General features: G+C 43.2%; 1 protein-coding gene, 1 non-coding gene and 1 pseudogene across 2 annotated transcripts; all 3 read left to right on the forward strand.

Annotated features, from left to right (window-relative positions):
* The first annotated feature begins 34,564 nt into the window (after nucleotides 1-34,564).
* Nucleotides 34,565-81,343, forward strand: ics (ras suppressor protein 1). Its single transcript, XM_080275830.1, has 7 exons — nucleotides 34,565-34,709; nucleotides 42,884-43,055; nucleotides 44,806-44,927; nucleotides 46,438-46,520; nucleotides 61,745-61,859; nucleotides 66,883-67,015; nucleotides 79,703-81,343. The coding sequence occupies exons 1-7, from the start codon at nucleotides 34,601-34,603 to the stop codon at nucleotides 79,797-79,799; spliced, it is 831 nt and encodes a 276-aa protein (XP_080131956.1). The 5' UTR covers nucleotides 34,565-34,600; the 3' UTR covers nucleotides 79,800-81,343.
* LOC145404568 (5S ribosomal RNA) lies at nucleotides 38,426-38,544 on the forward strand (annotated as a pseudogene).
* A 3,496-nt stretch (nucleotides 81,344-84,839) lies between the features above and the next one.
* LOC145404546 (5S ribosomal RNA) lies at nucleotides 84,840-84,958 on the forward strand. The gene has a single exon (XR_013898202.1). It is a non-coding gene; the product is annotated as a 5S ribosomal RNA (ribosomal RNA).
* The last annotated feature ends 59,221 nt before the right edge of the window (nucleotides 84,959-144,179 follow it).

A 144,179-nucleotide genomic window follows, 5' to 3' on the forward strand; every position in this document is an offset into this window, starting at 1 on the left:
TAGGATGTAAAGTGAAAGTTCTTGGCTGAAATAACCTATCATTTCTTTTTTTCGGTGTTTTCTTATTGATCTTAAATATCAATATCCTCTTGCATTATCTATCCCATTTTGTTAATACATGTGTGTGTGTGTGTGTGTGTGTGTGTATCATACCACTCTTTTTATCTGTCCATCTGTTTATCCATCTGTCTACACACACACACACACACACACAGTGTATATCATCGCCACCACCATCATCATCATCATCATCATTCCAACCCAAATTCCCACTGAAGATATGGAGTGATGTTGTTGTATCCCCCAACTCATTTGAATATGAACTCAGTGGACTGCAGGCTGAAACCACTCTTCTGCTGTTCACCATCCTCCTTTCAGGGGATAGGGATGGAGTTTAGAGACATTTGCTTGAAAGAGCAGCAAAATCACCAGTTATATCATTTTCATGATGTGAAGGCATAATACTTCAGCACCATGGAGCTAGGTAAGATCCCAAAATAATGATAGAGAACATACAAAAGTCAAATATCAAGCAGCGTGTTCAGTGAAATGACCCTCACAATCATTCACACATCATGCAAGCCAGGAATCTTGACTCCATCTGAAGCAAAAACTTTCCTCACATGCATTTTTGTATTGTTTTTCTTTTAAATGAACATCATAGATACTTAGGGAGATAAATATTATTGGTTTGGTTTCCAGTTATGAGTGAGGGATACAGCTCTTGGTCACAAGAGTGTCCTTGCATACGCTATCCCATTCTCCCATTTTGATTACTCGTAAATTTCTTTATTTCTTTATCTTTCATATCTTTGCTTTCTCACATTCATTTACCATTTTCGCCCATCTTCTTGGCCTGTCGTGTTTCTGTCTACTGTCAAGCCCATTCACTTGAATCCTTTTTCACCATCTTATTATATATAACCACACTCTTTTGTACTCCTTGATCTTCATTATTTCTTCCTTCCTTCCTTCTGTACTTTATTTAGTAGACTTCCATTCTCAGCATATTTCATGAATTTATTTGTGCTTTTCGTCGTCAATTATCATCATCATCTTCATCCTAACCTTTTTTCCCACCCAAGGGTGGGATGAGGTAGGGTCCAGTGAGCAAGAAAAACCATGATAGTTGGAGAACCTTTAAACAGCATGTTCAGTTAAATGGGCCACACACTCTCCACTTTCCATTCAAACCCCTGGATCCTGACTCCACCTCACAGGAATAGTTTTGCACTTCACATCTGTCATCAAGAATCATTGCAATGACTGTCACATCATCAGATAAAAGCAAAGGTGCCAAACCCTTGTCTTGCACTTCTCTGTGCAGTACAATGTAATATCCTCCAAACAGCTAGCTCAGTCCACTGTCAGTTCCCAGGCCTTATCAACCACTACACCTCACTTTTTCACATACACTCATTTACTATTTCTGCTTACTGTCACATGCATCTGGAACTTGTATCCGGCCTAGGGAAGATGGATGCCCCTACCTCATGTAGTCCCAGGTCACCCTTGGGCAAGCTGTAACACCTGAGCCCACCAAAAGGTAGTAGCATGGTTGTTACCATTGTCCCCGGAGATGTTACCATCGGAGTGATGTGGGGCCTTGCGCAACACTCCCAGGCAGGGGCCTTAACCACATTTACCAAGTACATTGGTTAAAGTCTAGGCTGAGACTGCTGTTCATATACATTGTATTTCACAGCACATCCTCCTGAGGATTATGCCTTGTCCACTTTCTCTGCATCTCATCACATGGAATGATCCTGTTCTGACCCTGGCGAGGAGCTGTCTGCCACAGGAAGGCATCTGCTTACATGTGTTTGGTGGACCTTCCTGATCAGACAGACCCTGGTAGAGCTGCATTATCAGCAACAACAATCCATCTTCTCGGTCTGCCACATATCCTCCCACTTTTCTGATGTACTCAGAAATACCTCTTTCACTACCCAGTTTACAAACATTCTATCCATATGATCAGTCACATACTCTTCAACTCTATTGTCCATTTATTTCATTACTACACATCTTTCACAAATCACATTATTTCTTATCCAATCCATTCTGCAGTCCATACATATTCTTCAGTTACCCCATATCCACAGCTTGACTTTGTTTTTATGCCACACTAAAAATCTCCCCCTCCCCCCCCCTTTTTTTTTTTTTTTTACAGTATTAAATCTTCACAGTTCACAGAGATTCTTTTACAGTTTGTCCTTCCCCTTTAACATGCATAATAACTTCACTATATTAAATATTTGGCATTAGATTTAATATGAGACTCTCCAATTGAAACAACTGCCACTGAAAGCGTTAATATGTTAGAACACATCAGTAGTATTATGTGAGTAACTATTACTTTTTGGAACAACATAAACTGTGTCAGGAGTGTTAATGTATCACAGCATTCAGTAATACATTATCCTAACCATATTCCAATATTAGAAGCAAGGTGGGTTGGAGCTAGAGTGAGGGAAAAGAAAAAAAAGTAGACCTGTTAATAGCTTCCAGAAAAAATGGTCCAGCCCCATTCACCCATCAATTAAATGTTCCACATTGTTGACTCCATCCTCCAAGTAAAACCAGACACACTGTAAGCACACAGACAAGATACTGTAATTGTAATCAGGGTTTCCATAGGTAGACTATTCATTCATATTATATCATGGTATCAGGAGGAAATTGTGAATGCCACTGCCTGAAAGTGTTTCATACAGATACTGTATGAGTCATGGGATTGGTTGTGTTGGGTAAACAATTTTTGTGCATGGATGATCATTGTTATATCACAGATAGACTTTTATACACTCAGAAGTAATGTTCCAGAACTAATGGTTTGAAGGTCTGCAAATTATATCATGTAGCAGTGAAGACCCTGTTCATTGCAAAGGAAGTAGGGCATTGAATATCGTAAATCACTGATTGCTGTGTAAAGTTCAGTGCTGAACACCGTTCCATGTTACCAGTAGTAGGTAGCATACAGAATTCAGCCAGATCTAGCAGAGCATAATGTTCTCCTTTTTCTCTCTCTCTCTTTCTCTCCTTAATGTTACCAAGGCAGTCCATCTCCAGTCCAGTGGCCCTTCCATGCACTAACTGATGGCACATACTCCCCCCCCCCCTCCCATGCCCCTTTGTTGCTTATATTTCCCTAGAAGATAATATTTGAAGCCTGGGGAAAATTTGTGTAGCTATTTGACATTTTATTGTTTAATATATGTGGCATTTTTATATTTCCTTGTTTTGCAGTGTGGCTTAGAGTTGTTAGGTACCTTCTCACTGTATGATTGTGTTATTGATTGGTTTTTATTGTTATTTAGATTGGTTTATTTTATAAAAAAGCCATATCACAGTGTATATATTCTCTGTTAATGGTTTTATCATAATGTATGATATTAGCTTATGGATTGGTTTTATGTATGATATGTAAAGTCATACCCTGTCTTTGATAGTAGTTGCATTGAGAAAGTGTTATTTGTTATAGATAGATAGATATTTGTTATACACTGTTCAACAGCTGGAGAGGGACACTTTTACACAGTGGAGCTACCTGGTTATACAAAAATCTCTCTCTCTCTCTCTCTCTCTCTCTCTCTCTCTCTCTCTCTCTCTCTCCTGAAAGGACAATGTTGGACTGCAGAAGGGTAGCTTCAGGCTGCAGACCAGTAGGTTCACATGAGATGAGCCTTGGGCCACAATACTAACAACAACAACAAGCCCTTAACTACCAGAGGTTATTCTGAAACTGAATAAAATGGCCTGGCAGTAGTAAAAAAATAATATGAGCAAATAAAAAAAATCCTCGTGGTGAAAGGGTTGAAGTGTAGGCTTAGATCAAGTGTTTTTAAAATAATATAGTAGTTGGATTAGAGGAGTACAGTGTAACTTCAGATCAACAGAATAATACACTAGAAATACATACATGCTTTTTTTTATGTATATAAATATATAGGAGTGTCTATGTATATAAATATATAGGAGTGTCAAGTGAATGGTTGTTAACTGAAAATAGTATGTTAAGTGTTAGTTGATATAATTATCAAGCTGTTTAACTCCTTCAGTAAAGTGACAGTTTAGATTATATTCTTGTTATCCATTCACTCGATGTAATGCTGCTTTGGGTGTCTGCCCTTTCCTTTCTTCCTTCTTTTCTCTTCTGTCTTTCTTTCCTTCATTCTTTCCTCTTCCCTCTGCCTATGGGTGACATTGTACTCCCTCTTCTGTCTTTCTTTCCTTCATTTTTTCCTCTTCCTTCTGCCCATGGGTGACTCTACATTGAGTGACAAGCCAAATGGTTTCTTGTACACCAGGAAACCATTTACAATGCTGGGTGGTAACCCTATAACCAAATTATGGCACCTGGTGGTTTGGTGGGTAATTAAGGTGCTCCAATTGGATTGAGCCTGGGTAGGTTTATGTCTAAGGGGTGGTTGGGGTTTATTGTTCACATAATGCCACTCAGGGACGAGTGAGGCTGGTCACTCTTATCTTAAACGTCAGGACAAACTTGCCTAGCCCCAGACTCCTACACTCCTCATGGGGCAACATAGGACTGGATGATAGATGGATGGATATATCAGATTTCAGGTGAGGAGAGACTTTCCAACTGGGTGAGTTAGGTGTGGCCTTCTTCTTTCCATTCAGTACAAAGGGTCTGCCTTATGATGAGTATAATTGTTTGAAGATAACAAGAATAATCTAAAAAATGCTGTGTAAAAGAGGTTAATGAGCAGTTTCCATGCTCACATTTTGAACAGTTGAGGAATGTATATTAATTCATGTGTATACTGTATATATTATTATTGAATTGGACTTTGCTTTGGAAAAAAAAAAAAAAAAAAAAGATACATTAATGGTGTATATAGTATAAAAACAATTAATTTTGATAAAGTTGCTTAAATTTGCATTCTGCTTAGCAAAGAGTAGAAATTGACCAGCTGTTGCAAGGTTAAATGGGATAAATTTTTGTTAGAAATGCATAGAGCATTTTATAATATCACTAATTGTTATTACTAATTGTTTTGGAATCAGAGAATATCTAGATATTTTTAATGTTTCAGAAAGTGCATATGTCTCTCTGAGGAAACCCAGTTATAATTTTTTTTTTTGTTTATTCTATTCTCTCTCTTTTTTGTTTATATATATATATATATATATATATATATTGCTGGTTCTTTGAAAGCAGTGATAAGAAACAGGGAAGTGAGCATGGAAGTGAAAAAGTTACTACATGACAGTATTGTGATACCAACTCTAATGTACAGAAGTGAAGCTTGGACATTGTTGGAAGGACACAAGTCAAGAGTGAGAGCAGTGGAAATGAGTTATTTAAGAGGAGCCTATGGAGTCACGTGGAGAGACAGGCTGACGAATGAGGATATAAAGGAGCGTTGTGGTGTGGATGTGGATGTGATAGGAAGCGTTATGAGGAACACACTGAGGTGGTTTGGCCATGTGGAGAGGATGGAGGGTGAAAGACTGACGAAGAGAGTGTATGTGAGTGAGGTGGAGGGGGGAAGAGGGAGGGGAAGGCCGAGGATGAGATGAAGGGATGGGGTGGAGAGGTATATGAGAGAGGGGGGTGTGAGTTGGGAGCAGGGCAGTGAAATGGCGGGGGACAGGGCGACTTGGAGGCGATTTTTTTGTGGCCACCCCAAACGGGATTGAGGCGTCTGGCAATAGATAGATAGATATACAGTATATATATATATATATATATATATATATATATATATATATATATATATAACACTCTCATCTTAAATGTCAGGACCAACTGCCTAGCCCCAGGCTCCTATGCTCCTCATGGGGCAATGTAGGATTGGATGATGGATGGATGGATGGATATATATTTTCTCTGAGACCTGTATTCCTTCATCGTATTCTTATTACATGTTTCTTCTGGATATTGTGATTGCTTCCAGCAACGCAACTTTTTCTTCTATTCACAAATTTTTCTGTATTTTGGTTAGGCAAGGCAGTGCATTTCCTTTCCATGCAGGATAGGAATTTGTTGTACAATAACACCTCTTATTTTTGTGCATTTACCATTTGTTATTATTCTTGAGGATAGGCTGTAGTTTACCTGTGTATTATTTTTGTCATAATAGGCCACAGAAAGAGATGGTAAGGGATGGGAGTGGATGGAAGCTCCCTGTAAAATTTGTGCTGGGTTGTGGTAACCTCACCACCTGTCACTGGCTTTGCAACCTACCTCATACAGCTTAGGAGGAGGAGGTAGCTTTGTATCTTGTCATACTTTTGGCCTCAGTAAGATCAGAGTTGTGCTCTTGATCTCACCCTATATGACTGAAGTAAATTAAAATTCAGAACAGGTGCATTACATCATTTTCAGTTATGCATCTGTTATCCATATAGCATGGGTCAGACAGGTTCATCTGTTAGCATTTTTCCACTCCACTTTTTTCTGTGCCAGCTTTCAACTACTGTACTTTTGAATATGAGGTTAGCTCATGTCTCTTTGTTCCATATCATTTTTGAGCTACCTCATTGTTGACAACCCAGTACCTCTTTATTTTAACTCCTCACCCAGCTGTCCCTGACCATCCTACTGATATGTCCAGACCATTTCAGTTTCCCCTCTCGTCCATTCTAGTGTTTTCCACTTAGCTGTCTTCTCAGCTCATCTGAGGATATTCCATCATTCAGTTCTACCCCACATATCCATCAAGATCATTCACATGTTGCTTTATTCCAGACTTTTAACAGAGGTACTAAACACTTTCCCATTTGTGGACAGTGAGAAAACTTAGCATGCATTGCTACTATTAGTTAACTGTGAGTTGAACTACTGTGTCACATAATCAGTATTATAAACTGTGAGTTGAACTACTGTGTCACATAAACAGTATTATAATACTGTGTTGCTGAGAATGCTGTGGAATATTATACGAGGGGTGTGTGCAGTACAGCACTCATCAATAGTATGTAAATGGGAGTAGTATCAATTTTCCCTTGCAAGCACTGGTGATAGTAGTACTGTAGTAGTAGTAGTAGTAGCAATGGTGGAAGTAGTAGCAGCACTGCAGTAGTCATAAAATAGTAGGAGTAGTAGTAGTAGTAGTTATTGTTGTTGTTACCTAAAATGTGAAACAGTAGACTGCATGCTGGTCCCCCCCCCCACCTGCAGTCCACCATCCCCTTTTTAGGGGACAAGAAAGAAGTTAAGGCTCTCCAGTCAGATTGAGCCTATGTACAGTAGGTTTATATCCAAGGGGTGGTTGGGGTTTATTGCTCATGTAATGCCACTCAGGGATGAGTGAGGCAGGTCACTCTCATCTTAAATCAGGATCAACTTGTCTAGCCCTGGGCTGCTATGCTCCTTATGGAGCAACACTGGATTAGATGATGGATGGATGGAAAGAAGTTGAGGGGATTTGCATAACTAGGCAGCAAAGCCATCCAGCTGTCATTGTCTCAGCACGAAGGTACCCCACTCCAGCACCAGTGCTTTGGTATAGAAGCACTTACAGTATTTCGCTAGTCCCACTTGCCTTTTTTGTGTGTGATTTGAAGTTTGTATTTGGAAAAACTGCCAATTACATATCAAGGTTTGAGGGTAAAAAGGAAAATCATTAACATTGTCTACGTACAGCTGACTATGGTATGTTTGGTAATATGCCTTACTCTCATCTTCAGGGCTGGGTAGGTGCAAGCCATTAGATTAATCAATAATCCTGCCATCACGCAAGACCTTCCTTCATTATCAGTACGTAGAAATGTTGCTTCTTTAGCATTATTTTATAGATATTTTTACTGTAGGTGTTCAGACAAACTGGCTTCAATTATTCCTCCCCTTCACATTTTCTCCTGAAATACTCGGGCTGGGAGCAACCATGAATTCACACTCTCTCCCTTGCAATGCAGAACCTCTGCTTATCAAAATTCATTTATCCCCAGAACTACTACTCTCTGGAATTCACTTCCTGGGAGTTGTTTCCCACAAACATTTAATCAACTTCAATTCAAATCCAGTTGTTATAAATATTTTATGAATGGAGGATGCCTTTAGGCACATGGACTTATTTTTTTTTCCCCTTTGTTTTTGCTTCATTCATTACCTTAAAAAAAAAAAAAAAAAAAAAAAAAAAAAAAAAAAAAAAACTGCAGGCTAGGACATTTTAGTTGGTTTCTCACATTCCCACCTTAAATGCCTTCTGCCACTTGAGTCCTGTCTGTGTTTGGCCTTCACCAATAAATATGCATTGTCCATAATGACTATTTTCCCCAGAAATTTAGGTTGATCATTGAGTGTTAAGGGGCAAAAACAAAAAATATACTGTATACACTTTGAAAATTAGATAAGTATTGTTTGTCAGTCTGGGAGAGGTTGTGCTGATGACTGACACACCAGTACATAATTAAATATGGATAATATTGATACTGTATATGTTTTGTTCCATTGTTTTGTGGTTGTTCTTCATTGTTCCATTCTTGTGTTCTCAATCTTCAGTGTTAATATTTTTGTTATTCAAATGATTATCATATATAACTTTGCTTTGTGTTAGCATTAATACACCAACCAGTATCTCTTTTACCTCTTAGATGCATGTTTTCTCAACTTGTTTATATTAAACTTAGGGACATAAAAATATAGACAGTACAACCTCAAGGGCATTTGCATAGTACATTATAGTATACTTTGCCACTAGTCTTTTACATAATTGCTCTCCTGACAGTTAATGGTCATACCATTGACTTTAAATTTATATTGTTTCAGCATTAAGAATCATGATAACAGGATCTTAATAAGGTGAAATATAATTTATTTCATATTTATTGTGTTGAAGCATATTCAGTTTTTAAATAATGTATATGAATTACATGAACATCCACAGATTACTGAATCAAAGTTAAACTCATCCATTTACCACAAATATGATTCATCTAATCTATTACTGTATAAACTGAAGTCCATCCTAACAGCATTGCAGTGTAAGGCAATATGGGTTTTCCATTGTGTATTTTTCTGTAGAAAAAATAATGAAAAACTTTGTAGTATTGATGATGCATGATACACCAATTGGGAATTAAAAAAGAAAATAAATGAACTGCACTATGCAAAGAATACAAGATAAGTAGAGTACTGTGAAGTATAAAATTTTCTGGATTTTTTTCCCCCCTATTAAGTTGTCTGTCAGTGCCTTGGTTGAAAAGTGCAGGGCAACAGCTACCAGTACTACTATGGCTGTAGTCAGGTTTGGTCACTCATGCAGTCATATATCATTAAGTGATAATCAGACAATTATTACCTATCAGAAATTGTTCATGTATATAACAAATGGATAAAGTGCAGAGGGAGCATCTCCCATTTGTTTTGGAGCAAAGGAACTGTTTCAAGGGCCATTGATAGCTTATATACTGTAATATTATCACAGGTGATACAAAGGAAATTCTGGGTCATACAGAGTAACCTGTGGGATGGATGAAATGGTTGAATGTAAAGGCGGCGTCATACTTGCCAAAAGTGGCTAACATGCGAACCAGTTTTGTGAGCCACTAGTCAACTGACCCACAGTGAGCGAGATTTTGCTTGCAAGGTGAAGTGGATAACAATTTTCACTCACAGCTTGTTGGTGGGATTAGGATTCGAATGAATCTATATTAATTTTGTAACTGGTGAGAAAATATTCTGTTATCACAGAAGCTAACTTTAACTAAAATTGTTAAGTAAATACAATTTATTTCTTGTGGTTTTTATTCGATTTTTTTGACATTAAATCAGTATTCGGACACTCTGGTGACCAGCTGCGGAGGCTGTTTGCTTTGTTTCCAAACAACAAGTGGAAATCAGATTGTGACCAGTACTCTGTATGGATCCTGTGGCAAGGAAAACTCTGGTAGACTACTTTGTGGCTATGGAGTTGCTGAAGCATGTGAAGCGGTTGCAGAAACTGAGGAAAAGGGAGTGGGTATGCCGTGGTGGTTTGTTTACAAATGACCACGAGGCGCCAAGGCAGACGACGCTGCTAGCCATTTCATCTCGCAAAAACACATGGGTTTGACGGCAACTCGACTTTGCAAGCCATTTTGCCTTACAAAAGCTGCTCGCATGTTAGCCGCTTTTAACCCAGTGTGATGCCTCCTTAAGCCTCATTTCACCTGGTACTATGTTGAGAATTTCAGTTTTCTTGTTTGCCTTTCATATTTGGAGCCTGTCCGCCTCACTGCCATAGAAAATTAGGTAGTGATGAATGGCAATGATCCATTATATAATTTTGATTAATACAGTTACAGTTATTTGTGCAGCTAATTATATATAGGAAAACTGCAGCTGTATTATTTATGAAGACATAATATTGTATCATATAATTATTACAAATGTATGTAGGTGTGTTATGGGCTTGCATGCAGTTGGTTTGTATTAAAGCTATACTGTGTTTTTTTCTGTTACTAAATCTGACGCGCAGCAGTTTGTTGAAAGTTGGTTATTACTGTTATTTTAAAATTTTAACTTTTTTTTTTTTTTACGAGTATGAAATTTCAGTTGCTGGTTAGTTACACAAGCTTTTGAGCTCATAACTTCCAGATGTAATCTTGTGTTGTGTCTGCACATTCATATGCTGTACCATTCTCTAGTCACATCATTGCTGAAGCTGACTAATACAGAAAATAATGTACAATTGGCCTCTCAGTTATCCTCACCTCAATATTTGATATATGATCATGACCTCCCCCCCCCCCCCATGTGTCCAATGCAAAGCATAGGCTTCAAAGTCCATTCTCAAGGCCCCTGCTCCTCCTACATATCCATACACCTCCACATGTCACCACTTTGGCTCTAACACTCACCGTCCATCTTGAATACATGCCAGGACTGTCTCCTACGGGACTGGTGTACACTCTGAGACTTTAAGCTCTAAGACTTAACATAAAATTTTCAGCCAAAGATGAAGCATTAATTCTCTCTCTCTCTCTCTCTCTCTCTCTCTCTCTCTCTCTCTCTCTCTCTCTCACACACACACACACACACACACACACACACACACACACACACACACAGCCGGAGAGAGAGGACGTCCCAAGCATCGCTCCTAACCTTGAGTATTTTCAGGAATTTTGTCTGTCCTGTCTCCTAGGGTCTTTCTTTAAATTTAAAATAATGAAAGTTGGTAGACTACCAAAAATGTAAAGATTTGTTGGCAATAGTATACATGAATGTTTGTGGCTTATTCGGTAACAGCTGTTTAGGTACTTTACCGGTACGTTAAACATGGCCGAAAATGTAAACAATGAGGGAATGGAATTTCAAGGATTTGATGCTAATACTAATGTCATGGACCTGGTGAAAACATTAATTATGAGGATTAGTGAACTCGAAAAAAAGTAGAGAATCTAGTGATAAAGGATGTGTCAGGAAATACGGAAACCACCATACAGAGTCTAATCCAGTCCAACGAAACAGCCAATGAAGAGATTAAGAATTTGAAGAGGGAAAATGTTGAACTGAGGAGGAAACTTGAAGAGAGTACTAATAAAACGGAGAAGGTGAGTAATGTATTAGAAGAACACAAGGCAAAGTGGGCACACGTAGAAGAAGAACAGAAAGAAGTGGTCAGCTTAAGAGAGATCATCCAGGAAGAAAGGGAAATGAACAAGAAAGAAATGGAAGAAAATGTAGTGAAAATACTGAAGAAAAAAGAGAAAATAGTGAGAGAAACTGTAGAAAGGAACAGATGTGTGGTAGTATTTGGAAACAGGGAAGAGGAAGAAAAGGTTAGGTTCGCAAGACTCGAGAGAGACACGAAAATGGTGAGAGGAATATTAGGCAAGATTGACCCCGAAGGAGACAAGTGGGTAAAAGAAATTGAGGAAGTAAGGAGGATAGGGCCTTATAAGAAAGGGGAAACAAGACCAATGAGAGTCAAGTTTACATCAGAAAGTGTAATAAATGAGATACTTAAAGTGACCTGGAAATTAAGCAAAGAGGCGGGGATGGAAAATATTATAATAAGAAAAGATCTGAATGAAGAAGAAAGAGAAGTTTTAAAATCATTAAAGGAAGAAGTAAAGGAAAAAAATGATAAGAGGACAGAGGAAGAACGTAATACAATTTTTTGGAGAGTATTGGATATGAAAGTAAGGAAATGGTATTTAAGGAAATAGAAGTGAAGGAAACTAGGGGGGATGGTTGTGAAAGATCAGAAGTTGAGGAAGTGGTACGGACAGAGAGTAGGAGAGAAGAGGGTATTAATAATGTCAAAAATAATTTGAAGGTGATATATACTAATGTTGATGGTTTCATATCGACAAGGATCGAAATTAATGATTTCTTGAGAGAACATGAACCTGATGTCATGTGCTTTGTAGAGACCAAATTAAGAGAAGATATTGATGTTCATTTGGGAGATGGTAAATACAAACTGTGGAGAAAAGACAGAAAAGAAAAAAAGGGAGGAGTGATGATAGCAGTGAAGAACAACATAAATGTAGATACTGTGGAAATGGGAGAAGGCAGGGCTGAAGTGATATATATGAAATTAGAAACTGGAGAGAATGTTAAGAGAGATATGGCGGTAGTGTATGTTCCCCCAAAGACGAGAGCATGGAAGGATGACGAATACCATGAGATGTTGTCAGATATGGCTAGCTACTTCCAAAAAATAATTGAGAAAAGCAATAATATAATTTTGGTGGGTGACTTTAATTGTAAAGAGGTGAACTGGGAGGAATGGTACTCGGGAGGCGGCGAGGATTCGTGGGGTACTATGTTATTAAATATAATAATGAATAATGTGATGACGCAGTGGGTCAAAGAAGAGGCACGGTTTCGAGGTGAGGACACACTGGCAAGGTTAGATTTACCGTTCACCAAAGAACCCGATGTAATAGAATCATTGGAATATCTCTGTCCTTTGGGAAAAAGTGATCACGTGGTCATTGAGTTCCAGATGTTAATAGGAAACGTCGAGCCAAGAGACGAGCTTCATAGACAGGGAAGATACAACTTTGGCAAAGCAAATTTTACAGGATTGAGAAACTTTTTTGAAAATGCGGATTGGAGAAAATTCAGAGAAACAAGAGAGAGACAGAGGAAGTGGGATATCTTTCTAGACCTCTATAATTTGGGAGTGGAAAAATTTGTACCAAGAGTAAGAGGGAAAGAAAACAGGAAAAAGGAGTGGTTTAATAGAAGGTGTATGATAGCCAAAAAAGAGAGAGATAAGGCGTGGAACAATTGGAGAAAGAGAGGTAACGACAGAACAAAGGAAGAATATAAAAGAACAAGAAACGAATACACAAGAATACGTAGGGAAGAAGGAAGGAATTTTGAAAAAGGTATAATTGACAAATGCAAGGATGAACCCAAACTGTTTTATAGATTTGTCAATGGCAAACTGAAACAAAAGGAAGGAATCACCAAGCTGAAAGTAGATGGAGAGGTCTTTAAGGATGCGGCAATGCAAGCAGAAATAATGAACAAACGTTTCCAGTCAGTTATCACTAAAGAAAAGGAGCTTGTGGAAGGGGAGGGAGTGATTAGAAATGTTCCGGTGATGAAAGATATAAAAGTGGAGGTGCAGGAAGTGTATAAATTACTGGAAACTCAAGATGTAAGGAAAGCCCCAGGACCTGATGGAATTTCTAATTGGGTACTGAAGGAATGCAGAGAACAACTGGCAGATAAAATTCACAGCTTAATTGTATGCTCACTGGAAGAGGGGAAAGTGCCAAAAGAATGGAAGAGGGCAAATGTGGTACCAATTTACAAGGGAGGAAACAGGGAAGAACCCCTGAATTATAGACCAGTGTCTCTAACCAGCATGGTCGCAAAATTGTGTGAGAGAATCCTGAAAGACAGATGGATAAGATATCTGGAAGAGATGAATATTTTGGCTGAATGTCAGTTTGGATTCAGAAGTGGAAGGTCATGTGTTTCAAACTTGTTGAGCTTTTACTCAAGAGCGATTGATGTGGTACAGGAGAGAGATGGTTGGGTGGATTGTGTGTACTTAGACTTAGAGAAGGCCTTTGACAATGTACCTCATAAGAGACTAATGTGGAAACTAGAATATATAGGAGGACTAAAGGGGAAACTTCTGGAATGGATGAGAGACTTTTTGAGAGACAGACAAATGAGGACAGTAATAAAGGAAAAGATGTCTGGATGGAGGGAAGTAACAAGTGGAGTCCCTCAAGGCTCAGTGTTGGCGCCAGTAATGTTCCCGATTTACGTAAATGATATGGTAGATGGAGTGAACAGTTATGCGAGTCTGTTTGCTGATGATGTAAAGATCTTGAGGAAGATAGAAGTTGAGGAGGATTGTAAAATACTGCAGGAGGATTTGGATATGATACACAATTGGAGCCGGACGTGGGAAATGAAATTTAATGTAAAGAAATGTAAAATATTGGAAATGGGTAAAAGTAGCAGGAGACCATCACTGAATTATTTTTTGGGTAATGAATTAATCACAAAAAGGAGAGAAGAGAAAGATTTGGGAGTGCTGGTCCAAGATAGTTTGTCACCAGAAAAGCACATTAACAAGATAGTTGGAGAGACTTATAAGCTCTTGACTAACATAAGAGTAGCATTTCATTATATGGATGAGGAAATGATGAAAAAATTGATAGTGGCCATGATCCGCCCCAGGTTAGAATATGCAGCGGTAGTGTGGTCCCCACACAAAAAGAAAGATATAAACAAGATTGAGAGAATACAAAGAACAGCAACCAAGATAGTCCCCAGTCTGACAGACCTGTCATACAGAGAGAGGCTGGAAAAACTGGATTTGCCTTCGTTAGAGGAAAGGAGAAAGAGGGGAGATATGATTGCGGTGTTCAGGACCATGGTAGGAGTAGATAAAATTGACAAAGAAGATCTGTTTGTATGGGATAAGAGAGCAACAAGAGGACACGGAATGAATTTGAAAAAGTCAAGCTGCTTGAAGGATATCAAGAAATATAGCTTTCCTTACAGAAGTATAGACTTATGGAATAGCCTGGACAAAGAGATCGTCTAGTCTAAAAACTTAAACGAGTTTAAAGCTAAATTCAACTTATTGAGAAACAGCGACGGAAACCCACGAGCATAGTACGTTCCGTGTATATCACAATTAGGTATATTAGGTAAATACTTATATATATTTGGAACGACTTAGACAAAGAGGTGGTGCATGAGAAAAACATTCATGTGTGTAAAGGTAGACATGATAAATGTGGATATGAAGACAGGACAACACGAGCATTGCTCAATTCCTGTATACTACAAGTAGGTAAATACAAATAGGTAAATACACACACACACACACACACACACACACACACACACAGTAAGGTTAGATTTACTGTTCACCAAAGAACCCGATGTAATAGAATCATTGGAATATCTCTGTCCTTTGGGAAAAAGTGATCACGTGGTCATTGAGTTCCAGATGTTAATAGGAAACGTCGAGCCAAGAGATGAGCTTCATAGACAGGGAAGATACAACTTTGGCAAAGCAAATTTTACAGGATTGAGAAACTTTTTTGAAAATGCGGATTGGAGAAAATTCAGAGAAACAAGAGAGATACAGAGGAAGTGGGATATCTTTCTAGACCTCTATAATTTGGGAGTGGAAAAATTTGTACCAAGAGTAAGAGGGAAAGAAAACAGGAAAAAGGAGTGGTTTAATAGAAGGTGTATGATAGCAAAAAAAGAGAGAGATAAGGCGTGGAACTATTGGAGAAAGAGAGGTAACGACAGAACAAAGGAAGAATATAAAAGAACAAGAAATGAAAACACAAGAATACGTAGAGAAGAAGAAAGGAATTTTGAAAAAGGTATAATTGACAAATGCAAGGATGAACCCAAACTGTTTTATAGATTTGTTAATGGCAAACTGAAACAAAAGGAAGGAATCACCAAACTGAAAGTAGAAGGAGAGGTCTTTAAGGATGCAGCAATGCAAGCAGAAATAATGAACAAACGTTTCCAGTCAGTTTTCACTAAAGAAAAGGAGCTTGTGGAAGGGGAGGGAGTGATTAGAAATGTTCCGGTGATGAAAGATATAAAAGTGGAGGTACAGGAAGTGTATAAATTACTGGAAACTCAAGATGTAAGGAAAGCCTCAGGACCTGATGGAATTTCTAATTGGGTACTGATGTAATTCAGAGAACAACTGGCGGATAAAATTCACAGCTTAATTGTATGCTCACTGGAAGAGGGGAAAGTGCCAAAAGAATGGAAGAGGGCAAATGTGGTACCAATTTACAAGGGAGGAAACAGGGAAGAACCCCTGAATTATAGACCAGTGTCTCTAACCAGCATGGTCGCAAAATTGTGTGAGAGAATCCTGAAAGACAGATGGATAAAATATCTGGAAGAGATGAATATTTTGGCTGAATGTCAGTTTGGATTCAGAAGTGGAAGGTAATGTGTTTCTAACTTGTTGAGCTTTTACTCAAGAGCGATTGATGTGGTACAGGAGAGAGATGGTTGGGTGGATTGTGTGTACTTAGACTTAGAGAAGGCCTTTGACAAGGTACCTCATAAGAGACTAATGTGGAAACTAGAATATATAGGAGGACTAAAGGGGAAACTTCTGGAATGGATGAGAGACTTTTTGAGAGACAGACAAATGAGGACAGTAATAAAGGAAAAAATGTCTGGATGGAGGGAAGTAACAAGTGGAGTCCCTCAAGGCTCAGTGTTGGCGCCAGTAATGTTCCTGATTTACGTAAATGATATGGTAGATGGAGTGAACAGTTATGCAAGTCTGTTTGCTGATGATGTAAAGATCTTGAGGAAGATAGAGGTTGAAGAGGATTGTAAAATACTGCAGGAGGATTTGGATAGGATACACAATTGGAGCCAGACGTGGGAAATGAAATTTAATGTAAAGAAATGTAAAATATTGGAAATGGGTAAAAGTTGCAGGAGACCATCACTGAATTATTTTTTGGGTAATGAATTAATCACAAAAAGGAGAGAAGAGAAAGACTTGGGAGTGCTGGTCCAAGATAGTTTGTCACCAGAAAAGCACATTAACAAGATAGTTGGAGAGACTTATAAACTCTTGACTAACATAAGAGTAGCATTTCATTATATGGATGAGGAAATGATGAAAAAATTGATAGTGGCCATGATCCGCCACAGGTTAGAATATGCAGCGGTAGTGTGGTCCCCACACAGAAAGAAAGATATAAACAAGATTGAGAGAATACAAAGAACAGCAACCAAGATGGTCCCCAGTCTGACAGACCTGTCATACAGAGAGAGGCTGGAAAAACTGGATTTGCCTTCGTTAGAGGAAAGGAGAAAGAGGGGAGACATGATTGCGGTGTTCAGGACCATGGTGGGAGTAGATAAAATTGACAAAGAAGATCTGTTTGTATGGGATAAGAGAGCAACAAGAGGACATGGAATGAAATTGAAAAAGTCAAGCTGCTTGAAGGATATCAAGAAATATAGCTTTCCTTACAGAAGTATAGACTTATGGAATAGCCTGGACAAAGAGATCGTCCAGTCTAAAAACTTAAACGAGTTTAAAGTTAAATTCGACTTATTGAGAAACAGCGACGGAAACCCACGAGCATAGTACATTCTGTGTATATCACAATTAGGTATATTAGGTAAATACTTAAATATTTGGAACGACTTAGACAAATAGGTGGTGCATGAGAAAAACATTCATGTGTGTAAAGGTAGACTTGATAAATGTGGATATGAAGACAGGACAACACGAGCATTGCTCAATTCCTGTATACTACAATTAGGTAAATACAAATAGGTAAATACACACACACACACACACACACACACACACACACACACACACACACACACACACACACACACACACACACACACACACACACACACACAAATCCCCTGCCTACTGCAGTGTGAGATGAATGCAGCAATCATCTGCCATTTGTCAATCTACAGTATAGCCAGACACCTCAGTCTTGTAATGGGTGACCATAATCAAATGTCTCCATGTCACTCTGTCTTCTGGCATTTGGCTGCTGTTCATGGAGCTCACACTTTCCTCTGTCATGTATCTCCATTCAGTCCCTCCACCTCATCCTTGGTCTCCCTCCCACCATCACAGTGACATACACTCTTCTACTTCAGGCACACAACTCTGAGGTTGTCATTATCATACCCTGGCAACCTACCCCTCAACAGTGCGTCCTATTTCGTGTATAACATGAGATGCATTTGACTCGTGTATGATATGTTCGTGTATAATAATCTATCTATCTATCTATCTATTGCCAGACGCCTCAATCCCGTTTGGGGTGGCCACAAACAAATCGCCTCCAAGTCGCCCTGTCCCCCGCCATTTCACTCCCCTGCTCCCAGCTCACACCCCCCTCTCTCATATACCTCTCCACCCCATCCCTCCATCTCATCCTCGGCCTCCCCCTCCCTCTTTCCCCCTCCACCTCACTCACATACACTCTCTTCGTCAGTCTTTCACCCTCCATCCTCTCCACATGGCCAAACCACCTCAGTGTGTTCCTCATAACACTTCCTATCACATCCACATCAACACCACAACGCTCCTTTATATCCTCATTCGTCAGCCTGTCTCTCCATGTGACTCCACAGGCTCCTCTTAAATAACTCGTTTCCACTGCTCTCACTCTTGACTTGTGTCCTTCCAACAACGTCCAAGCCTCACTTCCGTACGTTAGAGTTGGTATCACAATACTGTCATGCAGTAACTTTTTCACTTCCATGCTCACTTCCTTGTTTCTTATCACTGCTTTCAAGGAACCAGCAACCTTTCTTCCCTGCTGTACCCTTTCAAGCACTTCACCCTCCAAACCTCCATCCTTACTCATCACACTACCCAAGTACTTAAACGTACTCACATTTTCCAATTCCTCACCATCCAACCTCGCTGTACATTCACTGACTTCACCTCTCTCAAAGACCATCACTTTACTCTTCCCTACATTCACCTTTAGATTCCATTTCTTACACACTCTCTCAAACTCTTCAACCAAGCCTTGCAGCTCCCCTTCGTCTTCACTCACCAACACAGTATCATCTGCAAACAACAGTACAGGGAGTTTCCAAACACTATCCTCTCTCACCATGGCCACTCCAACATCCACTACCCTACCTTGTACCTCTTTTATTACCCCATCCATGTACAGATTGAACAACCATGGAGACATGACACATCCCTGTTTCAACCCAACCTTCAAAGAGAAAAATTCACTTAGTTCACCATCCACACGCACTGCAGCCTTCGCACCATCGTACATACTCTTCACAGCATTCAACAACTTTCCATCTACTCCATATATTCTTAACACTTTCCACAATCCTTGTCTATCCACCCTGTCATATGCTTTCTCCAAATCCATGAATGCCGCATACAACTTCTTTCCCTTCTCTAGAAACTTTTCCACTAAAGATCTGAGAATGAATATCTGATCTACACAACCTCTTCCCTTCCTAAAGCCTCCCTGTTCTTCTCCAACTAATTTCTCTGTTCTTTCTCTAACTCTGTCAATAAGTATCCTACCATACACTTTTCCTATTATACTAAGAAGACAAATGCCCCTATGGTTACCACACACTTCTTTTTCCCCTTTTCCTTTGTACAAGGGAATAATTATACCTGACTTCCAATCCTCCGGGACTCTGCCTTCCTCCCAGGCCAATCTGCACATCTTCCACATCCATTCTACTACTATCTCTCCCCCATGCTTCAGCATTTGTGTATAATATATTCATGTAAAATAATATGATTCATGTATAATATAATGCAAAATCAGACACACTTTTGACTGGTAGGTTGCCAGAGTATGATAATGACAGCCTCTGAGTCGTGCATCGCGACTTTAGTCAGTCTCTCATTTTCCATCCTGTCAACATTTATCTTATCACTTTCAGTAACATGTGCTTCAACACCACAATGTCGCTTCACTTCCACATTTGTCACAGTGTTTCTGCACATAATTCCACATCTCCTCTCAACTAACTCATGTGCCCTGCAGGCATATAATCAGCTATTTCAAACCAGCTGTAACTAACATTGTAAGAGTAATTAGAAATCTGTACCAGATGTAATGAATCAGGCATAAAAATCTGTATACCTAACTTAAATAACCTATCAATCTCTCTATTGCCAGTTGCTGTAATCTTGTAAGGGGCAGCTGTTTGTCTTTTTAAGTTACAGTAGTTGTTTTTCAGGGAGGGGCATAAACCCACCACCAACTAACTTGTTGACACATAGGAAAGGTGTATGAGTTGATTATATGGTTACCACTTGTCGGAAAACGTACCAGTGTTTGGGCATTTTGAAAAATCTTTTGACAATGGCTATGATTATGCCATGTCTTGAAGGGCCAGATTGATGCAATTTGAAATCCTATCATCTGACCCACCATTGTTATTTACCACAACAAGATATGTGAATCTTTTCATGAGCTCCACATTCTCACCACATGCTTGGACAGACTGGACTGCTTCATCCAACAAGCCACCAAATGCCTGGACCTTGGTCTTGGCCCAAGAGATCTATAATCCCAATGGCACTGCATTCTCATGAAATTCCTTGAGGGCATTCTGTAGTATCTCCAGTGACTCTGCTAGGATAACCGCATCATCAGCAAAATCAAGGCTAATAACCTTGAAATTTGCAATTGATACTCCACAGTGGCTTTGACTCACAGCTCGGGCTATTGCCCAGTGCATACACGTGTTGATAAGCGTGGGAGTAAGGACACAATCCTTGTCTTACTCCAACACTTACTGGGAAGAAGTTGGATGTTCTGCCTCAACATTTGACTGTGGCCGGACAGATGACCAAGGGACATTTGGCCGACGGACATTTCACTGAATGGACATTTCACCGAGCAGATATTTGGCCTTTTTAATTTTGTTACTTTTGTTTCTTCTTTACTGTTATTTGTTGTTTTTATTTCTTCTTTGTAATTGCTTCATAAAACAAACTACTGTATAAAAATGATAAAGTGCATGATAGAAAAATCTTTCGTGCACATATACCAAAGGATAAAATATATTAATTATTAAAATGCCCAGGACGAAGCCATCTACCATAGTCCCAGCTCCAGCTACCACAGAAAACCACTGCCAGGGAGACAGGAAGCATCCTTGCCTCACTGCCAGGATCGTGACCATATGAGCTTCCAAGCCAGAGGGACACAGGAACCGTGCACACACCACCATTAGCTGCCCCTTTTGCCCTGAGCTGCAGCCCATCCACCATCATGGCCACAGCCCCAAGCACTGCAAACGGCCAGAGCTCTTCGGTCCAGTACTGGTTCAATGTAGTACCAAGGAGAAGGCTCGATGCTTCTCTGACTCTGATTTGGCTCGACACGAACCGCAGACGTTGATTCAGTGCGACATCACAAGAGAGTTGGCCTGACACGACTCAATGGATTCACCAAATGAAGTGGCTCAAAGTGGTTCGCTCATGAAGAAGCCACATCATCTCCATTCCGCAACTGAACTGGGCCTAAGCGTTTCAGTCACGAAGAAGTCATGACGTCTCCATTCGCCAACTGAACTGGCATGAAGTGGTTCAGCCACGACAAAGCCATGATGTCTTCATTCGCCAACTGATTTGGCCCAACATGGTTCAGCCACGAAGAAGCCACGACATCTCCCTATTCCAGACCAACCACTGCGATCCCCGGAGTGACCCCTCTCCCTGCACTCCCCCTTCCAAGTCCCATCAGTCCCCTCTCCCTTACACCTGGAAAAGAGGTCTTTCTCGGGCCCCTCATAAGTTTCCTGTGTGCCCACTTTGGAAACAGTCCAGACTAACATCTGTCCCTTACAGTAGGTCCTTTGCGAGAACTAGATTATTGATTTCCCCTTTGGGAACTAGAGTCACAGTTTCTCCCATTTATCCTTTGCCCTCCTGATATACTTTTAACAACATCCTACAATACAGACATAAACTCCCTGTGTATAGACTTTCTGGCCCCTTAGTGCGCCCAGAGTAGAGGTCCCTTCAGGTCCTCATATTAAGACCCTATCTCCTGGATTGACCATTTACTTTGTAGATCCTACATATGTCTTTGCCTTAATCTTGCCAGAGTTGTAACTAGAGTTTCAGGATAATAAACCCGTTGTATCTCCACTCTGAATTTGTGTTCTCGCCTTGTACCAATGAAGTGTAGCATTAGTGTGTTTTGTGTGTTCCTTCCTGTTTAGAAGAACCCAGAGAATCAGGTTATTGCCAGCATAACACTGGTGGCTAGCAATGGTTCTGAATACGGAGGAAAGGCAAAAGCAGAGCTTTGATCACTCAGTGTACACGGTAACACATTCATTACTATGGCAGCCCAAAGATCCCACATCCCCATGCAAAAGTATGACCCAGAACTCTATGATATTATGAGGAGGATACACAGAAAATTGCAGGATTTTATTCCTCAGCCAGGTAAGTTGGTTGGACTGGTAGCAGGGAAAATCAATGCGACCCTGACTTGGGCACAGTTCAGTAAAATAGTTATCGATGCCATCCAACCTCCTCGGTTCGGTCTTCACATTGTCACAGTTAAATGATGCGAAATTTGAGGGAGATGTAGACTCTACATCAGCATACTTGGGAAAATTCACTATGCTAGCCTATGCCTTATCGATTCAACACATTCGTGCACCTCATACAGATCCTACTTGGTATTGTCTGCAAACACTTCGTGATCAATGACCCTCAAGATTTGGACTGGGATATCATTACGATCCAGTGGCTGCTGGCAGCACATGTAGGCAAACAAAAGCAGACTAGGGCTGTGCGCCGTGTCCCCACCTAACTAAGCCAGAAGACGGAGGACTGGCTGAGGTAAAATAGCCCCTTCTACCCCCAAGTCTTCCTGTCTCTGTGGACAGCCTTATCCTCATTGTTCCGTGGGACTCCAAGGCCTGCAATTCTTCCTGCACCCTACACGATATGCGCAAGCAGGTTAAAGCTCGGGGCAGCTGGTCCAACCGCCGTCATTCACCATAGAAGCCCTGTCCCTTCCAGCATTGTGTTGCCAACAATGACACCCAGGTAGACAACCAATGACTGGATCCCAAGGAGGAGGTTGTCGCGGAGTCACAAACAATTACGTAGACTATAAGATGGAAGAAACCAAGTGCTCCAAAGCTGGGCTGGATTTTTAGGTTCTCCGCTGTTGGCTGTGGCCCTGGTGAGGCCAACTAGCACCAAGTTCAAAACCTCTGTCTACACTAAGATTGGGCTACATGGAGTTCATGTAAGGCTCCTAGTGAACACTGGCACCACGCATTCTTGCCTGTACATGCGGTTTTACAAGAAAAACTGGGCAACCTCCAAGGCCTCTCAAACCTCATCCACAGACCTGACTAGGGTGGGAGAAGAACCAGTGGCTTTGAAAGGTGAAACTTTCCCCCTCATGGTCACCACCCTGGAGCCATCAGTCTACACTGACCACCCAATCATCGTCTTCAACTCAAGATGTTGGACTTATGACAGCTATCTCGGGTTGGATCTATTACAAGAGCTGGGGGCCACTATTGACTGCCACTGCCTATGCCTCCGGTTCAGGGCCCACAACCTCACTGCAAGCCTGCAGACAATCATACAGGCTGTGAACAAGAAGACGACCACCATCCAACCCCACCATGAAACCTGGTTGTCACTGGGTATCCCTACCCATCACCCACTGCTGCTTTCCCCACAGATGGAGTAGCCCTTTGCCACGAGTTGCCTCTTATCCCTAGCCATAGTTCCCCACCCACCTCAGTGCCATCAGAATTGCCAACTTTGATAAGCCCCTCATGCTTCCCAAAGGCCTTGTCATGAGGGAATTGGAGAGTTTTGATACCCACCTTGAGCCTCAAAGTTCTATCGGCGCCCCCTCCCTACCCTAGATACCCGCTCATCTGCCATCACAACACCAACAGTACTTGGAGTAGCTGCTCCTTCGTTACCAGGTTGTCATTAATTTTCACGGAGAAACCAGGGCATACCACAACCAACTTGACCATTGATATAACCCCATCAAAACCTACCAAACCAACACCGAGACCAAGGAAACCCAAACTCTGTCCTCCATCACCCCTGATTGCCCACAACCCCAGTTGTTCAGCTATCACCAAAATCATTATCCTGTCTTCCACACCCCATCCATAAACTTCTCTCCCCTCCCATCACCACCCAACAACCCACCCAGTTAACCATCCTCAGCTCACCAGGCCTCACCCTCATCATCACCCAACCCATCCTCCCCACAATACCCTAACCGTCAACCCTCATCATCATCATCCTCTTTGTCTTCCACCCCGCGCTAAAATTCCCCATCCTAACCCTCAGTCACCCCGCCATCCCGAACACCTTCCCATACTCCTCATTCATCTCAGGCCCCCTGTAACCCATCAGGTAACAACCACCACCACAACCTCACCCAACCTCATATTCAGCTTCATCAAGCTCTAAATCATCAACCAACCCCTCATCCTTATCCACACACCTGTCAGACAGGAGAAGCCGCTTTCTTATCTTCATCAGATCAGGGCACCAATCCCAACTACCTAATATATATAGCCCCTCATTATCACCAAACCCTGCTACCACGCCATCCTCCTGCCCTCCAACCCCAACTGCAAACCAAATCCAACCCACACCTCAGAAAAATAAAAAATAATGCCATGAACTAATGCAAATTCCATCTAGCCTGTCCCTGTGCCAGCCAACATTCATGCCACACCTACATTTGCCTCTGCGATGGATGACTTCAAGCCTGACCCCGGGTCAAAGGTCAACATTCGTCTCCCAGCCATCGTTGCAGTCACAACCTTTCTCACTATCTCTCTCCAGCCATACCCAACCAGCAATACCATGTTTGTCCATTACACCTTCTGAATTTCCAATGTTGAACACAAGAAAAGAATCCAGGGGCCTCAACACCTACTACACAAAACATACCACCAGCCAAGCTCCCTCATTCTTGTCAGAGACCTGAAGAGGAAACCAGACGAGAGATCCATAGCATGGTACTACTCCTTGCAAGACATCACACCAACCATGGTCACCAATGAAGAGAAAACGTTCAACCTCCAGCCACAAGGATGTGACTTAAAAGACGGCGAGGGTAGTAAAATGCCCGAGATGATGCCATCTACCACAGTCCTCACTGCAGCTACCACAGAAAACCACCACTGAGGAGGTGGGAAGCAGCCTCGTCCCACCGCCAGGATTGCCACCATACGAGCTTCCATGCAAGAGGGACACAGGAACCGCACACTGGCCACCACTAGCTGTCCCAAGCTGCAGACCACCCATCGTCTTGACCAGATCCCCAAGTACTGCAAACGGCCAGAGCTCTTCAGTCCAGCACCGGCATAGTGCAGTACTAAGGAGAAGGCTCGATGCTTCTCTGACTCCGGTTTGGCTCGGTGCAACGTCACAAGGGAGTTTGCCCGACTCGACTCCGTGGATTCACCAACTAAACTGGCCCAAAGCGGTTCAGCCACGAAGAAGCCACGATGTCTCCTTTCGCCCACTGAACTGGCCTGACGCAGTTCAGCCATGAAGAAGCCATGACATCTCCCTATCCCAGATCGGTCACTGCAAGACACTGCGATACCCGGAGTAACCCCTTTCCCTGTGCTTCCTCTTACATGCCCCATCAGTTTCCTCCCCCTTACACCTGGAAAAGGGATCCCAGTGACCCAACCATACGACCTTACTGTCCCGTCTTTCTCGGGGTCCCTTATAACCTCACTGTGTGCCAACTTTGGGAACAATCCACATTAACGTCTGTCTGACCGTCCCCTAGGTCCTTAGTGAGAACTAGATATCTGGTTTCCCCTTTCAGAACTAGAGATCCAGTTTCTCCCTTTTAGCCTTTGCCTCCATGATATACTTTTAACAACATCCTACAGTACAAACATAAACTCACTCGCGGATCTCCTTCTTTTCCCTGCGTATAGACTTTGTGGCTATCTCCCTAGCGCACTTGGAGTAGAGGTCCCTGTAGATCATCAGAATCTCCCGGATTGACCATTTGCCTTGTAGGTCCCTTACATATCTTTGGCTTAATGTTGCCAGAGTTGTAAGAAGAGGTTAAGGATAATAATAAACCTGTTGTATCGCCACCCTGAATTTGTGTTCTTGCCTTGTAAAATGCAGCATTGTGCCCCCTATAACACCCAGCCTCCACCACAAGGAATACAGCATAGTGCCCCCGCGAGCTCCCAGACACCCCCACAAGGAGCCCACAGAGGAGCAGCAGCAGCGCGCGGGGACTCGGTGCGACAACGACCTAAGTCAGCCCGGGCCGCGCGCCCCTATGACCTGGAACCCGCCCGCCGTCGTCATTCTGGGTGAGCCTCCACCAACCAGCTAAGGGGTGGAGCTGTCTGTCCAGCTCCTGCCAGCACCCTCAAGGAGTCGGCCTGTAGCCACTACCTCCTTCACTCCGAAGGTGTCTTCTTTCTTGAGATGGCCAGTAGCTGCTCGCCCCTCGCAAGGGAATTGGCCAGTAATTGACCTGAGGGTAACCAGGAGATGGCCGGTAACTGCTCCCGCCTTCACCCAGAAGGTGTCCTTCCGGAGATGGCCGGTAGCCGCTCCAAACCCCTCCTGCAGGAGTCGGCCTGTAGCCACTCCCACCTTTGCGCCAGACGGCCTGTACCACTCCAAAGGCATTCCCCCAGAGACGGCCGGTAACCGCTTGCCCCTCACTAAGGAGACGGCCAGTAGCCGCTCTGAAGGTAACGAGGAGACGGCCAGTAGCCGCTCCCGCCTTCGCCAGACAGCCAGTAGCCGCTCCGAAGGTGTTCCCCCTGAGTCGGCCTGTAGCTGCTCTACACCTGTCCTGCAGGAGTTGGCCTGTAGCCGCTCCCACCTTCGCCAGACGGCCTGTAGCCGCTCCAAAGGTGCCCCTGGGTTTGCTGGAAGTTCCTCACCCTCTCAGGCCATGGCCAGTAGCTGGGCCCTGGCACCTTGTAGCTGCGCCCCTAGGAAGCCACGACCAGTAGCTGGGCCCTACAGCAGGAAGTGGCCGAGAGCCGCCCCGCCGCCTAAGCTTGATGCCTGTTCCCCGACCCTCAGTGCAGAGGATGTAGAGGAGTATTGGAGAGGCCCTGTAGTCCCCCGGCCTCTGCTCCCTACGACTGGCTCTGGAGGAGACCCACCTGATGGACTCTGATGCCGCTCGGTGCTGCAGCCCCCTCCTGTCGGTGTTGCCCAGCCCTGGGGACCTCAGTCCTCGGGAACCCCAAACCCTCCCCAGAATGCCCGAGCGGGAACTCCCTACATCACGACGATGGAGAACCTCCACCTCTGTCAGGAGCCTGAATGACAGATTCCGGCAACTGTTCGACCCAAGTCCTGAGGGCCGCACACTCCTGTCCCCAGCCCCGAGAGTGCGGTCCCATTCGCCACCCACAGCCCCGGACAAGAGCAGATGCCCCTGCGCGTGATTCCATGCCCCCTGAGTATGGAGACCTCTGGTGGTGCCTAGCCCCGTCAGTAATGGCGCCATGCTGCCCCTGTAGCCGCACCCTGGGCACCAGATGAATCTTAGTGACTGTGACTGTGTAATAATATTGACTGAGCAGTGATGAGGTGGAATAGTGAAATAACAGTGATAGACCCAAGTAGATGCAGTGAACTACCCCATGGTAATAAGTACCATAGCAGTGGAGAAGTAATGATAATTGAGTAAAAGCATTCTACGAGTGAAACATACTAAAGTGAACACGCTACCATTGAACTTTGGCTCATACTACTATTATCATAACTAGACCCCAGTGCCTTACACCCTCCCATTCTTTGTGGGAAATAGTTCTAGCCGCTCCACTCGCATAGAGACCTCAGACTACACTAATTTAGAATATTCCACCTTGAGTGTTGTTTCCACTCTATTCCCAGACAGTATCCTGTGAGATACTATGATCACTCAGAATACTGTGTCTGTAACATCTGCTGATTCACCTATCTGACTGAGTAATACACGTGTAAGGTTATTGCCTGGAGTTTTTGTGTCCTGCCTCTCTCTTATTTGTCTAAGACCAGGTCTCGAAAGAGAGCCCCGCTATACGTTAGGTGTTTAAGAAACGGGAAGCCGAGCCTAAAAACACCTAGCATTACACCTTGTACTGTTGGAGTGTAGCATAAGTGTGTTTGTGTTTCTTCCTGTTTAGAAGAACCCAGAGACACCAGGTTATCGCCAGCATAACATAAACATTCCTGGATTGTAGTGTAGGGGTGAAGGCACATCCCCCTTGTCCCCTTCTCTATATTCCAGTTGCACATGCTGAGATTTCAGCTGAGCTGTGATTATGTGGTCCTGTTTCGGCCCCTAAATGTTCGAATACTTAACCTAACCTAGCCTAATATTTTGTGACATTTCTACCTCATAGCTACATTAATATCCCTAGCACACTGTTTAGTAAACAGCAGCCTGTGACAGGTGTGTTATGCAGCGTAATCTGAGCTCCGACTTCTTGGGTCCAGCTACAGTGCGGGCCTTGGGTTCATTGTTCACAACCAGGTCAGAGTAAACAGACAAGGAGGGGGAAGTCTAAACACTGACTGAGCATAGGCACATGTATATTAACTAAAATACACACCTCCGCCGCCGCCGGACCAACCACCCTGCCACCCCCCATCCCACTACCGACTCGCAGCCCCACCACCACCCCAGGACACCACGACAGGCCAGGGCAAGGTGAGACTGACCCAGAGCAAGAATGGCGCCGGGGCTCCCCTACCTTGAGTCCCTCTTCCACGGAACCGACCCAACAACAACCATGCAGGGAAAAGAGACGACCCTGCGAGCGGGGCAGCCTTCACCAAGTTCGGGGTCGGACTGCTCCAGAAACAGTCCCAAGCAACACTGCGGTAATGGCCATCGTACGTACCAGGGAGGGAGCGGCCATCGTACGTCCCTCAGTTGTTTCCCTCTTTAACACCACCACAACGGCCATTGTACGTGTGGGGGAAGGAGCGGCCATCATATGCCCTTCAGTTACAGACCCATCTGGAGACAGCCTTGGAGCATCGGCTATTGAGCGCGCTCCGACTGGCAAAGGAAGAAGTGGAACCGCGAACACAGCCATTGTACGTGTCGGGGAGGGAGCGGCCATTGTATGCCCTTCATCCACTTGCTTCTCCTCCTATGGGAGTAACACTGTGGTAACGGCCATCGTACGTACCACGGAAGGCGCGGCCATCGTACACCCTTCAGTCACTTCCCGTCAGGCAGGCAGAGTCGCGGTAATGGCCATCGTACGTACCAGGGAGGGAGCGGCCATCGTACGCCCCTCATCTGCCTCTTCCTCCATCGGGAGCAGCACCGCCACAATGGCCATCGTACGTGTGGGGGAAGGAGTGGCCACTGTACGCCCTTCAGCTGCTGCCCTAAGGAACTGCGGAACCGCCACAGCGGCCATCGTACATGTGGGGGAAGGAACGGCCATCGTACGCCCTTCATCCGTGGTTCCTAGGGTTCTTCCGGAGGGGAAGGTTTCTTGTGCGGCCGGCCCACTACCTCTTGGCTGCGTGGGACGCCCTTCTCTCTCTCCCTCCATGGGGAGCGTGGTAGCTCGGTGGTAGGGTGTCGGGCTTGTAATCATGAGGTTGCGAGTTCGCGCCCCGCCCGGTGGCTGCAGTGCTGGGAGGGGTAGCGCTCTCCTGTAACCCTAGCAGGGCTATATGATCTGATGAGGTCTAGCTTGGGGATTAATACCTATCACTCTCTCCCTCCAGGTGTAGCTCCCCGGAGATGCTGCCATTCCCAGAGTGGTGGCGTGGTCCTGTCCCGGTTCTGCAGCCGACCACTGGACGACACCGGCCCCTGACGGACATCCGGCAGAAGAGGTGCCGCAGTTCACTCCTGACAGCACCTTGCCCTGTAGGCGACCACAGCACTGAGACCCCCAGGGCCAGTCAACAGGCCCCAGAGCAGGGCCGCCTGGGCCCCACTCCCCCACGGCCCTCCGCCAGGAGTAAGAGGCGGCAGGCCCGGCTCCTGGAGTCATTTGGCCCCAGCCCCGAGGGCCACCTACCAGGTCGAGGCCCCCAGACAGGAGGGCCTCCCTGCACCCCACCGACGAGGCCCCAGCACAAGGGCCACCCGTCATGTCAAGGCCTCCAGACAGGAGGGCCTCCCTGCACCCCACCGACGAAGCCCCAGCACGAGGGCCTCCCATCAGGTCAAGGCCCCCAGACAGGAGGGCCTCCCTGCATCCCCCTGTCAAAGCAGGCCCGAGCGACGATGCCCCTGCGGGCAGTTCACTGCCTCCTACAGGAGGGCTCCCCAGTCGGGCCCCCTCCCATGCCCGGGCGCCACCTCTGTTAGCCCAGGAACTAGGGGCATAGTGGCGACCTCAATGCAACTTGCGCGTCGCTAAGTGCAGACCCCAGAGACAGGAAAAGAAAGGTCAGTGAAACAGTGAGGGAAATGACATAAAGTGACACACTATATCAGTGAACGCTAAGGCAGAAAGTAAGGGTCAGTGAACACGCATAATAAGATAACTGGACATAAACAAACTTTGTGTGAATACTAGTGGCGTGAAGAAGGAGAAAACTAGCAAAGTAGTGTCGCCGCGGCTAAGTGACAATTCCTGGTGCCGCGACTCGCGCTATAACAAGTGTATAGAAATATTAGCCAACCTGACCCTGTATTCCACCATATTTAGTGCATCCGGTCCAGAACATTAAATGACAATTATGTACTGACTATCATACTGATGTCATGTTCTGTTAACTATTAATACCTGTGTATATGTGAATTCTGCCTTTGACATCTTTGTGTATTTGTGTGCATTTTGTGTCGGGACACCATCTCTGTCTTCCTGTCTATTCCATATCCAGTGTCTCACTGTTCTTATATTGTAAGGTGTGTTGAACTAATACAATAGATGTGTTAAGGTATATACTGCCGAGTTTTTAGGCCCTGTTCCTTTGTGAGTGCTTTACTTCCGGTCCGGAAAGAGGACCCCGCTCAGTCGCGGGCGTTTTTAGGACGAGAAGTCGAGCTAAAAAAAAAAACGCATAACATTAACAATTATAACATATCACACGCTACAGTCCGTGGCCAAACCTAGCGAATACAGAATATTAGCTGACACGGAACAGAATGCCTTACACTGTCTTTACCTAGTTCATACAGAGTATTGATCAACACAAGAAGTGTATCTTCACTTACAAGGAGTAATCTTACTTTAATATACACATATGATTCATACAGTAGTTCTGGTATATCCCGTTCCTGTAACATAATAACACTCCTAATTCAATCTACTTCAGTATATTGTACACAGCCTTGACAGGGACGGAAGCACATTCTCATTGCACTACCGTTCGCGTGACACAGACGGAACCTTACACTAGCTATGACACATCTGCGTGACATAGACGAGGTCTAAGCTATCTTATGTTTCACTCGCGTGACATGGGACGAAGGAATATACCATGAGAGGGGGTGTGTGTGAGTTGGGATCAGGGCAGTGAAATGGCGAGGGACAGGGTGACGTGGAGACAATTTGTTTGTGGCCACCCCGTACGGTATCTGGCAGCAGATAGACAGATAGATAGACTCTACTCGCGTGACAGACGAAGGACACTATTATTACATAGCATTCTCATGCGGGCCAATCACAGAAAGTAAACCCGTGTTACAGACACTCGGTGTATACGGAATAAGACTGGGAAGGGGGGGTTATATGGCAACACAGGGGCAGGGGCACAACACTGATACTTAGAGGTAGTTCGCTGTGTATTGCAAGGAGGGGGAGTCACACTAGGGAAAGCGACTGGGGACTCCCGTCTCGTGCCTGCACTGGCTATCAACATAAGTTTTCCCCTGGGGTTGCAATTTTACTAGTTCAAGCAAGAAAAAGAGGAGGAAGCCACACTAGGGGCAGTGGGGGGGCGAGGTCTACTTTTAAATAATACCACCAGGGGACGGAACCACAATCTTAAAGTTTTCCTACTCAAGGACACAGGCGGAGAGGGGCACCAGAGCGTGGTGCGAGGCCCACTATACAGGAAGTAGCAGGTGATGGCCGGGCATAGGGGTCAGGCTGTCAGGAGGGTGCTCCTGTGGTAGGTCGCTGTCTGGATTGCCACGAGCCCTACGGGAACTGATGGGCGGAGTGGCGGACGGTCCTCTCTTTGTAGGGGCCCTGGATAAAGTGTGGCCCTCGGGGCTGGGGCCGAATAGGGCCAGGAGGTGTGCAGCATGGCGCCTGCCCTTCGTCATAGTAGGGGTCCTGGGGACGGACCTATAGGTAAACCTGGGCCAAGGGTCGGCTGCGGGTCAGGTGGCGCCCTTCTGGGGCCATGGTCCCGTCCGGGAGGGGTGGCCTTCAGGAGTTGACTGCAACCGCCTTCATCAGGAAGGGCCCGGCAGCTGTGGTGGGTGGTAGAGATGGCTTGCCTCCTCTGGGGGCTGTGGTTTCGCCTGGGGGAAGAGGCTGTCAGGGATGGTCTGCGGCCGCTCACTCTGGGGGAGTCCATCAGTGCCTGCTGGGGGCAGGGATGGAGTCGCAGCCACAGGATACCTGGCCTTGGCTTCGTCTTGCCCTGGTTGGTCTCAGACAGGGTACCTGCGGGGGAGCAGTTCCCACTCTCCGGAGGAGAGGGGTGCCTCGCTCCGCCACAGGAGGGGCGGGCTGAGCAAGGGGCGTCACCCTCAGTAGGAACCCCGAAGGTCGCGGAGGGGGAGTGACCAGCGGCCTACTCCCCTGCTTGGCAGGCCTGACGGTCCCTGCCGGAACTCCAGACCGGGACGCAAGAGGGAGACCCAGCGGGCACAACTTCAGCCAGACAGACCCAGCAGGCACTGCCTAGGTTCCTACTTGGGACAGAGGCGAGAGGAGGTCTGGAGGATGCTCTGGTGCCGCTGAGCCCAAGGATGACAGGAGGGAGAGGCCGGGTGGACACTCCTGGCATACGCCACAGGTCTGGGAGGACTCTGTCCCTCTGCTGCTGGGGCTGGGGCATCTGTCCCGGGGACGACGGGAGGGGGGAGGTCCAGCGGGCTTTCCGGGCTAAAGCCACAGGTCCGGGGGACTATGTCATTCTGCCACCGTAGCTGGGGCACCTGTCCTGGGGACGATGGGAAGGGGAGGCCCGGCAGGCTCTCCTGGCTAACGCCACAGGTCTGGCAGACTCTGGCCTCCTGTCGTCGGGGCTGGGGCAACTCGAGAGACAACCGGCGGTCTGTCCCACTTAGGTAGCTCCGGCAGAGTCTACCTCTAAGCTAGCCTCCCTCCTGAGGAGAACCAGCAAAGGTCGTCTGTGGGACGTGCCGACGTGCTATGGCTCCCGAAGGTGGGTGGCGGAGGGTGGAGAACCGGCGGTCACCCCACCCACAGTAGGTCCGGTGGACTTTACTGTGCCACTGCTCCCCTGGGGTATAGGAAGACTGGAGGCTCCAGTGGAGTCCTCTCCTCTTGTAAAAGCTGATCCGGCGGGTACGGCATCCGAGGGCTTGCTTGGGACTTGATGATTGCAAGTCCCACCCCGATTCTGGTGAGTGCTTTCTCCACCAGAGTGTAGTGCACTCAGACTGCATATTGCCCGGTGGTCTGGCTGCGAGGAAGAGGGGCGTCGGGTTGCGGGGGAGATATGTCGCTCCTGCTCGGAAGGCTTGGCAGGTGAAAAAGCCTCCCCGTCATCTCCTTGTGGGGTGGGGGTCACCTCCCTGTACCCTCCTCCTTGGGTTGTGGTGTAGTTCGCTCCGCCGAGCTGGTATTTCAAGTTCCACCCAGTGTGTTTGGTGATGTAACCCAAATTATTGCAGTCAGAGATGTCACAAATTATTAGGTTAGGTTAGGTATTCGAATAATAGGGGGCCGAAACAGCACTACGTAATCTCAGTACGGCTGTAATCTCTCGCATGTGACAGTGACACCGGAAACCACGTAGCGCAGTTATCAGATGATGCAACTGACTATCCGCTTCGACCTTTCTAACCTCGATTTTATCAATGGAAGGGCAGTCATACGTGAGTGGACGCTTCCTTTGCATGCGGGAACCTCCATATTTTTTATTTTTATTTTTTTAATTGATGTGGGAAGGAGAGATTTTCACAGTGCTTAAACAAAGATGAAGCCTTAATTTAGAGTTCCTCCTTTTGGAAATTCCGACTTCACATCATACGCTTGAGATTCCGTTTCCAAAGTGTGAGGAGAGGGTAATTAATGAGGACACCAATCTTGCAAATGATGAAGACCCTGGGGAGCTGATTGTTTCTCGGCTCCTTTCTTCGATGGGTCATTTCGCTAGCTGTCACGGAGTTTTAAATAGTTTGTGGCGATAACACACACACATACACCAGCTTTGTTTCGGCGCAACCCAAAGAAATATTTGACACTGGAGTGATGCAAAAGTCACTGTAAGCACAGTTTCAGTGAAACCCTGGAACATGTCATCAAAGAAAAATGATACATCGATAATATGAAAAGTAAAGAGCGTGTTAAACTTTATTTACACATGCGTAATATGTACCAAATCCATAGTAAAATACACATTGTACGTACTACGTACAAAATGGGCACATTAGAAAAAAAAAAAAAAAAAAAGCATTTGGCTCAGCCAAATAGGTAACCTATTTCTGTCAGAAGTGTTGAGGTGCCGAGTGAGCTTGGGTGTGCCTTTCATAGAACCATTTAATAATGTCTAAAGCAGCCAGGAAAGCTTTGGATGAAGCCAAAGAATCAGGAAATCCAGAGCTTGACCTCCAGGACAAGCAGATAACATCCCTTGAGGAACTACCGGGCCTGTGTAAGTAGTGAAATTAGTGTTATTGCAGAGCAGGTGCCAAGCCCATATCCTCCTTTCGCCCACACCCCTCACGTAGGCAACCTCGGCATCATAGATATTCGGCTAGGAATGAGATTCTGCTCTTTTATTTTGCGGGATATAGCTCCATTGTAAACGTATTTGTTGGATAATCATTCGCAAATTGTTTTTGTTCAGCCAGTACCCGTTTAAGGTAATTGTTAAGATAATTTTGGTAATGTTTGTCGCCAGGTGTCGAGATCGGTTAGGGTTGAAATTTTTAACACTGTTGTACACAAATAACATAATGTCATTCATATCAGCAGTAGTGGGAGTAAAGAAAGTACAGAGAATATGATGAAAGATAATCAACAATGACCCCATTCATTAAGCAAGATTGGTTGATAAACATAACTTCAGAAAGAGGCAGCTCATAGTTTTCCCATTTAGAATACTGTATACTGTCGTTACATATCAGAATGAAGAGGGGCTTGTCTTGAAGTACGGTATATAAGAGCCACTTTGTGACCATGTCTCCACACACACCACAAAGCCAGCCTGGAGACAGGGTATGTGTGCTGGGCAATCCCCAGGCCCTGTCTTCCTCCTTACCATTTTTTAATCAGCCCATACCCTACTCAAGCCAACCACCACTGACTGGGATGCAGCAAGGTCCGGTCTCCCAATGAGGAGAGAATCAGTAACAACCATGTCTTACCATAAGCCTCTTCTTAGGAATAAATTAGAAGCAGTAAAGTATAAGAGCTGATTGTCATATTCAGGCATGACTATTTTAATGTTTTTTGATACTGAATTTGGGGGAAGGGGTTATCTGTGAATGATTTATTTTGGATGTACTGGTATATAATTAACAAATTTAGTAGGGATATATGAATGCTTCATTTCTTGCCAAGTAAATAACTGACAGTGACTTAAGTAGGGGAGGGATATATGAATGCTTCATTTCCCAACCAGTACTGTACCGGTACTTACTGTACTTGACATAGATTTGGGAGGGGGTGGGACCATCTATGAATGCTTCATTTTCTGCCTAGTAGGTGGGGATCCTCCAGCTCCTATCCCCATCTTATATCATATCTGCATTATGATAAGGCTATTTTTTATTTTTATTTTTATTTTTTTGTTTCTGACTCTGGGTATAGACATTATGGTACAGCCTGCTCCCATGGCCCAGTAGTCCTCCTACATACCATACACCTCTACATGTCACCACTTCGGCCCTAATGCCCACTGTTTATATTGAATATATGCTAGGGCTGTCTCATACAGGACTGGTGCATTGGTATTAGCAGGGGTATTTTTATGACATCTGTGGGTCTTCTGGTAGATCAGTAAAGTCTGATTTTTTTATATTCAGATCCTTAAACTTCCCCTGTCTCAATGGGGATTTGAACCTGGGTCCGGCAGGACTGCAGGCCAGCTTAGTTCAAGTTTGGTTTGGACCACCTTATTTTGCTTTATTTTATTTTTTTTATTTTTTTATTTTTTTTTTTTTTATCACAGCCCTTCATAGGATTTTTGAGTATTTTCTGAGTGTGTTTTCAAGTTTTGTTGTTTTTTATTTCTTTTAAAAGTCACATGGAGAGACAGGCTGACAAATGAGGATATAAAGGAGCGTTGTGGTGTTGATGTGGATGTGATAGGAAGCGTTATGAGGAACATACTGAGGTGGTTTGGCCATGTGGAGAGGATGGAGGGTGAAAGACTGACGAAGAGAGTGTATGTGAGTGAGGTGGAGGGGGAAAGAGGGAGGGGGAGGCCGAGGATGAGATGGAGGGATGGGGTGGAGAGGTATATGAGAGAGGGGGGTGTGAGTTGGGAGCAGGGGAGTGAAATGGCGGGGGACAGGGCGACTTGGAGGCGATTTGTTTGTGGCCACCCCAAACGGGACTGAGGCGTCTGGCAATAGATAGATAGATAGATAGTTATTTGCAATCCCTCAGTGGCACTGAAGACAACAGACATATCGTAGAATAGCATTTCTGCACAAAATTATCCTTATTACTGATTTATCCAGACCTAGCCTAATTTTTCATAACCCAGCCTAATTATCCAGAGCTACTGAATTGGTTCAAAGGTAGGTAAAAAGCTTTATTAATATTTAATAGGTGGTCCTATGTCTTCTAGAAGATTATGGTACCCCAATTTTACATATTGGTGGTAGGTGGTGGCAACCATCATCCACTCACTTGATGTAGTGCTGCTTACTTCTTCCTTAGCCTTTATCATTCTTTTTCTGTGCCTGTCCTCCTCTCTTCCTATTTCTCCCATCTTTCCTGTCACTTCTTATTGCCTTTCTTTCCTTTACAGGTGGCTTTACATTGAGTGACAAGCCAAATGGTTTCCTGTAAGCCAAGAAATCACTTACAATGCTGGGTGGTAACCATATAACCAAAGGATACGTGCTCCCTATGTGTCAGCAAGTGGGTTGGTGGAGGGTTAGTGCCCCTCCCTGTAAAACAAATAACTCAAAGTCAAATGGCCACCCCTTACGAGATTATGGCGTCTGGCAATAGATAGACAATAGTGGATGAAGCTAGGATTTGGAGAATCATCTTTCCCACCTACATTTACCAGTTACAGAAAGAAGGATAATTTACCATGGAAAAGTCATAGAGAATACCCGTAGCTCCCCCACTTATTCAGTCATTGTCAAGAAGCCTTTTGAAAACATTGGTACAATACTGGTACCTGTAGTGAATTTAATGATGGACTGAAGCTTAACCCATGGATTGTGCAATTACCTTTTTTTCTTTTTTTTTAATCCCACCCTGTGTTGTGCAAAAAAATGAAGATTTTGTTTTTGTTTATTATAAACTTAAAGATAAATATCCAAGTCATCATCTGGTGGAAAGAAAATAATCTATCTCCATCTTTGCATAGTGCCATGCGTAAGTTTATGTAGGGGAGTAGTGAAAAAATAAAAAAATAAAATGTTTTAGTTTATTATAAACTTGAAGATAAACATCCAGGGGATCATTTAGTGAAAAGAAAAAATACGTGCTCCCTACATGTCAACAAGTGGGTTAGTGGAGGGTTAGTGCCCCTCCCCATAAAACCAATAACTCAAAGTCAAATGGCCACCCCTTACGGGATTATGGCATCTGGCAATAGATAGATAGAATAGAAAAAATCTCTCTTTCCGTCTCTGCATAAGGCCATATGTAAGTTTGCGTAGGGGTGGAGTAGATAGCAGTGATGCACGGCTAGGACAGCCTGAGCTGTGGCTCGCGGCGAGACGCTACCCAGCCTGAGCTGTGGCTCACAATCCATGAGTTAATTTACCAAGTTGCATAACAGTCAGGTAAGAGTGACCAGTGAAGTGGATCATGGCATCAGTTCAGTGATCAACATGACAGCCAAATGATGTACACAAAATTGCACTTCATAATGCCTGTGGGATAGAGCCATTCCATTAACTGAAAGTTTAAAAAAAGGGTCTGCTCTTGTCATGTACAGAACCAGTAAATCACCCTGCTTGCTTTAATGAGTCATTTCTATAAATCACCCTGCCTGCTTTATTGAGCCATTTCTATCCTTTGTCAATTCCCCATGCTACCACAAATTCCATTCCTTGCTTATTTACACATTCACCCAGTAGTTACAGATATTGTAGCTACATAATACATTCACCTTCTCAGTCATGCTTGCTGCTTCGTACATTGACGCACTCATATGTGTACTCTTCACCTCCATTCACACAGTGCGATACCATGTTGAGTACACCGCTTCCCGTTCGATCAGCGAAGTTAAGCAACGTTGGGTCTGGTTAGTACTTGGATGGGTGACCGCCTGGAAACACCAGATGCTGTTGGCATCCCTACATGTCAAGTGGGGTTGGTGGAGGATTAGTGCCCCTCCCTGTAAAACATTAACTCTAAACCCTTGGCCACCCCGTTTGGGATACATGTCGTCTGGCAATGAATGAATGAATGAATGACAACACTGTCCAAGCAGACTGTTTGGTACCCATAGAATCAGACTTCTATATTCCATACCCCTTACTCTATAATATGTGTGCTGATGCAGCACACGTATATTTTGTAATACCATTAATTCCATTTCAGTTGCTCTTGCACTTGATTTCCTGTAGCCATTCAAAAGGCTCACATTGACACATTAATGTGGATACTAATATGCCACAAAGGCTAGGCCTCTTACTTGGACCAAAACTATGTACACTGTCCTTGGAAACTACATCCTTTGGTCTTAACCTTTGCGTCTCTTGACCCTAAATGAGTGAAATTACATTGAGACTATGTTGTAATGGACTAACTGGGGGGGAAAAGGCAGACAGTTTATCAGGTACTGTAGTTTGTTATATAAGACAATCAGTAGTAGGGTGTGTAGATCAGATATTTGTTCTAAGATGTTTAGTGGAGAAGTATCTAGAGAAGGGAAGGAAAGTGTATGCTGCCTTCATGGACTTGGAGAAAGCTTATGACAGAATAGATAGGCAAGGTATGTGGAAGGTATTAAGAATATATGGAGTGGAGGGAAAATTGTTGAGTGCTGTGAGGAGTATGTACGAGGGAGCTAGGGTTACGGTGCGAGTGGATGGTGAGCTGAGTGAGTTCTTTGATCTCAATGTGGGACTGAAACAGGGTTGTGTGATGTCTCCATGGCTGTTTAATATATACATGGATGGGGTTGTAAAGGAGGTGCAGGGTAGGGCAGTGGATGTGGGGGTGGCTTTAATGAATGAGGGTGAGATATGGAAGCTTCCGGTGTTGCTGTTTGCTGATGATACAGTACTGTTGAGTGAAGATGAATGGCAGTTGCAAGGTTTGGTGAATGAATTTGGGACAGTGTGTAGGAGGAGGAATCTGAAAGTTAATGTAAACAAAAGTAAAGTTATGGTGTTTGAGAGGAATGAAGTCACAGAGTGTGCAGTGAGGTTGGATGGTGAGGATATGGAGAATGTGAGTGCATTCAAGTACTTGGGTAGTGTGATGTGTAAGGATGGAACTTTGGGGGATGAAGTGCGTGAAAGGGTACAGCAGGGAAGGAAGGTTGTTGGTACACTGAAAGCAGTGCTGAGAAATAGGGAGGTGAGTATGGAAGTTAAGAAGTCACTGCTTGATAGTATTGTGATCCCTACCCTGACGTATGGAAGCGAGGCATGGACCTTGCAAGAGGGGAACAAGTCAAGAGTGAGAGCAGTGGAAATGAGTTACTTGAGAGGAGCATGTGGAGTGACAGGTTGACGAATGAAGAAGTGAAGGAATGCTGTGGGGTGGATGTGGATGTGGTTGAGAAGATTAGGAGAAATACACTGAGGTGGTTTGGACATGAGAAGAGAATGGAGAATGAAAGACTGACTAAGAGGGTGTATGTAGGTGAGGTGGAGGGAGGGAGAGGTAGACCAAGGATGAGGTGGAGGGATGGAGTTGAGAGGTATATGAGGGAGGGGGGGGTGAGTTGGGGGGAGGGTAGTCAGATGGTGGGTGACAGAGCGACTTGGAGGCGTTTTGTCTTCGGCCACCCTTTGCGGGATTAGGGCGTCGGGCTATAGATAGATAGATAGTAGGGGACCTCTAAACTGGACCCATGAAAAATGGCCTGGTAGGTACCCCATGTAAGACAGGTTAAGATGTCAATAAATCATTATGGTTTGGGATTGGCCTGTGTTTGATGATAGATTAATAGGCAGTACAGAATTAGTGTTCTCCCTCATTTCAGTAGATAATGAGGAGGAAATACCGGGCCTGGGTTTGGTGCTTTAACAAATTTGTTTGGTAGGTTACTGTACTCTACCAAATCTTGGTCTGGTATATATATATATATATATATATATATACCAAACAGAAGTTGTGCATTAGGGTCAGAGAATCCGTCATATCTGAAGTCTGGTATAAACGGGTCTGTGAAAGCAAGGGTTTACTAATACAGATTATAAATTTTTTGTTTCAGACATGGGATTTTGAAACTGATATTTTTTCCCCCCCCACTTTTTCAGTGTATTTTGAATGATTCTGAGCATCATTATTATTTTTTTTTTTTTTATAATCCATCCCCACCAACTCAGATTTTTTTTTTTTTTTTTTCAAAATTGAATTGTTAAGCAAAATCACCAAATACTACCAAAAAAAACAAAGAAAGAAAGAAAAGAAAGGTAAACTTCCAACAAAACCTGTCTCAAGACCTTAGCTGGGCATCGTTCAGTCCTTGGCCGGGCATAGCCAACCTATCCTAACTAAAACTTACCTCAGATTTCAGTTGAATACTAGGTATTAATGTATTGTTGTTGTAGTCATACAGTAGTTAAGTCTTGTCAATTTTTTTGTTTGCTAGTTGTAAGAAGCTATATTCATAATGTACTGTACTGTACATCATCTTTCCATACACATGTCACAAATTCATAAAAAGGGAGGTAAACTTTGCTTGAAACTGGCAGTGATATGTTCATCTGATGCTACCAGAAATGATGTTGGACCATGACATTTTTAACACTGGTAGTCCAGTGCACTACCAGAACATTATAATACCTAGTCCACAATAGAATACTGTATGAATAAAGTATTAGCTATGGAATTATGGTTATTTATATCCCACATTTTCCATTTCCTAGACTTTACTGTACGCTGAATTGGTAGAGAGGCTGCCTTCAGTCCTAATGGACCCAGGATTGAATCCTGGCTGGGACAGGGAAACAGTTTAAGGATTTGATTTTCATAAATGCAGACTTTATTGATCTACCAGAAGACCTGCCAACGTGTCGTAAAAATACCTCCACTAATACCACTTCTCCAGTCTTGTATGAGACAACCCTAGTATGTACCGTATTCAATATGGATGGTGGGTGTTAGTGCCTAAGTGGTGACATTTGAGGTGTGTAAGAGGACTATTGGGCCTTGGGATAGGCCCAGAATCCTTTGCCAGGAGTCAGACATTTAAAAAAAAAAAAAAAAAAGTGGAGCCACTGTTGCTGCTATCTCAGTTAACTCAATTTCAGGCACTATGTAAATATTAGGACTACTCCTACTAGAAATCCCAGTGGACTACTCATCAGAATCTGATACCCTAGTTGGTAGACTAGCTACTTGTCTAATTTTACTAATTCCTAATGCTGGAGGTACATGGTAAGAAGGAACTGTAAGCATAATAGCTTAGCAACCAAGAGAATGAAAGGAAGAGGTGTCGAACTGAAAAAAATATTTAAGGGATGACATCCACACTTAGGCTGACATACAGTAGTTAAAGTGGAGAAAGCTGGAAGAGACCATTTTTATGCAGTGGACTGGCATAAGGTGATGAATTATGTAGGTTGGCAGTCATTTTGTGTGATACATAACTTATATGACTGTGCAGACCACCCTTTAATTTTTAATAATATCCAGCTTAATCATCATCTTTAAATATACTCGGGGTTTCATTCTCTTGGGATTTATCCTGGAAAGAACATATTACCTCTTCTGTAAAAGCTGCTACTAAGAGATTAGGTGTGCTAAGCCAATTCCGTGCCTTCTTTACCCTTACACAGTTGTTGACTGTATACTCAGGTTTTATTCATCCCTGTGTAGAGACAATTCTCATGTGTGGGGAGGCTTCCCATGTACAGCTCTTCTCAACAAGGTAGAGTCAAAGACTTTTCATCATTAACTCTCCTCTGCTTACTGACTTCCTTCAACCTTTGTCTCTTTGCTGCACTGTTACATCTTTATCTCTTTTGTATTACTATTTCAGTGGTCACTGCTCTTCTGAACTATCTGTTTGCTTCCCTCCACCACTACGATGGGCACATAACACCCGTCTAGCAACAAACTCTCATCCCTTTTCTGTCCAGCTCTTGAATGCAAGAGTTAACCGTTACTCCCAGTCCTTCATATATGCAACAGGTTAAGTCTGGAACTGTCTTCCTCTGTCTGTATTTCCTACTGTCTATGATCTCCAGTCTTTCAAACGCAGTGTGTCCAAGCGTCTCGAAATGTACGGATCTTGAATTTGGCTCCCTGTTATCTTTTTGTTTTTTCTTGGAGGGAACAATTTGTGGGCTCCTAGCCTTTGATTGCTTCATCCTTACATTAAAAAAAAAAAAAAAATCTAGTAATATATGCTGTATGGAAACTACCACAGTACAATTTAAATATTGTACATTGTGCTGCGCAATAAAATGTATTTGTTTGTACATGGAAAATGTATATCTATCCCAACAGTGTCACTAGAGCACATCACGCGCCTCTCCCTGCCTCACAACCGTATAACTGTTGTGCCACCAGCCATCGCAAATCTTGTCAACTTAGAGATACTGAACCTCTTCAATAACCTCATCGAAGAGCTTCCCACGTCTATTTCCTCCCTTAACAAGCTCCGTATCCTTAATGTGGGGTAAGTCATGAGAAGCTTAATACAACTTGCTGACATATGAAAATATGTGAGGAAATGAATGGTGATGAAAGTTAAGATTTGTGGGGAAGGAGTAAACAGTGAATGACAGTATTTAGCTAGTACCATTTCTGTAGCAGATGATAAAAATTCACAAGCTTATGAGTGCATCTGTAATATTCACTACTCAAAAGAAATCTTTCCTCTGTGCTACTCTGTCTTTCACCCTTAAAATAACCATGATACCAAAAATCATCCCTAGCTACTTCATCCATCCATCATCCAGTCCTATGTTGCCCCATGAGGAGTGTAGGAACCCAGGGCTAGGCAAGTTGGTCCTGACATTTAAGATGAGAGTGACCAGCCTCACTCATCCCTGAGGGGCACTACATGAGCAGTAAACCCCAACCACCCCTTAGATATAAACTTGCACAGGCTCAACCCGACTGGAGCATCTTAATTACCCACTAAACCACCAGGCGCCATAATTTGGTTATATGGTTACCACCCAGCATAGTAAATGGTCTCCTAGTGTACAGGAAACATTTGGCTTGTCACTCAGTGTAGAGTTATCCATAGGCAGAAGGAAGAGGAGAGAATGAAGGAAAGAAGGACAGAAGAGGGAGTGTAAAGTTACCCGTAGGCGGAAGAAAAAGGAAAGAGTGAAGGAAAGACAGAAGAGGAAGGAGGAATATTAATGTACCCACCAGTATCCATTATTCCTTCCCCCTGGCATTTGTCTTAGGGCCTCACGATTAATCATTCTCCTCTCAGCTACAAGCACTGACAACATTGATGTTGTGAAAGGTAACTTGGAGAGTGATAGACTGAATAAATTTTGATGATTGAAAATGTTGTTGTTGTTTAACCCACCTCTGTCTGGCCAAGCAGACCCATCAACCAACTGCCTCTGTGGGGCCATGTTACCCAAAGTGAGAAGCACCACCATGCATAGGTTCCTTGTCAGTGCTTGATTAAAAAATATAAGGATCTTAAAGGTTTTAGTTGTTTAGCCTGGTTCCAGCTATGTCCCCAACTTCCATTCTACCAGGGCAGCAATTGTAATGTAGTGAGATACAACTTCCTTTGGGTGGCTCTTGTTCATTCCTTATGAAAGAGGAGAATACTGTGTATGACTGTGCAGAAATTCTGCTTCTTCAGCATCGATCACCACTGTTATAGGTTATGAGAAGAAATAATAGAAGATTATGCAGTATTATACAAATCCGTTACTTAGAGCAGTAAGCTTATGTTGTCTGTTTATTGTATGCCTACCATCCACTCACTCGATGTAGTGCTGCTCTCGGTTTCCTGCCCTTTCCTCTCTTCCTCCCTTCTTTCCTTCCTTCCTCTTCTATCTTTCTTTCCTTCATTCTTTCCTCTTATGTCTGTCTGTGGGTGACTCAACACTGAGTGACAAGCCAAATGGTTTCCTGTGCACCAGAAAACCATTTACTATGCTGGGTGGTAACCATATAACCAAATTATGGTGCATGTTTAGTGGGTAATTATGGAGCTCCAATTGGATTGAGTTGGTGCAGGTTTATATTCAAGGGGTGGCTGGGGTTTATTGCTCATGTAATGCCACGCAAGGATAAGTGAGGCTGGCATTCTCATCTTAAATGTCAGGACCAACTTGCCTAGCCCTGGGCTTCTACGTTTCTCATGGGGCAACACAGGATTAGGTGATGATATGATGATGTTAGCAATACCTTTATTCTTATACTCAAGCTTATGTCCTGCTGTGTTGCAGGATGAACCGTCTGGATGCTCTTCCACGAGGGTTTGGATCTTTCCCGGTGCTGGAGGTGCTAGATATTACATACAATAACATCTCGGAGGAGGAGTCACTCCCTGGCAATTTCTTCATGCTTGGTGAGAATTGTAGCTTTACCGGTTTAATGATAACCATTTGTAGAGCAGGGTTTTTCCCCTAGCTCTACTAAGTTGTCTGACAAAGGTTATAGAGCATGACCTCAGGGATAAGGGACTGAATAGGAAGGCTGCCAGGGATCCAGCAGCATGGAGAGCCACCATTAGGTGACCATGACTGGACTGAATAGGGAGGCTGCCAGAGATCCAACAGCATGGAGAGCCACCATTAGGTGACCATGGCTGGACTGAATAGGGAGGCTGCCAGAGATCCAACAGCATGGAGAGCCACCATTAGGTGACCATGGCCAACGCATGCAAGCATGTTGGAGTCTTTATAAACGAAACAAAACGAAAGGCAAGTATGAAATCCTGAAGTGGCATTTGCCTTACAGAGAATTGAGTGTATGAATAACCTATTTTGATATATGGAGTAGTGTAGCTTTACCATTTTACTAATCAGTAATGTGTAAAGTAGGATTTTTCACTCAGCTATTAAAACTGAGTGATTGTTACCAGTATAATCAAGTGGCATGTGCCATGCAGAGAGGTAATTGTATAATTATGGTACCCATTTTTAGGTATTTGTTCATCATTCAGTTTGTTAACTTATAATATCAGCAGTATGAGTTACATTTTTAAGTGTTTTGTTGTGATAAAAGTTCACTTTATCATAAGCTCACAGTAGGCCACTTCAGCTAGAATATTTGTCCGGGGTTTGTGTTTCCTCTCTTTAGATGGCAGTCATGTTTCATATACTGTACCCAGTACTGCAGTTATTAATATTATCTAAGCTTTGCATTGTTTTGTACGGTATTAGAAGTGTGTTGTACCCCTATTTGTAGATACACCTTATTTTGTTTTTAAGGCATTATCTCATCTTCATATACTCAACCAGAAACATTCTCTTGTAATAGTGTACAGCAGTAAGCACTGTGTTTTTATCACAGTCAAAACAATGTAAGAGCACTGCCACACCTCTTTTATAGTGGACCATGAAGTTGTCCAACAATAACAATGTGGTAGGTTGATAGATGGTGGCGACCATCATTCACTCACTTGATGTAGTGCGCCCACTTCTTCCTACACCTTTATCATTATTTTTGTGTGTCTGCCTCCTCTCTTCCTATTAATCCCATCTTTCCTGTCACTTTTTATTATTCTTCTTTCCTTTGAAAGGTGGCTTTACACTGAGTGACATGTCTGATGGTTTCCTGTAAGCAAAACCATTTACAGCATTGAGTGGTAACCTATAACCCACATGTGTTCCATATGTGTCAGCAAGTGCGTTGGCAGAGGGTTAGTGCCTCTCTCTTCAAAACAACTAACTCAAAGACAAACGGCCACCACTTACAGGATTATGGCGCCTAACTATAGATTGAGAGAGAGAACAGAACCAAACACATTCAAAAAGAGGCAAGTTACATAGCCCATTATTCATATAGGTATTTACTGTTTATTATGTGTGTCGGTATGGATGTTATACCATATATATTTTTTTTTTCATCCACAGAGTCTCTCAGAGCTCTCTACATGGGAGACAATGACTTTGAAATTTTGTCCCCAGAGATCAAGAACTTGAAAAACCTGCAGATTGTGAGTAATATTTTATATATGTTGGCAAATCACAGGATATTGCTGTGGAGGCTTTTGATTAGTATTCTCTTGCCGACTGAGGCAGCAAAAACATTCTTTTTTATGTCATAGTAACTTAGTTTCTTCATCTTTCAGGCTTTGCTGTCTTATATATTAACATCGCCTTTTTCTCCAGCAATATACTGTATATATATTTTTCATTTGTGGCAGGTGGGGGCGCTCACCATCCACTTACTCGATGTATTGCCGCTCTTGGGTGTATACCCTTTCCTCTCCTCCATTGTTCTTTCCTTCCATCCTCTTCTGTCTTTCTTTCCCTCATTCTTTCCTCATGCTTCTGCCAACAGGTGACTTTACACTCCCTCTTCTGTCTTCCTTTCCTTCATTCTTTCCTTCCTCTTCCTTCTGCCTGTGGGTGACTCAACACTGAGTGACAAGCCAATGGTTTTCTGTACACCAGGAAGCCATTAACAATGCTGGGTGGTAACCAGATAACCAAATTTTGGCACATGGTGGTTTAATGAGTAAGTACAGCATTCCAATTGGATTGAGCCAGTGAAGGTTTATATCCAAGGGATGGTTGGGGTTTATTGCTCATGTAATGCCACTCAGGGATGAGTGAGGCTGACCATGGTCACTCGCATCTTAAATGTCAGGACCAACTTGCCTAGCCCCGGGCTTCTACACTTCTCATGGGGCGATGTAGGATTGGATGATGATGATATATTTTTCATCCTCCCTTAAAATATATATATATATATATACACAGTATCTATCTATCTATCTATCTGTCTATATATATCCATCCATCCATCCATCCATCATCCAATCCTATGTTGCCCCAAGAGGAGTGTAGGAGCCTGGGGCTAGGCGGTTGGTCCTGACTTTTAAGATGATAGTGACCAACCTCACTCATCCCTGAGTGGCATTACGTGAGCAATAAACCCCAACCATCCCTTGGATATAAACCTTCATCGGCTAAATCCAATTGGAGCACAATAATTACCCACTAAACCACCAGGCGCCAAAATTTGGTTATATGGTTACCACCCAGCATAGTAAATGGTTTCCTGGTGTATAGGAAACCATTTGGCTTGTCACTCAGTGCAGAGTCACCCACAGGCAGAAGGAAGAGGAAAGAATGAAGGAATGAAAGACAGAAGAGGGAGTGTAAAGTCATCCTGTGGCGGGGGGGACACAATCTGGCCGCACTATGGGGTGGTACTACTACTCTGCAGCCAGGTTGTGTTAGGAAGAATACTGCCACCTTATTCCCCGCGTGTCGTAAAAGGCGACCAAAAGGTGTGGGGTGAGGGGACTAGAGACCCCCTCCTCTGTTTTTTAGTTCCTAAAAAGAGACAGGCCAGAGAAAGGGATGGGGGATGGAGTTATCCCGTACCCTGAAGATTGGGTCTATGAATGTGCGTGGATGTAGTACGATTGAGGCTAAAAGGGAGGAGATTAGGAGAATGTTTGTGAGAAGAAAGTTGGATGTGTTAGCTTTGAGTGAAATGAAGATGAAAGGGAAGGGTGAGTCTTTGTTTGGAAGAGTGAATGGAAGATTGTCAGATGTTGATAGAGGAAGGGCATGAGAAGGTGTGGCCTTGTTAGTGAGTCCGGAATTACAGCAGTGTGTGATTGAATGGAAGGAGGTGTCATCGAGACTGATGTGGGTGAAAGCGAACTTTGAACGTGAGTTGTGGGTGTTTGTGAATGCATATGGGCCTGGTAATGAAAGGTGATGAAGAAGAGAGGGAGTCTTTCTGGAATGATGTTGATGAGTGTCTGCAGAGTTTTGGAGCGAATGTGAATGTGGTAATGATGGGAGATCTGAATGCTAGAGTGGGAAATGTAGCAGTTGAAGGTGTAGTTGGTATGCATGGTGTGCCTGGAAGAAATGAAAATGGGAAACGAATGATAGCGATGTGTGTTGAACGAGAGATGGTGATTGGAAATACGCTGTTCGAGAAGAAAGATATTTATAAGCATACATGGGTGAGACAGGAGGGTGGAAGGGTTGTTGATAGAGCTTTGATGGACTATGTGGTTATGTCTTGGAATGTAATAGGAAGATTGTTGGATGTGAGAGTTCTGAGAGGGGAGGGTGGAGGTATGTCTGACCACTACCGGGTGGAGGGAAAGTTAAGAGTAGGTAAGAGATGGGTGAGAGCTAGGAGGGTTAGGTTTGGCAGGGAGGTTTTGAAAGTGAGTGAGTTGGATAAAAGAGAGAAAAAGATAGAGTATCAGGAGAAATTGAAAGATGAGTGGAACACAGTGAAAGATCAGGAAAATGGCAGTGTGGAGGAGGAATGGCAGTTGTTTAAGAGTGCTGTGGTGGGGCATGCAGAAGAGGTGTGTGGTGTGAGATGTGTGGGTGGTGGTGTAAGAAAAGGAAGTGAATGGTGGTGCGAGGAAGTAAGTATGGCTGTGGCTGAGAAGAGACGTGCTTATGAAGTGTGGCTGCAGAGGAAGGATGAGATGTCATATGAAAGGTATAAGGAAAAGAGGAATAGGGCGAGAAGGGCTGTGCGTGATGCTAAAGTGGCAGCAGATGAGAGGTGGGGTAGTCGGTTGACAGAGAATTTTCAACAGAATAAGAAAATATTTTGGAAGGAGGTGAAAAGGGTGTGAAAGGGAGAGTCAGGGAAGGAAGAACGAGTAAAAGCAGAGGATGGAAGGATGTTAATTGAGATGGATGCACTAAGGAAGAGATGGACAGAGTATTTTGAAAGATTGTTAAATGTAGAGAAGGAAAGGGTGGCTGAGATTGTGGTGGATGGAAGGGTGCAAGGAAAAAATGTGTTGGGAGAGTTGAATGATTGTTTGATCATGAAGGAGGAAGTGGAGAAGGCGGTAAAGGAGATGAAAACAGGGAAAGCTGCAGGTATGGATGGGTATGCTGTGGAGTGCCTGAAGGATGGTGGAGTGACTATTGTTGACTGGTTAGTAAGATTGTTGAATGTGTGCTTTGTGAAAGGTATGGTGCCAATTGACTGGGCAAGTGCATGTGTGGTCCCGTTGTATAAAGGCAAGGGTGATAAGTATGAATGTACTAGCTTTAGGGGTATAAGTCTGTTGAGTGTTGTAGGTAAGGTTTATGGTAGAGAGTTAATTATGAGAGTTAGAGAGGGTACAGAGGGAGTGATCGGTGATGAGCAGTGTGGCTTTAGGAGAGGGAGGGGATGGTGGATCAGGTGTTTGCTGTGAGACAAGTGTGTGAAAAGTGTTTAGCGAAAGGCAAGGATGTGTTATGGGCATTCATGGATTTAGAGAAAGTGTATGATAGAATTGATAGGGAGGCTTTGTGGACTGTTTTAAGATTGTATGGACTTGATGGTAGGTTACTAAAAGGGGTGAAAAGTTTTTATGTAAATAGTAGAGCGTGTGTAAGAGTGGGAAATGCTGTGGATGATTGGTTTCCCGTGAGAGTGGGGCTGCGACAGGGATGTGTGATGTCGCCTTGGTTGTTTAATATTTACATGGATGGTGTTGTAAGGGAGGTGAATGCAAGAGTTTTAGGTGGAGGTCTGAGTCTGGTGAATGTTGATGGTGGAGAGTGGAATCTGAAGCAGCTGCTGTTTGCAGATGATACTGCACTGGTGGCTGACTCAGAGGAGGGATTGAGACAGTTGGTAGAGGAGTTTGGAAGGGTGTGTGAAAGGAGGAAATTGAAAGTAAATGAGAATAAGAGTTAAGTGATGAAGTGTACGAGGTTGGTAGATGGTAGGGGGATGAATAAAGTTTTGAGTGGTGATTTGCTTGAGAAGGTAGAGTGTTTTCAATATCTAGGGTCACATGTTGTTGTGGATGGAAGAACAGATGCAGAAGTGAAGTTTAGAATAAATGAAGTAGGAAAGGTGCTGGGAGGAATGAAAAAAATGTTTAGATGTCGTTCGCTTAGAGTGGATGTAAAGAGAAGGCTGTATGAGGGTGTTGTGGTACTGACTGCATTATATGGGAATGAAACATGGAATATGGGTGTAGCAGAGAGGAAAAGTTTGAATGTAATGGAGATGAGGTGTCTGAGGAGTATGTGTGGAGTGACGCGCATGGATCGAGTGCGAAATGATGAAGTGCGATGGAGAACTGGAGTTGTTCGGGAGATGGCTGATAGAGTTGAGCAGAGGGTGTTGCAATGGTTTGGGCATATGGAGAGAATGCATAATGAGCGATTAGTGAAAAAGATAACTAGATCTGATGTGAGAGGTGTAAGGCTGAGAGGAAGACCACGTATAGGATGGATGGACAGTGTGAAGAGAGCGCTGGATGCGAGAGGGATGTCTGTTGAGCAAGGAAGAGTGGCTGTGCATGACAGAAATAAATGGAGAGAAATTGTGAATGAATAAGTGATGACGCAGCCCTGAGGGGATGTTCTCCCGCATTTGGTCTGATCAGCTAGTCGGGTCAGGTGCGGGTAAGGGGATGAGTCTGTTATGATGTGGCAGGGGTAAACCAGCTCTGCTGTCGGGCCCTGCTGTGGATGTCACTGATTGCATTGCGCAGTTGACTGTTATGCGGTGTGGTGCGGTGAGGATCTGTCCGTTCTTCCCTTTGGGGCTAAGATGCGAATGAATGTGTTTGAATGGATGAGTAAATGGGGAGTGTGTCGTCCTGTCTCAGCTACCTCCATTCCTTGGGGGAAGCTGCCAAGGTATATAGATAGATAGATAGATATATATATGTATGTATGTATTTATGTATCTATACACACAGTAATCCCTCATTTATTTGGACATAATAGAGCCAAAGGCATGTCCGGGTAGTAGCAACATCTGGATAATGAACACTATTCCCCTACCATACTCAGACCCTACTCATACCCAACCTCCAGTATATACCTAACCTATTTGTACAGTACCTATGCTTAATTTGGCTGTGTTTTCCAGTCATTCAGGCATATTTAGACATGAAAACACTATCTATTGCTATCTATTGCCAGACGCCTCAATCCCGTTTGGGGTGGCCACAAACAAATCGCCTCCAAGTCGCCCTGTCCCCCGCCAAAGGAATATCCAAAGTAATGCAAAACACCAGGAAGACCATGCAGAAAAACCACTGAAAACCAAAAAGCATCCTACCTAAGTACCACTCTATGTACTGTACAGTACCCTCCTTATTTTGGCAGTGTTTTCCTGTCAGTCTGCCATATTTTGACATCAAAACATACATAGGATTATCCAAGATAATTTTCAACACCAAGAAAACCATGGAAAAAAAAAAAAACACTGAAAACCAAAAAACACCCTACCTTTACACCACAGTATGTACAGTACCCCTCCTAATTTTGGCACTGTTTTCAGGTCCATCTGCCATATTTAGACATCAAAACACACATAGGAATATCCAAAGTACAGTGATGCTAAACACCAAGAAAACTCTGAAAGAAGCCATTGAAAACCAAAAAACTCCTGTCCTATACACTACTACATATACAGTACCCCTCCTAATTTTGGCACTGTTTTCCGGTCATTCTGCCATATTGGGACATCAAAACACACATAGGATTATTGAAAATAATTTTCAACACCAAGAAAACCATGCAAAAATAAAACACTGAAAACCAAAACACCCTAACTATATACCACTGCATGTACAGTACCCTTCCTAATTTTGGCACTGTTTTTAGGTCATTCTGCCATATTGAGACATCAAAACACACATAGGATTATTCATATTAATGCTAAACACCAAGAAAACCATTAAAAAAAAAAACTGAAAACCAAAAAACACCCGACTTAAACACTACTGCATGTTCAGTGTCCCTCCTAATTTTGGTTCTGTTTTCCAGTCATTCTACCATATCGAGACATCAAAACACACATAGGATTATCCATGTTAATGCTAAACATCAAGAAAACAATTCATAACCAACAAAAATCCACAAAAAAATTGACAACAATTTGAAAATCTGTTGTCTGTGACAAGTTAATGCTCCCAGGGCTCAAAAAAAAATTCCATGGCCAAATATCCCACCAGAAATTGGTTATAGTGGTATAAATGGTATATCATCATCTTTGCTGGTGTTTATACTATAAGATAAGCTAATAAAAGCACATAAAACTGGTAATTAAAAGTACAGAAATCTATCTGTCTGTCTATTGCCAGATGCCATAATCCCCTAAGGGGTGGCCATTTGACTTGAGTTATTTGTTTTACAGGGAGGGGCACTAACCCTCCACCAACCCACTTGACACGTAGGGAGCACATATCGGTTGGTTATATGGTTACCACCCAGCGTTGTAAATGGTTTCTTGGCTTACAGGAAACCATTTGGCTTGTCACTCAATGTAAAGTCACCTGTAAAGGAAAGAAGAGCAATAAGAAGTGACAGGAAAGATTGGAGAAATAGGAAGAGAGGTGCAACAAGAATAAAGTGTTCAGAAGTAAAACTTATCTTCACCTAAATTCCCACCATCCTAGTGCAAAATTTTGCCTGCACCTTCCAAGAGTTAAGCATATGTCTAGGTGCAGAATTTCCTTAGCTTTCTTTTTGTCACTTCAGAATTTCGATACGACTAATAGTTGTCATTTTACCTTCTTATAACTTCCCACCATCCTAGTGCAAGATTTTGCCTACACCACCCAAAAGTTAGGCATATGACTAGGTGCAGAATTTCATGAGCTCTCTCTGGTCACTTCAGAATTTCTTTACGATTAATAATAGTCGAATAAATCACAAGAAACTTTGAAAACTCACAAGTAAGTGTTATCACCAGAAGATAGGGACTGAGGGAGTGAGGGGGGAGCCGGGAGGGTATGGAGGAGGGATGGGAGGGGAGGAGCAGGGAGGCTTGGGCAGGATTCACCCCCTTCTGTCAACAGGTGGACGGGCTTTTTTACCGTACATTTACTCCAAGTGACCATGCTGAAACATAACTCACCATGACCAGGGGACTTTCGACATTTGATAGAGAGGCAGATGGCTGCTGTCACCGAATATGTACTTGTGGCTTGTGGTCTATGTTAGATGATGGTGGCAGTTGTGAAAGACATAGCCTGGTGACCGCGCAATTTTGGACGTTTGGTGGGGACACGTACAGACGTTTTGACATCGCTTGCGGGTTACAGTCGTAGTACTCAGGTGCTGGAGGTTTGTTAGGAGTGGTAGGACAAGCACGTGACTTTGATAATTCAGTACAGGGGCGGACGTACATTTTAACTCTGGTTGTGGGTTATGGACCACTTCCTGCTCACGGTTCGAGCCCAGCGACTACGATACCAAATGTTTTAACATGTCGGGAGGCCAGCCAAACTTCTCGGGGACTTTTACGTCCGGATAATCGCAAGTAAATTTGGATAATGGTTTAATAGAGCCAAAGTCTAGCATTCAGATAATGAACACGTCCGGATACTGAGCATCCGGATAAATGAGGGACTATTGTATATATATATATGAGGCACCCAGGAACATAGCAGCATAAGCCACACTTCCTAACTTTCGGAGTTAAAAGTGGGAAAAATTTGCTCAGAGGTTCAAAAATATCGTACAAGAAACATTTCACGGAAAAAGAACCCCTACGGGCCGTGAACGAGGGTCGAAAGTAGCATGTTTTTGTGCGTGGGTTTACATAGAGGTACTTGAAGGCACAGGTCCATAGGGGCGTAGGCATCAGCCAATGAGTGCACGCCTGGCGGCCACACACCTGGTCTCAGCCAATCACGTGCACTTCCTGTGAACAGCTGACTGCCTCCTCACTTAGTGCTACGCTTGGTGGCGTATGGCTGAGATTCGCGTGGATTATCCTCCTCTATTTTGCCATTTTTTCGTGAATTAAGTAGACATTATCATGTGTGATAGTGATTCAGCAAGTGATGGTGAGGCCAGGAAGTTAACCAGGAAGAGAGCAAGGTGGCCAGACACTTGGAAGAAGAGGGAAATGAAGAAGAAGAGAGAGAGTGGTGAAGATTACTTCAGCCACGCATCAAGTAAACACATGAATGCCCAGGCAGTGGGTGAGCCTTGCAAGTGTTCTGCACGATGTTTTGATGCCGTGGGTTGGGACAACATCCAGACACTATTCAAGAACTACTGGCATAATGTCCTTCGTAAGTTTTTATCAGGTCATCGGAAAAAAAAAGAAAAAAAGAAAAAAAAAACTTTTTAAAAATTCATATAAAAAAACTATTGGGCCTAGGATGATAAAACTTTAACTTGTTACTAATACCATTATATATATATATATATATATATATATTACAAAGTAACATTAATTTCACGCACGGAAGTTTTATGTATAGGTTTGTTTTGGGGATGTAAAAAAAAAAAAAAAAATACACAAAAACACCTTTAAAAAAATTTGACAAAACATGTCTTGACAAGACATTTCCATTGAGATATGATATAATGCCTTAACCATCAAAATGATGTATGTAATTAAACCCTAACTTTAATTATTAATCATGGGTCTTGTGGGTAATGCCTCTCTGGTCCTGGGTGCCTCATATATATATATATATATATATATATACAGTATATAATCATCTTCATTTTTTAGTTTTCATTTTTGAAGTCTCCAAGATGCTTGCATGTGTCGGTCTTGGTCACCTAATGGCGGCTCTCCATTCTGCTCGATCTCTGCCAGCTACACTCAGTGACCTCGTCCCAGGTCTTTTTCGGTCTGCCTTTCACAACGCTACCCCCAACATTAACATTTCTCACTTTCCACACCCAACTGTCATCCCCCATCCTCTCCATGTGCCCAGACCATCTCATCCTGCCTCACCTCATCACAGCACCAATACACTCCAGTCCCATCCTGCCTCTCAACTCTTTCATCACAAACTTTTTGTTTTTTTTTTTTTTTTTTTTTTTTTATGTGCTCGACTCTGGGCATAGGCTTCTCAGCCCGCTGCCAAGGCCCAGTAGTCCTCCCACATATCGTACACCTCTACATGCACCCTCAGGCCTTGCACTCAAAGGTGCATTGCACATCCACCTAATCATTGCCATTTCTGTTCATTTGAGCCTGTGAATATCTTCTTCCTTCAGTGCCCAGGTCTTGGTACCTTACAGCATTGCATTCCTAACAGATGCCACATACAAAGATCCCCTAGCACGGAGGGAGAACCTTTTCGTTGTCAGGATAGGCAACAGCTCTCAGTACTTCTTCCAACCACTCCTCACTCTAGTCTCAGAGTTAGTTCCTGCCCCACCTCCAGCACATGACATGTCTTATAGACAAGAAATCTCTTCTACACACTCAAGAGACTCACCAGCAAGTTCAATCCTTTCATGCCTGGCAATATCCACATGCTTTCCCCAACACACTGCACACATGAAATCAGCATTATTTCTCAGTCTACCTCTAATACCACTACATCTCTTATGCACCCACTTGTCACAAACACTGCATAAGATGGTTTTGCTTTCCACACCTTTATGACATATTGCACATGACCACACTCCCCCTTCTTTTATAGTACCGCCTCCTGCCCTAGATACCATCAGTTTTGTGTTATCTGCATTTACTCTTAATCCCTTGAGCCCCATACCATCTCTCCACTTCCTAAATCTTTCATCCTCCTCTCCGTCATTCTGTACAACCAACACCAAATCATCAACATACAGCATCTCCCATGGGAGTCCATTTCTGAAGTCATGTTAGAGTGCTTCAAGTACCTTGATAAACAACAACGGGCTCTACACTGAGCCTTGATGCACACCAACATTCATGGAAAACTCATCACTCAAATCTCCATTCACCCATACCTGGGTGTGAGCATCCACATATATAGCCGTAATGACCCTAACCAGCCACTCTCAGTCCCAAGCTTTCTCACTGTCCACCTCGCCACCTCTCTAGGGACTCTGTCAAAGGCCTTCTTCAAATCAACAAATACCGTTCCTTTTTCTGTCTTACACTGTCATATATTTTTCCTGAAGCTGTCGAACAATGAATATGGCATCAGTGGTCCCTTTGCCTGGCATAAACCCAAACTGCATGTCATCAATATTCACTCTTTCTCTAATCATACCTACTAGAAATCTCTCCATTACCTTCATTATCTGGTCTAAAAGCTTGGTGCCTCTGTAATTTCCTCTTTCCAGGGCATCACCCTTCCTCTTAAGAGTACACATTTACAGTTACACTCTTCTTCCAATCATCTGGGATATTACACCCATAAATAATTGTATTTATCAAGTCAGTGACTAACCTCACTCCTATATCTCCTGAGGCTTTCACCATTTCAGCAGTCAACTCAGACACACCTGCTGCCTCCCCACCTGTATCCTGCCTATTGCCCCACCGACAGTGGTGGTGTCAATCAAAGCCCAAGGGCCAAACACTGGATCTGCTGGCTCCAAACCTTCTCTGTCCCAGTCAAACTCCTTGTTCAACAACCGGCTGTAATGCTGTCTCCTTGCGTCTTTAATATCCTCACTGTTTACCACAACCTTTCCTTCTTCATTCTTCACACACTGCTCACCTATGATATCCCTGTTCTTCCTCCTCATCTGATTTACCACCTTAAAAATCATATTCTTCCCTTCCACACGATTTAGATTATCAAGTAAAAGTCTCTGTGACTCAGACTTCACCTTGTAAACCTCTCTTATTAGCCCAATGCTTGGCAGCCAAGTATTCCTCTCTGTTACCACCCTTTTTCCAAGCCCGGAAAAGCCTTCTTTTCTCCTTAACTGCAGATTCTACACCCACAGCCCACCACCAAGTCACTTTATGCCATGGGGGCCTCTTGTCCATCCGCGTACTGAATCAGTAACTTTCAAGAGGTTGGTCCTGATGGCTCTGTACTATTTATTAACACTTCTATCCATGTCTCCCTGTTCAGCCCACCACTCTCTTCATCTTGCTATAGAAGACATCCCTTACTGCATGGTTTTTCAACTTCCATATATTACTTCTAGGTGCATAGGTCCTCTTTTTCATCACCTGCTCCATAAGCACCATGTCACATAATCAGTAACTAATGTTGCTGCACACTTTCCTCGCTCCCAATAACTTAAAACATCCCTCACTAACCTCCTATGAGTCCTCCTGACCAGGAAATTTTGTAGTCTATCTGGCTGCTATTTCCCCCAGACTTGTTATGTAATCAACCTACTCTCTCTTTTCCTACAATGTGTATTGCACAAAATCATCAACATACTCTCTCTTTTCCTAAAATGTGTGTTGCACAAAATCATGTTCATTGCCTCCTCAAACACAAGTATCCATTCCTCTTCCTCATTTCTTGTACCATATTTGCATCCTCCATGTACTTCACATCGTTGAGCTTCTCCGTTTACATGACCATTTAAATATCCCCCTAATACTACAGTTTCATTATCTCCCATACCACTTACTACACGTACTAAGTCATCCTAAAATCTATCTTTCTCACCTCATCCAGGCCTGCCGGTGGAGCTTAAGCTGATACAATTGGATACACCATCCCACTGAACAGAATTTTGACTACTGTTATCGTATCACTTACTCTTAACATTCATGGCATATTCCAGCCATTTCTCCCTAACCAACACACCCACACCCTGTTGTCTATCTATCCTACCCTGCCAAAACAGCTTATTTTAACAATCCTTCCAGCAGTCCATCTAGCCAATCCACCCCTATACTGGACTTCTTGCACTCATCCTATATCCACCAACCTCCTACTCAATGTCTCAACCACTTCCCCTGCTCTACCCCTCAAACTTCCCACATTCCATGAATATAATGATATCACTAGCCCTGTGGATCAGCTTTGGATGTGTTATGTAACTTCTTACTTGTCCCTGCCCTGGAGGGTCTTGGGGATGGGTATTTATTTCACTTGTTTTTTCTGTCTTTCTTTCTGTTAACAACTTTACTCAAAAACTACTGGTGTGATTTTGACCAAAATTACAGGGATGATGGGCTATGACCTTCTGTACATTTGATTAAATTTTGGGCCAAATTCCTCCAAGGCCTAGGCTGTAGTCCCAAAAAGTGTAAGAAAAAAAAAAAAAAGTTTTCACCATAACTCCTTTCAAATTCGTCATGTCAGCTTGAAACCAAAACCTAAAGGTGCATCTTTCAAATCTGCATCCTATAGCATGCCTCATTACATCAGGGGGGTCACCCCCCCAGTTAAGTTAGTGGTTGGTGTGTCAGTGTCAGGTGGGTTGGGCCTAAAATTTCAGATGGGCATGAAATCATCAATTTTCACTCAGTTTACCCCAAATTTGATATGTGACACCATTGACTAGATATCCTGTTGTGTTTGTACGTCAGCACTAAAATGACTGCTGGGAACGGGTTTGCTGTGCCTTGGCACCACTTGTATTTGTTATTGTTGTTGTAAGAGGTGCAGGTGCCAGATAGTACTGTCTTATATAATTACCAATAGTTTGACAATGCATATATAATTTATTTTGTTGACACCCAAGACTAAGGAAGTGTCTGTATGTACAGTTGTCTGTGACCTTGCCTTCTGTCACTATTACTGCTACTCTTACTCTTACAGCCAAGACTTTGTGATGTGTTACTGTTACTATTACTATTACTTTGAAAACCTTGTAATAGTCTATTACTATTACTATTAAATATTACTATTACCCCATGTCTGGTTGTCACTTACCATGACAGGGGATAGAGTAATACTTAAAGTGTCAGGGAGGGATGTATCACCCTCACTTTTAATAAATATTCATAGTTCCTGTAGTTCCTTTTGTGGAAAATAATGAAATGTTTCCATAACCATGCAAGCAGATGGTGCCAGGGTGATGCTGCCAGGCTGCCTCCTTTGTGTTACGTAACTTACATAACCAGTCATCTGCTTTTGGTTGAATTCACATCCATCTGCACATCTCACTCTCACATTTAATAAGTAATAAATGAGTGACAAGCCAAATGGTTTCCTGTACACTGGGAAACCATTTACTACACTGGGTGGTAACCATACTGTATAACCAAATGATGGCACGGTTAGTAGGTAATTAAGGTGCTCTGGTCGGATTGAGCCTGTGTAGGTTTATATCCAAGGGGTAGTTGGGGTTTATTGCTCATTTAATGCCACTCAGGGATGAGTGAGGCTGGTCACTCTCATCTTGAATGTCAGGACCAACTTGCCAAGCCCTGGGTTCCCAAGCTCCTCATGGGGCAGCATAGGATTGGATGATGGATGGATGGATGAAAATATTCTTAGTGCCTGTAGCTCCTTGTGAAGAGATTAATAAAATTTTTACGTAAACATGCACGCAGAAGCCCGGCACCAGGTTGTCTCCTTTGTTACATAACTTGCATAACTAGTTGCCTGCTCCCGGTTCTACTCATATCCATCCATGCCTCCCACTGTCACTTTAAGTAAATAACAAAATATTATTAGTGCGCGCAACTCCTTCTGAGGAAAATAATAAAATCTTTATGTAAATATGCACATAGCTGCTTGGCACCAGGCCACCTCCATTGTTTTAGGTAACGTACATGGCTCATTGCATGCTTTCAGTTTTACTCTTCTCCATCTAAGCATATCACTTGCACCTTTAACCCTTTAACCGCGGGTATTGTTTTGTTCTGACTGTCCTCTCCCGCGGGGGTTTCAGCCAAATGTAAACAAACATTTAAACCTTAATAACTCTGCACAGAATAAAGCTAGAGAAAAAAATAAGGTACCATTAGAAAGTACTAACCTTCAGCTTTCCATTGATGTAGGTTTCATGACTTTGTTGACTTTCACAGGACGGGCAGTGCCGTTAGAAGTGAGGGGTGTAAAATCACTATTTTTCGCTCACACACCATTACCTTCGCTCATACACCATTACCAAATGACAACCTCATTCTGATAATAATACTATAAACATATATGAACACTGCACATACGATAAACACCCACTCTGTGTTCACTGAGGCAGGTAAAAGGCACTGTAATTACCCGCACTTCACTGCCACATCAGCGGTGTTGTAATCACTATTTTTCGCTCACACACCATTACCAAATGCCAACCTCATTCTGATAATAATACTATAAACATATATGAACACTGCACATACTATAAACGCCCACTCTGTGTTCACTGAGGCAGGTAAAGGGCACTGTAATTGCCCGCACTTCACTGCCATATCAGCGGTGTTGTAATCACTATTTTTCGCTCACACACCATTACCAAATGCCAACCTCATTCTGGTAATAATACTATAAACATATATGAACACTGCACATACGATAAACACCCACTCTGTGTTCACTAAGGCAGGTAAAAGGCACTGTAATTGCCTGCACTTCACTATCACATCAGCAGTGTTGTCACTCACACAGCTGGACAGATACTGATGCGTGTTTGGTCCGGGGTGGGGTGGGGGGCCCAGGGGGTGGGAGGTGGGGCCCCAGGGGGGGGGAAGAGGGAGGTGGGGGTTGGCTGGAGTGAAAGAACTTAATAGCTACTCTCCCTTGAAACAATTGGCCCACGGAAAAAAAGCGGGGTATTCAAAGTATTCACAAACATTCGAGAATGACACCCGCAGTTTGGTCCAGTTTTTGCAACGTCATTCTGGAATGACACCCGCGGTTAAAGGGTTAATAGATAACAAAATATTCTTAGTGCCTGTATTTCCTTCTGTGGAAAATAATGAAATGTTTCCCTAAACATGCATGCAGATTGTGCCAGGGTGATGCCGCCAGGCTATGTCTTTTGTGTTGTGTAACTTTTGTAGATAGTTGTGTGCTTTCGGTTCAACTCATATCCTTGTACGCATCTCACTCTCACTTTTAATAAGTAATGAAATACTGCTAGTGCCTGTAGTCCCTTGTGAGGAAAATAATAAAATGGTTATGTTAACATGCACACGAGCACTCAATGCCAGGCCATATTGATACACCACCGCGCTGGACTTTGGACTTTTGGCACTCAGCAGACCATGTTTTGGAGGGAGCCAATTACGGGAGGGTTTATCACGCCATGTAAGAGGTAAAAATTTCAAATGGAACCTGTGTAGTTGGAGGGGTCACCATGCGGTAGTTCACTAGGTTCACATTGCAAATGAGCCCTGGATAACAACAATGGCAATAGGGCTACAATGATAATGAAGATGTTAACATTCTGTAAGTTTAAGACATTTCTTTTTAATCACTTACTGAGTAGACTGTACTGTGCACATTGCACTTTAACAAACATTTTATTTCATTTTTATGATACTAGTATCATCTCATAAAAAATATTGCAGGTATTGACATGAATAATTTTGTGTATGTTTGCAACATTTTTATTGCCATATTTTATTTTACGTAACCATACATAAACTTTTTAGCTGTGCTTACGTGACAATGACCTGATAGCAGTTCCTCGGGAGGTGGGAGAACTGACCCGACTACGAGAGCTTCATCTCCAGGGCAACAGGCTGGAGGTCCTACCTCCAGAAATTGGTGAGATCTCAGTTGCACCAGAGGTTACCTGGCAGTGGAAATTGAAAGTTTTATGTTCAGTTTTGTAATGTCAAAGAAACCAGGTGGTCTAGTGTCAAAGGTGTCAGATGGGATGAAACATATATGGTGTGCATTGGTTTGAATCCTGCACATGCAGTTGGATGTTTTTTGATGATACAGTATCAGTGAGGGTGTAGGTCAGTCACTCACCCTTGCTTAATTGTAACTGTGGTTAGTTAATCGTAAGTCTTTGCACCTCATGAAGGGTAATATGGAACTGACTGCTGCTTAAACCACACCAAAGATTCTTCTTTCTTTTAACAATATGTCAGGGCAGGTGGCATTACTGTCAAAGCAGAGGGAGAGTGGCCATATGCAGTTTGCTACAAGGATGTGGGAAGTAACTCCATCTTGTGCAGTACTTGTGATATGTGGGTGCATAAGAGATGTAGTGATATTGAAGGTAGGCTGTGAAATAATACTGATTTTGCATGTGTGGTGTGTCAGAGAGAGCAGTATAGAGATTGCCAGGCATCAAAAGATTGATCTTGCAGGTGACTGTCTTGTGTGTAGAAGATTTTTTTTGTTTGTTGGAGGACATGTTATGTGCTGGAGGCGGGGCTGGAGCTAGTAGCTCTGTGGGTAAGGAGTGGTTGGAGGAAGTTCAGGGAGCTGTTGCCTCTCCTGACATTGAGAAGGCTCTCCCTCCATGTTAAGGGATCTTTGTATGCGGCATGTGCTAGGAGTGTAATGCTGTATGCTAGTGAGACCTGGGCACTAAAGGAATAGGATATTCACAGGCTCAAGAAATGACAATGCTTAGGTGGATGTGTAGTACGTCTTTGAATGTGAGGCCTTGGGGGGGGAGCTAGGTTTATGAATGAGAAGTTGAGAGGAAGGATGGGACTGGAGTGTATTGGTGCTCTCATGAGGAGGGGCAGATTGAGTTGGCTTTGTCATGTGGAAAGGGTGAAGGATGACAGCTGGGTGTGGAAAGTGAGAAGTGTGTACTTCAGGGATAGGCTTGCAAGAGGCAGATTGAAAAAGACCTGGGACGAGGTCAGAGATAAGAGACTGAATAGGGAGTTCTGCCAGAGATCAAGCAGCATGGAGAGCCACCATTAGGTGAACAAGGCCGACGCATGTTGAAGCCTTTATAAACGATACAGTATAACAAAGTTAACTGCCAGACAGTTGTTCTTGGCTTACACAAATCCTCTCATGTTGAGGGATTAGAAAGTGTTGCCCTAAATCCCTTCAGTCTGTTTCCTCCCCCCTTCATTTGGGTGTTACCAGACAGTTTACTTACCTGAGAGAGATCCCTTATCAGGAAGAAATTGAAGCACTGCTATAGATTTTACACTTAATACATTTATATATTATGAGTGCATAGCTTTCCTTTTAGGTGTCAGGTATACCTCTTAATGTGAATGCTAATACTTTTAGTTGCTTTGATCGCAGACTGCCACATGTTAGTTCTGTAATACAGTATTTTAATTACATCCCTCTGTCTGATTCCCAACATGGATATCAGCTAAACACTCAGCCACCACATACATTACCTTTCAGAACTAATTCAGCTTATCCTAGATGACTTTAACAAGAGGCAGCTGCCATTAAGAACCATGCTGGCAGCAGTATACATAAACAAGTAGCAGTATACAAAATGCAGACAAAAGACACATCCCTAGAAGCAACAGAAAGAGACGCAACCCCATCTTCATACCAGAAATTCAAGGCCTCATCAGACAACGGGACACACTGCGACACTCCCAGCACCCCATACACAAGACACCGTACAACAAATACAAGAACTTAACACTCAAATAAACAATAAAATAGCAGAACAGCAAACACTAAATTGGAATTATTATCTCCAAACACTTGACCACAAAACAAACACCAGTGAACTCTGCAAAACACTAAACAGCATTACACTCTCCAACAGCAACACTACACACTCACATGCCACCATCACAACAGACACCATACCTTCAAACAAACAACAGGCATACACTCGCATCAATCACTTTTCACAAGTCAGCCATCTAAACCCCCATCCCGAAGACCAACGTATCATCCGACGTAAGAGACAGTTCCCCATAGACCCAGACTATGCACCTTTCACTTACAACCAGACGAAGCACATCATTAGCAACCTTAAGCACTCATCTGCCTGTGTACCAGACAACATAAGCAACATTCACCTTAAACACTTTGGACCACAAGGCATACAAGCACTCACCAACAAATCAAACTACAGCTACTCACACACCATAATACCCAGCATCTGGAAGCATGGCATTATCATCACTATCCCTAAACCCAACAAAGACCTCACGTTACCTTCCTCACCCTGCCCCATCACACTCCTCCGTACCCCCTCTAAAGTCACTGAATGACTGGTACTACAACTAGTCACATCTCACATTCCCCTAGTCCAATCACAACATGACTTTAGGCCATTACACTCCACAAACACCCTTCTTACAGACCTTACACAGAGAGTTTTTGATGGCATGAATTCAGTTAGGCCACCTCACAGAATACTCCTAGTCACACTAGACATCAGCAGAGCTTTTGATGCCATCCCCCGCCACAACCTCACAAACAAAATACTCAACACAAACATGCACAATAACACAAAAAAGTGGTTGGTAAACTAATTAGCAGGCAGATGTGCACACGTAACATTTGCCGGTCAGTCTTCTAACATCAGACACTTCACAAATGGCATCCCCCAAGGATCTGTTTTGTCCCCTACACTCTTTAACCTATACATGCACGACATACCCACACCCCACACACCACAGATACACATAGCTTCCTATGCAGATGATATAACACATGTATGCACTAAAACGCAAACACAGCTGCACACATCCTCGAACCTTACCTCAACACACAGCATGAATGGTTCACCACAAACAGGCTCAAAATAGCCCCAGCCAAATCTACAGTGACCCTTCTCACAAACTGGACAGCAGAACACAGGCACATCCCACACCTCACCATAAACAACACTCCCCTACCACACACACACACACACACACACACACACACACACACACACACACACACACACACACACACACACACACACACACACACACACACACACACACACACACACACACACACACACACACACACACACACACACACACACACACACACACACACACACACACACACACACACACACACACACACACACACACACACACACACACACACACACACACACACACACACACACACACACACACACACACACACACACACACACACACACACACACACACACACACACACACACACACACACACACACACACACACACACACACACACACACACACACACACACACACACACACACACACACACACACACACACACACACACACACACACACACACACACACACACACACACACACACACACACACACACACACACACACACACACACACACACACACACACACACACACACACACACACACACACACACACACACACACACACACACACACACACACACACACACACACACACACACACACACACACACACACACACACACACACACACACACACACACACACACACACACACACACACACACACACACACACACACACACACACACACACACACACACACACACACACACACACACACACACACACACACACACACACACACACACACCTTGGTGTAACATACAATACATCAGTGTCATTTAAACAACACATCACAAACATTAAAAATAAAATAACATAAGACTCAGTGCCTTGAGGTCACTTGCCCATACAACATTCAGACACAACAAAGAAACCACCACCACAGTATACAAACAATACATACGTTCAGTGATGAATTACTGAAGCCCTGCCTGGGCTCCTAACCTCACCAAAACACGCTGCAACACTCTACGGACCATACAGAACAAGGCCCTAAAAATAATCACAGGCTGCACAGCTACTACACCCACAGACCACCTACATCAAGGAACCAAAGTCCTCAAAGTCGAGGATCACCTAGACATGAGAGGCACCCAGATTCTTGCTGCAGCCTCCACAAACCCACAACATCCACTACATTACATGGCAGCTTATCCACCCATACCAAGGAACATCAAAACAACACCCAGCACACGATATCATACACAAATACTGTCATCTCTTCCCCCTCGCCCACCTCAGACCAGCTTCCAGAAGCATATCCACACTCAGATCACTTGCCGCTCAATTCAGTCACCTAAAGAAAACACACAGCTGCATGCACGGCCTCCTGACATCCACCCTTGTGAACCCTTTCTCTCTCGCGAGGACAGGGTCCACCTAGCCAGGCTGAGATGTGGGCACCATCCAGCCCTGTTAAGCTACCAGAAGAGGCTGGATGCCTCCGTCGCTAATGCCTGTCCAGGATGTAACACAGCACCCCATACTATTAAGCACATTATGGAAGACTGCATTGCACACAATCACCTACGCCACCAACACAACATACACTCTTTGAGAGCTCTGTGGGAAAGCCCGGTCTTGGCCATGGCCCTCCTAAGGGACTTGGAGCTGTTCGGCCAGAGTGCCTAGGGAACAACTACTACTACAAATACAAGTCATTTGACATAGAACTAAGACAGTGGTAGGTGGGGGTGCACAGTAGCCACTTATTAGTGTAGTCATGCCCAGTGGTGGCTCTACATTGAATGATAAGCCAGATTATTTCCTGTAACCCAGGAAGCCATTTACTATATTGGGTGATAACCATATAACCAGATTAATTTCTAGTGATCTAGTTGGTTAACAGGCTTAGACCAGATGTTGCCCATCCAAGGGATGGTTGGGGTTTTTTGGTTGCATAAATGCAGCTCGGGATAGATTATCCTAGTCCTGGGCCCTATTCTCCTGATGGAGCAAAAAAAAAAAAAAAAAAAAAGCTGGATGATAGATACATTGGGTAATTTAATTACTGTACTCTGTAATATTTGTCATTACCTCTCTCCTTTCCTTGTAGGTCAGTTGGACTTGCTGGGCAATCGGTGCTGCCTGCGTCTTGAGTGCAACCCGTGGGTACCTATGATTGCTGACCAACTCCTCCTTGGTCCATCCCATGTGATGGACATGCTGCGTAATGAGTCATACAAGTTGTGAGTACTGGCAGTAGCTGTATCTTGAGTTGTTAGGGTTATAAGACTGTGCAAGAAAAGTATAATGAGTATGATCTGCACCATGTAGTAAGTTATAGTTAGTAAGAAATCTGCCTCTAAGGAACACTGCCTTCTAATGTCAGAGAAATGTTGGCATCCCAGCAATAAGTGGAACCGTTATATATTAATCTGATGAAGCAGTGCTAATCAGGTTCATATTTAGGGCTCAGACAAAAAAGAAAAAAGTATTCTCTTTTTTGTCATTGCCCAAGCCAACCCTGTAAGTTATTGGCAGAACTCCTCCCCTAAACCCCTATGACAAATCACATCAACCCATGGCTCCTTATCCCCAGCAGCAGTGGAGCAACTGGCCATGGTTATGGTCAGACCAATGCCAGGCAAGGGGCACTAAGTCTCTGGGTATGGTCTGACTGTTTTTGGAAAGAAAACCATGGAACATGAAACATCTTAACTCTGGCCTTGCATTGCCGTAAAGGCACACAAAAGAAGGAACATGGTGTTAAAGATGAGGGTGAAGAAACATGAAGTTATGTTTAACAAATATTTCCTGCCCTGTCCATGTATAATTGAGATGAGCTACTGTAACATGTGTCTTGATAGTACTATATTATCTCAGTGAACACGGATGATCCTGGGTTAGTTATATTTGTGTATGTGGGTAAGTTTGTGGGCGAAAGGGACCTGTAAGGCCAAAAATAAATTATTTGATGTGGCACCAGTATGTGAGTGTGTTTAAGAAGTAAGATATGGAAATTAAGGACAAAATAAAGGAGTAAAGCATATCAATAAAGGTGCACATAAATTTTTTTTTTTTTTTTTATGGATATACAGTAATGTACTTATCCTTAATTTTTTTGTGAGATTGTCATTGAATGCACCATACTATACATGGGTTGCATTTATTTTTGTTTTTGAGCCAGGAATATCAAAGGCTTGAATGATGAGTAAGTTGATATGTGGCCCCTTTGGGGCTAAGATGCGAATGAATGTGTTTGAATGGATGAGTAAATGGAGAGTGAGTCATCCTGTCTCGGCTACCTCCCTTTCCTTGGGGGAAGCAGCCTAGGTATATAGATAGATAGATAGATAGATTTTGTTGAAATTTCCCTTTCTTTTGTATTTTCTGTTTTCTTTTTATTATGCATATTACATACAGTAAAACTGAATGAACCCCAGCACTCTTCCAGTACACACTACTTGATGTTTGGCCATTGATATGTTGTCAGAAGAGTATTGGGAGTCATCATCATCATCATCAATCATCAATCCTCCTCCTCCTCCTCCTCCTCCTCCTCCTCCTCCCTTCTTCTTCTTCTTCTTCTTTCCCACCCTAGGGCAGGGTGAGGAGTAGCAACATCCAGACAGCCCAAGTTTGCTGAGTCCAGTGGGCCATGCTTCCATTCACTCTTCATTCAAGTCCCTGGAATCCTGGCTTTATCTGATACTCCGAAAACATCCATCACACTCAGTAGCTTCACATGAACGTATCCAATAGAGCCAGTCCGGACGCTGACACATTGAAAATGGGTGTCAAATCCCTTATCATGCACTTCTTCACACAACATTCATCCAGCAAGCTTGATCTCTTGTCAGTCGCCTAGCCTTACCGATTTCCATTGCTCTCTTCCTCACGCACTCATTCACCATATCCTGCCACCTTTTCCTTGGCCTACTTTGCCTCCTCCTTCCTTCAGATTGGCACAGATATACCTTTTTCACAACTCTATTGTTACCCATTCTCTCCACATGACCATTCCATGTTTGCACACTGTCTTCAATTCTGGTGTCCACAGACTTCCTCACTCCACATCTTTCACGAATCACATTATTTCATATCCTATCCACTCTCTGTACTCCACATACGTTCTTCAGCAGTCCCATCTCCACTGCTTTCACTCTTGACTTTTCATATTCATGCCACACCATAGTCTCACATCCGTATGTTGAAGTTGGCACTCACACTCCTTCATGTAAGCTCATGCAGCTGCAACACTCAAGCCTCTGTTTCTTATCAAGACCTTCATTGCTGCAGCTACTTTCCTTCCTTTTGTCATTCTGCTTTCCACCTGTTTTGCACATTTTCCTCTCTTTTCTATACCTGTACCCAGGTATTTGAACTCTCACCAATTCTGTCTGTCTCCATTCACTGTAACATGACAATGGAGTCACCGTCTCTCTCAATAACCATCACTTTACTCTTTTCTGCATTTATTCTCAAGGCACGACACTCACAGGCATCAGCAAAACTCAGCACTAGTCTGCCAAGTTCTTGTCCTGTATTTGCAGGCAGTACTGCATCATCAGCATACAACATATTTGAGATATTCCATCCATCACCATTCATTACCAACACCATCCCTCTCTCCATTACTTGTGTTTTTACTTCTCTAATCACCCCATCTATATATATGTTGAACAACCATAGGAACATCACACAGTCTTGTCGCACACCCACACTGATTGTGAATCATTCACTTAGATGCCCATTTACCCTTATGCTTCACTACCATGAAAAAAACTCCTGACGGCACCTAGCAGCTTACCATCTACACCGCACATGCTTAAAACCTTCCACAGTCCTTCTCTGTCTACTTTATTATATGCTTTTTCCAGATCCATAAATGCCATAAACACCTCTTAGTCCTTCTTACAAGCCTTCTCCACTATCTGTCTTACTGCAAATATTTGATCCACACATCCTGTGCTACTGCTAAAGCCATCCTGTTCATCACTTGCTAGGACATCTGATATCTCTCTTACTTTCTCTGTAGTCAAGTGGGGTTGGTGGAGGATTAGTGCCCCTCCCTGTAAAACAATTAGCTCTAAGCCCTTGGTCACCCCGTTTGGGATACATGGCGTCTGGCAATGAATTAATGGATGAATTCTTCCACATACCTTCCCTACCACACTCAGTAAGCTTATGCCACGATAATTCTTGCACTCAATTTTATTTTTGTACAGAGTAGAATCACAGCCTTTTTCCACTCTGCTGGCACAGTTTCACTCATCCATGCCTTGTAACATATTTCCAGCAGGCACTTCATTCCACTCTCTCCACTGCACTTAATCATCTCTGCATACACCTCATCAACCCCAGCTGCTTTTCCATTTTTCAGCCACTTCACAGTGTTCTTCACCTGTGCAAATGTCATGTTTCTTAGCAGTGCATTCCTTCTCTGCACACCCCCAGAACCAATCATGTTAACAGTTGCTTTGCTATCATTATTTCTGTTCATCAGGCTTTCAAAATATTCTTTTCATCTGGGCCTTACTTCATCCCCATGGGTTAATAACCTACCACGTACATCCTTCACACCTTCACATTTCTTTCCGCTTTGACTTCTACATTTCCACATCTCTTTCCAGAATAACTTCCAATTTCGGTAATTGGGAGTAATTTAAGTTTTATGTAATATTTTATATGGATGAGCAAAGTAAGTTGTGCTTTGTGGTTATACTAAAGTATGCTTTGTGGATATGGGAAAAAGGAGAGAGGGCTAGACGCGTTAGAAATAACGTGGCAGATGTACCGGGTCTGTGATGTTTTATTTGATAGTGGTAGGTGGGGGCGATCACCATCCACACACTCAGTGTAGTGCTGCATTGGGTGTCTGCCCTTTCCTCTTTCCCTTCCTTCCTCTTCCATCTTTCTTTCTTTCATTCTTTCCTCTTCCTTATGCCTACTGATGACTTTAAACTCCCTCTTCTGTCTTTCTTTCCGTCATTCTTTCCTCTTCCTTCTGCCTATGGGTGACTGTACACTGAGTGACAAGCCAAATGGTTTCCTGTACACCAGGAAACCATTTACCTCACTGGGTTGTAACCATATAACCAATTTATGGTGTCTGGTGATTTAGTGGGTAAGTAAGGTGCTCAGATCAGAATGGGCCTGTGTAGGTTTATATCCAAGGGTTGGTTGGGGTTTATCACTCACATTTTGCCACTCAGGGATGAGTGAGGCCGGTCACTTTCATCTTAGGGGAGAGGACTGTTGTTACTTATGAAGGTACATTTGTTTTTCTTATATATATATCTGATTTTTAAAAATGTTTTGTTACTTTATATGAGCAATAACATTACAAAATTTGAGTAAAGTTGGTCAATTAGTTTTTACAGAAAAAAATAGTATGTGGGTTATATGTATAAAAATGTTGAGACATGAGAAATGGGAAACCAGGAGAAGTGTGTTCTTTTGATCTCTGTGATATTTGGTAGTCATACTAATAATCTGTCTATCTATTGCCAGATGCCATAATCCCGTACGGGGTGGCCATTTGACTTTGAGTTAATTGTTTTACGGGGAGGGGCACTAACCTTCCACCAACCCACTTGTTGACACGTAGGGAGCACATATAGTTTGGTTATATGGTTACCACCCAGCGTTGTAAATGGTTTCTTGGCTTACAGGAAACCATTTGGCTTGTTACTCAATGTAAAGCCACCTGTAAAGGAAAGAAAAGCAATAAGAAATGACAGGAAAGATGGGAGAAAGAGGAAGAGAGGAAAACCCTTATTAATAAATTGTCCTAACAGTTTTTTAATATTCTTCACCACTGCTGAACAAAAAAATTCCCAAAATGCGTATGTATTTATCCCAAATTTTACCCCCTTTTTGCCATGTTCAAAAAAATCATTACAGTCATGTTTGTCAGTCTCTGAAAAAAATTTATGGACAAAATGTTCCCCTTTCATTCCTCTTTTTATAGGTATTTTGCTTTTTGTCTTATGGTCAAAATTACCTAATAGAGTTATATCACTCCAAAGGACTGTAAGTTTAATTCTGAGATATCACTCGTTTTCTGTTGACTTGCAGTGTCTGTATGTTTGGAAACAACTTAGATCCTTTTTTTTTTATTTTAGGAGTTAGGATTAGGGATGGTTATGAAGAGGTGGAGTATGTTGGAGAAGACAAAAATGGAGAAAAAGACGTAGAAGGTTGGGGTTCATGAGGTGAGGTCATGGTGGGGGGGCAGGTAAGAGGGGAGGTGGCCATGGTGGAGAAAGAACTGCAGCTTCCAACACGTTTTTCTCCTATTGAAATGGCTTCAAATTCTTCTCTGCTGCTTTCTGACACTGCAGTCGCTTCTTAGATGGTTGCCCCATCTTCAAAAAGTGGGCAAAAACGATGAGAAATGGCCAAGATTAGCACAGACTGAGAACAGGTTGAGACCAAGGCTGGCACATCTGAGCTCTCCACGTGTCATATCATCTCTGGTGTTTCCCTGCCTCACTGCCACACTCCACACACACACTCCCATTGCCAGATGTATGACAGAATTTTTACAGAAAGAAAAGGAAAATAATCGGGAAAAAGTGGTCTATCTGTCTGTCTATTGCCAGACGCCATAATCCCGTAAGGGGTGGCTATTTGACTTTGAGTTATTTGTTTTACGGGGAGGGGCACTAACCCTCCACCAACCCACTTGTTGACATGTAGGGAGCATGTATGGTTTGGTTATATGGTTACCACCTAGCGTTGTAAATGGTTTCTTGGCTTACAGGAAACCATTTGGCTTGTCACTCAATGCAAAGCCACCTGTGAAGGAAAGAAAAGCAATAAGAAGTTCATATTATATATATATACCCCCTGGGGGTAGGGGGGTTTTTCAAGAATACTCCCCCAGTATCCCTGCTTGTCGTAAAAGGCGACTAAATGGGTTGGCGGAGGGTTAGTGCCCCTCCCCGGAAAACAACTAACCAAAAAAACAAACAATAAGCCTCGGACAAGAACTGACCAAACGTTGACGACCAAGGACCGGACAAAGGACATTGCAATTGGAACGTGGAATGTAAGGGGAGCGAATGATGAGGTGAAAGAGAGAGAGATTGTCCAGGTGCTTGAGGATGCGAAAGTGGATGTATGTGGAATAACTGAAACAAAATGGAGAGGAGAAAGTGTGAGAGAATGGGAGTATGGATGGGGTATATGTGCAGGAGTAGGTGAGAATGAGAGGGCAAAGGAAGGAGTTTGTATAGTTGTGAGTAAAAGATGGAAGAGGAGCATAAGACAGTATGGATCAGTTGGATCAAGGATTGTGTGGGTAAAGTTGAAAGTTGGAATACAAATGTGGGCGATTGTGTGTGTGTATGCACTGACGCAAGATCGTTCTAGAAGAGTGAGAGAAGAGTTCTGGACAAATGTAGAAGTGTGCATGGAAAAGTTTGGAAGGAATGAGAGAGTGTTTTTGATTGGTGATATGAATGGTGAAGTTGGGAATGTGAAGGTGGATGGAATAGTTGGTGACTGGGGTGTGCCTGCTGAGATAGATGAGAATGGCAGTGCGTTAGTGGACATTTGTGCTGGGAGGGGGTTGGTGATAGCCAATACCCTCTTCAGGCATAAAATGATCCACAGGTATACATGGCGAGTGATGAGAAGGGTGGGTGGCGAACTGAATGAAAGGAAGGCAATGATTGATTATGTGTGTGTGGATGAAAGGATACGAAGATGTATATTGGATGGAAGAGTTTATAGAGGTTGGGGGAGTGGACTTTCTGACCACTACTTGGTGGTGGCCAGAATTAAAGTCCAAGTAAGATGGAGGAACAGAAGAAGGGAAAGACGAGAGGAAGGAGTAGTTGCAAGGAGAGTGGAAAGGTTACAAGAGGATGAGAAAAAGGCAGAGTATAAGAGAGAAGTGGAGGAACAATTGGGCAAATATGAATTGGAGCAGATGGAGGACGTGGAAGGTGTGTGTAGAATATTTACAGAAGAAATATGTGCAGCATGTGATGTGGTGTGTGGAAGGAAGAGAAGACGGAGGGGGGTGCAAGGAACAGCGTGGTGGACTGAAGAGGTGAAACAGGCTGTGGCACAAAAGAAGAAAGCATACAATGAATGGATGAGGAATAGGGGCGTGGAAGAGGTTGAGAGGCGGAAGAGAGAGTTATATGTAGAAAGAAAGAGAGAGGTGAAAAGATTAGTAAGAGAGAGTAAGAAGAGAGTGGATGAGGAATTTGGAAGGAATTTGAGTGTAAAGTGGAGGGACTGTAAGAAAATGTTCTGGAGAGAGGTGAAAAGAGTAAGACAGGGTGGAAGTGAAGTTAGCAGGGGAGTGAAAGATAAAAATGGTAGATTACTAGTGGAGAAGGGAGAAAAAGTGAGCAGATGGAGAGAACACTTTAAGGAATTGTTGAACGTGGAGGATGGAAGTAATGCGAGTATAAGTGCCTGGGGAATGGCTGGGAGAAGGAGGGAGGTGAGAAGACAGGAAGAAATCAGTAGGATAGAAGTTGTGGAAGCAATGAAGAAAGTTAAATCAGGGAAAGCCCCAGGAATTGATGGAGTGTGTGGTGAAATGCTGAAGCATGGGGGAGAGATAGTAGTAGAATGGATGTGGAAGATGTGCAGATTGGCCTGGGAGGAAGTTAGAGTCCCGGAGGATTGGAAGTCAGGTATAATTATTCCCTTGTACAAAGGAAAAGGGGAAAAAGAAGTGTGTGGTAATCATAGGGGCATTTGTCTTCTTAGTATAATAGGAAAAGTGTATGGTAGGATACTTATTGACAGAGTTAGGGAAAGAACAGAGGAATTAGTTGGAGAAGAACAGGGAGGCTTTAGGAAGGGAAAAGGTTGTGTAGATCAGATATTCATTCTCAGATCTTTAGTGGAAAAGTTTCTAGAGAAGGGAAAGAAGTTGTATGCGGCTTTCATGGATTTGGAGAAAGCATATGACAGGGTGGATAGACTAGGATTGTGGAAAGTGTTAAGAATATATGGAGTAGATGGGAAGTTGTTGAATGCTGTGAAGAGTATGTACGATGGTGCGAAGGCTGCAGTGCGTGTGGATGGTGAACTAAGTGAATTTTTCTCTTTGAAAGTTGGGTTGAAACAGGGATGTGTCATGTCTCCATGGTTGTTCAATCTGTACATGGATGGGGTAATAAAAGAGGTACAAGGTAGGGTAGTGGATGTTGGAGTGGCCCTGGTGAGAGAGGATTGTGTTTGGAAACTCCCTGTGCTGTTGTTTGCAGATGATACTGTGTTGTTGAGTGAAGACGAAGGGGAGCTGCAAGGCTTGGTGGATGAGTTTGGGAGAGTGTGTAAGAAACGGAATCTAAAGGTGAATGTAGGGAAGAGTAAAGTGATGGTCTTTGAGAGAGGTGAAGTCAGTGAATGTACAGCGAGGTTGGATGGTGAGGAATTGGAAAATGTGAGTACATTTAAGTACTTGGGTAGTGTGATGAGTAAGGATGGAGGTTTGGATGGTGAAGTGCTTGAAAGGGTACAGCAGGGAAGAAAGGTTGCTGGTTCTTTGAAAGCAGTGATAAGAAACAGGGAAGTGAGCATGGAAGTGAAAAAGTTACTACATGACAGTATTGTGATACCAACTCTAACGTACGGAAGTGAAGCTTGGACGTTGTTGGAAGGACACAAGTCAAGAGTGAGAGCAGTGGAAATGAGTTATTTAAGAGGAGCCTGTGCAGTCACATGGAGAGACAGGCTGACGAATGAGGATATAAAGGAGCGTTGTGGTGTTGATGTGGATGTGATAGGAAGCGTTATGAGGAACATACTGAGGTGGTTTGGCCATGTGGAGAGGATGGAGGGTGAAAGACTGACGAAGAGAGTGTATGTGAGTGAGGTGGAGGGGGAAAGAGGGAGGGGGAGGCCGAGGATGAGATGGAGGGATGGGGTGGAGAGGTATATGAGAGAGGGGGGTGTGAGTTGGGAGCAGGGGAGTGAAATGGCGGGGGACAGGGCGACTTGGAGGCGATTTGTTTGTGGCCACCCCAAACGGGACTGAGGCGTCTGGCAATAGATAGATAGATAGAAAATGGAGATTTCTGCAGGGAAGTGACCTCAAAATTGGAATTACAAAATATTTTTTTTGAAGGGGAAAGAATTGTCGTACGGCTGTCAAATTTTTACAGAGAACAAGTGATACTCGGAGCTATTTTATGGGGTAACTTTCGCAAAATGCCTTTGTCAGTCGAAAATCGGACCCTGCTGGCGTCCACTCCCCTTAACCCTTTAACCGCGGGTATTGTTTTGGTCTGACTGTCCTCTCCCGCGGTGGTTTCAGCCAAATGTAAACAAACCTTTTAACCTTAATAACTCTGCACAGAATAAAGCTAGAGAAAAAAATTAGGTACCATTAGAAAGTACTAACCTTCAGCTTTCCATTGATGTAGGTTTCATGACTTCGTTGACTTTCACAGGACGGGCAGTGCCGTTAGAAGTGAGGGGTGTAAAATCACTATTTTTCGCTCACACATCATTACCTTCGCTCATACACCATTACCAAATGCCAACCTCATTCTGATAATAATACTATAAACATATATGAACACTGCACATACGATAAACACCCACTCTGTGTTCACTGAGGCAGGTAAAAGGCACTGTAATTGCCTGCACTTCACTGCCACATCAGCGGTGTTGTAATCACTATTTTTCGCTCACACACCATTACCAAATGCCAACCTCATTCTGATAATAATACTATAAACATATATGAACACTGCACATACGATAAACACCCACTCTGTGTTCACTGAGGCAGGTAAAAGGCACTGTAATTGCCTGCACTTCACTGCCACATCAGCGGTGTTGTAATCACTATTTTTCGCTCACACACCATTACCAAATGCCAATCACATTCTGATAATAATACTATAAACATATATGAACACTGCACATACGATAAACACCCACTCTGTGTTCACTGAGACAGGTAAAAGGCACTGTAATTGCCTGCACTTCACTGCCACATCAACATGTGTTGTCACTCACACAGCTGGACAGATACTGATGCGCGCTTGGTCAGGGGTGGGGTGGGGGGCCCAGGGGGTGGGAGGTGGGGCCCCAGGGGGGGGAAGAGGGAGGTGGGGGTCGGCTGGAGTGAAAGAACTTAATAGCTACTCTCCCTTGAAACAATTGGTGCACGGAAAAAACGCGGGGTATTCAAAATATTCACAAACATTCGAGAATGACACCCGCGGTTTGGTCCAGTTTTTGCAACGTCATTCTGGAATGACACCCGCGGTTAAAGGGTTAAATGTCAGGACCAACTTGCCTAGCCCCAGGCTCATACGTTCCTCATTGGGCAACATAGGATTGGATGATGGATGGATGGATGGATGGATGGAGCTGGGTGATGTGACCTGTGGTATTGGGGGAGGTGAAGTTAGAGCCATTAGGGTTAGCAGTTAGTGGAAGAAGTTCAAGAAAAAGTTACCTGCTAACCTGAGAACTACAATTTACATCACTCGATGCTCAGCAGGCGACTCTGACTTGCGTTACTTGTGTCGGGTGGGGGGGTGTCCACACTTTAATACTAGGGCAACAGGTGACTGATGACATGATTTTGATCATGTAGAGGCAAGTGGAGTTTGTTTTCAGCTGGTTCTCCCCATTCATCTCTCCCCCACCTGTGCATGTTTCTCCCCCCTTTTTCTTCTTAATGCAGTTCCTCTTGAGAATTATAAGCTCAAAATGTGTCCCCTGACTATACTATTGCAGATATTGACTTAAAAAATTGTGTAGTTAAATATTTTAAACTACAGTATGATCTTTCATCTCATCATGCTAAAAAGTGTCATTGGTAGAACTAAAATTTTTGTATTTTTTCATCAGACAAAATCTTTGCGCTTAATGCACTTTGACTTAACTGTGTGGGTTATTGACTTTATTCTAGAACTATATATACTTTAGCATGTTGTCTTTCATATCAAGGACATAACACTGGTTTCTGATGTTATTAGAAGACTTTGTGTGTGTGTGTGTGTGTGTGTGTGTGTGTGTGTGTGTGTGCACAATGGGATTATTGGGATTTCCTGATGCTGCACTTTATGGGTGAACATTTATGGAACTCTCGTACTGAGGACATATTGTGTGTTTTTTGCATGAAAATAATGCAGGAGTGCTTTATGGTAATGAAACTTGGGCAGTTTAAAGGACAATGATATTAGTAGGCTTGAGTATACTGGAAGGCATATGGTGATGTGATGCATGGTGGGAGATGGAAGTGGTTTGGACTGGTGGTGAAAATAGAGGGTGAGGGTGAAAATTAAGTAGAAAGATTTAGGCGTGTGAATCTGATTGTAGATCACCAGTTGATAAAGGTAATCTTAGACTTGGGATGAGATCCTACAGAATGACCTCAGGTTCTGGGGATTATAAAGATGCTGCCACTTCTCAAATAACATAAACAATTTCAAATGAACAATACTGACAATTGAAGGCCTGTACCCCACTATAGACTTTTAAATTTGAAAAATTTCTAAAGTGTACCCTTCCACATTATTAGTAGAATCTATCACATCATTTTAAATACTGTAATGTGTAGCTTGGTATTGGTAGAGGCCATGTTTTTTCTGTGTGTGCTTGCATGCATGCATGTGTGTGTTCTTACCTAATTGTATCTTTACAGGAATGAGTCAAGCTCGTACTGTCCCGTGTCTTAAACCATATTTATCGTACATATCCTAAAATTTGTGAATTGTTTTGGCACACACTATTTCATTCAGTAGTGCATTCCATTGATCAATTGCTCTGTTTGGGAAACTGAATTTCCTTACGTCTTTATCACCTCTCTTCTTATGCAGTTTTTTGCAGTGTCCTCTTGCTGATGCTTCTCCATATGTTAAGTAATCATTTATGTCTATTTTCTCCTTCCCTGATATGCACTTATATAGCATTATCATGTCACCTCTTTTCCTTCTCTCCTGTAGTGTTGGTAGATTCAGTTTATTTAGTCTTTCTTCGTAGCTTAGGTCCCTTAAGCTTGGTATCCATCTTGTAGCGGCCCTTTGAACTTTTTCAATCTTGTCTATATGCATTTTGAGATGAGGACTCCAGACTACTGATGCATATTCCAGGGTGGGTCTAATGAATGATGTTATTATCCTTCTTAGCATGTCTTCATTTATGTGTGTGAATGCTATTCTCATATTTGCAAGCAATGTATACATGTTCCGTACCTTCTCGCTGATGTGGTCAGCCGGAGATAGTCTGTTATTGATAATCACACCTAGGTCTTTCTCTCTTTCTGATGTATATAGGGTTTTATTTCCTAACTTATAATCCCAATCAGGTCTTTTTCCACTTTTACCAAACTTGATTACATGACACTTGTCCACATTGAATTCCATTTGCCATGTACTACTCCATTCATGAAGTCTATTTAATTCTTCTTGTAGCTCCCTACAAGAGTCTGTGCTAGTAATTCTCCTTTGTATTTTTGCATCATCTGCAAACATATTCAGATAGCTCTCATTTCCAGTGTTACTGTTTATATCATTTATATACACTAAAAACATGATTGGTGCGAGCACTGAACCCTGTGGTACTCCACTAGTCACTTCTTTCCATGATGAGTAGTTTCCTCTTAGTACTGTCCTCATTTCTCTTTTTATGAGAAAGTCTTGCATCCAACAAAACAGTTTGCCTCGAATTCCTCCTTGATGGTACAGTTTCCATAAAAGTCTTTGGTGTGGTACTGTGTCAAAAGCTTTCTTGAAATCTAAATAGATACTGTCCACCCATCCTTCCCTTTCCTGTATTGTGTTTGTTACTCTGTCATAGTAGCTCAACAGATTAGTAACACATGATTTTCCTTTTCTGAAACCAAACTGTCTTTCTGTTATCATACTGTGTGTGTGTGTGTGTGTGTGTGTGTGTGTGTGTGATTTTCATATTGATTGTTGTCTTACTATCAACAGTGTGTACCAGCGGCACATCTCAAGCAACAGCATGCCACCGCCCAAGAATTATGAAGCCAAGAACAGAAAGATCTCCCGCAAACGTGAAACTGCATAAAATGTGTTCCTTTATGCCTCAGTTAGTTCACGGTACTCCGGTGAAATGACGTAATTTTCTCTACAGATAGTGTATTATACAGTATATGAAGTATATCATGCTTGGCTTCACATTGCAGTACTGAATTTTTTTAAACCTTCAGAAACTACTAAATTCATCAGTACTGTCCTATTCATTTGTGACCAATCATTTTTCATTTTACTTTTATCACACCAGAACAAGGAGATGATGTGTCTTGTCTGTAATAATGAGATATTTGAAAATTCATTATTTGGACTCAGTGATTACAGACTTTCATCTCAGCTTAAGTTTTACATTATTGTTATTATTATTATTATTATTGTTATTATTATTCATTAGAGAAGTTGTGGTGAGGTAAAGTGATATGATAATGATTTTTACATACTTAAGGAAGTCTATAGGAATACTAAGTCCCTCATATAAAACATCACCTTAAAAATATATCAAGAATATTGAGAGAAGAGGAGGTAATGACTTTGCTGATATTGATGAGGAGATTATACATACAGGAGGAGATGATAGGACAGTAGTGTGGAAGGTTTTACCATGTGAAGATATAGTCAGATTCACATTTTGATGAGCTGAATGTCTAAAAGGGAGTGGAAGATCAGAAATCAGATAAGCTATAGCTTCGTTATCGAGATGCTTTCTACAGTGTGTAAAATGCCGAGATAGGTAATTAAAATATTATTATGTCCATGGTGATATTTACATATTACATCCTACCTGCATCAGGAAATACATGTACTTGTACTTGTATTCTGTCAATCTTTTGTTGACCTTTGTGTTCATTTTCATTTTTTATTTTTTATGCTGTATCCCCAATCTCATACATTTATAATGTACTAGTGTTCATGTTAGCAAATAATTGAGTGTTGATCTAATTTTAATATAGTAGATTATGTTTTATTGACAAAAAGTACTAAACCACTTCAGTCTGATGCACAGTATTTTTATGTTTGTTCTTGTTTACTCCATATTATTTAAATTTAGGAAAAACCTCTCTTACTGATGGGGTGAATGAAGGCTATAGCTAACCTTCACTGTTAAGAAAAGTCTCCAGGGTTTAATAAAGTTGTTTGGAGATAACAAAAAGGAAGCAAAAAATATTTTGTTAGAAGATCATAAGTCACACTGTAACCCATAATTGACAGTCAGTGCTAAGATACATCATAAGCAGTCCATTTTTTAATACAGACTAATAAATTAAGTTTTAATCCAGTAACATGTTAAATTGAGTTCTTCATGGTACCTCCAGATGATGGCTGTATCTAACCTAACCCCCCCTCTTGTGAGAAGTCTGTTTAAAGCTTAACCCGCCCCGTCCCGACGACGTATGGGTACGTCACCACGATATGCATTTGCCAGTCCCGGCGACGTACCAGTACGTCGTGCAATTGCAAGGTACCTAATTTGCACAATTTTCATTTTTCGCACGTGATTTTTCGTATGTATACACGGGACACCTTCCTCTATTCCTGTACAAGATACCAAGCAGGGACAATGCCTTACACTGCATAACCTCCCCCCTCCCCCCCTCACACCATTGTCTTGGCAAAGGACCTGTTACCAGTGACCTGGCTAGTAAAGTTATTCAGGGCCAGAGTGATTCCCCAATCGATGACAATGTGGAGGACAATGTTTACATAGCATTAGAAGAAGAAACAGCCAGAAATAATGATCAGGTAGTGTGGCAAAAATAGGTCAGGTATGGTGATTAGTTAGTGAGTGAAACAATGCTTATAATGCCTTTATTACTGCTTGAAAACCAATATACTGTCATACTACATATACATTCGTACCAAGTAAATAAATAAATACCGTTTATGAGTGGATAAAATAGTTACCCTCCCATAGAACTCGTTTTCTTTGGTGCCAGCATGTTAGAAAACCCACTCAGGTAAGGAGGAACTCCTACCTGGATTGGGCACTTTAAACCTGAGCGATTTCTCTATGAATTTTCGATGTTTCTCACCAAAAGCGAAGGTTTTAGCCAAAAAAAAAAAAATCGAAAATACCTCGGGACTGGGGGATGTCGGAGGTGCGGAAAACCTCGGGACGTGACGGGTTAATATGATTGTGTGGAGGGTACATATAATAAAATGAAAATTCCATCACTGGACTGATGGAATTAAACATCATCATGACTGTTGTGTGTTCAGGATGATGTGACTGCTGATGTGTGATCACTTCCCTTCATTGAAATTGCCTCTAAAATTCATATGATTCTGTTGTGTACATGCATAAGCTGGACATAGTGTCTCATTAAGAATGCAAATCTTGTGGTGCAAAGTGATTTTGTATTTGAAATAACTGTGTGGTATAGCAGAATGAAATGCCTATATCAGTCATCAGTTACCCACAGATTTTTGTTTTCCTTATTTTTTAACAACTGTCACTTAGATGAAACATAAGAAATTATACCTGGGTCTGCAAAAATTTCTCATTGCTAAATTACACTCTTGTAAGTTTGCAAGTCTATCTATTTATTGCCAGACGCCATAATCCCGTAAGGGGTGGCCATTTGACTTTGAGTTATTTATTTTACGGGGAGGGGCACTAACCCTCCACCAACTCACTTGTTGACACGTAGGTAGCACGTATGGTTTGGTTATATGGTTACCACCTAGCGTTGTAAATGGTTTCTTGGCTTACAGGAAACCATTTGGCTTGTCACTCAATCTAAAGCCACCTGTAAAGGAAAGAAAAGCAATAAGAAGTGACAGGAAGCATGGGAGAAATAGGAAGAGAGGAGGGCAGGCACAGAAAAAGAATGATAAAGGCTAAGGAAAAAGTAGACAGCACTACATCAAGTGGGTGGATGATGGTCGCCACTACCTACCACTAATAATATTCTATATTGTTAAGGCATGCATTCATGTGAAAGTATTTAGTTCATTCTTACTATCTCCTGATGATTTTCACTTTACAATAGGCTTCTGAGATTGAAGGGACTAGATTTAGTTTTCATTAACCGTATCATTGCAAAACATATCCCTTATGCTGAATAAAATAATCTAGGAGGTGGCAGTGATAATAGAACAAAATATGTCCGTGGCATGGAGGGGTTAAGACTGAATACTGTACTTCTAATACAGGTTGCTCTCCTTAACTCTGCTGCCTGAATATACTGCATATTAAATTTTGCAGGGATGGTACAATAAAAACAATCAGTTTTGTTAGTAACCTTTATTTTATTATTATTATTATTATTATTATTATCATCCATCCATCCATCGTCCAGTCCTGTGCTGCATTATTATTATTATTATATCATTTACCTTTTTTTTTTTTTTTCGTCATTCTGTTGAAGTCCCATTTTGTCATGCGAAGTTGATTTGCAATTTTCCCCAATTTACAGCAGTACTCATAAATAAATATTATGAAATTTTAGAATTCATCCCATACAGTAAGGAGTGTTTTTCCTCTATTCACTTTGCAATCCATCACCTGCAGATTCAGACTTTAGGGTTCTTCCTGTATCAACTTCATGAATCCAATGATTTACTCTGTATTTTATTCATGCTGTCACTGGATAATTTTATTTAGCTTGTGAAAGATCTGCAAAAGTAAAAGAATTAAGTCTATGTCAGATCCTAACTACCTGACATCTCCCCTAAGTTGAGTAGATGTCTGGATGTGGGGAAAAAAAATAAGTCATCATACTGGATGTTAAATTTTGAAAATGCCCCTAAACATGTTATACTCCTGCCACTAGATGGTAAAGAGTTAAAGAATATCCTTACTGGTAATGTGGTTTGTTTGATATTTAGCTTTCTAGATTGAGGACATTTCATTATACAAACTGTATGGTTTGATATGATTGCAATCATAATTTTTGGAATACACGAACAGTATGGTGTGATATGATTGAAATAATAATTTTCAGAACTGTATTTACTTTTATTTTTGTTTTGTACGTGACAGTCTTACTCAAAAATTGAATGATAAAACTTGGGTAACACAGTCCCATGTACAGGTTCAAAATTTCCATGTATCTTGTGACAGGTATATAAGTGATCCTCGACTAACACTCTTGCCTGGAAGGAGTATTGTGTTAAGGGGATCATCCTTGAAGTTAGACTAAAGCTAGATCACTGCCTTGAATTGCATTTACATTGCTTTGGTATGTGTGGCCTTAAAATGCTGCCTATAATAGTTCATAATGTTGTACAAAGTGCAAAACTTATATAACAATTAATGTACATTGTACTTTGTTGCTAATCTATCACAGTATACTTTTATGTGTTGGAAGTATGTCAGTTTTATTATTGATGTGCCAAGGGAATTATATAAATCCATAAATGAATATTGCTTTTGATATAATTAAACTTGACTAATTCAGAGTTGTAAAATAAACATTATTTAATATTACAATGTAGTGTTCAAGATCCCATGATTTTTACCTGAAATGTGTTACTTATTTTTCTTAAAATCCAGTGACAGTTGCATGAGGATAATTAAATTGAAGCTGAAAATAACGATTTGATTGTGTACTATATATATATATATATTATATATACATCCTATATACGGTATATATATTGGTGGTAGATGGGGGCGCTTACCATCCACTCACTCGATGTAGTGCTGCTCTTGGGTGTCTGCCCTTTCTTGTCCTCCCTCCTTTCCTTCCTTCCTCTTCTGCCTTTTTTTACTTCATTCTTTCTTCGTCCTTCTACCTGCGAATGACTTTACACTCCCTCTTTTGTCTTTCTTTCCTTCATTTTTTGCTCTTCTTCTGCCTATGGGTGACTCAACCATTTACTATGCTGAGTGGTAATTATATAACCAAATTATGACACCTGGTGGTTTAGTGGGTAATTGCAGCACTCGAGTTGGATTGAGCTGGTGAAGGTTTATATCCATGGGATGGTTGGGGTTATTGCTCATGTAATGCCACACAAGGATGAGTGAGGCTAGTCACTTTCATCTTGAATGTCAGAACCAACATGCCTAGCCCCAGGCTCCTATGCTTCTCATGGGGCAAGGTAGGATTGGATGATGGATATATATATATATAACGGCCATACCACGTTGAGTACACCGCTTCCCGTCCGATCAGCGAAGTTAAGCAACGTTGGGTCTGGTTAATACTTGGATGGGTGACTGCCTGGGAACACCAGATGCTGTTGGCATCCCTATGTGTCAAGTGGGGTTGATGGAGGATTAGTGCCCCTCCCTGTAAAACAATTAACTCTAAGCCCTTGGCCACCCCGTTTGGGATACATGGCGTCTGGCAATGAATGAATGAATGAATATATATATATATTTAAACACAGTGTATAATTTGTGTGTGTGTGTGTGTGTGTGTGTGTGTGTGTGTGTGTATGTGTGTGTGTGGCCATTTTATTTTTATCTTGTTTAATTATTTTCTAGTGTAAATTTCTTGGTGGAGACTGAAGTTTAGTAAAAATTGTCTGCATATACCATTGCGTGTGATGTTTCATTGGTTTAGTATAGTCATGCAGGCTCCATTCTATATTATTGCCAGTCCCCCTCCGTATGCTACTCGTATTATTTCCACGTGCGAGAGGCTTGTTAGGCTTCTCTTCCATCTGAATTATTTTCCTTGGTATGATGCATCAGAGTGGAATGTGGCGAGTATGCCCTTGCTGGAGGAAAGAGTGGAATAGTTATGTTGAGATATACTTCCTCAAATTATGTCAGATATAATACAGTAGTAGGAAGGATAGACACTCCACAGTTGTGCCCACACTGGTTGCTGGCACTGACTGTAGTGACCATGTTCTGTCTGCCGCCTTTGTCCACCCCTCTCTTTCACCAGGTGTCTTGTTTCTGATGAGTAGTCTATACAACCAGCAGTTTTAATTGGACTGTCTGATTAGTCCTCCCCCATCCTTTCGCCCTGTCCTCTTATCTCTAGTAATGGATAGCAGACAGGTGTTGTGTAGGGGGTTTATTGAGGGAGACAGCCTACTCTACAGAGGTGTTCTTACCTACCTAATTGTACTTTTACAGGAATGAGTCAAGCTCGTACTGTCCCGCGTCTTAAACCATTTTTATCATACGTATCCTTAAATTTATGAATTGTTTTGGCATACACTATTTCATTCGGTGATTCATTCCACTGATCAATTGCCCCATTTGGGAAACAAAATTCCGTATGTCTTTATTGCCTCACCTTTTATGCAGTGTTCTCTTGCTGATGCTTCCACATAGGTTATATATTCATTTATGTCTATATTCTCCTTCCCTGATATGCATTTATATAGTGTATTCATGTCTCCTCTTTTCCTTCTATCCTGTAGTGTTGGCAGATTCAGTTTTTCTAGTCTTTCTTCGTAGCTTAGATCCCGCTCAGGTAGAGGTGGGTCCGGGAGACCCACCCCCCACCTGTCCCATTTTTTAGTTCATTAACTTCTAAATACCCTGTTCTTCTCAGTAGCTTCCTAACTTTGTGTATCCATGCAAGGGGTGAGGGAGTTACTTCAAGCTCTCTCTCTGTTTCCTCAGTATGAGGGTATGTGAGTATAAGTTGGGTATGTGAGACCCACGTCTGCCTGAGGTGTGTGAGATATTTTGTTCTCCCTGACTGCAGATATGAATGCAGTGTCTGGCAGCCCCTCTTCACACCATGAAGCACCATGCCATACCAAGCTTTGGGATCACTCGAGCAACCATTCAGATTTTTTTTATTTTCTTAAAGAAGGCCAAAATTTATATACTGTTTTTCCTAAATTTTTTGTCAAAAATTTGTGTTGCCCTTTCCTCTCCTCCATCCTTCTTTCCTTCCATCCTTTTCTGTCTTCCTTTCCTTCATTCTTTCCATGTCCTTCTGCCTACGGGTAACTTTACATTCCCTCTTCTGTCTTTCTTTCCTTCATTCTTTCCTCTTCCTTCTGCCTGTGGGTGACTCTACACTGAGTGATAAGCCAAATGGTTTCCTGTACACCAGGAAACCATTTACTACATTGGGTGGTAACCATATAACCAAATTTTGGCGTCTGGTGGTTTAGTGGGTAATTATTGCGCTCCAATTAGATCGATCCGGTGAAGATTTATGTCCAAGGGATGGTTAGGGTTGATTGTTCATGTAATGCCACTCAGGATGAGTGAGGCTGGTCACTCTCATCTTAAATGTTGGGACCAACTGCCTACCCCCGGGCTCCTACGCTTCTCATGGGGCAATGTAGGATTGGATGATGAATGGATGTAAACAATAGAAAAGAACTTACAATTTTTTTTACATGTTTGTATTGCGGAAACATTGAATATATTACACTATTTCCAGTATTGAAATAAAAGAAACAAACATTTTTCCCAAATTTTTATAATTTTGGGTCTGAGAGACTCATGTCTACCTGTTGTGCAACACGGACCGACATCTACCTGAGCAGGGTTAAGTTTGGTGCCCATCTTGTAGTGGCCTTTTAAACTTTTTCAGTCTTATCGATGTGTTTTTTGATATGAGGATCCCAGACTACTGATGCATACTCCAGGGTTGGTCTGATGAATGATGTTATTATCTTTCTCAGCATATCTTCATTTATGTATGTGCAATGCTATTCTCATATTTGCAAGCAGTGTATACATGTTCTGTACCGTCTCACTGATGTGGTCAGCTGGAGATAGTCTGTTATTGATAATCACACCTAGATCCTTCTCTCTTTCTGATATGTGTAGGGTTTTACTTCCTAACTTATAATCCCAATCTGGTTTTTTTCCACTTTTACCAAACTTGATTACATGTCACTTGTCCACACTGAATTCCATTTGCCATGTATTACTACATTCATGAAGTTTATTTAATTCTTCTTGTAGCTGTTGATAAGAGTCAGTGTTAGTAATTCTCCTTTGTGTTTTTGCATCATCAGCAAACATATTTAGATTTGCTTTCATTTCCAATGTTACTATCTATGTCATTTATATACACTGAAAACATAATTGGTGCCAGCACAGAGCCCTCTGGAACTCCACTAGTCACTTCCCTCCATGATGAGTAATTTCCCCTTGGTACTGTTTTCATTTCCCTTCTGAGAAAATCTTGCATCCAACAGTACAGTTTGTGTCGGATTCCTCCTTGATGGTAGAGTTTCCATAAAAGTCATTGGTGCGGTACTTTGTCAAATGCTTTCTTGAAATCTAGATAGGTACTATCCACCTACCCTTCTCTTTCTGTAATGTTTCTGCAACTCTGTCATAGTAGCTCAATAGATTATTAACACATGGTTTTCCCTTTCTGAAACCAAACGGCCCTTCTGGTATGCGTTTTAGATGGTTTACCCAAACTTTTCTCATCAGCTTTTCCAGTATTTTGCTTACAACACTGGTCAGTGATACTGGTCGGTAGTTGAGTGGATTTTGTCTATTCCCTTTTTTGAATAGAAGAACAATGTTTGCTTTCATCCAAATATCAGGTAGTGTACCTTGACCCAAGGATTCCTTGAATTTTAAATATGTTGGTCTATTTAACTCTTGCACTCTGTGAGAGAGAGAGAGAGAGAAAATATAGAAGTCTGAAGGCGTGAAATTATAACATAAGTGCAATGGGGAGCAAAAAGTATTTAGGAGATGGAGGGAGTGAGGGAGGGAAAGTAGGGAGTGAGGGATTGGTAGATATAACTTTGGGGAGTGAAGGAGCAAGAGTGATTTTTTGGATGGGTGAGAGAGGAGTGGAGGATGAGGGAGGGACTGGGGCTTGTGTATCATTGTTGGAATAGATCTAATATTTCACTCCATCTAATGACTGTTGATTTTACTCAGCTAAGAGTGAATTATAGGAGCCTGAGAAAGTTATCTGAGGTTTTAGCAGGAATCTGAGGAGTTAAATGAATGAAGAATATTATTATGTATTTGAACGGTATAGATTTATCGAAAAAATGGTTTTTAGATAAGGCGCCAGTATCAGGAATTTGAATGGCAGGGGATTTTGATATTCAGGTTTAATATTTCGTCCTTATCGATTTTCATAAATTTACAATACAGAGTTTATTTATCTTATTTCTTGAACTGTAGATATCAAAATTTATTTTACGAGGTTTGTTTGATATTGATATTTTATCCTGGGTTATTTTCATAATCTTATAATGTGGCATGCACTTCTCTATATCTTTTTACAACATTAATTTTTTGGAGGAATTTGTTATTCTCCATTGACTATTTTGACGAGACCTTTAAATGAAATTTTGTAGTAGAGTGTAGACTTGTTACTCTAAGTGACGTCAACACAACCTTCGACAGGTTTCAGGTTTCAGGTAATGTTCGGGAGTATAGCCTTTTTAACGGCACTCCCTGATGTTATTGTCGCTGTCTGGTTATACTTTTCTTTAATCTTGTTTATGTCCCATTTTCTTTTCCCTTATTGTTCCAAAAAGAATAAATAATTTCCTTTGTTTCATCTATATTTTCATTTTCAAATAAGAACTTTCCAATAACATTTTTCACACTTTCTTCGTAAGGCTGCTGTAATCTAGTACACTTTCTCCTTTCCTCATTGTATGCTGGGCACCACAAAATGAAATGAGTCAAATCTTCTTTTATACTGTCACATAGGTCACATTTTGTCTCCTCTAAACCTTTTCCTATCATTTAAATTTAAGTTGTTAGTTCTGCATTTGAATAATAAAACAGAGCTCTGTCTATTGTCATATGCACTTTCTTGGTTTCCTAATTCTGTTCTCCATTCTCTATAAATACTTAAGCTTTCTTTCTCATTCATAATCTTTTTCCATTCTATCCTGTCCCATTCCTTCACTTTTCTTCTTATTTCTTCGTCCGTACTATTTTTCATTGCTCCATCCTGCACTCCTATTTTCTTTAACTCCAGCTCCTTCATCCATCTATTTTTCTTTTCCTCTCTTGTGACCTCTACTATCCTTCTTAACAAATCATTTCCTTCTTCTTTCACGCTGTAACTTAAAAATTTCCATTGTCCCTCTAGTATTCTAGTCTTCATGGATGCTGCACCAATCTCTCCCCTCAGAGCTGCTGTTTGAGTGTAGCTGGATGCTCCCAAAATCATTCTATAAACACTATTTTCCACTCTTTGTAGTTGTTCTATTTCTTGTTTAGTCGACAATGGCTGTAGTCTGCAGGATTGTCATGACAATTTAAACACAGTGTGCTGGGAAAGTTGCGCTTTATCTTGATTAACTCTATCACAAAATTGCAATGCTTGGGTATTTCTGGAAATGTCTATTCATGGCTTCACCAGTTCCTAACTGGGAGGAAAATGTGTGGTGGTTGGTAGGCAAAGTTGCTTCAGAGCCGTTAAGTGAAGTACCCCAGGGGTCAGTGTTGGGCCCTGTATTGTGTTTTAAATACATCAGCCACTTGACTTCATCTTTGAACTGCCAATACAAGAGTTTTACCAATGATTTAATAATATATTTAAAAGTCAACAGGAACAGTAGTATGTGTATTCTTTGTGGTCTTGCCAATGGTCATCATGATAACAGACATCCTGAACAGTATTGCGAGTCTTGGGGCCTACACCTTCACCCAAATAAGTGTGTTACGCTTAGGTTTGGCAGGAACTGGATTGTGCCTGAGCCTTTTGTCCAGTATTTTATAGGCAATCATCGTACCGTATTCCATTAACAACTGCGAGTAAAGACCTGGGTGTTCTGGTGGATGGAAATTTGAGTTTCCATGACCATATCTGCACTGTGGCCAGTAAAGCTGGGGGGTGTGGCTACAAATTTTTTTTAAGTCCACCATCTGCCGTTCCTGTGAGTTCGTATGACTGTTCACAACTCATGGTAGACTTTTAATGGAATTTTGTTCTGAGGTATGGAATACAGGCTTTATTGGTGTTATCAAACTACTTGAGTCTGTTCAACATAGGTGGACAAAATGTATCTTAGGTATGGGGCATTTACCCTATCATTCAAGACTTTGAGCCTTGGATTTCTTCTCTGTTGGTGGAAGGTTATTGCGTGCTGATCTTGTAGAGTGCTGGAACAAAATGCATGGCCAGACATCTGTTGATGCCCATAGCTTGTTCCAGTTTTCACCAGTTGTGGGAACTAGAGGTCATACATATAAGTTAACGCATAATCTCTTGAGTGGCATTACGTGAGCAGTAAACCCCAACCATCCCTTGGATATAAAGCTGCATAGACTCAGTCTGATTGGAGAACCTCAATTATCCACAGAACCACCAGGTGCCATAATTTCGTTATATGGTTACCACCCAGCATAGTAAATGGTTTCCAGGTGTACAGGAAATCATAAATTTTGACTTGTCACTCAGTGTAGAGTCACCCATTGTCAGAAGGAAGAGGAAAGAGTGAAGGAAAGACAGACAGACAAGAGGGAGAGTAAAGTCACCCATAGGCAGAAAGAGGAGGAAAGAATGAAGGAAGAGAGGAAAGGGCAGACATCCAAGAAGAGCACTGGAGTGAGTGAATGGAGGGCACCCCCACTCCACCTACCACAATAGGTATTTTTTATTTATTTATTTTCAAAATATTTAACAATTTTATTGAACTGAGACAATGTCTTATAGCTAAGACACTGGTAGTACGCTCTTCAAAGTAAGATACAGTTAATATAAATTGTCTGTGGATTGTGAAAATAAATATTTTAAAGACATCATATTGAAAGGGTCAGGTATAATATTTTATTGGTATGCATATAATGAAAAATTTTTATCAGCTGATCTTAGTACAGTATTGAAACTTTGCTGGTAACTTTTCAGTAAACAGTTTTGATTACTCTTCCTCCCTCAGTGCCAGCCTCTTCCTCCTCCTCCTCCTCTCTTAATCCCAGCCTCTTCTCTCTCTCTCTCTCTCTCTGTTAGTATTTTCCTTCTCCCTTTGTTTCTCTGTGCCAGCCCCCTTTCCCCCCCCCACCCTCACCAACACCACCACCACCACCCTCTATCTCTGTCACAGAACCTTCCACCCCCCCCTCCCATCTCATTTGCAGCCTTCTCCTCCTCCCTCCTTTCTCAGTGACCCTCCCTTACTCCCCCCTTCCCTTACTGTCCCCTCTCTCATTCTCAGTGTCCTTCCGTGCTCTTCCTTCTCCCCCCCCCCCTCATTTGTAGCCTCCTATGCCTCCTCCCCCTTGTTTCTCAGTACCCATCCCTTTTTTTTTCTCACATTCTGTGCCAGTTCCTTATTCCTTCTCCATTCTGTCTCAGTGCCAGTCCCTTCCTCCTCCTCCTCTCCATCTCAGTGCCAGCCTCTTCCTCCTCCATTCTTTGTGTGTGTGCCAGCTCTGTACTCCTCCTCCTTTCCTTCTATCACATTGCCAGCCCCTTCCCCCTCCATTCTCTCAATGCCAGCTCCCCCCCCCCCTCCTTTTCTTATAATGCCATCCCCTTCCTCCACCTCCTCTTCATTCTCGTCATCATCTCTATCAGTTCCAGCCTCTTCCTCCTCCCTCTCCCCTCTAACTGCCAACACTTTTCCTACTTGAGAAAGAGCAACTGGTCACTTTCCTCATAATCCAGCATGGACTAAGCTGTGTAGACCCAGGCACCTGTGCTCCTGATGGAGCACTGATGGTTTGTATAATGGCTGGAGGACAGATTTTTAAGTTTTATTATTATTTCATTTTTAACCAATTTTGTTCCAAAAGTTATCCTACCAGCCAAGAGTTATTCATTTGATCCCATTCACAGCAGAGGTGCGAGGACAAGGCATCAGCTACCTTAAGGGCGAGATAGACTGCCAGTTGACCTCTAAGTGTGCATTCATACTCACCCTTCTTGATCTTCCTACACCCTTTGATATACAAGGTAATTAACGTAGTGAAGTTTAGTCATTTTAAGTAAAATACATTATATGTCCACATTATTAAAAAAAAAAAAAAAGTATCTTTTATGTCCACTTGAGTAAAAAATTATCTTATTCCTTCTTTATCATTTGTCCTGTTTGTGAAAGTTGTAATATAGTAATGGTGGTTGTATTTATCATTAAAAAAAAAGGGGGGTGTGTGAGCTGGGAGCAGGGCAATGAAATGGCAGGGAACAGGGCAGTATGGAGGCAATTTGCTTATGGCCACCCCTTATGGGATTAAGGCGTCTGGCAATAGATAGCTAGAAATAATAATTATAATATAATGATAGAAGGTGGGGGAGCAGTCATCCTCTCCCTTCTGTCAGTCTCTTCCCCCATTCAATGTAGTTCCCCCTACCCACCCCCTTATAATAATGACAATATTAATTGTTATAATAATAGTAATTGAAGATAGGGGAGAAGTCAATCTCTTTCTCTTCACCCCTTTTCTCTATCCCTCCTCCCCTCCCCTCCCCACCCACTTTATAGTGACCCCCTTTTTTCCTCCACTCATTGTAGTGCCCCCCCTCCCCTCCTCTGCTTGATGTAGTCCCCCCTCCCCCCCTCTTTCCCTTGATGTAGTCCTCATCTTGCCCCCTCTCTACTAGATTTATTCCCCCCCCCCCTCTACTTGATGTCCAAATCCTCCTAGTTCTTACTTCATGTAGTTCCCCATCCCCTCTATTTGCTTGATGTAATCCCCATTGCCCCCTCCCCCCACTCTACTTGTAGTCCCTGTCCCCCTCAACTTGATGTAATGCCCCATCTCCCCACTCTCTACTTGATGCTGTCTCCAGCCCCCTGTCTCCTCGATGTAGTTTCTCTCTCTCTCTCTCTTGTAGTCCCTGTAAGTGACAAGTGAAATGGTTTGCCATATCCCATGTCATTTGCTATGGTGAGTGGTGTATTAGTGGGTTAAGGTGCTCCAGCTGGATGGAGATTGTAAGGGTTTCATCTGAGTGGTGGGCAAGTGAGGCTGATAATTGTTGCCTCATTGGCACTGAGTAGCTCCAGCTGCCTGTGTAATAGGCCACAAAATAGCATTAATTGTCGTTCTATTGGCATAACTCCTAGTTATGTATTCTTATCAGTTGAGGAAGATGCCTAGCATCCTTTCCTTACCTAATTATTTTTGGACAGTGCTGGTTAGTATCAACTTGTATGTCATTTATGCTGAGTACGGAGGTGTTGTAATGATTTAAATGACACAAGAAGATAGTAAGGAGTATTAAGCAGAATAATCAGGAAAGATACTAGGGAGTTTCTTTAACTGATGAGAATATGGGCCTTAGTCACCCCCTCTTCCCCCAACCCTACCATTCACCCAAAGTCTTTCTTTCCTTCATTCTTTCTTCTGCCAGTGGGTGATTCTACATGGAGTGACAAGCCAAATGGTTTCCTGTACACCAGGAAACCATTTACTATGCTGGGTGGTAATCATATAACGAAATTATGGCTCTTGGTGGTGTAGTGGGTAATTATGGTGCTCCAATCGGATTGAGCCAGTGTAGGTTTATGTCCAAGGGGTGGTTGGGGTTTATTGTTCATGTAATGCCATTCAGGGATGAGTGAGGCTGCTCACTCTCATCTTAAAGGTCAGGACCAACATGCCGAGCCCTGATCTTCTATGCTTCTCATGGGGCAACGTAGGATTGGATGATGGATGGATGGATGGATATTCTTGCCTCCTCAAGATGATTATGTTAACTTTGGTGAAACCATTAGTAGTGAAAGAGTTTGAAACAGTCATTATTATTCTTTCCACATGCTGATTTCTTTCCTTAAGCTGTATGCCATAAAATTATCTGCATGTTGCAAGAATAAGCCAGAAGAACAGGTCATTGGGTTGAAGTGTAAAATCCAACAACAGCACATTATGTAATCTTGTCCCGCAGAGACACTGACCTAAGCCAGCATGCCCTGGATGCCTTGGAACAGACCATAGCAATGTTGATGAGGCGTGTTGGTGGTGATAGTGACAGTGGCAACAGCTCTGGAAATGACAAATTCCCTTGCCCTGCCTACGACAAAAGAACACATATGAACTGTTTGCCTCTGAGAGTTTTTGTACTTTTTGTATTGCTGGTTGAGTTGAACTCTAAGCTGAAACTCACACTGATACAAATTTTACTACACATTTGATATTTTGTCTTCTCCTACAATTCCAGTCAGTTGTTGGGAAATAATTAGCTGGTTGTGGCACTTGGTGTAGCATAGTTGTTTTTTGCCATTAACCTGTTCAGTGTGATAATGCATTCTCTGTTGTATTATTCCTGTTGTCAGATGCCTTTATTAACATTATGGTACTTTTGAACTGGAAGGGTTAGTTATGGCATTCATTAACACTTTCCCTTCATGATATACTGCTAAACTGGATTAGATTATCTGTTTGGTATCCTGAAAATAAAATAATGTCACTAGGTTAGAGGGGTTAAGTCAGCAGCGAATTTCAGAAGGATTGCTTATTGAAGTTCCCTTGTTATATATACCGGTACACACAGCCACCCAACTTGCTCATCAAATCATCCTGCCATTATCTAATTATTGCCTTTAAATGGCAAGGGTAATCTTCTTCCTGTTCATAAAATAATGATTTGTGTTGCACAGTATGTTATTTATTCGTAAATTTTGCAATGACCCCCTAAGTCTTTGATTGGTAGGCTGCCTGATATGCAGTATACCTATAAGACTATTGCCAGTTTCCATTGGTTTACAGTACCAGTTGTATAGACAAAGGTTATACAGTATTTTGAATCACGTTTATTAGCTTGGCTGCTAGTACTCATCTGTTGTTTACATAATTATTTTGCATTGCTGTTTATTGTGGAAGCTTGAATAGTGTGTGAATAACTAGTCCATTTCACTGATTATGCTGCTGAGAGTTTTCCCACATGCAAACATTCTCTTTTTCATTTCCTGGGTCATACCTTTTCCTGTTAAGGTGTGAAAAAGGGTCAGAGTGATGATCGTGATAATGATGATGAGTTATTTAGTTTTGTAAGGTGGAGCCAGGAATTGTGGGGCTTGTATAGTGAGTGGATGATCGAGGGAATCTTTTTCAGTGGGCATGTTGTTGATAGTTTCCTACTTTATAGGTGGGAAAATAGATAGTTATTTATATGCTTCTGTTTTTACAGGACGCAATGAACCATTTACATAGTTATTTATATGCTCCTGTTTTTACAGGAGGCAATGAGCCATTTGCAAAGATGATCTACTTCACGGAACATACTGTCAACCTGTTCTTGTCAGTTGTGGGGCGGCGGCTTGGAGAAGTGCAGTTACGAGACTTCAAGGCTATGTTTGACTGGCCAGGCTCCTCCAGGTTCCACTTCAAGAGTTATGATCCTGAGTGTGACATCATCAAGGAGGAGGTGAGTTTGTGAAGTGGAGAAATGGAGTAGGAAAGATTGGAGCAGAATTTTAGTCACATATACCAGTACCTTTCTCACCATCCAGTTTTAAGTGTTCGAGAGGGATACCCTCATGCAGTGACATTTGTATATCAGAGTAGCTGTACTACCAATTGCCAAATTGTGCATACATTCTTTAGCTCCATTAGTATTCCCCCAAAAGAGAACGGTGGACTGCAGCAGAAGGGCAGCTTAAACTTGCAGTGTATCAGTTTCATAGTCCAGTTGAACCTCAAGACACATCCACCCAACTAAGATTCATTAACAGTTTGATCATGCCATGTAAGCACACATATAACCTATTATCAGTAGGCTTCCTTACTCCACCCATGTCACTAAACGCACCATCATCCTATCAACTCCTTGTTACCATGTGGCTAATTTGACCGTAACTCAAGCATTATTGTGGGAATCTGTATTGTGAGAACTACAGAGCCATTGGGCATAGTGACATTATTAGATTTCTGATGATGATATTATTATTATTGGACTCTGTGTTAGGTGGGGGCTCTCATCATCCACTCACTCGATATAGTGCTGCTCTCGGGTGTCTGCCCATTCCTCTCGTCCTTCCTTCTTTTCTTCCATCCTCTTCTGTCTTTCTTCATTCTTTCCTCACCCTTCTGCCTATGGGTGACTACACTGAGTGACAAGCCAAATGGTTTCCTGTACACCAGGAAACCATTTACTACGCCGGGTGGTAACCACATAACCAATTTATGGCACCTGGTGGTTTAGTGGGTAATTATGGTGCTCCAATCAGATTCAGCTGATGAAGGTTTATATCCAAGGGATGGTTGGGATTTATTGCTCATTTAATGCCATTCAGGGATGAGTGAGGCTGGTCACCTTCATCTTAAATGTCAGGACCAACTTGCCTAGCCCCGGGATCCTACGCTTCTCATGGGGCAACGTAGGAATGGATGATGGATGGGTGGATTATTAATATATCTCCTTGGAGTACTGATTAATCCATGCTTTTGTGTTTTAGATTGTAAATGATGACTCTGCCAGGAGTTAGTGGCCGGATCATTGCCTGAGTGGAGGACGACACAGTGAAGACCAAGCCCATATTACTTGTTTTGGAGGAGTGGAACATTTGTCACCACCTGAAGAGAAAAATGCAAAAATTCCAGTGCTTGGTACTAGCTGGAAAAATATACAGTTTGTTCTGACCAATAAGGATACCAAGGTTGCATTTTTATTGGTGCAGACACAGTGTAGAGACTCAGTGTGCTCATCTCTGGACCAAAATTAGGTAGGTTTTGCGGAGGTCATCTATGACTGGTTGCCTTGACCCATGACGTCACATGGACACCACCCGCCAGGACAACAGTGTGTTTTGAGCAGCCAGTGCAACGTATAGCCTGCTTTAATTTATACATTTGATGAGGTTATAGTACTTTTCACCATGTGGGGTGTATATGGGTGTTTTGCGAAGACATCCCACGATCATTATCTGAGACAGTTTCACATGCCAGATGATAAAAATAACCATACTATAGTGGATACAGTTATGTGAACAGAGGGACAAGGTTGCTTCCCATGGCCATGTCTATGAAAGGTTTTTCAGTTCAGAACAATACGCAAGTGATATACAAAGCTACCTGCTAAGGACACCACCACCAATTTAAAAAAAAAAAAAAAAAAGTTGCTAAAGCCTGGAGCAGTCAGGGATCAAAATCTGCCTGCAAAACAACAGAGTATGTAGTGAGTGAATAGTTTTACAATGAAACGTAATAAGATTAATTATTTGGGAATTTACATTCAATTATGAACATCAAATGGTCACGTAACATATCGATAGAATTGTCTTGTCTCTACACAAAGTATTATCACCAAGATACTATAGGGCGTTTGTGATGGGCTAAATGTCTGTGAACCCAGTCATTTCAAATGTAACTCTAAAGCATTATCCTATTGGATTGAGCTGGTGAAGATTTATATCCAGGGGGTGGTTGCGGTTGTTCAAGTGGTGCCACTCAGAGATGAGTGAGGCTGGTCACTCTTATATTTAATGTTAGGACCAACATGCCTAGCCCCGGGTTCCTATGCTCCTCATGGGGCAATGTAGGATTGGACGATGGAGGCATATACAGTATATATATATATATATATATATATATATATATATATATATATATATATATCTATTGCCAGATGCCTCAATCCCGTATGGGGTGGCCACAAACAAATCGCCTCCATGTTGCCCTGCTCCCAACTCACACCCCCCTCTCTCATATACCTCTCCACCCCATCCCTCCATCTCATCCTCGGCCTCCCCCGCCCTCTCCCCCCCTCCACTTCACTCACATACACTCTCTTTGTCAGTCTTTCACCCTCCATCCTCTCCACGTGGCCAAACCACCTCGGTGTATTCCTCCTAATGCTTCCTATCACATCCACATCCACACCACAACGCTCCTTTATATCCTCATTTGTCAGGTGTCTCTCCATGTGACTCCACAGGCTCCTTTTAAATAACTCATTTCCACTGCTCTCACTGTTGACTTGTGTCCTTCCAACAACGTCCAAGCTTCACTTCCATTCGTTAAGAGTTGGTATCACAATACTGTCATGTAGTAACTTTTTCACTTCCATGCTCACTTCCCTGTTTCTTATCACTGCTTTCAAGGAACCAGGAACCTTTCTTCCCTGCTGTACCCTTTCAAGCACTTCACCCTCCAAACCTCCATCCATACTCATCACACTACCCAAGTACTTAAACGTACTCACATTTTCCAATTCCTCACCATCCAACCTCGCTGTACATTCACTGACTTCACCTCTCTCAAAGACCATCACTTTACTCTTCCCTACATTCACCTTTAGATTCCGTTTCTTACACACTCTCCCAAACTCATCCACCAAGCCCTGCAGCTCCCCTTCGTCTTCACTCAACAACACAGTATCATCTGCAAACAACAGTACAAGGAGTTTCCAAACACTACCCTCTCTCACCAGGGCCACTCCAACATCCACTACCCTACCTTGTACCTCTTTTATTACCCCATCCATGTACAGATTGAACAACCATGGAGACATGACACATCCCTGTTTCAACCCAACCTTCAAAGAGAAAAATTCACTTAGTTCACCATCCACACGCACTGCAGCCTTAGCACCATCATACATACTCTTCACAGCATTCAACAGCTTCCCATCTACTCCATATATTCTTAATACTTTCCACAATCCTTGTCTATCCACCCTGTCATATGCTTTCTCCATATCCATGAAAGCCGCATACAACTTCTTTCCCTTCTCTAGAAACTTTCCCACTAAAGAAAAACATGAATATCTGATCTACACAACCTCTTCCCTTCCTAAAGCCTCCCTGTTCTTCTTTCTCTAACTCTTTCAGAAAGTATCCTTCCATACACTTTTCCTATTACACTAAGAAGACAAATGCCCCTATGATTACCACACACTTCTTTTTCCCCTTTTCCTTTGTACAAGGAAATACCTACATATGTATATATATCATCATCCGGACCTCCATCCATCCATCATGCAATCCTATGTTGTCCCATGAGGAGCGTTGGGGCCCAGGGCTTGGCAAGTTGGTCCTGACATTTAAGATGAGAGTGACCAGTCTCACTCATCCCTGAGGCTCAAACCCCATGCCCATTATTCCTCCTCATTTTTTATTCTTTTTCCCCATATTCCCTCCATCTCCTCCCTATGCTCTTCCTATTTTCCTTATCCCCCTCTGCCTTTCCATGCATTGGTTTTATTATTCTCATTCTCCCTACTGTTCCTCCCCTCCCCTTCTTCCCCTTATCTTCCTACCGTCCCCATCTTCCCCTTATCCTCTTCCCCCTAATCCCTCCATTCTTTTTCCTTCATAACCTGTAATCTTCTACGTGTGTGTGTGTGTGTGTGTGTGTGTGTGTTTACTGTGTACTTAATTCAGCAGTGATATATTGTGGCACACAAGAGGTTTTCAACTGTCCAGTTTATATGAAAAAAATAAAATATTTCAGTAACAATGCTTTATTTTAATCCATGATAATATGCCTAACTTTCATTTTGAAAAATGGTACAGACATGCTTGTAGTGCAGTAGTGGCATCGTCTACCACGGAATTCCTCCTGGCATAGGGAAGGGCCAGTCTGTGCAGACAAGGTGTAGTTCACATATTTGCTACCAGATGGCAGCACCAGTCTTCTCAGGAACAGCAAAGCATAAGCCCCCTTCCCTATGCAACCAAGGATAGTTCAAAGAATGACCAATAGATGGCAGCACCAGTCATTGTTAGTGCTGCCATCTATTGGCCATTCTTTGAACTATCCTTGGTTGCAGAGGGAAGAGGGCTTATGTTTTGCTGTTCCTGGGAAGACTGGTGCTGCCATCTGGTGGCAAATATGTGAACTACAGCTCATCTGCACAGGGAAGGGGCAGTTTGGTGACAAACATATTTGTCACCAGATGGCAGCACCAGTCTTCCCAGGAACAGCAAAACATAAGCCCTCTTCCCTCTGCAACCAAGGATAGTTCAAAGAATGGCCAATAGATGGCAGCACTAACAATGACTGGTGCTGCCATCTATTGGTCATTCTTTGAACTATCCTTGGTTGCATAGGGAAGGGGGCTTATGCTTTGCTGTTCCTGAGAAGACTGGTGCTGCCATCTGGTAGCAAATATGTGAACTACACAATGTTCACAGACTCATAAACGGGCAAAATATAGCTGTAGTTCACATATCTTATGCTTTCCTGTCGGGAAGAACCCTCTGATAAAACAAGCCTGGTAGATGGTACCACTACTGTGCACTACAAGCATGTCTGCTTGCACTTTTTCAAAATGAAAGGGTACGACAACCTTCAATAACCTCTTTTACCCGGAACTTACATAATATAGGATAAGAAAACTGTTGTAGATGCATAACTTTATTTGGGAGTGGTTAAAAATAAAAACAATAGTTTTTCCTAAGATGAACAAAACGAATGGCAGCAAGAATGAACTAGAAAAAAAAAAAATGTCGCAGAAAAAGTATGCAGTGTTTTTGGAGAAAAGAGATAGACATGGGCAACTAATGAAGGTGAAGATATCCCGGGAAATGGGAAGGAGGAAGCGGGATGTGAGAGGAAAATATGGAGGTTAAAAATACAGAAAGAGGAGTATCTGAAGACGAAATGGAGATGAATGGCAGAAGATGGAAAGGAAAAGAAACATAGAAGATTGGAAAGCGAGAGAATAGCAAGATAAGTGGGGGAGCACGAAGAGAGGCTTCATGATGAGCAAGAGCGGGTAAGGGAAGATAAGGATGGTGGAATGATTTGATGGAGAAGGGGAAGATGTGAGGCAGATACAGAGGACGATGAGGAGGAGGAATGATATGAGAAGATAAAGTGGAGGAGGGGGAGGTACACTGGCATGAGGAAGAAGAGGAGGAGAAGGTGGAAGAAGAGGAGGAGAAGGTGGAAGAGGAGAAGCATGATATTACGATGATGATGATGATGATGATGGAGGAGGAGAAGGAGGAAATAAGAACAGAAAAGATATGAAAGGAGAAGAAAGACAAGATGATATGAAAATAACGAAAGGACGAATGAGAGGAGGAAAAAGAGTAATATAATGGTTAGTGAAGAAGAAGAAAAAAGGTACTAGGAACAAAAATAAATATAGGAAAATGAGGGAGAGAGATGGGGGAGGATTCAGAGGTTGCCAATGACAAGCAAAATTAAATGAGAACAATGTGGAGGAGGAGAGGGGAAAATAAGAAGGGAGAACAGAAAAGATATGAAAGGAGAAGAAAGACAAGATGATATGAAAATAAAGATGGGAGTAATGAGAGGAGGAGATATAGCAATATAACGGTTAGTGAAAAAAAGGGTACTAGGAACAAAATTAATACAGGAAGATGAGGGAGGACTCGGAGGTTGCCAATGACAAGCAAAATTAAATGAGAACAATGTGGTATAAAGGGGAAAGTAGTCATCCACAAAGTTACGCCAATTCTTGCCTGCCATGCAACAACGTAACCAGCAACATCCAGTATCATATTGCCTCCTCTGATGTGTAGTTAGGAGTCCAAGGCTGGGGTACCATATTTCAGCATACATATATGGGTAGATAACCAGTCTACTTCCTTTAGTGGCACTACAATACTGAAAAACCTCCACCAGTCACTTCTGAAGACCCAAGACTATAACTCTGACTGGGACATTTACAACAGACCATCTGGTGCTTAACATTCAAGACCATTTACAGGAAACAGTAAAGTCTGTAACATATCTCATAACAGCATAAACATGGGGTATGGGTTTCCCAGGTTGCTCTAGATTTAATCCTTTGCAATTTATTCTGCACACTACACTTTATTATTCTCCTGTATGTTGCTGATGCCAATTATATCACAATAATATAACACCATAGGAGAAAATGTTGGTGTGTGCAAAATTTATGACTAAGATTAGGTGCTCTGAAGTCCCTTATGCCACCTAGAATATGACCCTATGAGTGATGACCCAAAGGGGAGAACTTGGCAATTCAGGGTGAAAGTGCAGCCAGGATCAACAGGACCTTTGTAGATGACTACCTGCCATTCTGTACGAGTCATGAGCCTGCTTGCAATATGTTCACCATTATAAGGCAGAGTTGTATATCTTCTTGGTCTTCTGTGCTTCCTTCATGTAGTCCTCTTGCACACTCTGTATTAAGTCTGTTTTGTCTTGTATGAATGCCTACACTGTACTGGCCACTTAATTTTTTTCCTCTTGAGCCACTCCAATTCATTTACACACTTATCTTTTTCTGTCACCACCACCACCACCGTCATCAATCTTACCCTTATTCCATCTGAGCACAGTGTAAGGTGGCATCATCATCATCATCACCATGCAGAACCTTCATCACCACCTCTAGCTTGAGTCAGTCTGCTTCTGGACAAAGGCCTCCCTAACCTTTTCCATTACGACCTACTGATTGTAAGCCTGTTCTATCCAATCCCAACTATTTATCTTTAGCTCACCTCACCACCTTGCTCTGTTTTTTGTTTTTTCCCCCCACTCACTCACTTGATGTAGTCCTGCCTACTTCTTCCTTAGCCTAATCATTCTTTTTCTGTGCCAGCCCTCCTCTCTTCCTATTTCTCCCATCTTTCCTGTCACTTCTTATTGCTTTTCTTTCCATTACAGGTGGCTTTACATTGAGTGACAAGCCAATTGGTTTCCTGTACACCAAGAAGCCATTTACAACGCTGGGTGGTAACCATATAACCAAACCATACGTGCTCCCTACGTGTCAGCAAGTGGGTTGGTGGAGGGTTAGTGTCCCTCCCTGTAAAACAAATAACTCGAAGTCGAATGGCCACCCCTTACGGGATTGTGGCGTCTGGCTATAGATAGATAGACTATCTGGGTTGTAAATCAATTCCCCTGATTATCTCCCCACACCACAACACACTTGCTCCCCACTATCACAACACAAACTGTCCTTTAACATACTCTCAAGAAAATCCATAGGAATGCTATGTTGATGTGGCTGAATTCCTGTTGTCCACTACGTTCATGAGTTTGAAGTAGAAGCAACAAGATGTCAAGATGATAATTATGATGTTGCCAATTGTGATCTTTAGGCTGGTTTCAGGATCAGGATGATGATGATAATGATGTCTTTTATACCTTCTTTAGGTGGGCATAAAGATTTCCGTGAATCAGAAGATAGCTTCCAGTCCGTAAAAGACACTGGCTTTACCATGGCCATCTCCAATATAAGGATTTCTTAGCTGCATCATTTTCATATATATATGTATGGCATGTATGTAAGGGAGCTACAACAGTATAAGAAATGGTAACTGATCTGGACAGGTTAAATCTTAAGACAGGCTTGAAAATGAATATGAACATGATGAATCTTATGTTAACACAGCTTCAGTATGTGAGTATTATTCTCTCATCTGAACTATTCATAGCACTGAAACCAAACACATAAAATGGCTTATTCTCACTCCTATTTATCTCATAACAACTAAACTGATATTTAGTGCCTGTCTGTTTTGAGAATTTAACTCCGTCACTATGCTGATTATTACAGTATATTCTTGTTACCACTAGACAATCTTATTCATCCTAGATTGTTGTTACTTAACCTTGGTCAAGCTGGCTGAGCAGGCCCATCAACCACAGATAAGTAATTGCTTTTGTGGGGCTGTCCTACTGGTACAATACAGTACCTACACAGTGCTGGTATCTGGTGCCCTCTTGTGATGGCACTACAGTCGGATCAGACCAGGATCTTTCCCACAATGAGATTCAGGGATATATCGAGAGGTCTGGCTCTCAGGTGGATGCCGCAGCTGCTCCAACCAAATTGCACGGCACCAACATGTGTGGGCTCCTAATCAGCACCTCTCAGAAAGGATCGGAAACAACCTCCTCACAACAGTGCACCTCTCCAAAACTGAATAAAGTTATCCAGGACAGCAAAAATAATATACCTGTAAGGATGATGTCACTGCAGTTCTGACAATGCAGTTGTTATTTTCAGTCCATCATTTAAATTCTAATGAGTGAGAATTGTAAGAGCATTTGCTGTTGCTGTGCTATATGTTTGTATTTACCATATACATGTTTGGAATGGCAAGTAAAGTACATAAGGTATTTAATATCAATATACTCTATGTAGTGCTACTCTCTGGTGCCTGCCTTTTCCTTTTTTTCTTCCTTCCTCTTCTGTCTTTCTTTCCTTCATTCTTTCCTCTTCCTTCTGTCTACAGGTGACTCTACACTAAGTGACAAGCCAAATGGTTTCCTGTACACCAGAAAACCATTTACTACACTGGGTGGTAACCATATAAACCTGGTGGTTTAGTGGGTAATTAAGGTGCCCCAATCGAATTGAGCTGGTGCAGGTTTATATCCAAGGGATGGTTGGGGTTTATTGCTTACAATATACCACTCAGGGATGAGTGAGGCTGTACATATCATCATAAATGTCAGAAAAACTTGCCTTGCCCCAGGCTCCTACACTCCTCAGGGGGCAACACTGGATTAGACGAATGAATGAACTTACTTAATACTTTATTATTTATTCTGCATTGTACCATGTTTATTTCTGTTCTATGAGAAACAACTTTTAAGCTGTTTTTTTTTTTTTTTTTTTTAATGTATTTAAAATAATGACTGGGGATGGCTTCTCTTAAAAGTAAATTCTTGAGTTAAATTTATTTCTGTTTCAAATAAATTAAGGTTCATGAAGAGTACATGCAGGTCCATGAGGAGAATCTCTGGTGTTCAGAATTATACGGGTTTAGACTTTTAAAGGAACCAAATGCCTATGATTCTGTGGCTGTACTGTGTGTTATGTGATTCTGTGGTTGTACTGTGTGTTATGTGATTCTGTGGTTGTACTGTGTGTTGCACAATTGTGTTCTGAACTGTTGTTTGTTAATACCTGCTGCCTACATACTGTACTCTAAATTCATTTTGACTTACCTCCTGCAATAATTTTGCCTTGACCATACTTCCTATCCCTCATCTTACTTTCATCCCAAACCTTACTACCTATCCATCTGACATCACTTGCTATCCCTGACCTTACAAGCAATCCCAGACCTCACCTGATATCCCTGACCTTACTGGCAATCCCGGACCTCACCTGATATTCCTGACCTTACTAGCAATCCCAGACCTCATTTGATATCCCTGACCTTATTAGCAATCCCATACCTCATTTAATATCCCTGATCTTACTGGCAATCCCACACCTCACTTGATATCCCTGACCTTACTAGCAATCCCAGACCTCACTTGCTATCCCTGACCTTACTAGCAATACCAGACCTCATTTGATATCCCTGACCTTACTTGCAATCCCAGACCTCCTTTGATATCCCTGACCTTACAAGCAATCCCAAATCTCATTTGATATCCCTGACCTTACCTGCTATCCCTGACATTACGGAACCTACAGTACTATCCCTGACCTTACTAGTGATCCCTGACCATATTAGCTATTTCTAACCTTGCTATCTCCAGTCTTACTATAGCTGGTCTGTTTTCATCTAACAGAACTGAATTACTCTCACAACTACTAAAGTGTAGCTACCCGGTACTTGAAATTCAATGTGCCTTTGTTATGAGATAGGAATACAGCTCCTTGGTTACTAATCAAATTTATCCTCCAATCTGACAACAACCGGCCATCAACTTAGCTGAGAAGAGGTTATAGATGTCTGTCAGGTGAAACAAACCAACTTTAGCCATCTATCTATTACCAGATGCCCTAATCCCAGATGGCCACAAACAAATCATCTCCACGTCACTCTGTTCCCTGCTATTTCACTACCCTGCTCGCAGCTCACACAACCCTTTCATATATATATATATATATATATATATATATACCTCTCCACTCCATCCCTCCATCTCATCCTTGGCCTCCCCCTCCCTCTCCCCCTTCCACCTCACTCCCATACACTCTCATTAGTCTCTCACTCTCCACATGGCTAAATTATAGCCATCTCTTACCTTAACTGATATCTCTAACCTTGTCCTATACTCCCATGCCTTAGTAGGATTCATGCTTGTACCGGTCTGTGTGAACGATGGGCCCTTCTCCAGTCTTCTTGAAGTGCATTCCATTGCAAGGAGTGATATTTCAAGTTTCTCCAAAGTTGAAGCGATACGGTGATGAGTTGAGGTGTGACTACTTCACTGTCATCCTTATTCCACCATAAAGATAGGACTCATATTTCTCCAAGCTGTGGAAATAAGATGAATTTAGAGTGTGACTTTGTCTACCATCATCATCATTTTTATTCCCACCCAAAGATGGCATAAAGCAGGATACAAAGACAAGGAATGGGAAATACAAAAGTGGTAACAATATCAACAGCATGTTCAAACAAATGAACCAATCATTGGTAACACCACCAACAGCATGTTCAAAGAAATTAACCAATCATTAGTAACACTATCAACAGCATGTTCAAAGAAATGAACCAATCATTAGTAACACTACCAACAGCATGTTCAAAGAAATAAACCAATCATTAGCAGATCACTCAAGATTTTATGATGCTGGAAAAAATTCACAAGGAAATTTATCTGCCACAGACATATAAAGGCTTCATACTCTCTTTATGCATAGAGTCATTCCACTAAGTACTTGTTAAGAGAATAAATAAATAAATAAATGAATAAGATGCAACCTTGTCCTGCACAGTTCCATACATATTTCACCTATACATCAGAGCTTCCAACCCTCATGCAAGGCGATTCTAGTTCTTCATCAATATTAAAAACTCACCCAGTTCCCAGTTCATTACCTACATAGTTTCATATTGAGACCTACAATACTGTATAATATATATATATATATATATATATATATATATATATATATATACAGTAGAACCTCTCTCATTCGGACTATATGGGGGGAAGGGTTGTCCGAATTAGCAGATTGTCCGGACCATCAGGGTAATCTCCAGTTCATACCAAAAACTATCTACAGATGGTATGTTTGTTAATTATTAACATATGTGGCATATGTCAACCCTACATAACTGCAAAAGATGAAAGGATGCTAAAATAACCAAACTAATCATGTACGATAGTTTTGTATTGCATAATTTACAGGTAAGGCCATGACAAGAAACTAGCCAACATTTTATTGTAGTAAGTGACTAAGGCCTGTGTAGGCAAAAAAAATAAATTAATTAGTTAACTGTAATATTTGGAATAAAAATAAAACTTATGTAGGCAAAAAAATACATTGTCATCTTTGGCATATTGGTAACGCCCATATGGGCAAGAAGCTAATGTTTGATGTACAAGTAAAGCACATTTAAGTACAAAAAATAACCTACAGTAATCACTGAACACTGCAGAATATTCTGACCCATTTTTGTGTAAGTAAACTCCTCCTTTTAACACCTTTATTCATTGCAGAGGCTACACTTGCATTAAGGGGCATGGTAAGGAGGATTAACTTTTGAAATACAGCGTAAAAATATTAGTGGTTGGTGAACTAGTTGATGGAACAAATGCTAGCGTGTGTTTAAACAGGAGCCCATGTTGAGACTTAGCGTGATCCGAGACTAAACGAATGATGATTGCTTTCCGCGCCGATACTGAAAATTACTTTAGAATTACTTTCAACATATTTTTGGAGCTTATTATTTTTAATTTTTGTCCGGATTAAAGGGGTCCGGACCAAAGAGGTTCTACTGTATATACATATATATATATATATATATATATATTACAAGTACCGTACATAACTCCCTACTTTATAATATAAGCCTAGTACTGGGGGGGGGGGGAAGTATCTTCATCCCAACCCTAATTACCACCTAAATCTGGGATAATGTATTAATTCCTTCATCATCTAATCCACTGTTGCCCCATGAGAAGCGTAGCAGCCCAGGGCTATGCAAGTTGGTTCTGACTTTTATGATGAGACTGAGAAACTTCACTCATCCCTGCGTGGCATTACATGCGTAATAAACCCGAACCATTCCTTGGACATAAACATGCACTGGCTCAATTCAATTGGAGCGCCTTAATTATCCACTAAACCAACAGACACCATAATTTGGTTATAGGGTTACCAGCTACCACACAGCATACTAAATGTTTTCCAGGTGTACAGGAAACCAATTGGCTTATCACTCAGTGTACAGTTACCTGTGGACAGAAGGAAGAAGAAAGAATGAGGGAAAAAATGACAAATGAGGAAGGAACGGATGAAAGACAGACAATGAAGGAAGGAAGAAAGGAAAGGGCAGACACCCGATAGCGGCACTACAGAGTGAGTGGATGGTGGGTGCTGGCATCTACCACCTGGGGATGATGTAAAAAATAAAAATAATAAAGGGCATTCCTAATTAAACAACTTTACTCACTCCCTTCATCCTTCTACTGATCTATTTTTTCCACACAGGGATGGGCCAAGAATATTATTTCATTTGTTTCTTGTACAGTATTTCCACATCAGTATCATTACTATTCTGACCCATTTTCATTTCCAAAAATTACATGAAGTTGTATCTAGATATACTGAAAGAGGAAGTACAACAGTCAGAGGATTATCAACATGAGGCTCAGTGAATGGCCTCATGAATGACATTACTTCATATACTAAGTGCATCTGCATTACATAGAACTTTCTCATCTCCTCTTCTCAATGAGCTCCAATCATCTGTTTTCCTAATACAGTGCAATTAGTTCTCATTAGCAACTGTCGGTTTTTTGTTATGCAATTAAGTCCATGGTAAATTATACAAAACTTGACTTCATAGGTTTCCAACGTCCTTCCCTCAATGTACAGTTCATTTCTGGAAGGTGCTGACATTAAGCAACACATCCCTGACTTACAGTAAGGACTGGGGCTAGAGGGAGATGCCTTCATGTGGTGGCACCTACATGACCTACTGGCTTCTCTGCCTAGTTATACAAACATCCCTCAACTCCTTCCCTACCCCCAAAAGGTGGGTGATGGACTTCCGGAGAAGGGCAACTTCACCCTTCAGTCCACCAGGTTCACATTTTAGAGAACCCAGGGCTACAACTACCACTACTACCACAATGAGGACTGTCTGTGCCCAACTCTGTAATTTTAGGACACTGACACTGTGGTGCAGTAGTCATCCTGGAACAAAAAGCCACAGCATCATCCATGTTACCACAGTTACCTCCCCTAAGTGTTAGCTTAGGTACTCAATTTACTCACCAACCCATGAAGGATGGATCAACACCTGTGTTGAGTAGCACCAGGTGCCTGCTTCAGAATTCAAACCCTGGCACTATCACCTGGGATCCTGAGAAATCCCTCTTGAATCAGTGAGATGCTGGTGAACACCCAGTATCAGAGCACAGCCTGTGGAAATAAGCAGAGTAAATATATAACAGAAAACAGACAGTCCCAAACTAATTAAGTCATTAATGAAAGTTTACTGTATTGAGCATCATTAATGTATTTCAGGTAGCTATGGCAGAGGCTGAGGCAGGCACCATGAGGCACTGACTAAGAGGGTGTATGTAGGTGAGGTGGAGGGAGGGAGAGGGAGGGGTAGATCGAGGATGAGGTGGAGGGATGGAGTTGAGAGGTATATGAGGGAGGAGGGGGTGAGTTGGTGGGAGGGTAGTCAAATGGTGGGTGACAGAGTGACTTGGAAGCGTTTTGTCTGCGGCCACCCTTTGCGGAATTAGGGCGTCGGGCTATAGATAGATAGATAGATAGATCTCCATAACTTGGGTCTTTGAGATTTGGTGGGTTTTCTCTTGGGATAAAGGGCAACTGCATCAACCAGATTACCGCAGTTAGCTTCTCATGATGTTACCCTGGCTACTCAGTTTACACATCAGTTCACAAGTGGATGGACACCCAGCTGGAGTGGCACCAACTGCCTGCAGCATGACTGAAACCATTGTTAATATGCTAGCAGCTCTGTACCAAGCAACATTAACTACACTACTGTACATGGGTGCTGCTGCAGTACATTTAAAAAATGACCTATATCCCTTGTGGCAAATATCTGCACTTGTTTTGATTTTTTTTGGTCACAACCATCTTTCAGCATGGCAGCTTCATACAAGTCTACAGTGTAGTAGCTATATTACTATCACTAAAATGCCATTATCTATAGCCAGATACTTTAATCTCAGAAAGGCTAGTCATTAAGGTATCACCTCCTGGTCATCCTAACTTCCACCATCAGCCTGTAATCTTCCTGCTCACACACCCCTCACTCATATGCCCTGCACCTCATCACTCCAACTCATCCATGGTCTTCCTCTTTCCCTTCCCCCTCCATCTAACTCACATAGTGAAATGGCAGTCCATTATAGCCAGAGTTTGACCTAGACTGTAGAACTAGGGTTCTATCCATCCATCCATCATCCAATCCTACCTTGCCCCATGAGGAGAGTAGAAGCCCGGTGCTAGGCAACTTGGTCCTGACATACAAGATGAGAATGACCAGCCTCACTCATCCCTGAGTGAAATTACGTGAGCAATAAACACCAACCACCCCTTGGATATACTGTAAATCTTTACTGGCTCAATTCGACTGGAGCGCCATAAGTACCCACTATACCACCAGGCACCAAAATATGGTTATATGGTTACCACCCAGCATAATAAATGGTTTCCTGGTGTACAGGAAACCATTTGGCTTGTCACTCAGTCTACAGGCAGAAGGAAGAGGAAAGAAAGACAGAAGAGGGAGTGTAAAGTCACCCGTAGGCAGAAGGACAAGGAAAGAATGAAGGAAAGAAAGACACAAGAGGATGGAAGGAAACAAGGATGGAGGAGAGGAAAGAGCAGACACCCGAGAGCAGCACTACATCGAGTTAGAGTTAAGTTTGAGAAACCAATTTGCTGGTAACCTCCTGTGCCTACCATACCTATGGCATAATTCAGTTTTTGGCAAGTCAATACTGAGGTTAACCCCTTGAATATAGGTAATGTCATTTTCAGTTTAATCCTGCTGCTACCTGATGATTTATTAAACTTAAAGAAAAGCCTCTTATACTGAAGGGGTTTATTAAGGCTACATCTAATCCTTACATCTGAAAAGTCTATCCACTGCTGTACAAAAGTATCAGATGGCAGGAATACAACGAAAAAGGTATCCTCACGCTCAACAATTCAACCCATTAAGACAGCTAACTGTATTCTAGTTGTTGCCAGTCTAACATATTGCAGAGGACAGCACTGCAGTAGTCAATGGATTTTGGTCATATCTAATATAAACCTCAAGTTTAAAGGGTAAAAGTAATCATCTGGATACCACCAGAAAGTATTTTATGAAAATGATGGGGTGAAGTAGAAAGCCAATATAACTTGGTGATATGGTTATGTGAAAATCTACACTATCATCATCATCATCATCATCTATCTATCTATTGCCAGACACCATAATCCCACAAAGGGTGGCCATTTGACACTGAGTTAGTTGTTTTACAGGGAGGGGCACCAACCCTCCACCAACCCACTTGTTGACACGTAGGGAGCACGTATGGTTTGGTTATATGGTTACCACCCAGCGCTGTAAATGGTTTCTTGGCATACAGGAAACCATTTGGCTTGTCACTCAATGTAAAGCCACCTGTAAAGGAAAGAAAAGGAATAAGAAGTGACAGGAAAGATAGGAGAAATAGGAAGAGAGGAGGGCAGGCACAGAAAAAGAATGATAAAAGCTAAGGAAGTAGGCAGCACTACATCAAGTGAGTGGATGATGGTCAACACCACCTACCACAATGCATCATTACCAATATTTATCTCACTTCTTCAATCAATCTGGTAAGTGAAATACTGTTGTCGTCATCATCACCATCATTAATTTCAATCTATTTTTCCACCTTAGCATGGGGTGAAGTACAGTCAAGAAAGCAAGAAGCATTGTAAAGAGGGTCAATATACAATGCATAGTTCTAAACAGAAATCCTCGTAATACTGCCAGCTTTCATTTTCTGCAACTAAATTCCATAATATATCAAGGAACAATGGTGTACTAAAGTTCTAATACTAACTATACAGCTGATCTGCCAGTTTCCCAAATTTTCAGTGCTGGAAAAAAAAAAAAAAAAAAAAAAAAAAAAAAAAAAAGGTAAACCAAGCCAAACACAGGTGACTGAATGAAATAAATGGAGCAAGATTCACCATTAATCATCGAATCCTTTTTTGTCCCATCAATAGCACAGGGATCCAGGGCTCAGCTATTGAATCCTGACATTTATGAGAAGGGTGACCAGCTTTGCTTGCCATAAAGACATCATGTGAGCATTAACCCTAACCAACCCTTGGAATTAAAACATTACGCATCCCAAGCTACATTTATACAGTAAGGAAATTATCTGGGAATTGAGATCGAGCAACCATTAGGTGAACAAGGCTGATGCATGCAAGAAAGTTGGAGCCTTTATCAACAAAGTGATGACACCTCTGCAACAATATACTGTACCGGTACCCATTGTTATGAAGTTTCCCTACATACCTTGATGATGAAATTTAAAACTACACATTAGCCAAACCACAAGCTTAATGTAACCAGATCCCCATTGAACTGAATAATGTCTTTCATTTTATGTTTGCTATTTCCTACTGACTATGTTTACCTATGGACAGAATTTGTCAACTGGAGGGGTTAGACATAACCTCCAATAACCTCTTCACTAATACTCTGTCAAGAAAAAAAAAATATCTACAGACAGCAATAATACTCAAGTCACAGGAAGTTCACTGCTATGGAAACCAGTGCTGAAGAGGGGTGCCTCCATAATGTTGCACCAATGTTACTTCAATGTTCCACTGCCTAGGCAAAGAAACTTCCCTCAGCTTCCTCTATATCCCTTAAAAGGAGGATGGTGAGTTGCAGGAAGGTAACTTCAGCCTGCAGACCATTTAGTTCTGTTCAAATGAGGGGTCCCCAGTCCAAAGGGGGTAAAGCCCCAAAACTAAGTTTGCAACAAAATCGCTCCCAAAGTTTGGCGACATTATTTTCACTTGTAACTCAACTATCACAAATGATACAGCAATGATTTATTAACAAAAACATTGATCTCAATGTGTTTTAGTGAATTTTGAAAAAAAAAAAAAAAAAGGTCAATATCCATGATTTTTTTTTTTCTACCCCAGTTATTCAGATGCCAACTTAGGGAGCGACTTGCGGCACTCTATTATATACAGTACCGTAATACCCTGATATATGATACCCTTAGATGCAATACCCCAGCTTAACGATGGGGGTAGAAATACTGTACCACCATACCCCACCTAACAATGGCCAAACTCCGGTTTAATGATGGGTTTTATTATTTTTTTTTTAACCAATTTTGATGATATTTTAGTCTAAAATTGTGTGTTTAGGTTGATTTATAAACTATTTTTAGACTTAGACTAATGTGTTTTAGGCAATGGAGGGGTGAACATTGTCATTTTGGGGTATAGTTTACTAATCTTGAATTTTTCCAGACTTATATTTGATAATTTTCAGATTTTGTTGGTTTCAGTGGGTTATTTACAGGTGTTAGGTTTAGGTTAGCTTCCTTGACAGCTGTTAGGCTATTTAGATTGGCTTTAAACCTGTTTTGGGACTCATTTGGGTGGATTTCGGGCTTGGTTTGGGGGGAAACCCAATGCTGGTAAACGCTCCACGTTGCTACGTACCCTGATATATGATACCCCGCCTAACGATGGGGTGTTACCTAACCAATTACGTCTTTAAACTGGGGTATGCCTGTACACAGAAAGATGCTTATATCCACCTAAAAAGAAATATACATAAAATGATGATTATATAGATACACAGACAGATATAAAGGTAAATAGCTGTCTAGTAATAGATAGATTTTGATGTAGGATTGATAGATGAAGAATATATACTGGTAGATAGGTAGACATAATTAAATGGTAGATGATTATTAGACAGCTACATAGATAGACAGGTTAGACAGATGGGAAGATAGATAAGCAGATAATAGGTAGATTGATAGACAGAAGGAAAGATATGACAGGTAAATGGACAGATAGATAATGAGATGATAGAAACAACAGACACTTCGTTAACTCTTTAGCCAAATCATGTGACCAATCATAATGCAGGGCCTGCTTGCTGTCTCGATTCTCAATGGCGCATGCTCAAATACATGGAAAGTAACAGATGAGCTCATGGTTATATTATGCTACATGTTCAGCGCTCAACTCCTTGCTCTCTGTGCACGAGCGACTGGTCTGGGGTTCCCTTCAAGACCGGGTCTAGAGGAACAGGGCATAAAAACTCGGGTCAACCAACCTTACACGTACATTACCACAAAGATACACAATGCTGTACACAATACAATGTACAGATCAAATCCACTATCAGAGACATAGAGGACCTGGGTTGGGCTACCGGTTACTGGGCAGCTGCACGTGTCGTCCAGGTGTGGGAGGGGTCTCGTTAGGCGTGCTCTCTCGCAGGAGACACAGGACCACCGTCAGGGGCCAGGTCGTCCGAGGTGGGGCTGCTGGGCGGCGGAGAGGGAGGCCTTTCCCAGGTGCGGCCTTAGTGGGTAGGTCGGCCCTCTGGACTGGGGCTGAACAAAGTGAGCAGCCGCACTTCCCTGTGCTTGCCCCTGGAGAAGGACTGCTCATCAGTGGAGCTGGGAAGGTCTCGTCCTGGAGTCCTGGGGACACCCCTGGGTGGCTGGGGGCTGTGGCCTCGCTCAGGTCAAGAGGCCATCAGGGGCTGCCTGCGGCGTTTCTTCCTCTGGGAGTCCGACAGCGAGGGGCGATGTAGGGGCGCTGGCTGCAGTGAGCGTATCCCCAGGCTCAATATGGGGCTGCTCCAGATCCTCTCCAGTTGCAACTCCGCTGGGGGGCTAGCACTGTGGGGAGAGCGTGAGGGGTGTCCCACTCGGCCTCTGGAGAGGTGAGGCGAGCAAGGGACGCTACTCTTGAGGGGCGTCACAGGGGTAGTGGATAAGAGAAGGACGGAGGCCGTTCCCTCCCCAACGGGCACAGGGGGCGCCGCTGCGGTTCTGCTGAACCCTAGGACAGCAGGTGAGAGAAGGATGGTGGCCGTTCTCTCCTCAGCGAGGATGATTGCCGTTCCCTCCCCGACGGGTACAGTGGACACCGCCGCGGTCCTGCAGAGGGTGGTAGATGAGAAGCGCATGGTGGCCGTCTTCTCCCAGACGAGGACAGTGGCCGTCGTCGCGGTTCTACCTGGGAATGTTAAGGAACAAGTCCCACCACAATCCTGGCATGAGTTGGTCTGGCCCAAGAGTAGTGCGGCAGGGTGGCGTACTTCCTGCGGGCTCTGTTGAGGGGAAGAGAGATGTCTGGTGACGGGACATATCCCCGTTTGGCTCAGGCCCTTTCCGCGCCTCCCTGTGGTCTCCCCTTGGCGTTGGTCTTTCCGGTGCTGGTATTTCACCACTGTCGTGGTCAGGAACGTCATGTCACTGTAGCTGGAGGTGGTAGTGTCGGAGGTAACAGTTCGGTGGGGCAGTGTGAGGTGGTGATGGAGGAAGGTCCAGTGGTGGGTGAGTAGGTTTGGCTCCTGGTGCAGGCTGTAGATTACGCCGAGGGTGGAGGTCCGCGGAGTCCTTCGCAGGAGGTGCAGGAGCTGTGATATCTCCTGAAGGCGGTGTTTTTTACTCTGTGCAGGGGTCCAGACCATCCATTGGATCTTCATCTCTGGAGGCAGGGAGCGTGGTGAATGGACGGTGACTCCCGGTTGAATGCTGGAGACAGGTGAGGCGACCTGGGTTTTAAGAGGTCGCTGGAGACATGTGCTAATTGCCCTGGTGGGCTTTATGGAGGTGTTCGGTGTGGGGGAGCTGGACGGGAGTGGTCTGGGTGGTGTGGGAGGTGGCAGGGGTGTGGTGGTGGTCAAGGATGGGGAGCTGGTGTAGAGTCTGGATAGGTTATGGGTGTGGAATGAGGACAAGTGTAGGTGGCAGGGAGGACTGGTCACAGGGTCAGGTGGCCGGGGGTAGGTGCTGGGTTTCCCTGTTGGGCGATGGGGCCTTTGTGTCCAGTGGTGGCAGTGAGGAGACGAGTGTTGGAGGTGGGAGGTGAGGTCGCCGGGGGTGAGTGGGGGGTCTGTGGTGGGGGTATGGAGTTGGTGGAGGGTATGGTGGAAGGCATGAGTGTGGAGGGGGAAGTGAGTGAAGGTGAGGAGTGTGATGGTGTGAGATAGCAGGTGTGTGAGTCAGTTGTATGGTCAGGGGAGGCGGGTGGTGATATGGCGTGCTGGGTGGGGAAGTGAGTGTGGCATGGTTGAGAGGTGGTGGGTAGGGGGTGGAAGAGACGCACATGGCAGTTGCGGTATGTGCTGGGAGTCATGATATTGGATGGAGGAGACCCCTTGGGTAGCTGTTTTCCGTCGGGCAGCTATGAGTTGTTCCCGTATGTGATGAATGGGGCACCGGTGATTACATGCTGACAACTCCCATGGCTCTATGGAAATCAGGTTGGTATTCTCCTTAGTATGAGGGTGCCTTTTGGTGGGGCACGCTCTGGTCATACTGGGTGGTGTTGGTGAAACTGTGCATCTGGGGGGCGTCCATGGCTTTGGGGGTTGTGCCGGATTCGTTAGGACTCTGCTCACTGCGCTGATGTGTTGTGAGGTGGTGTGAACGGCAAGAAGACGCCTGATAAGTTGAACATCCCTATCAAGGTCTCCCGTTGGGTCAAAGATTGTAAAATGCTCTCTTACGGCGCTGCGGAGGATCCTCAACAGGGTGTTGAAGATATGTTGTTCCTGGGTGGCCGTGTCAGCCTCCTGGTAAGTGGAGGTAATGAGTCACCTGGCCTGGATGAGTGTGTCATCCAGGCTGCTGTGGTAGGTGAGGGTGTCAAGCTGAGATAAAGCAATGACTTTCCCTAGAGATGGGATGACTGCTTGGGTCACGATTTGCGTGAACTGCGCCCATGTCAGCTCCGGGATGATCTTCGTGGCGATGCTTGACACAGCTTTTCCCAAGCGTGGTAGAGTGACTGCTATTTTCTCCCTGTCACGGTCGAATCCCATGTCCAGTAGTGGTTTAATCATGCACATGTACGTGTATATGTCACATTGTTCAGGGTTGAATTTGGCAATTGTACGTGCGGTCTGGCCGCCATTTTGTTAGACTTTCCCTTTCATTCCTCGTTGCTTTCTGACCGGATAAAGAACCACCGCTAGCCACCGGTGTTGTGCTATGTGTTCAGAGCTAAACTTCTTGCTCTCTGTGCACGAGCGACTGGTCTGGGGTTCCCATCAAGAGCAAGTCTAGAGCATGCAATTAGAAGAACAGGGCATAAAACTCAGGTCAACCAACCTTACATGCATAGCCTATTACCACAAAGATAAACAAACCAGGACACAAAACAATGTACAGATCAAATCCACTATTAGAGACATAGAGGACCCGGGTTGGGCTACCGGTGACTGGGCAGCTGCAGGTGTTGTCCAGGTGTGGGAGGGGTCCCGTCAGCCATGCTCTCCCGCAGGAGGCATGGGACCACCGTCAGGGGCTAGGTCGTCTGAGGTGGGCTGCTGGGCAACGTACAGGGAAGCCTTTCCCTGATGGGGCCTCGGTGGGTAGGTCGGCCCTCAGGACTGGGGCCAAACAGGGTAGGCAGGCACACTTCCCTGCGCCTGCTCCTGGAGGAGGACTGCTCGCCAGAGCAGTGTATGTGAGTGAGGTGGAGAGGGGAAGAGGGAGGGGGAGGCCGAGGATGAGATGGAGGAATGGGGTGGAGAGGTATATGAGAGAGGGGGGTGTGAGCTGGGAGCAGGGCAGTGAAATGGCGGGGGACAGGACGACGTGGAGGCAATTTGTTTGTGGCCACCCCAAAGGGGATTGAGGCGTCTGGCAATATATAGATAGATAGAATATAGCAATATGATTCACTTACTGGGTAGTATATGTTTTGAGGTACCACATTTATGGATTCATGTGCGTCTCCGGAAGGTGATCATTTGCACAACCATCGTGCGCTACCCCAAGTGACCGATGCTTCTTGGGAGAGTGTACAGTTAAAGCTAGTTTGTTAAACACTATGGTAAGGGGACAGTCCCTTCCGCTATTACGCTTGATAAATCAAACGAGATGACTGCGGGAGATGGCTGAAAACAAAGGGGGAAACAAATTTCGCATGAAATGTTTACCACCTCAGAAATAATCAGAATATACTAACGGGAAGAAATGATTTGGTAAGGTGATTCTACTGCCTCAAATAATGCGTATATTTACCTTAACAATATCAACTATTACCTCTGGAGAAAAGGAGGCTGCTGATTCTTCCTAAATGAAATAACCACAGGTGCACTGAGTGGCAGCCAAGGTGGTGTCTTGTCTCATGTCACCAGCATTTTCTTCGTTGTCGTGTACATTTCCTCACCTGTACGTGTCCCAGAAATGCTAATAATATAACTCCTTACCTTTAGGATGTCCGAAGCTCTTCCTAGACGAACAAAATCACTATAAAAAAAGACATGCCACAAAGACGGCCGGAAACAACCTTCTCCTCACCAGCCACCTCTCGTAACTGGTCTTCATGACCAATTTCGTCACTTATATCGGCCCATTAACAAATCAAGGAAGTTCATTCACATATTTTATCAACCCCGAATACTTCACACCGTGATAAAATACCTATAAAATATAAATATTTGCTGTTAAATATGTGAGAAGACCCTGAAGACTCTGGTCAGCACACGGGACGGTACAGTTGCCAGAAGTCACTATACTTTATTATAACGAGTAGTCATAAAATTAAGGGTAATGGTATATAAATAATCGTTATTGCAAATGTAAAACGTTCATGAACTGTAAGTTCACTAAGAACAAGAAGCCTCAGTAGTTTTTTAAAATGCCGGGTATAGTTACCGAGAGCATCACAACACCTCCAGGAGGAGACCACGGAGGGGCAAACAGAGTGCGACCCGACCCCGGACGACAGGGACATAAGTCCGCCCGGGCCGCGCGCCCCTACGACCCGGAACTCGCCCACCGCCACCATAGCAGGAAACGGAGACTACCTTGCACGTGAACTGACCCTCGACAGGATCGGGGTGGAGCTTCTCCTACAGCTCCAAGCAGCACCCCTGCGACGGCCAGTAGCCGCGCCCCAGTCTACAGCAAGACGAAGCTGAACGGGGTAAAAGCCAGACTCCTGGTCGACATGGGAGCAGCCAGATCCTGCCTGTACAGTCATTACTACTCCCGTCACAAGTCGACCTTTGGCCTGCTATTACCAACGTCAACTCATCTTGTAGATGCGGGGGATGGCCCCCTGCCTATCCGTGGGGAAACTCGGCCCCTACGTGTCAACACCCACCAGCCGGCATCGACACAGCACAAATTTATTATCTTCAACTCCACCTGCTGCAACTATGACGGATACCTGGGACTGGACCTACTACAAAAATTAGAAGCCACCACTGATTGCTGAAGCCGACAGCTCCAGTTCCGGAAGTCCCCCGACCCCCCTCCCTCCAAAGCAGTGTGCACTTGCACACCCCGACCCAACCAAAAAACCACCTCCCCTGACATCCCCGGCCCTACCCCCCCCTCTTTCCCTCCCCTCTTATGTTCCCAGTGACCACCTCCTCCACAGTAACAATTCCCCCCCACCATGAAGCCTGGTTGCCCCTGAACAGGCCCACGGGTACGTCTGTCCTGTTCTTCCCATACCTGTCATCCAGAGCCCTCTCGGCCTGCCTGCTGCCCCTAACTTTCCTTCCCCCTCATGTTGCGGCAGTTTGAATCACCAACTTCGTCCCATCTCCCCTCACACTACCTAAAGGGCTCGTAATAGGAGAGATGGAAGAAGCTGAGCTTTGCAACGCCTCTCCCTCCAACTTCCCCACCCTCTCTGCCCTCCATCACCGACCATCTCTCCTCTCACCAATCAGACACCCTCCACCACCTCCTCCTGGATTTTCAGGATTTTTTTGCGGTGGGGCCTGCCTACATTGGACATTCCACCTACCTTGCTCATGAGATCCACACGACGGGTCCGCCGATCTGCCAGCCATCCCGGCGGAAAAATCCCAAACAGCAAGAGGAGGAAGATTGCCAGGTCCAGGAAAAGATCGAGGCCCAAGTTGTTTCCCCTTCCATCAGCCCCTGGTCCTCTCCAGTCGTTCTCGTGAAGAAGAAGAATGGCACAATGAGGTTCTGCATGGATTACCGCCGACTCAATGACGTGACCATCAAAGACACCACTCCACTTCCCAGGATAGATGACTCCCTCGATTCCCTTTATGGCACCTCATCGTTCTCCACCCTCGACCTCCAGTTGGGGTACTGGCAGGTACCAGTGCGACCAGAAGACAGAGGTAAGATCACTTTCTCTATCAGCAACGGGAAGCATTACAAATTTAACATCTTACGTTTCAGTCTCTACAATGCCCCAGCCACCTTCTCTCGATTAATGGAGTCTGTCCTCGGTGGCCTCACCTGGGAGCTCTGTCTAGCCTACCTAGATGACGTTACTGTATTCAGCAAGACCTGGCTGACCACCTTCAGCGCCTCTGCAAGGTCTTTACACGCATATGGCAGGCAGGCCTCAAACTCCGGCCCTCCAAGTGTGTTCTGTCCTCAAGAACCGTCTCTTTCCTGGGGCACGTCATCTCCCAGGATGGCATATCCCTCGACCCAGACAAGCTCCGTGCTATTGCGGACATCCCCCAGCCACAAGATGTCCATGGGATTCGGGCCTTCCTCGGCCTGATGTCCTATTACCGGCGTTTCGTGAAGGGGTTCGCTCACATTGCCAAGCCACTCCACGACCTGACCCGGAAGGGAGAACCCTTTATTTGGTCGGATAAAAGATGAGCCACCTTCCAACAACTTAAGGATAAGCTCGTCTCTGCCCCAGTCATGGCCTTCCCCAACTACTCCCTCCCATTTCGTCTCTACACTGACGTCTCCTTGATTGCAATAGGTGCTGTGCTAGCCCAAGTCCAAGAGGGCTGCAGGCACATCATCGCCTGCACCAGCCACATCTTCAATCAGGTGGAAAAAAAACTATGCGGCCACAAAGACGGAATGCCTAGGCATCGTCTGGGCATTAGAACACTTCCGGGCATACCTGTCAGGGACCCAAGTCATCATCATTACCAACCACCAGTCCCTTCAATGGCTGCGACAGTCCGACACACACAATGCCCAGCTCATCAGAGGGCACGAACCCTGGAAGAGTTATACTACGAGATCCGTTACCGCCCCAGCAAACTCCACACAAATGCAGATGCTCTCTCTCGGTTCCCCATCAATGCCATACAGCCCGAGCCAGACCTCCTTCAACAGTGGCACCATAAGGAACGAACCCCCTGGATTCCCCAACATCTCTTCCAAAAACTGAATCACCAGGGCGACCACCTGTTCACCCCGTTGGGACATATCATCCTCGCCCCCGACACCGCCCTCGACGCCTTTCGACACCTAAACACCCACAATGGAATCCACCTGGGCACAAAGAAATCCTACAGATTTTCAATGACACTTATTGGACTCCTAATCCATCCACCCTAGCCAAGGACATTATCCAAACCTGCCGGGTGTGCGCTTTAAGGAAAGACATCACCCGCACGACCAGCTCACTGGGACACATTACTGCCCACAAACCGTGGCAGCTGTTATCAAGCGATGTAATGGGGCCCCTACCTCCAAAATCAGGCTATTGGTACGTCATCACTTTTGTCGATATATACTCTAAACTTATCATTGCCTCCCCAGCAAAAGAACACCATGCTGTCGCAGTTGCCGACGCCTTGGTCCGTCATGTTTCTCCATATTTTGGCATCCCACAGGCCATTCACTCTGACAATGCCCCAGAATTCACTGGTAAAATCCGGGAGGAGTTAGCTCAGATTTTTGGTTATCACATCTTGCACTCGTCCCCCTACTGGCCACAAGGAAACGCCATCTGCGAATGAAGCCATCGCACTTTGATGAACCAGCTCCGCACCCAGATAGAAGAAACGAAAGACGATGACTGGCCTGCACACGTCAAAATCGAGCAATGAGGTATAAACTCCTGCCCACGAGAAGACGGCATCTCTCCTCATGAATGTGTGTTTGGGGAAGCACCTCTCCTCCTACCTCTGCGGCAACACTTACAGCCCCCCACCACCTCCCTCACGTCTGACCCCCTTCACCATCTCAAAAGGCAACTGTCACACCTCCAAAATAACCTGGACCTCTGGCACGACACCGCCTCCAACCTGTACAAGCTGGGTGACACTGTCATGATGGCACAGCTCCCTACACTCCACAAGCTTGCACCTCATTTCACGGGACCCTACACTATCACCCACGTCCCTAACCCCTACCAAGTGACAGTTAATTATCACGACACATCCCGCACCCTCAGAAATCGCCATGTGTGCCCAATCTGTGCCACCACTTTCCCAGCCCCTACCATGCGCCTCACACCACCCGCCGCCCCTGCCCCGCCTCCCCCTACCTCCTATGACTGCTACATTTCCCTCTCACCTTCCCTCTCCACCTTCCCCTCCCCCTCCGCCCCCACCCCACCCACGTCATGCCTCGTCACACCTCATCTGAAGATTCACCACCACCACCAAATCCAGACCTTTCCCCCCACCCCCTCACTGCCACCCACCCCATCTCCCATGCTTGGCGCCACATGTCCCACCCATGCACCCGCCTCTCCTCCACCCACCCAATCTTCACCCCACCCAGTGCCCACCACCATCCCCAACCCTGTTGCTATACCTCCACCAAGTCCAGACCTTTCCCCCACCCCCTCACCGCCGCCCACCCCAACCCCCATGCCTGGCACCACATGTCCCGCCCACACGCCCACCTCTCCTCCACCCACCCAATCTTCACTCAGTGCCCACCACCACCCCCAACCCCATCATCACACCTCCATCCCCACGCAACCCACCAACCTCCCCACCACACACAGACACCAGACACCCACTTCACTGCCCACATCCACCCTAAAAACCACCATCACATGCTCTGGCTGCCTTTCATGCCTGCCCGCATGATTCGCTCCCACCCCCACACCACCCACCTCACTGCAAAACAATACTCCTTCCCCTAACCTAAGCCCCATCACACTCATGCTACATGAAGCACAATTCCCAGCCACCTATACTCCCCAGAGACTCCACACCACATCACCCCATCATATAACCCCATGCTCCCCAGCAATCTCCAGCATTCAGCACAGCCCTCTACAGGAGACAACACCAACCAGCATGAGAGTCTGCCGAGCCACATGGGCGCTGCCCTTCGGACACAAACATCATGTCTGTGGACCCCTCCACCTCCTACGATTCCTCTGCACCTCCACCAACCCATCCACCCTCTTCATCACCTGCGACACCCAGATGAATGAAAATCCGGCCACCACAGCATGGAACGCCCTCCTCCAACACCTACAGCCAGTGTGCCACACCAGCGACACCAGAGTCTATCACCTCCGATCACGGGGACGTGACTTTCTCCCCGATGATGGTGGTAAAATGTCAAGTATAGTTACTGAGGGCATCACAACACCCCAAGGAGGAGCCTACAGAGGGGCAGACAGAGCACGACCCAACCCCAGGCAACAGGGACATAAGTCCGCCCAGGCCGCATGCCCCTATGACCCGAAACTCGCCTGCCACCACCATAGCAGGAAACGGAGATTACCTTGTGGGTGAACTGACCCTCGACAGGATCGGGGTGGAGCTTCTCCTACAGCTCCAACCAGCACCCATGTGACAGCCAGCAACTGTGCCCTTTGTGAGACGGCCAGTAGCCACTTGGACCTTCAGGAGAAGGACGGTAGCTGCTCAGAAGGCTTACAAGAGATGGCCTGTAGCCGCTCTGCCCTTCACGAGATGGCCGGTAGCCCTTCCCCCTTAAGAGCCATGGCCTGTAACCGGGCTCAGGCGACGGCCAGTAGCTGCACCCTTAAAAGGCCATGGCCTGTAGCCGGGCCACATGGCAAGAGACGGCCAGTAGCCACTCCTCCATCAGGTGCTGCTCTAACCCCCTGCAGGAGCCAGCAACGGCCAGTAGCCGCGCTGGGGAGAGAAGGGTATGTCCCCTCTCCTGTAGTTGCCTCAGACAACAGGGCACAGGCAACGGCTGGTAGCCGTGCCTGTCGGCAGGAGACGGCCGGTAGCTGCTCCTCGTCGGCGCATCATTCTCTATACAGGGATAAGGCGATGGCCAGTAGTCGCACTGACAGGCAAGTGATGGCCGGTAGCCGCACTTCGCCTGCTCCCCCGTCAGGGAGTTGGGCCCAGGCGATGGCCAGTAGCTGTGCCTATGATGAAGGGACAGCTGGTAGCCGCCCTCATTTCATTGCCCACGGGAACCCAGCGACTGCCAGTAGCCGGGCTGGGGAGGAGCACCAAAGCCCCTCGCCCCCCGTGACTCAGCTACAAGAAGGTCCTCTGCCATCAGACCTGCTGACAGGTGGGGGTGCAGACAACCCTATTGTCCACTACCAGAGAGGCAACCCGCAGGAGAAAAGCCTCAACCCTGAGGACCTGTGGAGAAGCCCTGTACAATCCCCAGGGTTCTTCTCCACCCAGCTGGCTCCAGAGGGACCCTACCTGATGTACTCCAATGAAGGCTGACGCCGCAGCCCACCCCTGACGGTGCCTCCGACGGCAGGAGACCGCAGCCGCTGGGCCCCTGAGGCCGCCCCCAGGACCCATGGGCGAGGCCTCTCCCTACCCCGACGTAGACAACCCTTGTCCTCCATCAGGCGCCTAAGCTAGTGCTTCAGGAGGCTCTTCAGCCCCAGCCCTGAGGGCTGCACTCCAGTTCCCAGCCCCGACATTGCAGAGCCCTTCGCCGCAGCCCCGGACGAGAGAGGATGCCCCTAAGAGTGATCCCGTGGCCGCTGGATACAGAGGCCACAGGCGGGACTCAGCCCCCTTCAGGAGTCCAGCTGTGAGCTCTCCCATCCCCCCCTAACCACGCCGCCACCCTACCGACAGTGAATGTGCAGTGACAGTGTGACAGTGACCTGAATATCGGGCAGTGCATTATATTATCTGAGGGAAACTAAGTCCGAGATCTATTAGTGTTGTGATAGTTTAGGCAGATAGTAAAATAGTAAAGAAATAAGGAAAACCCAACAAGAGTTACAGTGACTTCAGTGAACACTGGTCTCTACCCTAACAGTGTAATTCCTCTTTACTGCAAGACCTGTGAGCAAACTGCCCATCCTAAGCACAGTGTAAATTTCCCTCAAAGTGACAGTGACCGATTCCCTGCCCAAAAGATCTCAAGTGCTGCTCACTGTACTATTCACCTTTTGTCCTGAATTATTGTCCAAATAGTATCCTGCACGAATGTAAAGGGAGCGAATGATGAGGTGAAAGAGATTGTCCAGGTGCTTGAGGGTGCGAAAGTGGATGTATGTGGAATAACTGAAACAAAATGGAGAGGAGAAAGTGTGAGAAAATGGGAGTATGGATGGGGTATATGTGCAGGAGTAGGTGAGAATGAGAGGGCAAAGGAAGGAGTATGTATAGTTGTGAGTAAAAGATGGAAGAGGAGCATAAGACAGTATGGATCAGTTGGGTCAAGGATTGTGAGGGTAAAGTTGAAAGTTGGAATACAAATGTGGGCGATTGTGTGTGTGTGTATGCGCCAACGCAAGATCGTGCTAGAAGAGTGAGAGAAGAGTTCTGGACAAATGTAGAAGTGTGCATGGAAAAGTTTGGAAGGAATGAGAGAGTGTTTTTGATTGGTGATATGAATGGTAAAGTTGGGGATGTGAAGGTGGATGGAATAGTTGGTGAGTGGGGTGTGCCTGCTGAGATAGATGAGAATGGGAGTGCATTAGTGGACATTTGTGCTGGGAGGGGGTTGGTGATAGCCAATACCCTCTTCAGGCATAAAATGATCCACAGGTATACATGGCGAGTGATGGGAAGGGTGGGTGGTGAACTGAATGAAAGGAAGGCAATGATTGATTATGTGCGTGTGGATGAAAGGATGCGAAGATGTGTAATGGATGCAAGAGTTTATAGAGGTTGGGGGAGTGGACTTTCTGACCACTACTTGGTGGTGGCCAGAATTAGAAATCAAGTAAGATGGAGGAATAGAAGAAGGGAAAGACAAGAGGAAGGAGTAGCTGCAAGGAGAGTGGAAAGGTTACAAGAGGATGAGAAAAAGGCAGAGTATAAGAGAGAAGTGGAGGAACGACTGGGCAAATATGAATTGGAGCAGATGGGAGACGTGGAAGGTGTGTGTGTAGCATATTTACAGAAGAAATATGTGCAGCATGTGATGTGGTGTGTGGAAGGAAGAGAAGACGGAGGGGGTTGCAAGGAACAGCGTGGTGAACTGAAGAGGTGAAACAGGCTGTGGCACAAAAGAAGAAAGCATACAATGAATGGATGAGAAATAGGGGCGTGGAAGAAGTTGAGAGGCGGAAGAGAGAGTTATATGTAGAAAGAAAGAGAGAGGTGAAAAGATTAGTAAGAGAGAGTAAGAAGAGAGTGGATGAGGAATTTGGAAGGAATTTGAGTGTAAAGTGGAGGGACTGTAAGAAAATGTTCTGGAGAGAGGTGAAAAGAGTAAGACTGGGTGGAAATGAAGGTAGCAGGGAAGTGAAAGATAAAAATGGTAGAGAAGGGAGAAAAAGTGAGCAGATGGAGAGAACACTTTAAGGAATTGTTGAACGTAGAGGATGGAAGTAATGCGAGTATAAGTGGCTGGGGAATGGCTGGGAGAAGGAGGGAGGTGAGAAGACAGGAAGAAATCAGTAGGATAGAAGTTATGGAAGCAATGAAGAAAGTTAAATCGAGGAAAGCCCGAGGAATTGATGGAGTGTGTGGTGAAATGCTGAAGCACGGGGGAGAGATAGTAGTAGAATGGATGTGGAAGATGTGCAGATTGGCCTGGGAGGAAGGTAGAGTCCCGGAGGATTGGAAGTCAGGTATAATTATTCCCTTGTACAAAGGAAAAGGGCAAAAAGAAGTGTGTGGTATTCATAGGGGCATTTGTCTTCTTAGTATAATAGGAAAAGTGTATGGTAGGATACTTATTGACAGAATTAGAGAAAGAACAGAGAAATTAGTTGGAGAAGAACAGGGAGGCTTTAGGAAGGGAAGAGGTTGTGTAGATCAGATATACATTCTTAGATCTTTAGTGGAAAAGTTTCTAGAGAAGGGAAAGAAGTTGTATGCGGCTTTCATGGATTTGGAGAAAGCATATGACAGGGTGGATAGACAAGGATTGTGGAAAGTGTTAAGAATATATGGAGTAGATGGGAAGTTGTTGAATGCTGTGAAGAGTATGTACGATGGTGCGAAGGCTGCAGTGCGTGTGGATGGTGAACTAAGTGAATTTTTCTCTTTGAAAGTTGGTTTGAAACAGGGATGTGTCATGTCTCCATGGCTATTCAATCTGTACATGGATGGGGTAATAAAAGAGGTACAAGGTAGGGTAGTGGATGTTGGAGTGGCCCTGGTGAGAGAGGATAGTGTTTGGAAACTCCATGTACTGTTGTTTGCAGATGATACTGTGTTGTTGAGTGAAGACGAAGGAGAGCTGCAAGACTTGGTGGATGAGTTTGAGAGAGTGTGTAAGAAACGGAATCTAAAGGTGAATGTAGGGAAGAGTAAAGTGATGGTCTTTGAGAGAGGTGAAGTCAGTGAATGTACAGTGAGACTGGATGGTGAGGAATTGGAAAATGTGAGTACGTTTAAGTACTTGGGTAGTGTGATGAGTAAGGATGGAGGTTTGGAGGGTGAAGTGCTTGAAAGGGTACAGCAGGGAAGAAAGGTTGCTGGTTCTTTGAAAGCAGTGATAAGAAACAGGGAAGTGGGCATGGAAGTGAAAAAGTTACTACATGACAGTATTGTGATACCAACTCTAACGTACGGAAGTGAAGCTTGGACGTTGTTGGAAGGACACAAGTCAAGAGTGAGAGCAGTGGAAATGAGTTATTTAAGAGGAGCCTGTGGAGTCACATGGAGAGACAGGCTGACGAATGAGGATATAAAGGAGCGTTGTGGTGTGGATGTGGATGTGATAGGAAGCGTTATGAGGAACACACTGAGGTGGTTTGGCCATGTGGAGAGGATGGATGGTGAAAGACTGACGAAGAGAATGTATGTGAGTGAGGTGGAGGGGGGAAGAGGGAGGGGGAGGCCGAGGATGAGATGGAGGGATGGGGTGGAGAGGTATATGAGAGAGGGGTGTGTGAGCTGGGAGCAGGGCAGTGAAATGGCGGGGGACAGGGCGACTTGGAGGCGATTTGTTTGTGGCCACCCCAAACGGGATTGAGGCGTTTGGCAATAGATAGATAGATAGACGATACTACTGCCCATGATCTCTGTAGGCTCTATGTCTACAGCAGTTAGCTGTCAGCAGTCCTCTCGTGAGAAAGTTCTGTTGCCATGAGGAACATACGTGACACACACACCCTACTACACGAGATGTTAGGAAAGAGAGTTTAGAAGGAGACAAGCGACCCTAGAGAGAGGTCGAGACGGAGATTAGCTTTAGAACAGAGAGAGAGAGAGAGATAGCGAGACAGGGAGGTAGCTACCCAGGACTTATACTATTATACCTGTTTAATATTTCCAAGACAAATAAAAATAGTCCCATACTATTCTTTACCTCTCCCGTCACTACATGACATCTGGTGGGGAAACTACTACAAGATATAAAAGCCGCTCGACCACAAGTCTAAAATATACTTCTCTACAATTAACTACAAAGTCTTTATGACATTTGGTGGCAGCGGTGGGATACGAACCTCGTCTACGAATCAACATTAAATTCCTACAAAATATCAAGATTGACAACAACCAACAATATCAGCTCCTGCCCCCTCCGTCTCCCAGATCATTACGCTGATGCAGAGGTCAAGAGATCACTCGACGCCTTGCAAGTAGCTTAACGACAAACCAGCAAATCTGCGGACATCGTCTCCGAATTAAAAGCAAATTTCTACAAAAAGCAACCGAGACTCTACAAGATTAGCTTCAGTTCAACATTGAATCCTACAAAATACAGCCTACAGTGCGAATAGTCTACAAAGTCTACGAGTCTACGACGAATCAGCGAACTACAACCATCTACAATCAACTACAATTAACAACTCTACGTCGTCTGTATAATCTTCTACACGCACCTACAAGTAGCGGCAGTCTTCATCCCACAACGAGTAAATCACAAGAAAAAAGGACCAAGAATACATCAAGAAAGAAAGAAAACATACAAACAAACAAACAAACAAACGAAGAGTGAGAGACGACTCACAACTCATAACCACCAGACCTCACTCTCCTCTCTCTGCTACATCCACCCAACCCCCAACGCTTACGCAGGTGTGAAGAGGTCAGGACGACGAAGCAAACACCAAGTCCATATTCACAACTCATCTTACTCACTCGTCTTCACTCAAGTTACTCATCGCTACTCATTCACTCACCACAGCTACCAGTGTGGGAAGTTGAGGTCATCATGCGTGCTTGCTGAACAGACGCCACGTCAGTCAACACACCACCTGCACCACCACTCACACCACGGTAAAAATTAGTGAGTTACCGTACATAGTTACTTCATTCATACAATACACAGTGATAGACAATAAACTTCTGCACAAACATATAAAACGTATTGTATAGTTACAGCTTAAATACACATACCTACTTCAATTATCTTCATAATTCAATCATTAAATACTTGCACCAACAATAAATATTCTACACGGTATATATTCATTCATTTATTATAACATTTATTTACTACCAACGAGTGTTACCATTTATACCTACGTAAAATACGTGTTTCATACATACAACTATACATTAATTATATCTACAAAGTAATAAAGAAAATATACAATCACAGTTACTCAGTGAGCAATTAAAAGAACTGTATTTAACATTTATTAATTAAAGCTACCTAGTGGAAACAGACAAATTAAGTTACAAGGTAAACTAGAGAAAAAAAAAAAAAATGGCCAACACAAATGCCGTTAGCAAGAGTGAACATCTTCAACACAATCGTGAAGACAATGATTTCCACACAGTGCTGACACACATATTACCCACGATAGGTACAGGTGAACAACAAGTCAGTGTGTATAGTTAATACTGTATATAGTGTATATATTTTTTATATAAAATAACAAAATATGGGACTATATAATATCATTTTCAGTAGTATCTGTGCAATATAAACTAAACTTTAAAAAAGTATCTCAAGGAAATTAGTCAGGAATTATGCAACCATGAACAACATGGAAAAAAGCGTACACAAGCAAAGAGAAACAAACTATGGAAAATCAATACATATAAAAAAAAAAAAAAAAAAAGAAAAGGAAAGGAAAGAAAGAAAGAAAAGTAAGAAGGAAAAAAGAGAAATAAAGTAAGATCACATAACAAACAAATGAAAATAAGTGTAAATGTTACTACATAAGTCAAAATACCACGTAAACTACAAACAAAAAAGCAAATTGTTGTCTCCACATACAAGTGGCACGACACATCATCACTATCATCGACCGCAGCATATGTTAGGACTGCAGTTATTACAATTATGTTACTCCATATTATAATTATGTAACGACAAACGATTGCATTATGTTACACTTTGCCAATTATGTAACAGTTGCATTAACAAGATGTAACTTTTATGTAACTTTAACTACAATTATGTACCTACAAACGATATGTAACAATTATGTAACGACAAACGATTGCATTATGTTACACTTTGCCAATTATGTAACAGTTGCATTAACAAGATGTAACTTTTATGTAACTTTAACAACAATTATGTACCTACAAACGATATGTAACAATTATGTAACGACAAAACAGTTGCATTAACAAGATGTAACTTTTATGTAACTTTAACTACAATTATAAGGCCAAGACACATATGTAATAGTTGCATTAACAAAATGTAACTACAATTATAAGGCCAACACAATTATGTAGTACCACAATGTTAGTACAATATTATAAGTCATACAATTATAGCACAATTCTATATTACCAGTATCATCATACAAGTTAGATGAAATATTAGACATTACTAAAGTGATAACTCAAATATGTAATGTATAACTTAGCAGTATTACCATTGCACAATTATATTGCATTTATTCAAATATGTATACAACTTATTTAAAATGTAATATTACTGAATAATCACTATTTACTATGAATAATATATGTATACAATATTCATACAATTATGTTACTTTACAATATTATGTATTTCACTTAATTAGCTTATAAGTTTATTATAATGTGTATGTAGTATGTATTAATATATTATAACTATTAAATGTCGATGGTACGCCATTTTTGCGCGGCAGAGCAATGTGGTAGGTCTCCATATTATAATTGCAAATCATACTAAATAGATAGATAAATAGATAGATAGAGAGACAGATAGAAGCAGGAAGTCAAATGATGAGGTGTTGTGTTTGCGAGAAGTGAGCAGCGCTAAACGCTTACACGGAGGAAAGCTGACGACAGCGGCCAGTAAGGAGATGATGCAGTTAGCTGTCAGCAGTCCTCTCGTGAGAAAGTTCTGTTGCCATGAGGAACATACGTGACACACACACCCTACTACACGAGATGTTAGGAAAGAGAGTTTAGAAGGAGACAAGCGACCCTAGAGAGAGGTCGAGACGGAGATTAGCTTTAGAACAGAGAGAGAGAGAGAGAGATAGCGAGACAGGGAGGTAGCTACCCAGGACTTATACTATTATACCTGTTTAATATTTCCAAGACAAATAAAAATAGTCCCATACTATTCTTTACCTCTCCCGTCACTACATGACATCTGGTGGGGAAACTACTACAAGATATAAAAGCCGCTCGACCACAAGTCTAAAATATACTTCTCTACAATTAACTACAAAGTCTTTATGACAGTAGCCTAATTGCCCAGACTCTTGTTTTGTGACATCTACCTGTTCCACATCTAGAATATGTCAATACACATGTAAGGTTGTTGCCTTGAGTTTTTGTGTCCTGCCTCTCTCTTATTTGTCTAAGCTCCAGTCTAGAAAGGGAACCCAGCTGCACACTAGGCGTTCAAGGGACGGGAAGCTGACCCTTAAACACCTAGCAAACCAGTTTTCCTATAAGATTGGATCGGCAAAAGAATGGTGTTATTATACTTGAGAACATTGTGTAGCTAACTAATTTGCTTTAAATAATCTTTATCCTCATTGTCTGCAATAAATAAGTGGCGTAAGTATTGTACTAACCATACACCCACCCTCCTGCCCCAAAGGAACAGTCGAAAAAGATAAAATAATGGAAATATCGTCATATTTATGTTGGCTACCGAGGAGAGATGACAGGGCGTCGCTCTAGTTGGTGGGAAGACGATTGGTTTCCATGGCAACGCAGACTCAACTCGCACATTAAAAATATTTGCTGTTTTGGGAGTGTGTGGGCTGGTGTAGGTGTGGACGGAGGTCGATGGGTATATGTCAGTGTGGGTGGGGGTAGATGGGTGTGAGTGGGTGTAGGAGTGAACTGATGAATGTGGGTGCTTGTGGGTGAGTGTCAGTGGTTGTTGGTGGGCGTGGGTGGATGGAGATTGGTGTGAATTGGTGTAGGTAGGTGTAAATGTGTCTAGCTGGGTACAGGTGCGTATGGACGCATGTAGGGAGTGCAGATGGATGAAGGCAGGTGTAGGTGAGTATAGGGGATGTAGGTAGGTGTGGGTGGGCATGGGTGTATGTGGACTGATGTGAGTAGTTATAGGTTGTAGGTGAGTATGAGTGAGGAATGGTGAGCATGGCTGGGCGAAGTTGAGAGTGGGTGCGCAGGCGTGTTTATTGTGTGGGGTGTTTGGGAGGAGGATAGGGAACCCAGGAACAAGGTGTAAATGACAAACAGAAACCACCTACACTCTCTTCAAAACACCCACAATTACCTACACAAATTTACTGGAGAACCATTCTCACTAAACCGCACCCACCTACACCCACCCATTCCTACCTACACCATCCAACACCCACTTAAAAACCTCTACACCTGTTTACTCCCACATACACCCAGTTACACCTAGCCTCCTCGCTCGCATCTCTTCCTTAGCGATACACGTCTCATGTTTCAGCTTAGTATTCTCTTCTATGACATTAATATCGGTTCACACACAAATCATTAGTATCAATATCATACAATATCATACAAGCAGTTACCGAAGTGTGCCGTGCAGAATAAATCGCTGTAGCAAAAGGAAATGTTGCATGGTGAAATTGTCTCTCATCATATTCTAAAGAAATGGAAATCCAGTTACCATTGTTCAAATGATTTATTGTTTATATACATGCATAAAAGCAATATTTCCACATAAACCCTCTTTAATATTTTCCTAGAAATCACCTGACATAAAGGAGTAGAGTGTACGTTTGAATACTATTTTTCTTCTAAACCATCTTCTGTAAAGTCCATGAACACGTAGATCCCATAGTTTTGTTAGTGAAAACCTGATGTTCAACATGATAATACAGAGCTCTAGCTATTTTTGCACAGATTAACATCAACTATTGGTAGCTAATACTCTCACACCTGCAATTCATATATCTGTCAGAAGTTCACGGGCTGCAACCAGATGGCAGAACCTTTCAGTACACTGACCGGCCATAACACAGCTAGCGTCTGCGTTGCCATGGAGACCAATCACTTCCCCGTACCCGGGAGCGACGACCTTTCAGCCACCCTCTGGCTTCAGTGGCCGACATAAAAATGGCGATATTTCCAATATTTTATCGTTTAGGACTGCTTCTTTGGTGCAGACGGGTGGGTGTCCCAATAATACAATACCGACATAGCTTATTTCTCGCCTGTATAGTTGAATAACACTATATAAAGCTAAAATGAGTGTTTACCAATGTTACCAACAATTGAAATACCCATGATCTCTGATTTAGGTTCGAAGTTAAAGGGATATTATACATATTGATAGTTTCACTTACATATTTCGTCCTTGCTGTCTTAGCGGTCATAATTCAAAACCATACTGTGAGATATTCGTGTTTCTCGGTTGATTGAATTTATGACATGCAACTTCCGGAGACACCCTGTGATCTGGTAACTGTGTGCGGTGATGCGAGGGTGCAATGGCTGTAGGACCGTATTCGTAAATAATCTTAACCATTTCTCACGATAAATACCCGTTTACAGAAGTAAATCGGTATCAAAAACTGGTTTGTATGGATGTTTCCAGCTAAATATTCACCCTGGTTTAGTTGTGAAGTGTTTGGGCGATATACGGGTGAAAAAAAAAAAAAAAAAAGGCTCCTGTACCCAGGTAAAGGTCGAAAAATTTTATGAATATTACGTCATATTTTGGCAGAACTTAATTAGTCACGTCACCTACTGTGGTCCTGATTTCCATTTGATGTCTGGCTTAACTTCACTACATAACTACACCCAAATTCGCATGTTTCTCAGTCACATAAGTTGATAATAATATTACAAAATGGATCAACGGCGCTAAAGTAAAATTATTTTAATTCTGACGTCATTTTTTAGGGTGCTGTTGGTGAGACTGTCAAGTTTCATCACTAAGAAGAGAAACCCTTGCAAGTAACTATTTAGCTGATCTAGTTTAATGGTTGTCTCTTGTATCATTATTAGGTCATTCTGGAGGCTGGTATTCCGCCTGAAGATGGTATAGACTGGGCTCTTTGCGTATACAGGGAGTATGACAAAATTATCTCTTAAATGAACGATATCGCAAAGATATCACTCTGGTAATTTCTGTGTTGCGTTTGTCTCCCTGGCCCAACATGGATGCCAAAGACTGCAGATTCTAGCTGCATAATTTCAGCAGCAAGATCCAGAACAGGGATTGTTTTTTTACGCTCCTTGAGGTGTCTGTTGCTGATAATATATGGTAATTAACCGTACTGATGTGCTGTTGTGGCTGTGTTAGTGAAAATAAAGCCATATGAGAGTGGTGTTCAAACACGGAGGTTATCTAATCTCGGTGAATTGAATCAATGAATCAGCTCGACCAAAGACATTTGTGAGTTCAACCAGCATCTCGAGGTCTCATAACACCACGCTGTTCCCAGATCTCAGTGTCCGAGGGATTTAAGAAGTTTTATTTTATTATCATATGAGTAGTCATAATATTAAGGGCAAGGGCATAAAAATAATCGTTATTATAAATAGTAAACTTTCATGAACTCTAAGCTGACAAAAAACAAGATGCCTCAGTAATATTGCTAAGAGTTACGACTGAATCGGCAGGATAATGATCTTATCATACTTGGGAACACTGTGTAGCATATTATTTTGCTGTAAACAATCTTTATCCGCAACTTCTGCAATAAATAAATGGTGTAAGTATTGTACTATCGATATACCCACCCTCCTGCCCTAATGAAACAGTCGAAAACCATAAAATAATGGAAATATCGTCATTTTTATGATAGCCACCGAAGAGAGAGGATGACAGGGCGCCTCTCATGTTGGTGGGAAAACTAGTGGTTTCCATGGCAACGCAGACTCGACTCGCACATTAAAAATATTTGCTGTTTTGGGAGTGTGTGGGTTGGGGTAGGTGTAGACGGGAGTTGATGGGTCTATGTCAGTGTGGGTGGAGGTAGATTGGTGTGAGTGGGTGTAGGAGTGCTGGGATGGGCGCTGATGGATGTGGGTGTTTGTGGGTGAGTGTGAGTGGTTGTTGGTGGCGTGGCGGATGTAAATTGGTGTTAACTGGTGTAGGTATAGGTGTACGTGTGTGTGGCTGAGTACAGTTGTAGATGGACGCGTATAGGGAGTGTAGATGGATGAAGGTAGGTGTAGGTGAGTATGAGGGATGTAGGTCGGTGTGGGAGGGCATAGGTGGATGTAGGTTGGTGTGGGAAGCTACAGGTTGTGGATCGGTATGGGTGAGGAATGGTGGGTATGTCTGGGTGTAGTTGGAAATCGGTGAGTGTAGGCGCGTGTTATAGAGTGTGGTGTGTGGGAGGAGAAAGAGAGGGAGCCAAGGAAGAAGGTGTAAATCACAAATCGACTGTGAGAGTCCTAATGCCAGGTGGTTGGGAAAAACATGAAGAGAAGTGCGTGAACGAGATGGAGAAACAAGATCCGGGAGAACTTATTAGAGGGAGGTGGTGAGCCGTTGGAAGAAAGGTCGTCACTGAGCAGGGACAAAACCTTGTGAAAGTCGTCTAGCCGAGGCCTCTGCTGACAGCACGCAATGTCAGACCAGTTGCGTAACAAGTCCTAACAGTTGGGGGGCTAAGGAGGTGGGGGGCAAGATGGGGCCAAAGTCCTAATCTGTGGGGCAACGTGGGGCCAAGACCTAATCTGGGGGGCAAGGTGGTGCCAAGTCATAATCTGGTGGGCAAGGTGGGGCCAAGTCCTGATCTGGGGGACAAGGAGGACCCAAGTCCTAATCTGGGGGGCGAGATGGGGCCAAGTCCTAATCTGGGGGGCAAGATGGGGCCAAGTCCTAATCTGGGGGGCAAGGTGAGGCCAAATCCTAATCTGGGGGGGAAGGTGGGGCCAAGTCCTAATCTGGGGGGCAAGATGGTGCCAAGTCCTAATCTGGGCGGCAAGGTGGGGCCAAGTCCTAGGGGTGAAAGCCAATGTGGGGCCATCACCTACACCCAACCACACCGACATAATAGTCATCCACACCCACTTACTGTATATGCATCCTACCCATTCAAGTGCAACCTCAGTCACCCACAACTGCCCATACCCACTCACTTCCACCAAAACCAAATCATAGTTACGTAAACTGAACAGATACCATCTGCACCCACCTAAACTCACCCACAATTACCTACACCCATTTACTGCATACCCACTCACACTAAACCTCACCAACCTACACCCACCCACTCTTACCTACACCATCCAACATAATCTTAAAAAACCCTACTCATATCCACTCCCACCTACACCCACTTACACCCACTCTCTTCCTCGCACCTCTTCCTTAGCAATATATTTCTCGTATTTCAGTTCTGTATTCTCTTTATGACTTTAATATCATTTTGATACTGGAATCATTTGTACCCATATCATAAAAGCAGAAATTGAAGTTTTATGTACAGAACAAATCGCTATAGAATATGTATACGAATAATACAGTCCAGCGTCTGCGTTGCCATGGAGACCAGTTGTGTCCAAGTCCATTGGAGGGACGTCCCTGCCACCCTCTAGCCTGGGAAACCAAAATAAAAATGACGATATTTCCACTATTTTATGGTTTGGGATTGTTTCTTTCGTGCAGACGGGTGGGTGTACAGATATTACAATACCGACACAGCTTATTTCTCGCCTGTCCAGTTGAACAATTGTATTTAGAGCTAAAATGATGTGCATACCAATGATATCAACGGTAAAAGTACCCTTGTCCTCTGATTTCGGTTCGATATTAATGGAATATTATAAAGATTGCTAGTTTCTCTTACATATTTCGTCCTTCCTGCCTTAGCGGCCATAATTCAAAACCATTCAGTGAGATACTCGTGTTTCTCGGTTGATTGAGTTTATGACATGCAACTTCCGGAGACACCCTGTGATCTGGTAACTGTGTGGGGTGATGCGAGGGTGCTATGGCTGTAGGATCGTATCCGTAAATGATCTTAACCATTCCTTACGATAAATACTCCTTTACAGAAGTAAATCGGTATCAAAAACTGGTTTGTATGAATGTATTTCCAGCTAAATATTCACCCTGGTTTAGTTGTGAAGTGTTTGGGGGATATACGGGTGAAAACAAAAGGCTCCTGTACACAGTGACATGTAGAGGTGTGCGGTACGTAGGAGAACTACTGGGCCTTGAAAGCAGGCTGTGAAGCCTATGCCCAGAGTCGGTCACATAAAAAAAAAAAAAAAAAAAAAAAAAAAAGTAAAGATCGAAAATTTTTATGAATATTCCGTCATATTTTGGCAGAACTTAAATAGTCACGTCACCTAATGTGGTCCTACTGTGCACTTGATGTCTAGCTTAATATCATAACAAAACTACACCCAAATTCGCAAGTTTCTCAGTCACATAAATTGATAATAATAATACAAAATGGATCAACGGAGCTAAGGTAAAATTATATTAATTTTGACGTCATTTTTTAGGGTGCTGTTGGTGAGGCTGTCAAGTTCCAACACTAAGAAGAGAAACCCTTGCAAGTAACTAATTCGCTGATCTAAGTTTAATAGCTCTCTTGTATCATTATTAGGTCATTCTGGAGGCTGGTACTCCGACTGAAGATGATACAGACTAGGTTCTTTGCGTATACAAGGAACTTGACAAAATTATCTCTTAAATGAACGAAATCGCTAAGATATCACTCTGGTAATTTCTGTGTTGCGTTTGTCTCCCTGGCCCAACATGGATGCCAAAGACTGCAGATTCTAGCTTCATAATTTCAGCAGCAAGATCCGGAACAGGGATTGTTTTTTTACGCTCCTTGAGGTGTCTGTTGCTGATAGATATGGTAATTAACCGTAATGATGTGCTGTTGTGGCTGTGTTAGTGAAAATAAAGCCATATGAGAGTGTTGTTCAAACACGGAAGTTATCTAATCTCGGTGAATTGAATCAATGAATCAGCTCGACCAAAGACATTTGTGAGTTCAACCAACATCTCGATGTCTCACAACACCACGCTGTTCCCAGATCTCGTGTGCTAGGGATTTAAGAAGTTTGATTTTATTATAATATAAGTAATCATAAAATTAAGGGAATGGGCATAAAAATAATCGTTACTATAAATATTAAACCTTCATGAACTCTAAGTTGCCTAAAAACAAGAAGCCTCGGTAATTTTGCTAAGAGTTACGATTGAATCGGCAGGATAATGGTATTATTATACTTGAGAACACTGTGTAGCATATTTTTTTTGCTTTAAATAATCTTTATCCGCAACATCTGCAATAAATAAGTGGTGTAAGTATTATACTATCGATATACCCACCCTCCTGCCCCAAAAAAACAGTCGAAAACCATAAAAAAATGGAAATATCGTCATTTTTATGATAGCCACCGAGGAGAGAGGATGATAGGGAAATATCGTCATTTTTATGATAGCCACCGAGGAAAGAGGATGATAGGGTGTCGCTCCTGTTGGTGGGAAAACTAGTGGTTTCCATGGCAATGCAGACTCAACTAGGACATTAAAAATATTTGCTGTTTTGGGAGTGTGTGCTTGATTTACTACATAAGTAGCTTACTGGTAAAGACAGTAACACGATAATTCAATGTTTTACGAATTACTTTGACAATATAAGCCTTGAATATCACTTAAAACCAGAAACCTGGGTTGCTTTCATTTGCTTTTAAGACCGATGTGGGATGACAGTATTCCTGTTTAACTTGGCATTACTGTAAAACCAATATTTTTGCCTTTAATATGCAGTAGTTATTTAGGTGTAAATGCAATACATTAATGACGCCGGTGTTGTAATGACCCTGTACCCACTCCCCTTTACCAAACAAACACACATGGAAGTTACATTTGTGGAAATATCGTCATTTCTATGATGGCCACCGAGGAGACAGGATGAGGGGCACATCTCTCTCTCTCTCTCTGGGGTTTCTAAATGGGAGGGGGAGGGGAAATTTGGATATTCTATGGCCAAAGTGTTCGTTCCGATGCGGTGTTCGTTATATAATGATATATTTACTGACCAAATGCTTTGGGTAAGAATAACGATTGTTTCTTGATATCTCAGAAAAATATAATATATTATCTGAGATATCAGATTATATTATATTATAATCATGTTACATAAAAATAAAACATGTACAACATTCCCGAACCTGTATAGAAATGTCTATAACAGTGCTAGATTCCTTTCCGCTACCCTTCACAGAGAAACGCTAAATGGAGCCAGAGAACTATAGAACTGAATTATTGAAAATAACTCCCACGGAAAAGTCCCCCTCGCTCCTCGAAGCATTGATGACACGGAAGGTCCTGTTGAGGGGAAAGCCTATATGGTCTCCATGGCAATGCAGACTCACGGTCGTATTAATGGCAACGCAGACTCACGATTGTATTATCTCCATGGCAACGTAGATTTACGGTAGTATTATCTCTATAGCAACACACTCACGGTCGTATTATCTCCATGGCAACGCAGACTCACAGTCGTATTATCTCCATGGCAAGGCACTCTCACCGTGGTACTCCAACTGGCTTTTGTTTCGTAACACGTCTACCTTGGCAACTTACTCTGCACTCCACACCTCAGCACCTCTATGCATGTTACTGGTGCATGCAAACCATATAATTAATAACAAGACAATGCTAAGGTGTTGTAGGCAGACTAAATCGCTAAAGGATGGGTACTACGACGCTTACGGTGCTATGGCACCTTACCTAATTACTCATCATATTACACCTGGTTAGTGTGTGTGTGTGTGTGTGTGTGTGTGTGTGTGTGTGTGAGAAGTATCCTTAGATGGTTGGGTTATGTGGAGTGAATGGAAAATGAGAGTAGCTATGTATGCGAGTGAGGTCGAGGAGGGAGAGGCCAAGAATGGGATGGAGGTCGAAGATGAAATAATGAATAAGAGAGTGAAAGGCCCAGAATATCCTCCCATGCTAAGTAAAATATCTAATATAGTCAGTCTGCTTTCACCTGACATTGATCCCTAACCTCTTTTAGCTCAGTTGATGGCCAAATGTGGTAAGATAAGAGGGTGGAGATGACTAGTAACCAAGGAGATTCATTCCTACTTCATTACTAAGGTCTATCATGCAACGACATACCGTTCATGGTGTGGGAGTGACACAGTTCTATCAGATGAAAACAAGCCAACTATTGTAGAAAGAAGAGTATAATAATAACGCATCTTGACTTGGTCTCTGTTTGTAGCTACTTTTACTGGGAGGGAACAATCTTGAGGGATTCATTCTAGCCTTTGGTTCCTTCTTCCTTGTATTCACACACACACACACACACACACATACACCATCATCATCATCATCATCATCCGGACCTCCTTTCCGACCCTAGGGAAGGGTGAGGACTAGCATCGTCCAGACAGCCCAAGTCTGCCCAATCCAATGGGCCACGCTTCCATTCACTCATCATTCAAGCCCCCAGAATCCAGGCTCTATCTGATACGCCAAAAACATCCACCACATTCCGTAGCTCCACATAAACTTTTCCCTTATTAAAACTCTTCCTTGTATTAAAGCACACACACACCAAAAAGAAAAACAATGATACGCTTATACTGCTCAAACATGATATCCGTTTACAATTGCTCTGTCACAGAAAGCTATCTATCAGTCTATCTATCTTTGCCAGACGCATTCATCTCGGAGGGGATGGCCACGAACAAAATCACCATGTCACCCTGTCCTCTGCCATCAGACTGCCCTCCCTCTTACTCACACCATCCAAATTCATATACCTCTACCCCGTCCCTTCACCTCATCCTTGGTCTCATCCTTCCCTTACATCTCATGAACATACTCTCATTTACTCTGTTCATTTATCTTGTCCTAAAACTATCACCTTTCCATCATGAATGCTCAGTTGTAACAATGGATTACAACCAGATACAAAGTCAGTCATCAGTAAGTGCTAAGAGAAGAATGTACAGCCATTTGCACCTAAAAATGCCGTCTCCCCATCTTGAATGCCGAGTTATAATATTTATAGTTCCCCACTAGAGTACGATGCTGGTCACGAAGAAGTGCTACGAATGTGATGTAGGGCCATAGCAGCGAAAGGGATGTACAGCCATAGCGGTCTTTCTCTGCCACTGAGCTACGTGAAATAAGCTACAAGAGAACAAACACCTGGACGAATTTAAGGTGAAACAATGTCATGAGGTTAGTCACGAAGAAGTGCTATGAGTGATGTATAGCCACAGCATTGTCTTTTTCTGCCAATCAGCTGTGTGAAACAAGCTGTAAAACGACGAAAATTTGGGCCATGTTAAGGTGAAAGAACTATAGGCAATGTGTTTTTCTCTCCATAAGACCAACCCATCTCAGAGTACCAGATACTATGAACATAACAGTATTGACGTAGGAGAGAAACTGATTGGATTGCTGCTGAATCATGTATGTGTATATGTTTGTACAGTATGTATGTGTGTACGTAAGATGTATGTGTATGCATGAATGTACAGTATGAGTGTGTGTACGTATGTATGTATGTATACAATATATGTATGTATGTATATGTGTATGTATGTATGTACAGTGTGTGTGTGCATGAATTTGTATGTATGCATGTATGTGTATGTATGTACAGTATGTGTGAATGTATATACAGTATGTATGATGCATGTATGTGTGTATGTATGTATATATGTATGATGTATGTATGTATGTACTGTATGGAGATGTCCACCACAAGGGGTACACGATTTCTTCTTTATCTTTGTATTATCATAGTCACACAATGACAGTTTTCCAGCCTCCCAGTTACGTGAAATATGTTGTACAAGGACGAAATTTCGGAACAAGTTAAGGTGAACCAACTACAAGCATCTTTCACAGGGATTATCTAAGGTAACTTTCCCTTTTCTTGTCACCTGAGATACTGGTGTGGATGTGGATGTGATAGAAAGCGTTGGGAGAAATACACCGAGGAGGTTTGGCCATGTGGAGAAAATGGGGAGCGAGAAACTAATAAGGAGAGTCTGTGATGAGATGGAGGGATGGAGTGGAGAGGCATAATGATAGGGTGGGGTGTGAGCTGTAAGGCAGTGAAACTGCGTGGGACAGGGCGACATAGAGGCGACTTGTTTGTGGCCACCCCTTACGAGAATAAGGCTTCTGGCAATAGATAGACATATAGATAGACACACGTTTATTCTAATCTAATAATGATCCCTATTCCATTTCAGCTCGGTTGATAGCCACGTGTAGTCAGTTTGGAGGGTTGATTTGGCTGGTAACCATGGAGATTCACATTATCTCATAACTAGGGCTCATCGAAATTCACCTAACCATGACCTAATATTCAGCTTCGAGGGGGAGGTTGATTTGACTAGTAACCAAGGAGACTCACTCCTACCTTAAGGCTCATCAAGTTTCATGTAACCACGACTTAGTATTCAGGGTGTAGAGGGCTGATCTGACTAGTAACCAAAGAGACTCATTCGAATTTCACGTCACCACAACTAAGTATTCAAGCTGTGGAATGAAGAGGTGAGACAGGCTGTGGCGCAAAAGAAGAAAGCATATAGTGAGTGGATGGGAAGCAAAGGCATAGAGGAAGGGGAGAGACGGATGGGATAAGAGGTGAGACAGGTTGTGGCTCAAAAGAAGAAAACATATAGTGAGTGGATGGGAAGCAGAGGCATGGGGGAAGGTGAGAGACGGATGGGAGAGTTATATGTAGACAAGAAGAAAGAAGTGAAAAGATTATGTCCAGTGCTTGCCATTCTCAACTGGGTTCAGAAAGACCTCAGCTTAACATACCAAGACACAACACTTAGGCACATCATTTTTTTTTTTTTTTTTCGGTCTGAGTTTAGTAAAATCACTTGGAGATGGCAAGTGTAAACTAAGATATCATCGGAGTGAAGTGGCATAGAAAGACGCTGACTTGAACTGAACTGAGAACATACCACAAAGACACTAATTTTCATGTAGGTCTATCTATCCATCTATTGCCAGACGACTTAATCCCGTAAAGGGTGGCCACAAGAAAATCGCCTCCATGACGCCCTGTCCCCCGCCATTCCACTGCTCTGCTCCCAGCTCACACCCCTCTCTCATATACCTATCCACGCCATCCCTCCATCTTATCCTCGGCCTCCCTCTCCCTCTCCACCTCAC

Source organism: Coenobita brevimanus, chromosome 63 (assembly GCF_032717465.1).
Source record: "Coenobita brevimanus isolate Jiangsu-jjx chromosome 63, ASM3271746v2, whole genome shotgun sequence".
In the NCBI taxonomy this organism is placed as follows: Eukaryota; Metazoa; Arthropoda; class Malacostraca; order Decapoda; family Coenobitidae; genus Coenobita; species Coenobita brevimanus.

Bases quoted from the DNA above. Each gene is read 5' to 3' on its own strand.
- ics (XM_080275830.1), top strand. From the start codon at position 34,601: ATGTCTAAAGCAGCCAGGAAAGCTTTGGATGAAGCCAAAGAATCAGGA. The intron at 34,710-42,883 runs GTAAGTAGTGAA...CTATCCCAACAG, and splicing joins TGAGGAACTACCGGGCCTGT to TGTCACTAGAGCACATCACG. The intron at 46,521-61,744 runs GTGAGTAATATT...TAAACTTTTTAG, and splicing joins ACTTGAAAAACCTGCAGATT to CTGTGCTTACGTGACAATGA.